Source organism: Myotis nattereri, assembly GCF_964212035.1.
Source record: "Myotis nattereri genome assembly, chromosome: 6".
NCBI classification, from domain to species: Eukaryota; Metazoa; Chordata; class Mammalia; order Chiroptera; family Vespertilionidae; genus Myotis; species Myotis nattereri.
This window is the reverse complement of record NC_138081.1, coordinates 95,475,390-95,618,230: the sequence shown is the minus strand read 5'-3', so window position 1 is coordinate 95,618,230 and position 142,841 is coordinate 95,475,390. Positions and strand designations below refer to the sequence as shown.

Here is a 142,841-nt window from a genome sequence, read left to right as displayed (position 1 = left end):
AATCGACCCAGATGTTTACCAATAGGATCGATGGATACAAATATCAAGTCATACCTATATACTTAAGCATTAAGCGAAAAAAAAATGACTTATTAGATACTCAGTAATGTTTGTTGAGGAAGGTAGAGGGAGAGACTCTCTGAAAGATTTAAGTATTTAAGTACAATTTAAGAATCAGACTATAGATGAAATAAGTCCCAGCAACGATTTGCGTACATTGAAGTAGACTTACTCAAAATAATGTGCGTTTGGGATATTGTAGCAGAGATGGGTAACTTTGACCTTAGGAGAAAAATGATTAAGTCTACAGTTTACTATTATATCCCCATCTCTAGTGCCCAGAACAGGGGCACATAGTGATTAAATGTGTGATGACTAATTGAATGAATGAATAAATAACAAATCTGGATGGATGATGGATGGATGAATCATTTAACCATGAATGAATAAATCAAGCATTCATGTGAAAGCTATAATGGTTTGGAAAAAAATAACACTAAACATTTGTGGAAAAGGTTCACTTGTTAACTAGTATTTGTTTTTGGATATTTAAAGTAAAAGGATAACTGGAGGTATTCAAGAATAAACAGATTGGGCAGCTACTTGGCAGGTGTGTGAGATGGGATAAAGAAGGTTGAGCTTGGAAAGGTGATTGGACCAGTTTTGTCTTGATAGTCTCTGATCTTTTTTTTTCTTTTTTTAAATATATTTTATTGATTTTTTACAGAGAGGAAGGGAGAGGGATAGAGAGTCAGAAACATCGATGAGAGAGAAACATCGATCAGCTGCCTCCCGCACATCTCCCACTGGGGATGTGCCTGCAACCCAGGTACGTGCCCTTGACCGGAATCGAACCTGGGACCCCTTAGTCCGCAGGCTGATGCTCTATCCACTGAGCCAAACCGGTTTCAGCTCTCTGATCTTTTAAATAAAGTGATTAATAAAGTTAAGGATCCTATAGTTGGCTATTTTAACAATTATCTTTAGGTTTTTCAAGTTACAATTTTAAGAAGTAAAAAACACATGAGATGAAAAATCTGTATCTTTAAATAGTGTTCATATTACACACCAAAGTAATCATAAATTAAGTACATATAATTATAGGCAAGGTACCTTGCAGGAACTAATCAGCTTCTAGATTCTGCGCTTGCAAACCTAAACACATACAAAGATAATAATGCCATTTGTTATGACATTGTGAAAAATATTTGGTTTTGATATTATATTTAAGAAAGACTTAGATCTTATATGAAAAATTTCAGAGAATGAGGAAGAAAATATACATTGATATCCATTCATTTCACTAAGGAAAAATTCTAAATATTAATTTTGTTCATCTTCAAAAGATTGAAAGATGGAATGGGAAGTTGGCTTAGAGAAATAAGATAACACAAAGTCCACAGATTGAATAGTTTTCCAAGAAGTGATTCTATTAAATATATACATACATATATATATGGCATATATATATGTATGTATATGTCTTAAACAGTACATACTTTTTGCCGCATCTCTGAACAATATAAGAGATGCTATGGAGAGGTAGACTAGTTGCCTAGCAACCTGAAATTAGTGAGACATGTCCCCTTTGGTTTACTTGATTTAAATCAAGATTTTCAAGAGACTATGAGATAAATGACAAAAATGTAAAAACTCACAATGCTAGCACCACACAATGTATATCAAATCATCAAATTGTATACCTTAAATATATGCAACTCTTCATGGTCAAATATTCTATATAATAAAAGCTTAATATGCAAATTGTTTGACTGGGAGTTCAAGCACTCGCTATGATGTGTGCAGATCACCATGTGGTGGCATGGAACATGGCGGGTATTGGCAGGCAGCGGGTGGCAGTGGAGGCACTGCTGGCCCCGATGGGCCCTGATGAGAGCAGGAACACGGTGGGATGGTGGAGCAAGTGAGCAGGCGGCGCTAGGCCAAGGTGGGTGCGAGCGGGGCCACCGCCTGGCCCCCAGGCACTGAGGGAGCTGGGGGCGGGGGAGAGAGCCCTGGCCTGATCAATCATCGGGCAGGATAGTGGAGCAGATGAGGCGGCAGCGCCAGGCCACAGCAGGGTGCCAGGTGGGGCTGCTGGGCTGTGAGGCTGGAGGCACGAGCTGGGGCCCAATCCTCGCAGGCCACCCTGAGGGAACCCACCTATGCACGAATTTGTGCACTGGGCCTCTAGTACAGCTGTGGGCAAACTACGGCCACAGGCCGGATCCGCCCGTTTGAAATGAATAAAACTAATAAAAAAAAAAGACTGTACCCTTTTATGTAATGATGTTTACTTTGAATTTATATTAGTTCACACAAACACTCCATCCATGCTTTTGTTCTGGCCCTCTGGTCCAGTTTAAGAACCCATTGTGGCCCTCAAGTCAAAAAGTTTGCCCACCCCTGCTCTAGTACCTCAATAAGAACAAAAATAGCACTTCTGAAGACTAAATGAGTTAAGAACAAGTAAAAAGAAAATAGGAAAATATTTTAAATTTAATAAATATGAAGGTAGAACAATAAAATGGCTCTTGCTGATGAAAACGGCTCTTTTTGTTTAATAGTAGAGGACATTTGGAAGCCTAAGGGTAAATTTGAGGTCTGAGGCCGAGAAAGCTTTTGTAAAGCTTTCTATACAGTGGTCTCAAAGAAGAAGAAAAAGTAAATATACTGTTTTTAATCCCCAAATGTGGATGTTTATAAAGTAAAAAGTTACCCTTTTTAATTTTTTGCCAATACAAGGAAAATGCATTATTTCTGTTAGAAATTAAATCTGAAATCTAAATCAAATTCATTTATTCCAATATACTGCTTCTCAGAAAAATTATATATAGTTTGTAGCAGCATTTTATTTCTCTAAACACTGCACAGAGCGCAAAGAAAGGACAAATTCTAGGTCATGGATGGTCTGGATCCCCAAAGCAAATAATGTCATTTCAAACTCTAGGTTAGAGCTCCTCCTACTGGAATAACTTACTCAGTACAAGATATCAGACTTGGTCAAGACTCAAAAAAAATTTTTTTAAATATTTTTATTGATTTCAGAGAGGAAGGGAGAGGGAGAGAGAAATATAAACATCAGTGATGAGAATCACTGATTGGTTGACACTGGGGATTGAGCCCGCAACCTAGGCATGTGCCCCTGACCGGAATCGAACCTGGGACCCTTCAGTCCACAGGCCAACGCTCTATCCACTGACCCAAACCAGATAGGGCAAGACTCAAATTTTTAACAGATGTTAATAGCACTGTCACATATTCAATAGGTCACAATTCCTTCTTTGTGGTAGGGGGAAAATTTCACATCAAGTGCTAATTTTTAAACATCTATATTATATCTTCCTTTCACCTTGTCACTGGCATGTACTTTGAGATTTGGGTTAACATTTACATAGGACTTAGGACCTACCTAGCAATATTCTGTGTTTAAAAATATTCATACAACCCTAACAACAACTATATGAGGAAGGAACTGCTCTGACCTTATTTTATGGGTGAGGAAACTGAGGCACATGATAGATCTTATTTCCTATGTATTTGTGGTTTTAATGTTATTGTAAATGGTATTTCTAAAATGTTATTTTTCAGCCTTTCATTGCTGATATAGAAAAATTGACTTTTGTTTATTGATGTAGTATCCTATGACTTTGTTAAATTCAATTGTCTTTTTAGATTTTATAAGGTTTTCAACATATACATACAATCTTGTTGTCTGTGAATACAACAGTTTTTCTTTTACAATTGCATGCCTATTATTTCTTTTTCTTGACTTATTGTACTAGCTAGGAAATTAGAGTATAATAATGATTAGAAATGGTAAAATGGATATTCTTGCCTTATTCCCAGTTCTAGAGGGGAAGCAATCTTTTTTTCCCTTTTTTGCTATTCTATATTAATTGTAGTTATTTCAATAGGTACACTTAATAGATTTAGGAAGGTCCCATATTTTTCTAGTTTATGGAGTTTTGTTTAAATCATGAATGAGTGTTAAATTTTGTCTCATACTTTTTTCTGCATATATTTCATGATCATATGGTTTTTCTCCTGTATTCATTCTATTAATGTGAGTCATAGCAATTGATTTTTGAATGTTGAAATAGTCTTGCTCAAATGGTTATGATGCATTAGTCTTGTTATATATTGCTGATTTAAAAAATATATATCTCCTTGTTGTATATTGCTAGATTCCATTTCGTATGTTTTGTAAGGATTGTTGTGTCTATTCTCATGAGAGAATTTAGTTGATAATTTTTCTTGCAGTATTTGTCCAGGTTTGGTGTCAGGGTTATGTAGGCCTCATAAAATGAGTTGGGAAGTGTTCTTTACTATTTTCTCAAAGAGTTTGTGTAAAAAGGTATTTCTTCCTTAATGTTTGATAGAATTTCAGCTGGGCTTATAGTTTTGTGTGATTTTTAAATTAAACATTCAATTTTTTAACTTTTCAACTTTACCTTTTATCTTGTGTTGGTTTTGATATATTTTATTTTTTCAAGGAATTTATGTATTTCATCTAAATTGTCAAATTGGCATAAAGTCCTGTGTAATTTTTTTATTATGGTTTTAATCTGTAGGATCTATAATGATATCCTCTCTTTCATCCCTGGCATTTCTCATTTATATTTTCTTTTTTTCCCATCCTTTGAAATTCACTGAGACTTGTTTTATGAGCCAGCGTACGCTCTGAGAGTGGTGACTGTTGCATGTGCACTTGAAAAGAATGAGGATTCTACTTTTGTCAGGGGAAGTATTCTGCAAATATCAAATGGATCGACAGTTATCAAATCTTCTGTATCCTTACTCACCTTATACTTTCTCTGGCTCCAGCTCTGGAATCAGCCATTCCTCCAATGACTCTTTTTAGTGTAGAATAGCATTTAGAAACCAAGATCTGGGACTTTTGCTATGAGGGCATCATTGCTTCTAGGTCCTTTCAGGAGACAGAAGACATTTTTGCGCACACACACATTTATAATAATTTCTAGATCTGTATAAAAATTACATATTTATCATGAGTTATATTTCCAATTCCAACAACATTCCTGTATCCTTTCCAGCCTTCCCCCTTTCCATGTAAATGTCTTCTCAATGAGAAACTTGGTTTCTAATATCCTCAATATATTTAATTACTAGTGGCCTGGTGCACGGATTTGTGCACATTGAAAGGGAAATATTTAGAAGAGATATTTTAATATTGCTATTTGCCCTTTCTCCCTCAGCACCTGGGAGCTGGGTGGCAGCCCCACGCCCTGCCCCCACTGCTGGTGGCCATCTGCGGGGTGATCGGGCCCCTGCTCGCACCTGCCTTGGCCTGGCCCTGCCTGCTCACCTGCTCCACCATCCTGCAGCTACGGTCCCACTCTCATTGGGGCCCACTGGGACCGGCAGCACCTCCACTGCCACCTGCTGCCAGCACTGCATCAATGATGCCTGCCGTGTTCCACGCTGCCCCCTGGTGGTTAGCGCACATCATAGCAAGCGGTCGAACTCCCAGTCTACCAGTAGAACCAGCACCCGAGGGGACAATTTACATATTAGGCTTTTATTATATAGGATTTACTCAACCAGTTAACTTATTTGCTCAATGTAGCCAATTTCCCACCCACTCTCTCCAACACCTCCCTTTACTACCTCTGCACCCTCCTCCCACTGCTCTGTTTTCTCTGTCACCAAAGCCTCTGCATGACATCCTTCCCCCTTTCTCCCACATCCTCAGCCACCAGGGCATCCCACAATTGTCTCTGGAGTGTCCCTATCCCTCTGCCATGGCCCTTCTGGAACCCTGGGACATCCTGCTACTGTATTCTGTGTAGCATGCTCCCGCACAGCCCCTCCTCCTCCAATGCCAGAATTTCTGTGCCAGGAGGGAAAGAAAAAAGAGGATAGGAAGGGAAAAAATAAAGAAAACATTTTTAAGGTCTTTTATATTTTTCCATCTACTTACTCTGTCTCTCTGGGGCTCCTCATTCTTCCCAGCAGACCTGGCCTTTCTTCTGGTATCATTTCCCATCAGCCTGAAGAACATCTTTTAGGATTTCTTGTAAAACAGATCTGCTGATGACAAGTCTCCAAGCTTTTTCTATCTGAAATGTTTTATTTTGACTTCAGACTTGAAGGATATTTTTAGAATTCTATTTTGACTTTTCTTTCACTTTCAACAATTTAAAGGTGTGTTTCCATTGTCTTCTGGCCTTCATTGTTTTTCATGATATATGTGGTAAGTGTATTTTTTCCTCTGGCTGCTTTTAGAAATTTTCCTGTATCTTTGGTTTTAGCATTTTGACTATATTGTGCATAAGTATGGCTTTTCTTTGCATCTGTCCTGCAGTCCTATTAACTTCTTAAATCTGTGGGCTAATGTCTCTTTAGGTGTTCTGAGACTCCATTTCAGTGTGTGTAGAGAGTTCCCATCAATAAGCAATTCTCAAATACCAGCAGAGTGCCTGAGAATTTAATTCAATTCTGACACTGTCCACCCAGCGATAGCTCCAGATTCCACAGGTTCTGGGCTCAGACCTACAAGACTGCACACCCATCCACCACACACAGGCTGTCACCTTACTTCTGACCAACTGGCTATAAATCAGAGGTTCCCACAAACCCCTCTCCTTGGGTTCTATTAACTTGCTAGAGTGAGTCACAGAAGGAAGAAAAACATTTTACTTATGAGATCACCAGTCTATTATAAAAGGATATCACTAAGGAACAGCCAGATGGAAGAGATGAGCAAGGCAAGGTAGTGGGAAAGGGCATGGAGTTTCTATGCCTTCTCCAGGTGCGCCGCTCTCCCCAAACCTCCATGTGTTCACCAACCTGGAAGCTCCCTAAACCTATCCTCTCGGGTATTTATGGAGGCTTCATCATATAGGCATGATTGATTAAATTACCGACTATTGGCAATTCATTCACCCTCCAGCCCCTCTCCCCTCCCGAGGTCGGGATGAAAGTAGGAATGAAAGTTCCAACCCTCTGCCCTAACCGGTTTGGCTCCGTGGACAGAGCGTCGGCCTGCGGACTGAAAGGTCCCGGGTTCGATTCCGGTCAAGGGCATGTACCTTGGTTGCGGGCACATCCCCAGTAGGGGATATGCAGGAGGCAGCTGGTCGATGTTTCTAACTCTCTATCCCTCTCCCTTCCTCTCTGTAAAAAATCAATAAAATATATTTAAAAAAAAAAAAAAAAGAAAGTTCCAACCCTCTAATCACATGAGTGGCTCTATTGACAACCAGCCCCCATCCTTACGTGCTTCCAAAAGACACCTTTATAATTCTCAACACTTAGGAAATTCCAAGGGCTTGGGGAGTTGTGAGTCAGGAACTGTGGACTAACACTACACGAACCAGTATATGATAAATATATTTTGGTTATCTGAATGGCCAAATATAATTTCTTATAAATCATGGCATTGCAATGTCGTTCAATAATTTTTGAAAATTATCAGCCATTTTCTTATTATATCAAAATTTAGAATAGTAACTTGCCCCAAATCACTATTCAATGATAAAACAGATTCAAACACAGAATTCTTGATGCCAAATTTCATGGTATTAACCATTATGCTATACTTTTTTATTGAAACAAATGTAGGTATATTAGTACTAGAATATTCACATTTAGAAACTTTTAATGGAAATCTTCAAAACTATACAAAAGCAGACAGAATATTAATATTAACTAAAATGCAGGCTTCATGCAAATTTTCTTAGATTTCACCTAGTGTCCCTTTCCTGTTTCCAGATCCCATTTGGGATACGCTTCACATTTAGTCATCAGGTCTCGTTAGTCTCTTCTGGTCCTGTTTTTCAGTCTTGCCCTGTTTTTTATGGCCTTTGTGGTTTTGAGGAGCACTCGCCAGATATTTGGTAGAATTCCCTTAAATTTGTGTTGGTCATAGTAAGACTGGGATGATTGTCTTTTAGGAAGAAAACCACAGAGGTGAAGTACCCTTCTCATGGCATCATACTAGGGGTACATGTTCTTAGCATGACTTATTTCTGATGTTAATCCTGATCGCCTGGCTAAGGTAGTCTTTTCCAGGTTTCTCCACTGTACAGTTACTTTTCACCTGGTCTAAACCTGCTCTTTGGAAGCAAGTCACAGTGCAGCAAATACTCACTGTAGGGGACTAAGTTCCACCTGGACTGAACAGCATCCACATAAGAAATCTGGAGAATAAAAAAAAAGAAAAAGAAAAAAAAAAGAAATCTGGAGAGACTCCCGATAATTTTAAAGGTTGAGAAGCACTGATCTAAGTCAACTTTCACTTTATCCCTCTTGGTCTAGGGATAGACAAGTGAAAGATTCTGGAAAGATTTTCCACCTCAATAAAAAGAGAGCTACACCAGGGGGAAGTTTTTCCTTATTTTCTCTGCTGGCAAGTGGAGTCTTCCTTCCCTTGTGTGGGCTGCTGGTGTGAATATAATACCTTGGAGTGGCAGCCAATGACTTGTGATCATGAGACAGTAAGCCAGGAACCAAAAGCCAACATGATTAGGATGGCAGAACAGAAGCAAGGTGAAAACCTGGAGCTATGTCTCCAGACTTCTTGTTACATTAGACAATTAAACTTCTTCATTGCTTAAATAACTTCGCTGGTGTTCTTCAAGTTAAAAGCATTACTGATACAGATGTCTCATCCATCTTTTTAAAACCTGTATCCTTTACATCTAGGACGTGGAAATACTTAATAATTAGTTTTTGAATGAATGAGTGATGGACTGAAGGAACTGAGTAACAGAGTATCAATGTAACTAATGCCAGCATATTTGAATTAGATTCTGTACTTCCATTTCTTTTCTCAAATACAATAAAGTTGTGTACATCCTGCCACTAGAGAAAAATTAGTATGAACACTTGAATAATGATGACCTTTTCTGATGTATGCATATCAAATTCAAACTGAGGTTTAATGAATGTATAGTTGATTAAATTTTTAGGACTTATTTATTAACCAAAATATCTCGAGTGTTTGAGGCAAACAATGGACTACCTACTGTATAGCTATGAGAATGAAAAAACTACAGGTGGCCCTTGAATACAAGGAGTGAGCAGAGTGGTTAGGATCACCAACCCCTGTGCAGTTGAAAATCCATGTATAACTTTTGACTCTTCCAAAACGATTAATAGCTTCCTTTGGCTGGAAGCCTTACCAATAACATAAAGAGTTGATTAAAACATGTTTTGCAAGTTATATGTATTATGTACTGTCTTCTTACAATAAAGAAAAAAGATGTTACTAAGAAAATCATATGGAAAATACATTTACTTTATTTATTGAAAAAATCCATGTGTAAGTGGACTTGCACAGTTCAAACCCATTGTTCAAGGTCAGCTGTATAACGTCACGCAACAGTGCAGCTCACTCTCACAAATATAATGCTGAGTAACAGATGCCAGACAGGAATACATGCTGCATGATTCCATCGATAAAAAGTTAATAAATAAGCAAAACTATGTTCAAAGTCAGCACAGTGTTGGCCCTTGGGTGCTTCTATGAAAGGGCTTTTGGGATAGTGGTAAATGTTTCTTTCTTGATCTGGGTGTTGGTTGTATAAGTGTGTTCAGTTTGTGGAAATTCTGAGGTTTGTACATTTATGATTTGCGCATTTTCTGTATGTATGTCATACTTTGATTAAAAACTTCTCTGAGGTTTCTAGGTGAAACAAAACTAACCACACTCACACTACAAAAACTCACAATTGTTAACAGGAACAAGAAAAATAAGCGTCTAGGCTAGACTGGTAATTAAAAGTCACATTCCATTATATTCCTAATGTATTAAATTGTGATGAAAAAGGTAGGAAAACAATTTATCTACACTAATAAAAGAGAAACATGGTAATTGGCGTACGACCGCTACCCTTTTCATTGGCTAATCAGCGAGATATGCAAATTAGCTGTCAGCCAAGATGGCGGCCGGCAGCCAGGCAGCTTGAAACTAACATGAGGCTTGCTTGCCTCAGTGATGGAGGATCGTTGGAAGAAACCAACCAACGTTCCCCGCCTGCGGCAGCAGGCCTCTGAGTGCGCAGTTTAAGAAACATTGTAACAAATACCACAGGGCTTCAGCCAGCAGATTCGCAACATTGTAAGCAAAGGCCAGAAACCTACTTTCAGCCACGGAGGCCTAAGAGCTGGAGCCAAGCCTCAAGGTAAAGCTGGCCCAGAATAAAAAAAGAAAAAAGAAAAAAAGGAGCGGTTGGGAACTTCAGTCACTCCCAGCCTGAAAACAGCCCTCAGCCCCTCACCCAGACTGGCCAGGCACCCCAGTAGGGACCCCCACCCTGATCCAGGACACCCTTCAGGGCAAACCAGCCGGCCCCACCCATGCACCAGGCCTCTACTCTATATAGTAAAAGGGTAATATGCCTCCCGGCACCAGGATCAGCGTGACGGGGCAGCGCCCAAACCCCCTGATCAGCCCTGCTCTGTGCCTGATAGTGGGGAGCTCCCCAACCCCCTTCCCCCAACGGGCCCTGCTCTGTGTGTGACGGGGTAGAACCATAACTTCCCCATCGGCCCTGCCCTGAGTGTGAGAGTGGTGGCGCCCCAACCCCCTGATTGGCCCTGCTCTGTGGGTGATAGAGGGCTGTGCCCCAACCCCGATTGGCCCTGCTCTGTGCGTGACGGGGTGGCACCGCAACCTCCCCATCTACCCTGCCTTGAGTGTGACAGGGGACGGTGCCCCAACCCCCCAATTGGCCTTACCCTGAGCGTGACTGAGGGTGGCATCACAACCTCCCAATCTGCCCTGCTCTGTGCATGACGGGGCGGCGCCCCAACTCCCCAATCGGCCCTGCTCTGAGCCCAACCAGGGGCTGCACCTAGGGATTGGGCCTGCCCTCTGCCACCCGGGAGCAGGCCTAAGCCAGCAGGTCGTTATCTCCCGAGGGGTCCCAGACTGCAAGAGGGCACAGGCTGGGCTGAGGGACGCCCCCTCCCCCCGAGCGCACAAATTTTTGTGCACCGGGCCTCTAGTATTTTAATAAAGGACAATAAAAAGTCAAATTATAGCCAACTGTTAAAGTTTTGTGTTTTTTTTAATTCTAGGGTACATGTAGTAAAAAAAAGAAAACCACAGACACACACAAAACAGAACAAGAGTATCCACTCAGGGGCTTTTTTCTGAACAAATGATGCCCGAGTCTTTCTCGCAGCATGCTTCTTAGCAAGTCTCTAAGTCTAGCCTGCCACATAAAATACTAAGTGATGAGTCTCTTGCATGTTACTTTTAATATCTAGTATTTTCACTTCTGGGTAAGAGAAAAAGCATTTTGGTCCATTAATTCACCTACTCGCTCCTGGAGGACATTAACCAACTCTGCTATTACGAAGACATGCGTGTCATCAATGTCTTGAATGATGAACTTCTTCCCTAGGGCATTTGACTCATCCAAGTACAGCAGAAACTGCTTCATGGCAGGGTCACTGTAGAGGTAAACACATATTGATGAGAAACCTTATTGTCAATTTACACCAGAACCTGAGTGATTAGAATTTTGAGCACGTCGAATTTTTAGGTTAAGTTAAAAATCCTAAACTCTCACTCCCACTCTGCCTTAAGTGTTAATGATTTATAGATGTAGCTTCATTTTAGAGCTGTTAGTGTAAGTTTAAGAGAAAGAGGCCAATAATATTTTGAAAAGAATAATTTGTCACTGACAAGTGAAGAAGTAATGTTCAAAGCTTTGTAGTTAATAGGGCCTAGAATCACAGCCTCCTTAACTGACTTTAAAAATTAATTTCCTTACTTGTCCACAACCATTACATTTAAAAAGGCAATAGCTTTTCACTACCTTGCCAGTGACACGTTAATTTACAAAACCAGTTAAATTGTCACTTTATAAAGCAGGGTACACAGCTAGAGTCAGATCTGGATTCAACCCTGGCTTTAGCACTTACTTGTGTGACCTTAAAATGTATTGAATCGCCCAAAACCTCAAAGTAAACCTACATAACAGAATTGTTATGGAAATTAAAGGTGAAATATGCCAAGGATAGTATTTGATCTGCAGTTGGTACTCAAGTATCTTCCCCTTCCTTAAAATTCTGAAGCTTATAAGTCTGAACTATCATTCAGAATCTTTAAAGAAAATTCTAACAAAATCTCTTTGTGAATGCTGAGCTCAAAGAAGAAATCCAAATTCAATTCCATTTATTTGTGGCTTTATTTTGGAATGAATAGAATAATCAGACGGGGAAAAGGGATATAATTTTTTGGATTTACCAAAATGTGTCTTTCATCAAAGCCATGACAAGGGATGAGTATAGCTACAGAAAAGAGTCCAAGGACCACACCCTGGACAACCCAACATCAAAAGGTTAAAAAGGACAGATCAGCCCTGATTGTTTTGGCTCAGTGGATAGAGCGTCGGCCTGCGGACTGAGGGGTCCCGGGTTCGATTCTGGTCAGGGGCATGTGCCTTGGTTGCGGGCACATCCCCAGTGGGAGGTGTGCAGGAGGCAGCTGATTGATGTTCCTCTCTCATCGATGTTTTGGGCTCTCTGTCCCTCTCCCTTCCTCTCTGTAAAAAATCAATAAAATATATTTAAAAAAAAGGACAGATCAGCAAAGCAGATTATGAAGAAGTGAACACTGAAGTAGGAAGAAAGCATGAAGAGTCCTGGAAGCCAAGTGAACAAAGGACATTCAAGAAGAGTAAGTGATCAACTGTGCCCAATGCCGTTAATAGGTATAATAAGATAAGGACTGAGAATTGACTATTGGATTCAGAGTTGCTGGACTTGGCAAGGGCAGTTTTGGTGGAATCACAGAGGAGAAAGCCTGACTGAAGTGGGTTTCGGAAAAGAAAGAAATTAAAGAAAGTGAACACAGAAGGCCTTCTGGGAAACTGTGGTACAAAGAGCAGGAAAATAGAGTGGGAGCTGGATGGGGATGTGGGAATCAAGTGTTTTCATCTGGGAGGGGAGAATAACAGTATGTTTGTGATGCTGACGGAAATGACCTAATGGAGAAAGAAAAGCTGATAAAGCAGGAGAAAAGAGGAGAACTTCTGAAAAGGTGTTCTTAAATAGGCAAGAGGGGATGGGATCTAGTTCCCAAGCAGAGAAGAGTATATGGGCACAGACAGATCCATGTGGTAAAGACTAGTGGACATTCTCTTCTGATTTTTTTTTCTTCTCAGTTAATCAGGAAGCAAGGGCTCAGCTGGAAGTGAGGACAGGGAAGTTGTTTGAGATATGAGAAACTGAAGGAATGAAATACTATACGTCATTCATTCTAAGAACCATTTTTCCTCACATTTTAACATCTTTAAAATTGGGACGAGCCTTACAATAAAGAGCATGTTATAGTATAATTGGCAGTGGTTTTTCTGAGAGGTACTTAAAATATTGGTAAGTTATAAAATCGATGAAATCTTAGATTTAATTGACTGTAAAAGCGTTACTAGGAGTGGGAGAAGTGGACTAGGAAATGTAGGTTTGCTGGCTAGCATTCAGGCTCCATGTGAGTTTATCAGACATAAATCTGAAGTGAGACTAATCAGTATGTTTGTATGTTTTTCTCCAGCCAGAGAATTATGGAGGTAAAGGCTCAGAGAGGGTGAAGAGCTGAATTTTACCAGATTTGGTGAGTGTGACAGAAGGGAAAGGGAGTTGAATGTGTCTTTGAGAGAACAAGTATTTGATGGGCTGCGGAACATAAGCTGGGAAAGGAGGAGAGTGAGATGTTGGGGTGGCGAAGGATAATGAAAAGGTGGGAGAATCAACAGACTGTATATCTGTAGAGTGGAGGAAATTATGGAGATATGGGGCATTAGAGGGAGTGAACAGGAAAGGAGGGGGTTTTCAGATGTCTACAGTGGAGACTTTGGAGATGGTACTATGGGTAGGGACAGGTGTAGGTCTGACTATGTGAATGAGTGACTGCAACCAGGTGGAGGGTAAGCTTACTGGAAGAGGTCAGGGAACTGAAAGGACATGGTATTGAAAGGACTCACCCCATGGACATCAAAATCAATAACAACATGACAGGACAGCTCCTGGAGAGTGACCGGTAGTCTTTAGAGAAAAACCCTCAAGAAAAGATCTGGGTGTTTGTGGATTATTCCAAAGTGGGTGGTCTGGTCTGATGGTATGAGATTCAGAACTGGGAGTTACTATGGAAGAGGGGAGAATTCCTAGAAGTGACAACGAGGAGTAAGGTAGATACCTATCCCGTTCCTGGCCCAATGGTACAAGAGGTATTAGAGAAACAATTCAACACTTGATAGGGTTGTGGGAGCAGTGCACTCAGGAGAAAGCCAGGTTTTGTTATAGCCTAAAGGAAAGGGGGCCTGGGGAAAGGAAGAGGAAAAGTTCAGAGAAGAGGCTGAGAGGGTTCTGTTGCTCTCTCAGGTTCTAGAGGGCAAAGTGCAAAGGATGGTGAGGAGATGGAATTAATAAAGCGGATGATACAGCCATAGACAATGCGTGTAAAAGGAGTGAGGGGTGGCAATGGAAGTATGTGGCCTTTTGGGGGACTGAAAACAAGAAAGAATATAAGGTATAAGACTGAGGGTCTCCTGACAGATAGTGACACTGAGACTGAAAGGCAACGATAGCCAGTGATGGATGGGAGAGAGAATGGAGGTCTCTGACAAAGATAGCTAATGTAATGAAGGAATGAGGTAGGGTGCCTGAGGCTTCAGAAGGGAGATGTTCACTAATTAGATGTTTGTCCTGCCCTACAGATAGGTCAGAAAAGGTTATTTCTGGTGATAATTCTTATTATGGGCAAGGTCCCTAATTTAAATTCCTCTATGTAAGTAAGCGGGGGCAAAAGTTTCTCTTGAGCCTGCAGGATCTCGACTGCCTTCAATTCAAAATACTCTACATACCCCAGAGGCACAAATTGGGGTGACTCATTCTGAACCCCTACACATGCTATCCTTGCTACTTACCAGCCATCTCTTGTTACACTTGCATTACACATTACTTAATAGTTTTCTTTAAATTGCTTTCAAATCAACTTTTAAGCTTAACTTTACCTGGTACAAATCACCAGTATCTTGATGTGCTTATTTTTACCTCAAATAAATTAAACTTGTCACATAAAAACTAATTTTGTGTTCTAATTCCCCTCTGCCCCCAAATGTGTGTTTTCCTACCAACCATCTTGAACACCAGTGGTATCACTAGGAAACTGCTGACAAATGAGATGACTTAACCAGACCTGAGGCCCTGAACCTAACTGTTCCCTATACCTGGGCTCCTGAGCATTAAAGAGAAAAAACCAACATGATATAGAAAAATGTTAGTTACATGCAAGCAAGTGGTTAGAATAAGATGGAACTTGGAGACATTGTAGAAAATAGGTCCACCTTTCATCTAGCGCCAATATTCCACCTTTGTGCGCCAATCCACCCAGCAGGATGAGCCTTGGTTCACACAGAGGTACTTCTTGCAAAGTGAGCACCAGATGTTGCTCTTCACCTTCTTGCATGGATTGTCTTTGTAAGACACTCCAGGATTTTGCTTGTTGTACCTGGAGTGCTTTTCCACGCACACAACACAGATATGATTAGACGATGTCCCAGGAGGAAATCTCTGCAAAATGATTGCCTGGGGTCATCCGTTGAGGGCAGGGTTCCTTTTGTGGGTGGCGGTGGGCTGATGTCCTGTATCCACCAATAAGTGGCAGGCACAGTTTCTGAATATATCTGGTGAAATAAACTGGCTTTTTTGAAGCAGCTTGCTGCTTTGAAGCATAAAAGTGTAAGAATTATAACTGGCCCACATAAAAAATTTTATGAAAAGCCGCCGGGGCCAGCGGTAATGACGACGAGACCGGTGAAGGCGGGTCATCTGGTCATTTTTGTCACAGCCACCCATATAATTATTATAGTCCTTCACCAGCTGTGGCATCTGTATTTCTTGCACACTGCCATCTTTATTTCTTCTGTTTATTACTACATTTTGGGCTGGATTGTGGTAGTTCGAAATAAATGTGATGGGCTTTCTATCCTGCCAAACTAAACACGTTACACTTTCTTGACATAGATAGCAACTGTCACCCCTAGCAAGTTTTTTTTACACTTTTCAGTGACTTAGGAAACTGCTTCCTGTTTTGCTGCAGGGTTCCCACAATTCCTGTGTGTAATTCTGACAGTGCATATTTAGCAAGGGTTAGAGTTGTAGAACCAGTCCATGACAAGCACATGAGATTTATTTTCCATTGCACATGAGGTCAGGAGACGAACGACTGTATTTCCTACTGCGCCCAAGTCTTTTATAGGCATTGGTGCAGCACCAGTGTAGATTTCTGCATTCAAAATGTAGCGTCTCACCTTCACAGAGAAGGAAAGACTTGATGCCCCACTTTGTGGGCGTATCCTTGATATACTGCTTGATGGCCAAGCGGTTTTTTGTCAGGATCATCCCCTCATCTAGGCTCAAATGTTGCTTTGGCAGATAGAAGTGGAGAAACTTGGGGAGCAGACTTTCCAAGAAAGGCCTAACTTTATATATTCTATCTGTCTTATCGATATCTGTGTCTTCCTCATCAATTATGTGTAAAAAAACTCCAAAGGGCCAAGAATCTGTCTAGAGCAGCCGTGGGCAAACTACGGCCCGCGGGCCGGATCTGGCCTGTTTGAAATGAATAAAACTAAAAAAAAAAAAGACCGTACCATTTTATGTAATGATGTTTACTTTGAATTTATATTAGTTCACACAAACACTCCATCCATGCTTTTGTTCCGGCCCTCCGGTCCAGTTTAAGAACCCATTGTGGCCCTCGAGTCAAAAAGTTTGCCCACCCCTGGTCTAGAGTCATAACATTTCGAAATCCGGGAGTAATCCCAACAAAGTCAGAGCCCTCATTTGTCCAATAATCCCGATAGCTGGGCTTTATACATAAGTATTCCATATAGTTCCTCAGTCCAAGAAAAGCCTTCATTTCTTCCACTGTGGCATCCTTGAAATTTTTGGCATTGTAGGAGTTGGGCTTTGCTATATGCAATTAGTGGGCCCGGAGGTTCGTTTTCTCTGTCGAATTTTGCCAGAAAGTATCATCCAAATCAAGGATAAAAAGTCAATTGGTTCACTCTCCTCTGTGATAGATCCAGGAATGTTCACTGGGCCTTTTCCATCCTCAGTGAAATTCAGATCTGAATTTGGTGATACAAAATTCCTTGTCCAACCTTCATCACCACCTAGATCTGCCCCATCAGCTGTTTGAGGGACACGCCTCCCTTCTCTTACTATCGATCTAGCTCTAGATCTATAAGGTTCAAGATTCTCCTCATCACTCGAGCTCTCACTGTCTGTGTCACTTGAACTGGAAACGTATTCTTGATGAAATTCTGACTCCTCAGAGTCTGAATCAACCAAAGTATCGATCACCTGTTGGACTGTGATAAGCCTAGACCTACTTCGCTTTCCTGTTGAAGTGCTTGGTTCATCAGCCGCTTGTTTCATTGTGAATTTTCAGAATTTTTTCACGTCAAACCACACAAAGTCAATTCAAACACATGGGGGCAGACATTTGCAATGGCTAACCATGAGGTTTGACCACGACTGGCTGGTTATTTTTAGTTTGCGACGCATTTTTTTCACGTACTAGGCAAAGTACCGAAAATTAGGTACAGCGATATAGCGGCAGATTTGGAAATTACCGAAAAATCGGTACAGCGATCTGGTAGGGTTGAGTGGCTGGTTAGTTAGGCAATTTATATCAATGGCCTCCATTAAACTTTTTGAAAGAAAATGGAAAGCAGTCAATTTGAGATTGAATTCTCAAGCCTGTACCTGAAATATAATTTGTAATAATTCAAAACATAAAAGTTTAAGGGACAATTTGTTATGAAATGTACAGGGCCTGAAATATCTTGCCTGAATACAGGGCTATTCTACTTCTACATGGTCTCTGGGAGAACCTGCTGGCAAGGCAAAAAAACAAAACCAAGTGCCCATATGTACAATGGCTTCCAGTGTGTTATCTTATTCCACCTCTTACTACCACCTGACACAGCCCACTCACCTACCTGAAACATTCCTAACTTCCCTCCAACTGCACTGTTTTATTCTGAACTGCTTTTGTTGGTGTCTCCTCTACCCAAACTTTAAATCTGCACTATGCGTTGGTAGCCTGCTGGTCACATGTCAGTACTGAGCACGTGAAATTTGGATAGTCTGTGAAATGTGCTGTAAAATAAAATACACATTGGATTTTGAAGCTTTAATATGGAAAAAGACAGCACAATTTTGAAGTCTTAGTACAGACTCTGAAACCTTACTCCATGTTGAAATATTCTAGGCATACCGGGTTGAATAAAATATATTAATTTCACCTGTTTCATTTTACTTTCTCATGTAGCTACTAGAAAATGTAAGATGGCATATGTGGCACACAGTATTATTTCTATAGGGCAGTGCTACTATAAATGCAAGAAGTACTCAGGGATTTGGACTTGCTCCTCCCTCAGCCTTGCCATCACGTAAGCAGTACCATTATCCATATTATGACTCATATTAGGGGCCTAGAGATACAGGTAACAGTATTTTCAGAGAATGGGAGTGACCACAGATGAGACCGAATTACTGGTGGGGCAAGCAAACAAGTGGAGGCTGAGCAAGACCTGTCCAGCAGTTCCGGTTTTCAGCTGCACGATAACCAAGCCCCACGTTAGGTGGCTTTGCGGAACTGACCCGTGCTGGGCGTGGAGGGCCTCGGCTCATTGAGGTTTCTCCTTTCTCCCTTGAAATGTACAACCAGTTTAAACAACCTTCACCTGGCTCACTTAGCTTTTTTTCTCCCTGCATTTTTGGAAGACCATAGTTTGTGAGGTGAAGACTTAGCAGGCCCTGAAATTCTGTGGTAGGCAGTTAGACAGACAGAGCAAGGACAGAGCAAGGACAGTCACCCGGGCGGAAAGCCCCAGGTGCCTAGCAACGGGCAAGACTGGGAAAATAAGGACCTCACTCCCAGGATAAGCTTTCCTCCCCTTGTATATCGCTGGTCCTTCAGTTTAGACGCCCTGAGGGGTGGAAAAAGGGGGCAGTTAGTGACCTCATTCGACTCCCAGGCAGGCCCTTGCACAACCACTCCCTTCAGCATTAACCCCTAGGGATGAGATCTAGGCCTCAGCTGTGTTTCAGCTCCAGGCCCTGCACAACCAGACTGGGCTGACTCAGGACCAGCTCCATTGACTAATGACCCCTGACACCCTCCTGAAAGGACACACCCAGAAAGCTGAATATTTTATTGAGATCCTCCTCCGGGCCCGCCCCTAAAACCCTGCCTTCAAAGCCCTTAGGAAGGCGGACTCTCCCAAGAGCAAGCTGGGAGAGCAAGCCTTTCTGCCGCTCCCCCCCTTCCTCCCAGGCCAGTTACCTTCACCCTCTCCCTCCTCAGCTCCAAGGCCCTTTCTTTGGCCTCTATAACTTGTTTCCTGAGCCCATTTCTTCTACCGCTTTCTTCCTCTGTGACTTCCTAATAGCCCTACCAGACCGCTGTACCGATTTTTCGGTAATTTCCACACAAAGGTGGAATATTGGCGCTAGATGAAAGGTAGACCTATTTTCTACAATGTCTCCAAGTTCCATCTTATTCTAACCACTTGTTTGCATGTAACTAACATTTTTCTATATCATGTTGGTTTTTTCTCTTTAATGCTCAGGAGCCCAGGTATAGGGGACAGTTGGATTCAGGGCCTCAGGTCTGGTAGACCTAATTAAACTTTCTCTTATAGTTTGAGTCTTGGCTCTGAATCCTTTCTTAGCCAGAACTCAAGGAAGGAGGTTGTTGAACCAAGATCTGGTCTGACTCCACCAGTGTAACACCCGGTGCCCTTCTCACCGCTGCCAACAATTCTAGTCAATACCCGTGGTTTTAGAACACCAGCCCTGTTTCCCTACAGAGCGCGAATCTAACAACTATGCTGCTTCCCACCAAAAAATGGGTGGAAATAATGCCAATTACATCAGTTCAACAGAGCCACTGAGATCTGGCACCAGGAAGAAACTTAGCCACAAAATCTGTTCCATTTGTTATCTAAGCAAGAAAACTGAAGTCAAGGAAGGTGAAAAACTTGATTCATTCAGCTCTTAAAACAAAAGAAAAAACTCATGAAGTATCAAAGCTACTAACCATTCTATAAGCACTCCTTTCAAGACGTTGACCATCTTCTCCTCAGTCAGAAGATGCAGACGACCTTAAAAATGCTAACAAAAGGAAGACAGTGACATACAATCCAAAAGCATCAACATTAATACACTTTGGAGATTTACCTCTGAAATGAGGGAGAATATGAATAAACACCTAAGTCTGTGAAGACGGAGAGCTGACATTAAGAAAACAAACAGATATTCTGATCTTTCAGTAAAATTACACATCTACTGGGATATTAATGTCTAAACCTTACTTGCAAACAAGTTTACCAGTCAATCCTAATGAAAGCAAGCGGCTTACCGACACCGGTGTGTCCAACCCAGTTTTTAAAATTAAAACATTCCTTGAGCCCTAGTTGGTTTGACTCAAGGGAAGGAGCGCGGCCTGAGGACTGAAGGGTCCCGTGTTTGACAAGGGTCCCGGCTCCAGCCCCAGTAGGGGGCGTGCAGGAGCCAGCCCATCAACGATTCTCAACATTGATGTTTCTCTCTCTCCCTCCCTCTCCTTTCCTCTCTGAAATCAATAAAAAAATATATTTTAAAAAGTAATAAAACATTAGTTGAAAGATTTCTCTTCCCACCCAGGAGTATAATTAAAAAAAAAAAAAAAAGATCCTGGGAGGCAGAAATCACAGGATGGTAGCTCCGAAAGAGGCCTTAAAATTATATATTGAGTCCAATCATCTCATTTTACCGCTGAGACAGGGCCTTGGAAGAGATTAAGCAGTAGCTCCCCATTCCCTCCCCAAAGGGTACAAGCCGGGTCTTCAGACTTGTGTTCATTTATCAAATAAATGACATTCCCAAGGATCTAAACTAAAAGGGAAAAAACCCAGCCCGTGCCCGCCAACCTAACCCTTAGCCTCCTACACCTGGTCCCGGGGCAATGCCCCCCAAAGGAAATTCACGGCGCAGTCACCGCGCGCCAGCCGCCCGGCCCCGTCAGAACGGGCCCGAGGGGGTGCGGGACACCGCCCAGTACCCCAGCGGCTGGAGGATAGGCTGCCCGGTCCCTTCACCCGCTTCTCTCTTTCTTCGGGACCCCTACATCTTCCTCGCACCCCACTTTTCCCTCTCGTTCTGGGAGCAGACGCCGCGTACCTCCGCCCACGGAACCAGCAGCACTCCAGCGTCGCCTACAGAGCACGCAACGCGTGACGTCATCGCGTCGGCGACGCCCTGGAGGGTGGGAGGCGGGTGTGGGCGGGGCCGAGGGGCGGGGCGTGGAGAGCGGGGGCGGGGTCACGTGCCGCCCGCCTCCAGGTGGAGGTCGAGGGCTGGCCGCGGGGGAGGAAGGGGCTTTCCTCGTTGACCCGGCCTCGGAGAGCTGCGGCGGGCAGGCCAAGCCCAGGTGCCGGCAGGTGGGAAGGGGAGGCGGGCTTGCGGGGGCGGGCGAGGGCGTCGGTGAAGCGGGCCAAGCGGAGAGCTGGGCGGGTGGCGGCGGGCTCGGCTGTGGAGAGGCCGGGGCGCCCCCGCGTGGACTGGCGGGCCTCGGCTGACCCGCTGACCCTCTGCCGGGCGTGAGGGCCTCTCTGGAAGCCTAAAGCCCACTCTTTCCCGGTCGACGCCGTTCTCTGGCTCTTCTCCGAGACCCAAAGAGAACGTGTGTGTGTGTGGGGGGGCGGGCGGGGAGAGGGGGGTGCCATCGTCGGCGCGGTAGCCAGGGAGTGCTGATAAGGAGGACGGACCGGCTCCCTTCAAATAGGCCCTTCCAGACCCAGGTCCCAGCGCTGACCCAGGAGGGAGGTCCAATAGATGGAGTGCTGGCAGGTCTCTGAGCCCAGCAACGATCACTTTAACCCGAGAGACCCCCGAAGATCTGAAATTCATCCCGTCCCCAAATTCTGGTCTGTGTTCTAACAGCGCGCTGTCTGTCTGTTTTAACCAGCGGGGGTGCGAGGTTCATGCTTTCTGCTCCGTAGGTTAAGCTGTCCTGCAGCTGGGCTCCTGTGTGTGAATATGGTTTACAAGCCCAACCCCTCCACGTATTTCCCTTTTCCTATTCCTCAAGTCTGTTCCTTCCCCTTGGTTTCCATTGCTGTTGGGGGCACCTGCGCTCCCTCTTTCATCTGCCTCGAAGTGTAGTTCTCCCCAAGTACCTTTCTTTGCTTTTTTGGTTCTTGCCTGCCTTCTTCTCTTTGGCCATCTCAGCAGTTCCATCACGTTGACCCTCCCTCCACCCTTGCGCTCCAGGTGCCATCCCGATGCCTGCGAGTGCTTACATGGCTCCTCTCATGCTGACCTGTTGTAGGTGGTGGGACAGCACTGGGTGTTAGAAGTAGGACACATGGCCCGGGTGGAAGGGAAAAGTTTTAGTCCTTAAAAATGCCAAGTCAAAGGATGGGAGAAAAAGGAAACATTAGTTTGGAGGGGTGTGGCCAAATATTTAAGAAACGTAGATAAATTCAGGATCCAGTTCAATTTATAGGTGAAAAATAAAACTTTGAAGACAAAGTTTTATTTAAATTAGAGTCTGATATTCACAACTGTGTGTTATAGTCTATTGAAACACAACTCCCCTCCCCTCCCCAATTCACTCTCAAGTGGAAGAGAGAGGGAAAGACAGAAATATCGATGTGAGAGAAACACATTAATTGGTTGCCTCCTGCATATGCCTGGACAGGGGGGGAAGGGGGTATGGGGGGGGTGGAGTCTGCAACCAAGGTACATGCCCTTGACCAGAATCAAACTTGGGACCCTTGGGTCTGCAGGCCCACGCTCTATACACTGAGCCAAATCGGCCACACTCACACTGTAAAAACATATACGTATACTAGAGGCCCCGTGCATGAAATTCGTGCATGGGTAGAGTCCCTAGCAGCTGCCAGCTGGATCCTCCCTTCCCTGGCTGCTGGTTGCAGGCCTTCCTTCATTCTGCGCCGCCCCCTGGTGGTCAGCGCACGTCATAGCGAGTGAGCGAACTCCCAGTTGGTCCAACTCCCGAGGGGACACTTTGCATATTAGGCTTTTATATTATATACATATGATTTTTGTTGATTTCAGAGAGAAAAGGAGAGGGAGAGAGAGAGAGAAACATCAATGATGAGAGAGAATCATTGATGGGCTGTCTCCTGTATGCCCCAAACCGGGGATGGGGCCCAAAATCTGGGTATGTGCCCTGACTGGGAAATTGAATCATAACTAACCGGTTCATAGGTCTACGCTCAACCACTGAGCCATGCCAGCCAGGCACACTCAGACTTTTAAGAGACATATTTCTAATAAAGTATGACATTCACTAACAGTTTCAAGTGTATTTTCTAGCTCTTCTGTAATAAAAGGCCCAAAGTAGGTGAACCTAAGAGTTGTCTAGCAATCATTGTTTAACAGCTGAAATGAGTTAATTGGTCTTCTTAAATGGCTAAGGTTTTTTCTTTGGATAAGGATTACCTCCCAGAAACTTGCATTTTAAAAGATGGCCCAGATAAGAGTTTTTTAAGAAGAGTAGGTATTTGTATCTCAAAGGTACAGGGAAAGAAATGCCAGTTTCTCCTAGAAGGATGTTGGTTTCATAAAGCCAATTATCTATAAGCATTTTGAGCCAAATGAGAGGTTTCTGGAAAGGTAAAAGAACTTAGTGGGCTTTGATGTTCTGGAGCCATTCCTCTTTACTTATTTGTAAAACAAGGGCAGTCATTAAAGATTGGCAAATGTTGGCAAAGGACTAACAAATTTCTTCATCCATTTTTGGAATGTTTCCTTCCATCTGGGGACATTTTTCTTTTAGGCTCTATAGGAATTAGAGCGATCTAGTTTATGGGTAGCATATACAGTAGAGCAGTGGTCTCAACCTTCCTAATGCCGCAGCCCTTTAATACAGGTTCTCATGTTGTGGTGACCCCCAACCATAAAATTATTTTCGTTGCTACTTCATAACTGTAATTTTGCTACTGTTATGAATCGTCATGTAAATATCTGATATACAGGATGTATTTTCATTGTTACAAATTGAACATAATTAAAGCATAGTGATTAATCACAAAAACAATATGTAATTATATATGTGTTTTCCGATGGTCTTAGGCAACCCCTGTGAAAGGATCATTCAACCCCCAAAGGGGTTGCAACCCATAGGTTGAGAACCGCTTCAGTAGAGGGTCCTTTTTGAGAGCCATGAATGCTTGCATGTATGGAGTAGACATTGATCTAAAGAGGCCTCATCTTCCATCCATTTCCCTTGGGAAGAGCAAAACAGGTCTAACTGCAGGACAGCATTAAACTTAATGATGCCATTAACTGGCCAAACCTCTCCATTGTCCACTTATAGATGGGCCAGACTCTTGCAGAAGAAGCCAGAGGGACTCAGGTCAAATTTCTTCCAAAGGATTATCTCAAGGCACTGTGGACTGATTCCCCATGTACGGAGTGACAGAGAGATTCCAGGCTGAGAGGTGTCCCTGCTAGTTTTTGGGCTGTCCTGAGCTGTCCTGTGGTCAGAAGCGCAGTAGGGCAGGTTCCCTATCGCCTGGGAATTACCTGAGGTTGGAGTGCACACCCCGAGCTCTGGGTGCAGACATACCAACAGTCACAGTGATGGCTGAGCACTGTAGCAATAGACTCACTCCACTCAGATGGAGGGACTCAACTCTCTACAAAGCCAATCCCAAGCAAGGTGTCCCTGCTTGTCTGCCTCTGGACCTAACCTCCGTACAGGGGGTACCCAGGAAACGCATCCCACAGCTCTCCTCTTCAGTAGTTGGGCTAGTGACCTGATGCCCTGCCTTTCATGTTCCCCAAAGCCCTGGTCCCTTACGAAGCCTAGGAGCGAGAGAGCAGCTGCCCCTCGAAGGGAAGGGAGAGTCCCTGTTCAGTTATCCCTAAGGCTCTCCTAGAAGTTGGTTTCAGGGACTTCAGGGAGTATTCAGAAAAGGTGTTTTAAAAGACAGGGAGCTTCTAGCCCAGCTGGCATGGCTCAGTGGTTGAGTGTTGACCTATGAACCTGGAGATCATGGTTTGATTCCCGGTCAGGGCACATGCCCAGATTGCAGGTTCGATCCCCAGTGTGGGGCATATAGGAGGCAGCCAATCAATGATACTTTCTCATGATTGATGTTTCTATCTCTTTTTTTCTCCCTTCCTCTCTGAAATCAATAAACAAACAAAGAAGTCAGGAAACCTGAAAGGGATCAGAGAAGATCCCTGGTGACCTATGTCAGCTGGGCCAGACAGACAGACAGACAGCACCTCAGACCCCGAGGGAAAATCCTGTCTGCCTTCTCTAGGAAGATTAGGAACTGCCGGGTGTCCCTTATTTTTGAAACAGAATGAGTTTAGGCTCTGATTTGTCCAGCAAAAGGTTTTGTTTAGACCCTCAGAAAGCAATTCCAGTTGAAAAGCCAAAGCTATGAAGGAGTCATTCATTTTCTTCCCCTGGCCTTTAGGTACCTCAATTCTTATTGATAGCCTAGGACGGTCTCTGAACCCTCAACCCTTAGCTCCACTGGCTGAAAAAAAAGCCTGAATTTAACTCCAGACACAAAGGAAGGAAGAGAAAGGGAAGAACATCCTTCCAGTCAAAGGGCAAGGATCTCTCTCCCCCCATTGGAACTAGTAACCTGATGGGGAAGGGCCTTGTGTGATTTTCGTGTTCCCGGTGCAGGGGCCTTGTCCTGCAGTCGGTGGATTGCCTAGTGCAAACTTCCCCAGTCCATGACCAACAACTCCTGTACAAGAGTCTTCCACGGCTTTGAAATGCTCGTCCGTGCCCGCACAGTGCTGCAATCGGCAGGGAGGAAAGAGAACAGTCAGTCATGTCCTTCAAGCCAAGGTGGCAAGGACAAAGACTTACCAGTGATGAAACAATCCAAGTCACAGTAAGAACAGTTTGGTCTCAGCACCAAATATGTTGTAGGCTGTGGGAATGGGACCAGGTGGGGTCAGACTGGACCTGTGTTCAGCAACCTTGGTACTTGAGTTCTGGCTAGGAAAGAATTCAGAGCCAAAACTCAAACTATAAGAGAACATTTATTTATAAAATCACAGAGGTAGAAGATGTAATTCCTAGAAGAAATGGGCGTAGGAAACAAGTTATACAGGTAAAGGAAAGGCCCTTGGAGCTTGGGTGTGAGGAAGGTAATGGAAATGCATGGGGGATGGGGGGAGGGTGGAAGAAAGGTGCAGGCTTGCTCCAGAGCAGTGGTTCTCAACCTTCCTAATGCCTCGACCCTTTAATACAGCTCCTCATGTTGTGGTGACCCCCAATTTCATTGTTATAAATTGAACATAATTAAAGCATAGTGATCAATCACAAAAACAATATGTAATTATATATGTGTTTTCCGATGGTCTTAGGCGACCCCTGTGAAAGGGTTGTTCAACCCCCAAAGGGGTCGCGACCCACAGGTTGAGAACTGCTGCTCCAGAGTGTGCTGGGTCATCTGTCCTAAGGGTTTTAAGGGTGGAGATTTTAGGGGAGGTTCTAGAGCAGTGGTTCTCAACCTTGGCTGCACATTAGAATCACCTGGGAATCTTTTTAAAATCCTGATTTCTGGGCCTCATCCTCCGGAAATTCTGTTTCTTTGTTAGAGTGGCTATTGGAACTCTAATTCTCTGCCACTCAGGGTTGTGGGGTTTGAGTTTACATTGACTTCATAATGCTGGGACACACAAGTTGAAAAATTTATACATTTGTGATACCTTTTTTACTTTGGCCAAGAAAATTTAAAACTGCACTGTAGCCCAGAGCACATAGGACTCCCACAGGAATTACTTCCACTGCAGATGAGCTCTCAGTCAAAGCATAAAAGCAATCCATGAAGGATAGCCAGCCTAACTATTAGAAATAGTGGTTCAAGAGACTTTAAGTACGTTTAAAGTATAAAGGAAGATTTAGAAACCACGCATGCCAGTTGGTTTTTTGCTGCATTTATAAACTACCCCAAACCCTAGTAGCTTAAACAACCATTTTCTTATTGCTTACAAGTCTGTGGGTTGAATATGGGGTTTGTAGGGTTAGCTATAGGCTCGTTAGTCTGGGATGGCCTCACTGGCTGGCTGTCAGTTAGTACTGGTGGCTGGGCTAACGGGAATGTTGGGCAACATTGCTCATGTCATCCAGCAGCCTGAGCTGGGTATTAACATGGTGGTGGCCACAGGGTTCCCAAGAGCCGCAGACGGAGCCTCGGTGTGCAAGTGCTTCTCCCATCTCAGCTTGCACGGTGTTTCTGTTGTCTTTTGGACAAAGTCATTGTACCCGGTAAGGCCGGCCCAGAGTCAGTATGGGAGGTGGGGCACTACCAGCGAACGCGGAAACAGGAAAAGGAATAACTGGTGGCCTTTTGCTCTAACCTGCTGTACTTCTAGACAAGTACAGCAGTGTGTAATACAACTGGACAGTGTGTAATAAATAGCCAGCAAGTGTGAAGTGAGCTGATTCGAAATTTTGGAAACAAGAAAAAGTTATTGGAATACTCTGGGTAGATTGAATGTGAGGCTAAATACAGCCAATTGGAAGATAGGTGTAGGGAAACAATCCTTTGTGCATGCTAGAGAGATAGAAAAAGGAAAAAACAATATAGAAGTTGAGATTAGAATAGGAGGGTAGAGTAAGAAAGTCTAACATACATACCAGAGGGAAAAACAGAAAGGGGTTCTAAGTGATAGTTATTAAAAATATTGCAGAATTTAAGAAAGATACAAGTTCTACGATTGAAGGAGCACACCAAATCCTGAGCAGGGTATATAAAAGCAAACCCATATCCAAACGTTAAGTAGAGAAGTTTAAGAACATCAGAAGCAAAGAAAATATCTTTAAATTGCCAGATGGAATATAGTAATCATGATAATGATAAATAACATTTATTGAGTACTTACAACAGACACTCTCCTGTGTGCATTACTTGTGTTAACTCATGTAACATTGATAACAATCCTTTGAAGCATCCTATTCTTATGGCCATCTTATAGATGAGGAAAGTGAGATGCAGAGAAATTAATTAACTAGCCCATAATCATTTGTCTAGTTGTGTTTTAAAATGTATCCAGGATTTTGTATTAATCATGTATGGTAAGATGACCGACCCAGAGACAACTGCTTTGAAGAAGTTTATTATGTAGAGTTCCCAAGAGGAGGGGCATGTCAACCACACAGAGCCACACAGAGCCACACAGAGCCACAGGGGGACGGGAGGGCTGGTCAGGAGGTGGCAGGGAGTGAGGGGAAACCATGGGCCAGAGCCTTTGTATGGGTTTCTCAGGAAGAAGTGGACAGGACAGGATAGGCAAGCTGAACAAGTTTAGCATTGGGTAGTTGGAATAATTTTGGCAGGGTCTGGGCTCTAGGGGTGGTCCCTACTTATCGGATACCTGGCCCCAGGTTGATTTAGGGCAGAGGGAATATTGACTTGTTGTGTGGCAGATGAAGACCTTGCTTGGGAGTACGGCTTAAATGCTGGTTAGTTTGCATAGAAAAGTGTGCTCATAAACATGTTTGCAATCTCTAGGAATTAGCCCTCTAGGGGCAGTCACCTCCTGGGCCCTTAAGGTCCCAAGATGTTAAAGCACCATAAAGTAAGACAGTTCACATTGTCTTGAAACCAGATAGTGTGCTTTTTCAGAAAATACTCTTAACCTCATTACTATTTTTTATAATTTTTTTTTTTTAGAAAGAGAGACCAGAGCATGCGTTCTCCGACCCCCCCCCCCCCCCTTGTTGTTGTTAATCCTCACCCGAGGATATTTTCCCATTGATTTTTAGGGAAAGTGGAAGAGAGAGGGAAAGACAGAAACATTGATGTGAGAAACACATGGATTGGTTGCCTCCTGCACCAGCCCCAACCAGGCCCCGGGCCTGGGAGGAGCCTGTAACCAAGGTACATGCCCTTGACTCAGTCGAACCTGGGACCCTTTGGTCCGCAGGCTGACACGCTATCCACTGAGCCAAATCGGCTAGGGCTAATCTTATTACTATTACTTTGCTTACAAAGAAACAAATTTACCACAGATTTCCCATGAACAATGAGAAATATCTGATGAAATATCAGTGGAAGTATCATTAATGTGCTGAAGGAAACCTGTTCACCTAGAGTTCTAAATCAGCTGTTTTAAGAAAGAAGGTGAAACAACATTTTCAGATATGCCAAGATTGAAGGTGCTGACTATACACAGGCCTTCCTCAGGAATGATTTGAACCCAGAAGGAAGTAATAGATAGGAAGCAATAGTAAGGAAAGAAATTGGCAGAACTGTTGGTAAATATATTTTTTGGTGTCCCAAAAAATGTATATACACTTTAACAGCTGATAGCTCAATTTTGAAAATGAAATGTATTTTAATAAACACTGCCTTTATGATTATTCAAAGTGTGTGTATACATTTTTTTGGGACACCCTATACTTCAGAGAACATTGGACATCCAGTATTTAGGGGGAGGAGTGTGTGAAAATTGAGAAGGATAGATAATGAATCAAGGTCCCCATGGAAGTGAAGGGATTGAGATCTAGCATATAGATCTTTAAAACAGTCACCTACAAGTTTACCTGTTGCCTAAACTAGTTTGCTTAATCATCAATTGATGTACTGGAATCACAAGAAAAAATCTTAAAGCTTTTTATTTTGTGCTGTCTAACATATTTCTTACACATGTACATCAAGTAATTTCCCAGTAATCTCTATAAAACTGCTAGGAACTTTTTATATGTTGAACCAAAGGACCATTTCCACATTAATCCAAGAGAAAGAAAAAAAAATGTCTCATCCAAAGAGAATCTGATATGATTCTAGAATACTGAGTTGTTCTAGAAACCATTGCATCATATTTAGATCATCTTTACTCAGTCGGTGAAGCGGTAGAGCAACAATTCTCCTTTGACAGGGTGCCAACAGTGAACAAGTGTCCAAGATTTGAAACAGTGTGGGGACCATCTTGAAGGAACTGGAGAAAAGCTAAATACTTCCCTGGGTCCTAAGTAGACCTTTCTTCAGAGTTGCTTTTCATTTCTGTAGGGCCTTCAGCCATCAAAAGTAAATAATATCTACTTACTAGTATATGCATATATATTTTTTAAAAGACATTAAAATTTTAAATTTCTGTATTGACATTATTATTGATTTTTTATTTTTACTTTTTTAAGAGAGAGACAGAGGAAGGGAGAGAGAGAAGCATCAGTTGGTTGCCTCCTGTGCACTCTGCAACCTGGGGATCTAACCCGTGACCTAGGTATGTGCGCTGACCGGGAATCGAACCCATGGCTTTTGATGCACGGGATGACCCACTCGGCCAGGGCTAATTCCTATATTGATGTTCTGATTAATAACCTGTGTTTTCCAGTTTCTTATTAATCATTGTTCACAATTGGACGCAGTTTGAAAAATAACCAAAGTACTAGTAAAATATTCTAATAAGTCAGCTTTAAGTTTTTAAGGGAGAAATATATATATTTTTTTAATTAAAAAGTTTTTTCCTGGTCTTAAAAAATCTAACCCTATGCCTGATGCATTGTGATTGTGATATGTCTTATGATTAAAAGAAATGTTTTTAATTAGACGCTAAACTAAATTTATGATAATTGTTCTAAATACACAGAATGTCCCTGGCTGCTTATTGTGTCGTCTGTTGTAGAAGAATGGGAACCTCAACTCCTCCTCCAAAGAGCAGCACATACTGGAGAGATATCAGTGAGTACAGTTTAAACAATAACATTTTCTTATAGGAACAGCGGCCTGCTTCCAGCATGGTGAAGTTTCCAGGATAGTCCACAAAAGCTTATTGAATCCATGATAAATCTGAGATTTGTTTGTCTTTTCTAGGCTAATAGTCTCCCCTCCCCCCCCGCCCCCCCAGTTGGTAGGCCTAGAGCTATGCACGCTCCTTTTTCTTGGGACCCTTTTCCCTCCCACATGTTTCCTGTTAGATTCATACTAATCCTTCTGAATTTAACTTAAGTGTTACTGCATTCTCATTCAGCAGCTATTTATTATTTAAACTCCTGCAAAGCACAGTGCCAGGCACATGTATTAGTAGTGAGCAAGGTAGATGTGCTTGCTTTACGGGAGCTTAGGATCCAGCACTAATCTTGTTTACTTGTAAGTCTTTATTTACCTTGTATATCACTAGTCTTTATTTGTCAAATGAGAAGACTGGCCTAGATCATCTATTATGTGCCAGGTACTATCCTATCCTACCTAGTCTCTAAGGAGACAATACAGGCACACCTCAGAGAGATTGCAGGCTCGGTTCCAGACCACTGCGGTAAAGCAAATGTAGAAAATCGAGTCACATAGCCTTTAAGTGTGCAATATTGTTATGTCTAAAAAATGTTATGTACCTTAATTTAGAAATACTATTGCTAAAAGATGCTAGCCATTACCAGAGCCTTCAACAAGTTGTAATCATTTTGCTGGTGGAGTCTCTTACCTTCGATGTGTAAAAACTGCATTAAAGTGAAGTGCAGTAAAACAGGGTGTGCCTGTATTGAATCACGCAAAGTCCCTGTTCTCGCAGAGCTTCTTGGTCTTCACATAGATCCGTTTTTAGGGTAGATCCTCTTCATCTAGGAAATTTTAAATAGAAAAGGGAACTTTTTCCTCTCTCATTTCTAGCAGAACAAACTCAAGGGTAGTGAATTTTCTTTAGGCCAGTGATGGGTGGCAGCGGTGGAGAAGGAAATAAACGGCTGCCCCGGGCCCACGCTGTGGCGGCGGGAGGAAGTCCAGGAGCCATGTTGGAATGAAACTGTCCAGAGGAGCTGGACAGCCAGGAGCTCTGTGTGTCGCGCTTCTGACCTCATCCCTGCAGGCCTCCTGGCACTGTCCTCTCCCACCCTGGACCACTAGGCCCTAATGTTTGGGAGGGTTGTCCTCTGCCTTGCCTGATGCGGGAAGTCGATTGGGGAGAGGTCCTTTTCCCTCAGAAGGGAGGAGAATGTGTTCTTGGCAGCTTGTGTTGAAGCTCTGAACAGAGGGCTACCTCTACAGCTAACCATGTAGGTAACACAGACTCTTGTGGACGGGCCACAGCCCCTCACCATCATGGCTGGTATGTCAGTTGTGTTCAGTGCATGTAACAGAGACTTGACGACCATGGCTTACGTAGTAAGGTTTTCATTTTTCTCAACGTAACAGGAACTCAAGACTGAGACACTTTAGGGCAGGAATTGCAGTTTAGCAATCCTTGTCTTCCTCCCCCACTTCTTTATTGTCTTCATGGTCACAAGATGATTGCTGAATCCCTGGGCATCAAGAAGGCAGCCGGCCAAAGCCATCTTATGAGGCTTTGACTTTTTATTTGGGAGGGATCACTGTTGACTTGTCTCTATCTGACTGGCTACCACTGTGTTGCACAGCCATCCCTAGCTGCAGAGAGTTGGGACTTAGATAGGAATCAGGTTGTGTTAGGAAGGATGAAGGGGTTTATATGTGTTAAATGGGCAACTACCTGTGTTTCCACTAGGGTTTTTAAAAATATTAATAAAAATGTTTTCAACATTTCCAAATAAACTTGTAGAATGTAACGTGTATTTAAAATGGGGCTATTAGCCTAACAGGTTTGGTTCAGTGGATAGAGCGTTGTCCTGGGGACTGAAGGGTCCCGGGTTCGATTCTGGTGAAGGGCATGTACCTTGGTTGCGGGCACACCCCCAGTAGGGAGTGTGCAGGAGGCAGCTGATCGATGTTTCTCTCTCATCGATGTTTATGACTCTCTATTCCTCTCCCTTCCTCTCTGTAAAAAAAATCAATAATAAAAAAAGATACTATCTCCTATAAAAAATAAATAAATAAAAAATAAATAAAATGGGGCTATTCACCACCAATTTTAACATAATTACTATGGAAAGAGTCCTTTCGTATCCCAATAGACAATCATAATCCCTCAATAGAGTCTTAGTAGTGAAAGGGAGAACCATCCCCGTTCCTTTATTTAATGGGATGTGAACTAACAGGAGTCAGAGGGGAAGTCAGCTCCCTGGAGATGGCCTTCCATGGTAGCACTGGGCCTGGCAACACCAGCAGCGCATCGGGGACCAGGGCCTTGCTGATGGGGTGGGGATGGAGGAGGGAGACAATGAGTGTGAAATGAGGTTATATTTTTGCACCCAGTTTATATCTGGGGATAGTAAGCCTGGTGTTGATAGCAACTGATTATATTAGTGGAAAAATATCAGTCACTTCTTATCTGAATATGCCTATTTCCTGTCATTTTTAAAATGAAATTCATCACACTGACTTTTTTTTCCTTTGAAGGAAACATAATAAAGTTTACTGGATCACTTATTTTAGGGTAAGTGTCAACAGTGAAATACTAATTGGCTTCATTATACTATTATTTGAAATCTCAATGGAAGTGATTTACAGGTCGCATGGGGGAGTGAACGGGTGTAGATCTTGGAAGTAGGTGGATTCATCCCTGGCTAATCACTGGCTCTACCACGTCAGTGTCATCGCTCAGTTACTTTACCTTCTGCGAATCGGTTTCTCTTGGTCCAAGTGTACGATGGGGATCCTGCCCACAGCACTGTTACTCCGAGGAAAGCACCTGACACTTGCAGAGCAGGGACTCACTAAGTCGTGAAAATCAGCTATAGTCAAAATTAGTTTGGAAAATCCTATGAATCACCATAAAGCTATTATGAAAGGAAATTGAGGCTGACTTAGAAAAGCAATTGATTGACATCTCCCATCTCGTGCTATTTCAGAGGCACTTGCTTAATGAATGGAGTGACTCTCTTTCTGAAAATTGTATTTTTATTCTCTTTTTTTTCGGGGGTGGGGAATGACATGTTAAATGCATGTCTCATACTGCTCTAGTATTTTTTGTTAATAATAGTTTATAAATATAAAACCAGCTCTTGATGCTAAAATGATAAAGGAGATATATTTGGCACTTTATCCAAATACATACATTTCTCTATAACATTGTAAGGTCAGGCAAAACATATTTAGATGATTTTTCCCTTTGACTTATTCTAGGCAAAGGTAAATGAGTACTCTTTTGTAAAGTAGTTTCTTTGTTTATTATCACAGTTCTATTCAGGAATAGAATGGAAATTAATCACACAATTTTTAGTAGAAATTTTTGTCTTTCAGGGAAAGCATGATAAAAATGCGGAATACATTGTCTCTTTTTGGCTGCTCAGATAGATAGATCCCCAAGAGAGAAAAAGGTTCTTTTCAGCCTTGTCTCTCTTCCTCTGGTGCCAGCAGTGTCTGGCCATTTTTGTTTTCCCTGCTTTTGCTTTGGGTTTGGAAGTTCAGGAGAATGCTTAGTGTAATTAACATTATACTAAGGGCAGCCTTTGTGTCTGGATCAAGGGAGTGTGCAAGTCAATCTGATTCAGGGGGAAAAAATTTCATTTGGGGATACACAACATCAGAGGTGACATTTAAAAACTGACTTTAGGTATAACTCTTAGGAGAGGAGAAACTTTTATATGTTGGTGATCCAGTACAAATTGACTAATCTTTTGAAACCACAGTTTGGCATTATATAGTAAAGTGGAATCATAATATGCTGTCAGCAAGTCGGTAATTCTGCTTCTAGATGTGTACCCGACAGGGACAAACACGTGTGTATAGTGCACCCGGGTGTGATGTGCAACGGTGTTGGTAATAGACCCAAACTACAAAGTCCCTAAATGCCCATCTGTGGTAGAATGGGAAAATAACTTGTGGTATATTCATACAGTGATGGATCACAAACATAGGAAAGTATAAATGTATGAACTAGATACATGCAGCGACATGGATGAATCTCACAGAGGACTGAACAGAGAATACATACAGTGTGATTCCATTCTTGGGAAGTTCACAGGCAGACAAAATTGCTGTTTAAGGACCCATATGCAGATGGTAAACTATGAAGAAAAACAAGGCTATTATTATAATGAAGTCAGAATAATAATTAGCTATGGATTTGAGAGTGAGTCAGGATCAGGAAGGGACCCACTGTGGGCTTCTGGGATACTTGCTATTAATGTTCTGTTATTGTTGTTGTTTTGCCTGGATATGGTAATGTAGCTATTTATTATTAGTTGTTAAACTGAAACGTGTATACTTTACACATATACTTTGCATATATACAAATATATGGTATATGCACATTAGTGCATATATATTGTTTTCCAATAAAAAAGAAAAGTTAACTATTATCTTTTTAAGTTAACTACTTAAAGATTAATAAAAGAGTGACTCTTGGTTACATTTAAATCATATATTTATGATGAATTTTTTGTTTTCTTTTTAGAAGTTCGCTATTTCTTACATATGAACTTCTGGCCCTGAAGAAGTCTTTGACATTAGATACTCAAGTGGTAGAAAGAGAAAAAATGAAGTCATATATATGTATGCACACAGTTGTTTTAGATAAAAGAGAAAATCATGGTAAGTTTTATGGTAAAGTAATCCTATTTTTGTGACAAATGGAAGCTAGTTATTGAATTTAGAAATGAATATTTAAAACACAGTATAAATAAGGTAGGTTCAGCTAACTTTAAGAATCGCCAGACCCTGTGAGAACCAAGTCCCTAAGGAGTTAATTGGAGCCCAAGTTTTGGGCTTCCATATTTACCCAAGTTTTCAGTTCTCCTATGACGAGGTGAAATGAAAGCGAGCCAGCTGTTTCACGGTAAACTTGGAGTTCCCCACCTTAGTGGGGACATCAGTCCAGAGGCTGGCCCTCAGTTTGGCATGATTTTGTCACTTGGAGATATTTCTGATTTAAGGGATTTATTTATTCACTGTGCACACTAAACTGGAGAGATGGATTCATAAATATGAATACAAACTTATTTACACAGGGAAAAATCTGTCTTGAAGGCTAGAAAACCTGTTTTTACTAGTCAGAACATTCCTCTTTTCCATAGTTAGGTTACAGGGAAACCTAATTAGTAATCAGATGATTGCTTGGTGAATATGAAATTTGAGAGCAGAGGAGTATCGTTCCTTCAAGATGTGGGTAGTCTGGTGAGTCACCACACTTGACTTGGAGCTGTGTGTTCCTGCACTGTCAGCCAGAACAGCCAGGCCTGCTAGTACATGATGATTCCTGAGTGGGCAGGTTCTACTGCTCCCTGTCCACAAGCTGTGTGTATTATCATTTAACCTTCCTGTATTTCATCTTTTATGGTGTTACAATTTTACTTACACAGATCATTTTTATAGCTTATAATTTACCTAGATAGTGAAGCTTAATCTCAGCGAGATATCTCCAAATTTTAGTTTGAGAGGGACTATTTTTAAGGGACATTTTCCTGAATGTAGCTTCTCCTGTGCTGTATATGAGGATTTTTGTTAAGTTTAGTATTTCTGTTTCTGTTTTGTTTTTCACCTTTTCCCTGACTTGGAGAGCAATCTTATTTTGGGATTTAGAACTCTATGTTCCCATAATGGTTTTAGTTGCTTTAGTCAATAGTGACAGTAAAAACAGAAAGATGCTATTTTATACTTTCTTTTTGAAAAAACCTAGAGTTTAGTTATATTTCTCTTTGAAGTATTAGAACTTGGCATTAAGAGTACATACTTGATGTTATTTAAATTTGTGAACTCTTTAGGACTCATTTACCAGGCGCGAAAAGAGCTTCACAAAACAGTAAGAAGAATATTGGCAACCTCAGCCAAGATATTACAGGGTCCGTTTGCTGGTAGGTATCAAATCTTTAACTGGGAATCCTGATCAGTATTCTTAAAGTCATTCGATGGTCTGCCTGAGATATTTTCCCATTTCATGTACTAGCATTTATTATAGCAGTGAAATCTTGGGCTATATTAAATTTTAAGCCTTAATTCCTTGAACATTTTTTTCCTTCCATTTTTGAGATATTTGTAAATAAATATTGAGACTAAATATACCCTCTTCAATATTTAAAATTTGTTAAGAAATCTCTCTCATGCTTTCTCGTAATGAGAATACTGCATGGAAAATGTAGATTTCACAACCAACTACTCTACAGTGTAAAGCTAGCTATAAAAGAACAGAACAGATCTCTTTCAAAAGTTGACGTCATGAAAAAGAAAAGGTGGAAAGCCTTCTAGAATTAAAGGAGACTAAAGAGGCTTAAATCCTGGTTTCAAAAACAGCTCTCAAGACATTTTTGGGACAATTGAAGACATTTGAATATGGAATTAGACTGGATTTTAGATAATTTTGGAGGATTTTTTTGTGTGTTCTTGAGTGTTACAATGGCATTGTGATTATATATAGGTGAATGCAGACTTATTTTTAGATTTAGTGTGAACTATGAAAGGGTAAAAGTCATAGGTCTACAACTTCCTTTTACATAGTTTAGACAGATATATAGATGTATGCATATAGATTGAGCAAATATGACAAAATAAGTTTTTAAATCTAGTTGTGGTAGGCAGATGGGTATTAATGTATTATTCTTTTAATTCTTCCATATGTTTGATTTCTTTTTTAAATGTGTTTTTTATTGATTTTAGAGAGAGAGGAAGGGAGAGAGGAAGAGAGAAACATTGATTGGTTGCCTCCCATATGTACCCCAACTACAGATTGAACCTGCAATCTGGGTATGTGCCTTGACTGGGAATCGAACTGGTGACCTTGTGGTGCATGGGACGATGCTCAACCAACCAAGTCACATTGGCCACGGCTGCTTGATATTTTTAAAAAATTTTTTTTAAAATATATATTTTATTGATTTTTTTACAGAGAGGAAGGGAGAGGGATAGAGAATTAGAAACATCGATGAGAGAGAAACATCGATCAGCTGCCTCCTGCATACTCCCTACTGGATATGTGCCCGCAATTAAGGTACATGCCCTTGACCGGAATCGAACCTGGGACCCTTGAGTCTGCAGGCCGACGCTCTATCCATTGAGCCAAACCGGTTAGGGCTGATGTTTTTTTTATAATGAAAAGTTTTTTAGGGAAAAAGAAGAAGAAAAAAGATCACATCAGTTATCAATACCCAGAAATAGATTTAACTCTCCTATTATAGATTTCAAATATTTACAAATTACCACTTTACATAAATGGGAGGATAGCCCTAGCTGATTTGGCTCATTATATAGAGCTTAGGCCTGCAGACTGAAGAGTCCTGGGTTCGATTCTGGTCAAGGGCACATACCTCGGTTGCAGGTTCGATCCCAGGCCCCAGTAGAGGTGCATGCAAATAGATGTCTCTCTCACACTGATGTTTCTCTCTGTCCCTTCCACTCTCTCTGAAAGTCAATGGAAAAATATCCTCGGGTGAGGATTAACATAAATAAACAAACAAACAAACAAACAATAGGATAAAAATGTTTGTATCTGTTCACATTGCTCACATTGTCTTTTTCTTTCTTTTTGCAAAGACACTTTTAGCACCGTTGACATGGAAGATCATGAATGTGCCGCGTGGCTGCTCCTGAAGAGTAGCAGGTCGGGTGACAGGACGGCCCGATTGCAGGCTGTGCAGGCCATGTCGGAGGCCCACCACTGGAATGGTAATGACCCTCAGCACATGGCACCCCACTAGCCAGTTTTCCATTTCTGATATAAAAGAGAAGGGAATGAGATTTTAAGGAAGGAAATAATTCAGGCAATCTAAAAATATATTACAAATATTTCCAGAAATTAAAAAAAGAAACTCCAGTGCAAACCCACTCGCCTGGTAAGCAGATGTGTTTGGTAAGAACAGCCTCAAAACTGAGGTAGATCTCTTTGTGTAACTTTGTAGCAGAACAAAGTGTTATTTGACTAGAAAAACTCTTGATTCTCATAGTTATGGCCTCATGTATTACATTTTCTGTGGTTCCTATTTAATGAAATACATTTTAATTGCTTGCTGCACTGTAGCATTATATTTGCTTTCACTTGACCATTGGCCTAATATTAATAATTATTTAAATGTATCTGATTCATGTATATATATCATTGTAAGGGGTATTTAAAATACTTACTTATATTTTGCAATAAAAATACTCAGCAAGAACTCAGATTCTAGTAGAGATGAATATACACATCTCATAAAAATGGGTAAACAAATAGAAAAAATAATGTTCTCAAAGAAAAGTCTCAGAATAAGGTCTCTGCCTCCATACTGGTTAATCAGTTGATTGATTGGTGGCTGTAATTATAATAATTTATAATGTAAATATAAACTTATTTCATAATGTTAATGGACACTTAGAATAAAAATATTTTTCAAAATCTGCCTTCTGGAACTCCAGCTCAGACTTACTGTATCAGAAAAATCAGGGTTGGAGTCCTGGCATGTGTATTGTGAAATGTTCCCCACACGATCTTGAAGAACTCACCAGATTAGGAACTGCCATCATTAAACAGAGTGTCTGCTTCAGTGGTTGGATTTTGCTTTGATACATTTCTTAGTCTGTTTGGGCCGCTATAACAAAGTACCACAGACTGGGTGGCTTATGAACAACAGAAACGTATTTCTCACAGTCTGGAGGCTGGAAGTACAAGATCAGGTGCCGGCTGAGTTGGGTGTCTGGGCAGCCCTGCTTCCTGGTTCATAGCTGGCCACCTTTTCTTTGGGTCCAACCTGGCAGAAGGGACCCAGCAGCTCTCAGGGGTCTCTTTTATAAGGGCACTGATTTCATCATGACCTACTCACCCCAAAGGCCCTTCCTCCAAATGCCATGACACTGGGGATTAGGTTTCAACATATGGATCTGGGGGGACACAAATGTTCAGTCTGTAGCAATCGATGAAGAATGGAGTGGTGAATCATGAAGGCTAAGATAAAGTACCTCATACACTACACCAGGGGTGGGCAATGTCCAACCTGTGGGCCATGTAAGACCCACGGAATCATTTGGTCTGGCCCTGCCAAGGCATTAGGGGTGAGTTAATTAAATGTTTGACCAAACATAGCAGGCTAATTTTTAAGTTGATAATTTTGTGTGGCCCACAAATGATGTTATAAATATCCACATGGCCCTTGGCACAGAAAAGGTTTCCCACCCCTGCTCCACATGGACAGCATAGAATGAAGGTATCATGCTGCTACCAGAACAACAGACCTAACGGCATTGAAGGTTTTGGAGTAGCAATCAAAACAGCTTTTGAAGGCTAGAATTATTTTTAAAGAGAAGGTAAATTGGTTCTCACCTATTAACTTTCACATTTGAAGTTCTCCTTTTCAAAAATGTTAGTTAGACCCTGATATACGCAGATACATGTTGAGGAGAATTGTGAGATCAGATATGGAAATGATGGGCATTTAGCTTATTGATGTTGTAGTTGTGAAAAAATACTTGGGACATATAAACTTGTAATTTAAAAATTAGAGTGCTTTCAAGTAGTTTGTCCATTTAATCCTTGAAACGCTAAGCCAATCTGGGAGCTAACGGCACACTTTTCCAATAGATTACCAGTATAGGACAATCGCTCAAGCCTGCGATCTGAGGACTCGTATTGGTTTGGCACGAAGCCAAGAGAGTGATCTTCGCTTTTTTCTCCCTCCACCTCCTTTACCAGCTTTAAATGAAGTAAGTAAATAAAATAATACAGTGAGTGAAAAATTGTTTTAATATATAGTCTTCATTTTGGTTATATAATAAACATTCAAAAAGTAGTTTGTTGGCTACTTTTTACAAGCAAGTAAACAATGTCAACCTGAAACTGTAGTTTTCCTACAAAGATTTCTTAATTCCTCAGGAGATGCTGTTTCTCTGTTATTTTCTCCTTTGGGGTATCGGGGGTCTCTTGCACCAGAGGATAACTTCATAGCATATCAGCATCCAAGAATTGGTCCCTTGATCTAAGGTTGCTTTTAGATTAGTTTATCTCAGCTTCAACACTATTGACATATTTGGCCAAATACTTCTTTTTATTGGAGGGTGTCCTATGCATTGTAGGGTGTTTAATAGCATCCTGGCCTCTTCTCCTGAGACTCCAGCAGCAACTCCAAGTTGTGACAACCAAAAACGTTTGCAGATATTGCTGAATGTTTTCCGAAGTGCCAAACACAGCTGGAGAACCACTGAATAGAGTTACTGATGATGATACATGGAGATTCCAGTTGTTAGCCAGCAGTACAGATATTTGAGCATGTTTCTGGAGTACCTTTCCTAGACTAGAAAGGGAAAAATCTGAAAAGTTGCTATCAGGTTTTGAAGGAATGAAAAACGATTATACTAGGTATAAGTTATTAGGGAAAATCAGATAGTAATGAGTTCTGGATTTTAAAAGCCAGCTTAAGTTAGAAAGTGTAATAATCATTTTGAGTCAAGAAGTGAACTAGCCCTGGAGGGGAAATGTAGAGCTGTACTTGGCGAGAGGTCCTCAGATTGGGTAGCAGATTCAAAAGCAAAGCATTCAAAACTAAATGATCTGTTTACCTGGGTGGGTGACTGTTTTTGAGACTAAGAGCACTAATTTATCTCTGCTTTTTTTGTTTTTGTTTTTGTTTTTTGCTTGTTTGGCTTTCTTTGTGTACTTTTTGTTGTGTTCAGTTGTTGAGCTTAATTATGAAGAATTTATTTTCCTTTTATTTCAGGATTCTTCCATTGAAGAAGAGCTCAGACGCTTGCTGGCTTCTTTACCTCAAACGGAGCTGGATGAGTGTATCCAGTATTTTACATCTTTGGCTCTGAGTGAAAGTAGTCAGAGTCTAGCGGCTCAGAAGGTTAGTTCATCTATTCATTCTGTAAATATTTCTGAGTTTCCACTCTTTCCAAGGTCTTGTGCCAGTGGCTCAGTTGTTGTCAACCTATGAACCAGGAGGTTATGGTTGGATTCCTTGTCAGGGCACATGCCCAGGTTGTGGGTCGACCCCAGTGTGAGGCATGCAGGAGACAGCTGATCATTGATTCTCTCTCATCATTGATGTTTCTCTCTCTCTCTCCCTCTCCCTTCCTCTCTGAATTCAATAAAAAAAATATTAAAAAAAAAAAAGATTGCTCTCTTCTAGGAATACTTCCATGTTTTCTAATCTAGTAAGCAACAGTTTGCATAGCTAAAGTTCCCATAATATTTAGAGACCTACGTATTAGTCCTTTCTAGTACTGTATGTAATACAGAGATTCTTTTTTGGTTCAACAAAAAATATTAGTCATGTTTTTAGTAAAAGTTTTAATTATCTTACTTTCAGGGTGGCTTATGGTGTTTCGGAGGAAATGGACTTCCTTATGCTGAGAGCTTCGGAGAAGTTCCTTCAGTGACCGTGGAAATGTTCTGTTTAGAAGCTTTAGTAAAGCATTCAGAGGTAACTTACATTTTCAGATGTGGTTTATCTTCATGATCACATTGAAAAAATTACACATGTTCATTTAAGGGAAATTATCCTTATTTATTAGAAAAGGAAAAAAAGCTTTTTGTTTGTTTTAAAATTTCTGCTTTCCCCCCATTCATTTGTTCAAATTGATAATCATGTTTTAGCAGCAGTACATGAATTTCATTCCAGTTAAATATTTCTAAAAACTGATGTAATCTTACTTGCACTTGAAGAATCAATGCGTTGTCTAAATACAGCATGTCTTTGAGTTATGCTGCCTTTTTCTACCCTTCTCAGATCATTTTTACAAGTAATATTATCACATCATTAATTTCCATTAAAACATCTGTCCAAGGTGTGTCAAGATAGAAAAAAGAAAGTACTTGAACGACCAGATTTTAACCATATCATATGTCAGTGATTGTCAAACTTCTTGGCATTATGACAACCTTCCTATCATGATTATAGTTTAATTTTAAAAAGAAAAAAAATAGCAAACCTCATGGTGCTCAAACATTAGTGCGTAAAAATTCACGTGTTAAAAACACCCATTTCCTGCTCACTTGTGGCAAGTTTCATTGACCGATGGGGGGTGGCGCCTGGACTTTACATTTGTGCCAGGCACCCCGGCGAGGCTGCGGCTAGTGGTTCTGGCCATCCCACGTGGTGCGGAACATCATCCTGCACATCCTAAACTTGCCCGTTTAATGTTGGGAACATCGGACATGGCTCAGGACACGGGCTTTCTGGGCACCTAGCTCCCACCTGTGGAATTAGGGTCAAGGACAAAGCAGAGTAAAATGTCGGACTACCGAAGGGAATGGGGGACAACGAGCTTGAGTTTTTGTGATTTAGTCTCGTATCTGAAGCAGAAGATGCATCCGCAGTAGAAGATGTGGTGCATGGAATATAGTAACCTTTCCAGAAGGTTATATTCCTCTCAGGCTATTACACATCACAACCGTTAGATGTCAAAAGGCATATTTTAAATGCATGTAAAACGTGATAAAATTTAATAACAATTTAGAGAATGAAAATTGTTGCATATACGTGAGTGACATGGTGTCGTGTCAGTGAGTACAACTAGAGATGGAAAGAGGCAGGCCATGCCAGTGACCTTGCTGTCATTCTGTCACCTTACCTTAGTATACATATGTCCTTTAGCCTTCTTTCATCTCTTTTCTCTATTAAAAATTCACATTCCCTTTTCTTTCTATTTGTACTAGATCATTCTCTTTAAACAATTTTCTGACTCCTGAGCTCAGACAATCCTAATAGCTGTGATTCTAAGGTGGTTTTAAGACAATCAAAGTATCACCAGAAATTGAAACAGTTCTGTAATAATGATGCTGTTAGGTTATTTCTGACTAAGAGCTAGACAGCATAACTTTAAGAATAAAAATTTCAGAATCCTGGTGAGATAACTTATTTTTTTCAGTGGTTTTGAAGCACTTCTCATGTTGACAGGGGTTTGTGTATTAAGTAAGCTGAGGTGAGAGGTCGGTGGTCCCTCAGGGGCTCTGTCCTTGAGCAGGGGCCACCTGGCTGCCCAGCTGCATGCTGTGTTACCTGCTTAGTGAATGGGTACGACATAAAGTGGGCTTTCATGAATTTATTGTGCTAGATTCCCACACATTGTGATAAAATCGAAGCAAGTGGAGGCTTGCAACTACTTCAGAAGATGTACCAACTTCACAAGGACTGCCCCAAAGTACAGAGAAATATAATACGTATCATTGGAAATATGGCTTTGAACGAACATCTTCATTCAACTATCGTTCAATCAGGTAACAACTTTATATGCTGAGGATTTGGGATCCAGTTCTTTGTTTTCCTACCTCCACCTCTCCTGATATATTCATTTTTCAACAGACTGAAGACTGCTTAGGGCAAGTTATAGGTCCTATAGCATGTTGTTTTAGTGGAGGGGCAAGGAATTGCTTAGTTATTTGGATAATCAACACCGAAGATAATCAGTGTGTGGCAGTCACAGGAGAGCAGTTTTTGCTGATGACCATCTAAATGTTTATATCTTTGATAATGAATGACTGTTAGTGACCAAGATCTGGGTGCTTTGTGTGCTTACTGCTCCTGGGGTGTCTTTATTCTTGACTTTTTCAGTGGAAAAAGCTGTGATAAAAACACACACACATACATACATATCTACATACATACCTGCACATGTACAGTTGACCCTTGAACAACACGGGTTTGAAGTGTGCGGGTCCATTTATGGGTGGGTCCACTTATATGTGGGTTTTTTCAATAAATACCTGTACTATTTTAGATCCACCATTTGGAGTCCGCGGATGCGAGAGCTGACTGGCTGCGTTGATCTACGCCAGGTTTATAGGGACTTTGAGCATCCATGGATTTTGGTATCCGAGGGGCCCTAGAACCAATTCCTGGCAGATACTCAGGGGCAACTTAACTTTCTGAAGACTCTAAAATTATATGAAGATCTTCAATAGCGTGGTTGGTGGGACCAGTGCCCCTTACCTCTTCATTGGTCAAGGGTCAACTGTTTATGCGTATGTTCTTACATTTACATATATTAGAAATTAAGAATTTACATTTCTTCCTATAAAGGACCATTTACAAATAAATTTTATTCCTCTTTTTATAGGTTCTTAAGATAGAAACTTAGATCACTGAGTTTAACCTTTTCCTTGTTTCAATTATATATTACTGTACTATGCATCAAGCCATTTCAGAATGCACTTGTTAAAACAACAGTTATGTATTTTGCTCATAAATCTGAAATTAGGGCAAGGCGGTGTAGGGAAAGGTTACACCTGCCCTATGCAGCATCAATTGGGGCAGCTCAGCTGTGGGGCAGTGGATGCACTTTCAAGATCACTTGCTCACAGGGCTTGCAAATTGGTACTGGCTGTCAGCTGGGAGCTCAGTGGGGCTGGGGCCATTGGCTCCTTTCACATGCTCCTTTCCGCCAATGCCCGAGAGAAAGCCAGGTAGGCCTAGGGCAGTGGTCGGCAAACTCATTAGTCAACAGATCCAAATATCAACAGTACTTCTTCAAAATAGACTCGCCCAGGCCGAAAACTGACTTCTGCGCATGGGCCACGAAGTTTCAGTCGCACTGTACGCGCGCCCACACGTGGTATTTTGTGGAAGAGCCACACTCAAGGGGCCAAAGAGCCGCATGTGGCTCGCGAGCCGCAGTTTGCTGACCACGGGCCTAGGGTCATCATTTTCTGTCTGAAACCTCTGCACCACCTGAGATGGATGATGGGGACCTAGAAGGTGTGTTCTCTTCACCAGGCTGGGTTTCCTTACTGGCAGAAGCACTGAAGTCTCACCACATTGTGGAGGCCTCACACGCCGCCAGAACCCTGGCTAACCTAGACAGAGAGACGGTGCAAGAAAAGTACCAGGATGGCGTGTACGTGCTTCACCCCCAGTGTCGCACAAGGTAAGAGAGCAACTGTCCCCTTTGTCCCTGCGGGGATGGAAAGCCTACAGGGCTTACCATTTAAATTTATTTCTGCATAATTTAGAGAAGTTAAATACCTTCCAGGTAAGAAAGTCACATACCTGACATACGGAAAGTTTCTCCTCATCACCTCAGAAGAATTGCAGGCTGCCACAGGGCATGGAAGGAGCCAAGTTCTCAGGGTTATTTCACATCAAAGGCTTGCGTTCAGGAAGGCAGCCTTCACCTTGCATTACAGGTCACACTTAAACTGTGCGCGTATTTCTTTGTCTCAGAGCACTTTCCCCATAGATTTAATAACTGATCCAGATTGTACAGGTCGTTCTGGATGGGAAGGAGATAGGACATTATTATTTATATGCAGGCAACCAAATTAGCCTGGGCCTAGACCTGCAGGGACTGGAAGAAGTTTATGGCAGGTTTAAAGCATGCGCTGGAAGCAGTAAGTTGTAATAAATCTGACTCTCACTCCTCCTCAAGGTGATTTCTGGCCAACTTTTCCAGTTGTGTCATTGACAGAAAGGACCACAGTGAAAAAGATATTTCTTGGGTTTTTTCAGGCACTTTAAAATATTAACTCAGAAAAGAGCAAAATCTTTTTTTTTTTTTTAATTTGAAAAATGGATTGCCTACTTAATCCCAATTTGTAAGTAAAATACTATGGTGTTTGTGTGTTGCATAGTTGTGTCTGCCCTATAAAAAGATGTAAGTAATATACTGTCTACATATTTTAAATGTTATATCCAAAGAAAAAATATTACTTTAAAATGTCATTTGCAGCCAGCTGGAGTGACTCGGTTGGTTGAGTGTCATCCCATGAACTGAAAGTTCACTGGTTCGATTCCCAGTCACGGCACGATGTGCCCAGGTTGCAGGCTCGCTCCCCAGCAGGGGTTGTGCAGGAGGCAGCCAACTGATGGTTCCCTCTGACGTCAATGTCTCTCTCCCCCCTTTCCCTTCTTCTCTCTCTAAAATCAATAAAAACATATTTTTTTAAAAAGTCATTCGCTCTATTTCTGATAAACATCCTTGATAAATTTTTGAAAATCTCTTTTATGCACGCTGACTTTGAAACTACTCTAGCATATTCTTATTTAGTTTTTTAAATACTTATTGATTTGTGGGACAGTCTCATGGAATTCTCTTTAGGGCAATATGACATGTGTCACTTCTCTCATCACTTGACTCACTGCAATTGATTTTAGTTGGTCCGTCTGGCTAGATGTCTCCATCCATTTCTATAGAGCAGTGAGCACACTCCGTGCATGGCTTTGCCAAAACTCCTTGTAGGGTTCTTCAGCAAACCTGCGTTCTAAAGCTTGCCTTCATTTTTATTTTATGTCCTGTAACCCTGCTAAGCACCATCCACAGAGTGTGCTCTGTAGATTCTCACCAAAACAATAATGTGTTCATTCTGCTTCTTTTTAAAACTCTCTCCCCTGTTAGTCAGCCCATTAAAGCAGATGTCCTTTTTATTCACGGCCTTATGGGAGCAGCATTCAAGACGTGGCGTCAACAGGACCAGGCGCTAACTGAAAAGGTTTCAGGGGATGAAACCAGGTATACAACATGTTGGCCCAAGGTAAGGATACAGCCGACTCTGGTAGCCCACCTTTGTCACGACACACTGCGTGTCACTGCCTGTTGGAGCCCTCATTGTGACTTGCTTTTCTGTTTTTACTGGGATTTTTTTTCTATGCAGTGTTTCTTTCCCCTAGTGACATCTGTGGTATGTTACAAGAACAGCTGGGCTTGTCACCTTGTGTAATTTAGGGTACAGTCTACGACTCTAAAAGACTATTCCAATAAATAAAAAACAGGGACCAGGGCCAGTTATCATTCACTTCAATTAAAAATATAATATAGCCCTACCTGCTTTGGCTCAGTGGATAGAGCGTTGGCCTGCAGACTGAAAGGTCCCAGGTTCGATTCTGGTCAAGGGCACATGCCAGGTTTGCAGGCTCGATCCCCAGGAGGGGGCATGCAGGAGGCAACCAATCAACAGTTCTGTCTCATCATTGATGTTTCTATCTCTCCCTCTCCCTTCCTTTGAAGTCAATAAAAATATATTTTTAAAATATATATATATAACAAATAAGATATTACATGCATGATAGTTGGCTAGTTCTATGACTTTAATAATGATAAAAATAGAAGGACTTTGATGAAGTAATTCTACTTTGGATTTCTTTCACATTGTTTCTTCCAAAGAGCCTTAACCCTGAGATGCAGTCCCTGAGTGGAAGCTATTGAAGCTCAGTGACACTGGTGCTGGGAGCATGTGGAGAGAGTTCCCAGGGCTTGTCCCACTCTGCTCACTCCCCTTCACAAAGGCTTGTCATGCAGAAGAATGGCTTTTACTTGGTGGTGACATTGAGGTGTGGGGATAACGACAGCCTGGTCCATAGAGACAGAACTGGGACTATACTGAGTGTCTCTGAGTGCTTGGGTCGAGTCTCTTAACCATCAGACCATACTGTCGGTCCTGAGGTCGTAGCTTTCTGTGAAATGCTTTCAAAAGCCAATTTGATCCAGACTCAAAAACATGCCTTGCTTCTGGCCATAGCAGATTGAAACACCTACACTGGTGCCACCTGTGACTGGAGACATGAAAAGATAAAATGCTGGCCTTTTTTCTGGTCAGTGCGATTTTTAGTCAATATCACAGGAGTCCTTTAGTTATGCATTTTGGTTACTAGGAAATAATAGGGGCGGTGGGAATTCATAATGTTCTTTTGTGCCTTTTATTTTACGTAGACATGGTTAGCAAGAGACTGTCCCGCTCTCCGAATTATCTCTGTGGAGTACGACACCAGCCTTAGCGACTGGAGAGCGAGGTGCCCGACAGAAAGGTAACGGTGGCTTTGGAAGGCGAGGGCCCAGGCCACAGGTGGGCCCTCAGGGATGGAGACAGGATCTTCTTATGGGAACTAACCTTTCTTCTCTCTCTTCTAGAGGAGTTAGCCAGACATACATTAACGAAATAGACTTAGATAGAGTGTCAGTGCTGGGCTCCTCACGTGGTTCACTTACAGCTAGCTATTCTAGTGGAAGGACACGGACCCCATAGCAGATCATCCTTTACTCCTGAAGTGAACGTGGTGCTTTTGCTTTTGTGTTCACAGTCACACTGGCTAAAGGAAGCAAAGAAAACGATGCTGAGCAGTACAGGCTCCTTAGGGCACTCGCATGTCACCTGTGCGATTGTATAACAGGAAGGGCACAGGCCTTCGGCTTAGAAGACTGTAGCCGGTTCAACCTCTGACTCACTGTGTGATCTCAGACAAGTCGTTACTTGTCCGGAGAGCTTGGTCTACAACTTGGGAGACTTGGCCTGAGTCTGGGGGTTCTGAATGGCCCCCACAGAGGTGCCCGAGGAACGGTGCCGAGGGCAGGAGGCAGGACCAGGGCTCCTTCCCACTTCACCCGAGGACTCTGACCAGCTTTATTCTGAAGAAAGGATTCTACAGGTTGGAAACCACCAGACCAGACAGTTTTGACACTCCCGCTTTGAAAATTACTTATTTTGAATGCTCTCATTCTAATAGCTTTCTGGTATTTCTAAGTAATAAACTATAATAATGTTTTCAGCCTCAATACAACAACGACTCAGTACAATGACAGCTGCCTTCATGTAGCGAATCACAAAAGAGGGGCCACGAATGAGAAAGGACCCATGTCCTGGTGCGGGGGCAGCTGGTGTGAGACTGACCTTTGACCTGTGAAAATTGCCAAACTCATATTAGATGCTCAAACAATGCTTGTTTAGTACATGAATGGCTTGTTCTGGGCTTACTCTCAACTATGCCAGTGACGAAGTTAGAAATGGGCAATGAGCAATTGCAGAAGGTGAGCAGAGAGAATAGGGGTATTCCTGACTCCAGATGTAGCACGTAGCACTGGTCCAATAAACAAAAGTTCTTGCCTTAGAACTAGATAGCAAGCTTTGGGGTGATCAATAGCCTCCTGTCATGCCTGCTGTTTTCATTTTGTTCAGGAAGTCCATTGCATTCAGGAGCAACGAACTTCTTCAAAAACTCCGAGCTGCTGGTGTTGGGGACAGGCCGATGGTTTGGGTGTCACACAGCATGGGGGGTAAGTGCGTGTTATTCCTGTGAAGCGAGCATTGGGAGGGTAGTCAGCCATGCGGGCTGCCTGGGTTCCTGCAGCTCTGTTTACTCGAGAGTGACCCTTTCCCCCTAAACAAATGTTTCTGGTACAGCGAGGAGTTTTTAAATCACTGTTCTTCCGTGCCAGTCCTTTGTCAAGAAGGGACAAGCAGTGACAAACCATATAAAAGGGATATGAGTTTGACAACTTAATGCTGTCATGTAATGATAATGAACAACCTTCAGAACAGTCCCTGGCTTCTACAAGCCTGACTCGTAACTGTTCCTGGCTGGTCCCAGGGCTCCCCTTTCTTCCCTGCACCCCAACCACTGCAGAGGCCATGACTGTTCTAGTGCCACAGCCCCAGCCCCTTGGTGCCTGCTTACCCGGCCCTGCAGGTGTCCGCGCTGCAGCTCCTCGTGTCGCTTGCTGAGGGCCACCTCCTCCCAACCCTCTCCCCAGTCCAGTTCCAAATCTCACCACCCGCTCACAGAGGGCCTTTCTGCAGCTGCTGCCAAGTTCACCTGCTGAAATGCTCAGGGCGCTGAGTGCAGGCGTTCAGCTGCGAGAAAGGTACTGCCGCCATCTCTGTGACCTTGGGTTTCATTACTGGCTCCACGCCCGTGGGGGAGACAGAAGGCGCCCACAGGAGCTTGTTTTGCACGGAGAGTCAGCTTTGTGGGACTGTGTGTTTTTGGAAGGGGCATCGGTGGGCTGCTGTGGCAGGAGGAGGAGACTGGCAGCTGCATTTTCGCTTCATTGATGGACACATAACAGACCTGAAACGCCTTCTGTGGGACAGTGCAGCCTGGGATACAAATGAGTTTCTAGAATCTTGTTTGTAGGTGAGATTCTGATGCAGAGGATAGCGAGTATCATCCACTGCCGATATTTTAAGGCCCTGTTTATTAGACTACAGAGAATTATTCTGAAACTTTTTAAAGAAAGCATCTCTTTCTCCGTATTTCTTGTTTTGCATATTTTGGGTTTTAAGAGTAATGGAGGGAAGGAAATAGCTTCTGTCTTTTTTGTCTTCTCTACGGCCAGGTCTTCTTGTCAAGAAGATGCTGTTGGAAGCGTCTCAGAATCCAGAGATGAGCACTGTTATAGACAACACCCGAGGGATAATATTCTACAGCGTCCCTCACCACGGGTCCCACCTGGCCGACTACTCCGTCAACGTCCGCTACCTTCTCTTTCCCTCATTGGAAGTCAAGGAACTCAGCAAGGGTAACACTGATTTTCTGTCCTGAGGGAAACTGGGATTGCATTAATGTCAATTACCTGGGAAGGGAGAAAAAAGACAGTTTCTAACCTGACGATATCATCTTGTTTTACTATTTGTATATGAATTGTGTTTCGACTATCATGGAAAATGTTTAGTTTACATTTGATTTTTCTTTGATACTTTCCCTTTTAGCCTTAAGCCATTATTTGTTCAAATATAATAATTTTAATACTATGTGAAATGTTTAAAAATTTAAAAGTTATATAATGTTTTGCTTTAAGTATAATTTCAAATTACTAATTGCTTTTTTTCATGAATTTGGAAAATCATCAACTGTTAAAATATGCTCAAGCGTTGAAGATTTTCACCTTATCAACTGTAAAGCATTATATACAGGGCGGGGCAAAAACAGGTTTACAGTTGTTCACATGGAAATTAATAAATAATAATACAAGAGTAAACTCTGTTTTGCATAGTCACAGCTGTCAACCTCCTTTGGCCCACCCTGCATTTGCTTTCGTTAGTAAGCGTTTTCTTTTTCTCTGGAGGACCTGTGGATCAGAATATGGAGCCCTCGGCTTGAGCTTAATGCGCCAGATGTCTTTTTATTCCTATTTTCTCTCACCTTTATGCAGAGTTACTTTATCTTCTGAACCTTTCGTTGAATTTTATTTTTTGCAGTCAAATTTTATTTTCATAGGCTCTTTCTTGTTCTTTGATCCATTATCTTTTGAAATCATTCTAAAGAGACAAATTAGCGGGGGGGTTAAGTTTCCCTGTTTCTTCCCCAGTCCGGTTCTCCGTTTGCTCCTCGGGTCTGACTTGAGGCTGTCAGCTTTCCTCTGATATCCGGTGCTTCTTGGTTGTCCTTTCGTACTTGAGGCTGAGGGACTCTGAAGTAGACAGGCTTTGGTATGGGAGGCTGTGCTGTAGGGTGGGTGTGGGGTGCCAGCCAGCTCACAGGGGGCCCCGAGTCCCACACACTGGGGGCTGCTTCCTGTCAGCAGTAATGTGGGAGCTCTCCCCCCCGACACTGGCCACTCAGTTCTGCGTTTAGCCCTCTACTCTCAGCTTAAGGAAGGAGAGACAGTAAAGGAGCCACCATCTGAATTAGAACCTGATTTTCCCTCTGAGTTTGGAAGGTTGTACTTTATTGTGAATTGGGTAAACAGAACCTGTCATGGTCTTAGCCTCTGTAATTTTACAGATTCTCCTGCGCTTAAGGCACTACAGGATGACTTTCTGGAGTTTGCTAAAGACAGAAACTTCCAGGTGCTGAGTTTCGTCGAGACCCTGCCAACCTCCATTGGGAGCATGATTAAACTCCATGTGGTGCCCGTGGACTCAGCAGGTACTCCCTCTGCAGAAACTTGTTGGCCATTAGACACCTAGTTGGTGATACTTAGCATTTAATGATAAGCGCCAGCTTTTATATTTAGTTTCTCAGTTGTAGGGAGATCTAGATTCTAGTCCTGTTATTCTTTTCAGCCACAGACTGACATTTCTCTGCAAACATATAACCTTGGTATTACCACTCCCCACCCTTCATTTAGTTGATTAGGTGGCAAAGGCTAATTGGCTAACTCTAAATTAGCCATCCACAGGGAACTCTGTTAAGGTAAGAATACAAAACCCTTTTATTAGCTAAACTGAAAGGGGCATTTCATTTAAAAGACTGATAACTGCATGCAGAAACCTTAAAAAAGATCAACTAAAGGTACGGAGGCTTTAGTAAATAAATGGAAGATATATGGAATATTCAACAAAGATTTTGATGGAAAAAACTGATGTTAAAAATAGAATTTCTTCACAATCCTGAAGGTGAGGGAATGACCAGTCCCTGTGCTGTAGTGAATTGCACTGTGCTACAGGCTCTTTGAGAGTAGGGCCGAATCTTCATTCTCCTTGTGGCTCCTTGGTCACTCCATGCCCGTCGCTCCCGGACTCCTCAGCTTGCTGTGAAACCCTTTTCTGATCACCCGGGAAGCGGCCTTAGGTGCTGTCCTGGGAGCCCGCAGCGCTCCCTGCAGCCAGGGACGGTGTGTAGCTGGAGCACTTGCTGGGTGGCTCTTTGGTGTGCATAACATGTTTTGTCCGAACCTCCTTACATGCTATCTAAATAAAATGAAAGGCCTCAATACTCTAGTGAAACCTAAAGATGGTTTTTCTCCAAGAATGTGCCATAGGGTGAGCAGTTACTATTTAGTAGTTGGTGAGCTCAAGGAACAGCTGCTGGTATTTACCAAAAAGGACTTTGGAAGCTTAAACCAAAAGCAAAGTTAATATTATAGATTAACTGCTTGTGGTGACATAGCCTCCTCATAATTCTGTGTGCGCCTTCTTCTGTGATTCCATATGGTGTCACCAGGAGGCTCTCTCCCTCCCACACCACCACCAACAGCCGGGTATGGATAGCATGGACCCTGTGTGAGAGACTCCCATTCTTTATGCCAGGACAAGGGAGCTCATTCAGGATTACGTTTTATAATATAAACTCTGGAAAAAAGTGTTTCTATTATATTATAGTGATCAGACACTATTCACTACTAAATTAGGAAGTAGGCCAGAACACAAATGAATTTATGAAACACATAAATTATACCTGCTGAGAATCCATTCGGGCATGATTACTCAAATATAGTTTAGCTACAGTGAAACTTAGCTAAAGATCCCGTATCTTTTAAGAGTCCCTGTCACAACCAAGTGAACATTTAGAACTGAAAATCTGGCCTCTTTCAGTATTGATAGGGGAGAAGCTTACATTTTTACTTAGATGTTATTCACATTTTTTGTTTTCTCAGATTTAGGCATTGGAGATCTAATTCCTGTGGATGTGAACCACCTGAACATTTGTAAGCCAAAGAGAAAGGATGCCTTTTTGTACCAGCGTACCTTACAATTCATCCGTGAAGCTTTAGCCAAAGACCTTGAAAACTGACCATTACCTTCCATTTTTCATGTGAACACAGTGCAAGAAGCTTGGTGGTCTCTTTCGAAGCAATCATGCAAACACAGCCTCTGTGGCATCAGCGTGGTCTGGAGCATGTTGCAGGCAACAGAACACTGCAAAGCACAAGCGCAGAAGTGGCAATCAAAGAAGGAAGGGCTGGACGGATTCTTTCGATTTCAAGGAGCTCCATGTGTGCAGTTTATGCTGTGCAGTGTTGTCCCTGGTGAACAAGCTGCTGTGGGTAGAGAACACCTTTTGTCACCTGTGACCGTCTATAGCTTCCCCTTGTGGAGCATTGATGGCTTCTGAAGGGATAGCGAATTGTCAGCTTACCATAACAGTGCTACTGGGAGAGTACCTCGAATGGGCAGGAGAACGATCTAGAACATAAAAGACTGTTCTTGTTCTGGGATTCCATGTGCTGTAAATTTTTACTAACATGTAAGTATAAACCTTTGTCTAACATGTTAACTGTTAGACCTGTTGCCAGTCATGGCTCAGTTCCTTGTATGTTTTTATTTTCATATGGCTGAGAACAGATATTTCTCTTCAAAAAATCTAGCTTACAGAAATTCTTTCCATACTTTAGCTACCTATACTTGTATTTTTCCCAGATAAAGTAGCTAATCCATTATTGATCACAGTGTGAATAAAACTATTCTAAGCCATTATATTGATTAGTAATACTTAGTATCAAGATTCTCAGGTTCTCTTGAGGCCAAATAAAATATCCCTTTCTTTCCTGCTCCTTTGACCTCCAGCAAGTGAGAAATAGGAAATCATGTTGACTTTTTCTAAATAATGGCATTATTGAGATATAATTCACATTTCATAATATTACCCTCTTAACTCAAGGTCATTTATTTTTAGTATATTTACAGAGTTGTGCAATCATCGCCACTGATCTCAGAACATTTTTTCATCCCCCCAAGTAACCCCATAACCCGTAGCGATCACTCCTCACCTTTTCTCCCCCCAGCCCTGGCAAACACTAATCCACTTCATCTCTATGGATTTGCCTATTTTGGACTTTCATATAAATGGAATTATACACTATGTGCCCTTCTATGTCTGGCTTCTTTCTCTTAGTATAATGTTTTCAGGGTTCATCCATGAGGAAGCATGTATCGGGGCTTCGTTCCTTTTTATGGCCAAGTAATATTCCATTGTATGGATATACCACACTTATTCATCAGTTGATGGACATTTAGATTCTTTCAAATTTGGGGGTATTATGCTGCTTGAACATTCATGTACATTTTTTTGTGTGTGGATGTATGTTTTTCATTCTCTTGGATGTATACTAGGAGTGGAATTGCTGGGTCTTATTAAGCTCACTAGAGACCTGGTGCACGAATTTGTGCATGGGTGGGGTCTGTTCTGGCCAGCCCGCCCCAATCGAGGCAATTGGGTGGGGCTGGTTGGGGGGAGAGGCTGCAGGCAGTTGGCTGGCCAGTCCCACCCCCTGGTTGAACTCCCAGTAGAGGGGACATTTTGCATATTAGCCTTTTATTATATAGCAGCGGTTCTCAACCTGTGGGTCGCAACCCCTTTGGCGGTCGAACAACCCTTTCACAGGGGTCGCCTAAGACCATCCTGCATATCAGATATTTACATTACTATTCATAACAGTAGCAACATTACAGTTATGAAGTAGCACCGAAAATAATTTTATGGTTGGGTCACAACATGAGGAACTGTATTTAAAGGGCCAGAAGGTTGAGAACAACTGTTATATAGGACATAACCATTTTGAAGATGATGGACATTGTAGAATGGGATAGTCAAAGCTAAAACTGGAGTACAGAATCTAGAGGTAAACAGGTCATCAGCATCTAATTGTTTAATTATGCAACAACCTAACAAGTGACTTAACCACTGAGTTATTGTGTAGATACAGTGAATGCAATGGTTATTAGCTAACAATAGTAAGTAACAACAATAAATGCTAGCTAATGGGATGATATGGGGAGAAAGGGTAGATATATTTGGTTCATTTGCTTTTCCTGTTTTCCATGAACCATGGCAGGTAAAAAACATGGTTGAAATAATTGTTCATTAACTTAGAGTAATGCAATGAAACCCCACTCCTTAAAATCCCTATATAGCTGTTATAGCTGTGCTTTTAAAATAAGGTCTGAGCCAAACTGATTTGGCTTAGTGGATAAAGCGTCGGCCTGCGGACTCAAAGGTCCCAGGTTCGATTCTGGTCAAGGGCATATACCTTGGTTGCAGGCACATCCCCAGTGGGGGGTGTGCAGGAGGCAGCTGGTCGATGTTTCTCTCTCATCGATGTTTCTAACTCTCTATCCCTCTCCCTTCCTCTCTGTAAAAAATCAATAAAATATATTAAAAAAATAAAAATAAAATAAGGTCTGGGAGAGAGATCCAATGTAGTACTAGATTACATAGTTTTTCAGGCAAGTCACTTAACATTTCTTTTTATTCTGCCTATGAAATGGATATAAATGTACACAGGCTGACTTCATCAGTTTTGTGATAGTTAAGTCAATGTTTTTAAAATAATCATTGCATGAAAAATACTTTAAGAACACAAAGTATGAAAACATGTATTTGAAATAGTTTCAAACTTAGACCATCAGTAAAACGCCCTGGGAGTTTGATCAGTTTTGTTTAAATACCCTTTCTGGAAAAAAAATTCAAATGAGGCTTCATAGCGCCTTCTCCCTCATGTGAAAAGCCACTTTTTATGATCTTGTTTAAGAAGGAAGTAAACAGAATATAGGTGTTACAGAACAAATTACTGAAAGGAAGCTGTAACTATAGCTAGAATGAAAATGAAAAGTCAGTTATTCTTACTTATAACCTATTTCTTTCTTTCTGGTTACATTTCCCCCAAAGCTACCAGATTACATTGTCAGCCCTGAATTTCAAGGGCACCGAGTCCCCTTTACCCCAGGGTTTGAATTAAATGTCGCCACAGAAAGAGACTATAAAAAGGAGGATCATGATACCTTTCTCGACAGCATCTCGACCAGTCACCCAGGTTACGCCGACACGCAGAATATGGTGGCGGACGCAGGCCTCTGCCCTGTGGACGCCTGAGGGTGGGGGCACCAGCATTTACTTCCTAGTGAGAAAAATAGTGCAGGAATACAGTGACGTGTCACAATTCACAGTGCCCTCAAACTCAAATTCCTAAAATTTGAGATTTAGGCATACCTTCTTGAATTTTCACTCCTTTGTAATATCAAATATATTGAATGAGTTTGTTTTTATTGACATTTGGTATAAAAATGTCCATGAAAAAATTGAAACATGTTCAATAAATGTCACTTTAAAGTACCTACTACAACTGATTGTGCCCTTGTATTGGATGTTGAACACTCCCAATAGCTAATCACTTAAAATCTATTAGAAATTTGTTTATGAAAAGGGACATTTTATTATGAACTAGAGGCCCTCTGCTGGCCTGTGCCCTCTCACAATCTGGGACCCCTCGGGCGATGTCGGGTAGCCAGTTTCAGCCTGATCCCCTCAGGCCCGATCCAGACAGGAGGGAGCCCGATCCTGTGTTGAGCATCTGTCCCATAGTGGTTGTGCGTCATAGCGACTGGTCGACCAGTCATTCGGTTGCTTAGGCTTTTATATAGATTACCTTAATAGAGCAGAAGACATAAATCAGTTTAATATCTAAGAAATTTTCAAATTTAGAACAAGCCATTTCTTGTAAAATTTCCACTTCTGTGTTCAATTTGGTCTTGGAGTTTAGAAACATGGCCATGGAGTTCAGTACCTGATCCCAGAGTTGGGAAACACTAAACTTACTAGAATCTGATTTTAGTTTAATCCAAACTTCACTGCATAATCCATGGACGCAGACAGTGGGGTGGTGAGGGCCTGGGGCCAGGGGCCAGGGTAGACGGGAGGGGGTCCATGGGGGGAAAAAAAGGAGACATGTGTAATACTTTCAACAATAAAGATTTTTTTAAAAAGAAATGAGAAGCCATTTCAACTGATAACACACAAATACTAAAGATCACAAGAGACCAATATGAACAATTATACATGCAACTATCTCTTAGGAAGATAATGTAAGACCACCCCCCCCCCCCCCACACACACACACATACCATTTATAAACTATATTCCAGGTGCTTTGAAGAGTTTGTTGGCCCAGGCAAAGCCTGTAATTTTTTTTTTTTTTAAATAACACATGCTAAATTTTTAAATGTTTTTTTTTAAATTGATTTTTAAAGAGACAGGAAGGGAAAGGGATAGATAGAGAAACAGAGACATCATTGATTGGCTGCCTCCTGCACGCCCCTTACTGGGGATCAAGCCCGCAACCCAGGTATGTGCCCTGATGGGGAATCGAACCAGTGATCTCTTGGTTCATGGGTGGGATGCTCAACCATTGATCCACACCGGCCTACAAAGCCTATAATCATAACCACTCTAACACAGATTGGTTTAGGTTTCTGTTACCCACTGTTATCTACACAATAAAATCCTCAACTGTCACGTAAGGCCCTCTGAAGTTCTTTCCCATCGCTAACAGCCCACCCACGTACATAAACCCACTTCGCTGCCTGCCAAATCCTTAATCCTCGCCGCTCAAATGTCCCCGGGCCGTGTGCTCACAGTCACTCATTTGTACTCTCCTACGTCACTGAGTTAGAGGTGATTCCATAGACACAAATAGTTGGCCTCCTAAGGGAGTGTCAAACCTCTCTCCCCCACGACCTTGGAAAAGGAAGTTTGGTAACCAGCAGATTCCTCCTCCCCAACCGAGCCCAAGGCTGTGCAATCAGGTCAAAGGACTTCAAAATGGTACTTACTGGGCAGGAAGGACTAGCCATCTTTATTATTTCAAGATTGTCAGTATATTCTCATTCCTGAAAGTCATCAGAGAACATTTTTAAGATGTTTTTTGTATTAATTAGCTGAAAACCAACCTAGACAGAACATGAACATAGTTTACTCTCTCCTGCCTCGACATAGTAATGCACTAAAACCAATCTAGCAGTCTAAGATGGCAAGTTTGCTATAAGACTACAGAAAATGAATTCTCGCATCTCACATCTTATAAATATTACATCTTAAAGTTATTATGTATGGTGTCATAGTGGTCCCTCCTGGCATTATTCAAGTCACAAATTCTTAACCAAATTATTCTTATGCTTTTTCAACTCAGTCTGATGGTTGGAAAAAAACCAAAAACAAACCCAAAACTCAACAAAGGAATAACTAGCAGTCACACTTCATCCAGAACAGAAGGCTGGCCCCAAAAAGCTAGCTCAAGATTCTTTTCATATCTAAAAAGAAATAGGCAAATTACAAAACAAAGACAAACCATTTAATAGATTTTTTTTTTACAATTTCAGTACAAATGAGCACTTCAAATAAACATTACAGGGTTTTTATTAATTGCCAGTTAGTCAATAAATAATTTTTGTGGCTTTCCTTTCTGATGAAATAAATCACTTTGTTATAAAGAGAATGTTTTAATACATTACTTTGCTTATACACATCAGGAGAATTCTATTAAGTGTCTTGAACGTCAACAACTTTAAAACTTTTACAGGAATTGCTTAGACAGATGTCCTAATTCCAGTAATTTACTGGAATAAATTTTAAAATAGCCAAGAAGTCAGAGATGACATTGTACAAGGGAAGACAGCGTGCTGAGTTGTAAAGTGCCTTGCCTAAAACTCGGGACCACAGCGAACTGCAACATCTTACAGAAAAATAATGAAATAAACGACAAGGTCACAGTAAAAAGCCCCGCGTGGGAGCATCAAAAAAACCCCAAAAATACAAACCCCACAGAATGACATTCCCGGTGCAGCTGCTCACTGGAGGTTATTCAACTGCCTTCCCCTAACCTAGGAAACCTACAGCTATGAAGCATCAGTTTAAAAAAATAAATAAGGCAATGCTAATTGTCTTCTTAAGAGGAAGTTGGTGTGAGAGCCTCATGCATCAACTCAAAACCCACTCTATGTACTGTTCACTGAACGTGAACACCTGTGATCAAATAATATTTGTTCAATTCTTCATGTTAAACTACTGGTCCTTTTTCTCGTGGCCTGCGTCCCGAGGCCCACACGGTTGTGTGTCACTACTTCCTGTTGGGTTCCTAAGTGCTACTTGTGTGACGAGCACCTGTCTCCACTGAGATTCAGTTCCTGTGCCACTCACTGGCTGCTGGTTTTCTAGAACAAAGAAGTACCTTGAGAATTAGGCCTGTTCCCACATTGCAAGCAACTGTTGTGGTACTGACTTTCCCCTGCTTTTCTAACTGATGGTTACATGTATCTGCTTTCAAATTCACCTCCTTTGGGTGGGAAAAAGCGGTTATAGAAAAAAAGAGTGATTGCATCAAGAAATCTTTGCTTCCATTTCTAATTGTTCTCCAGTAGCAACTGAATGCTGCAAATCATTGAACTTCTCCAAGCCTGCTGCTACCCATCCTGCTTGCTTGCTTCCGCTAACACGTTCAAGGATTATGTTATTTATCTGCACTTGTTAGAGAGGTAAAAATAATATGAAGCACTTACTACAGAAGGTGTCCTACCACCTTGGCCAGAAGCACCATCTTTTTTTGACGTGTCAACTCATGTACCCTGTTTATCTCGATGGGGCAGTAATGCCTTTTTCTTTGCTCATTTTTTAGGTGAAGTGAAATAATGTCATAGTTTTGTTTTTGTCTCGAGTGCCAGATGTAAATGATCTGCAGTGTACCTTGATAGTGGCCATGAGAAATAATTCTGGACACCCAGAGGTCTGATCAGCAAAGAGAGAGTGGTATTCCCTGGGCAAGACCATCCCTGCCACCCCAACCGTTAGCATTGAGTGTAGGAAGTCCCTGGTCACCTTAGGGCTAGCCCAGACTCATTGCTGTGTGACCCGATGACATGAGAGGCTCCTCCGTACGGCATGTGACACACGAAGATTTCTGCCAGTGAATTAGCAAAAACATACTATCTGCCCCAAATGAAACTCTAGGCCTTCTAACATTGTTTTTTTCAATGTGGAGCAGTATGGCGGTTTCTTTTTCAATGATTTCATAGGCAAGCAGTGGTGTTGGAGGCGTATAGGGAAAACGCAGGTAAAAAGCAGACCTAACAGACATATAGATAAGCCAATCCAGAGACACTGCCTGGGTTTCTTATGTAAAAGGGGCACCTGGTGCGTTCCTTCCTGACGCTGCAGCCACAGACCCGGCTAAAGCAGACAGTCATCATGCGTTCTCACATGTGTGCGTTTACCAGGTACAGACTAGAAGGGAAGAGAAGAATTCCCAAGGTTTCCTTTAAAAGGGGCTCGATAGCGTGTAAACACTGGCTTACGCAGCCCACCAGGGCTCAGGGCTGGAGCAGTCCACGGGGTGTGCATGTCGGAGGCAGGACACAGGTTCTTTAGCCGGGTTAAGCTCAGGTGAAGCTGATGGCATACGCTTCAGGGCCCCAAAAGGACAGACACTGTCTCCCGCACGGTCAAGGTTAACACAGACAGGCACATAAACAAACACCAGGGAGTGGGCAGCCCAGGCGTTGGGCGGCCCTCTTTGCTGCTCTGTCTCTGACTTTCTAACCTGGTGCGATGCGGGCAGGTGCGGCCCTTCATGGTCCCAACTACCTTTCAGTCTGATCCTTCCCTTATGCACCCACCCCCCGGGTGCTGCACCAAAAAATTACTCTGAATCTGTAAAATACAAACGAAATTAAAAAACACCACAGACACACGGAAATGGAACAACCATTTAAAATTCGGCGGGAGGGAACTTAGGCGTTATCCACTAATTCCCTTTTCTAAAACCCACACGCGCACTCTCGCAGGACGGTCTCCTTCCCAGGCCCCTGAGAGGAAACTCGAAATGCACACGTCTGGAATAAAACATACCTCGGTGGCTGAGCAATGACCTTATTGAATAAGAGACACGATTTTTGTAAACTACACAAGAGGGGGCAGAAGCACAAATGTTGCTTCAGTGCCTTTACATAGATGTCTCTTCTGACGGGGGGTTGAGGCCAACGGGCTTTTCTCTATAAAGCGATGCCTAAGGAGGAAGGCAGGCATTCTGCGAGAGCGCGCTGTCCACGGCTCCCACTCAGGTTTCCGCTAGTGGGTCGAACACCTGCAGCACCGTCCTCTTGTCCGTGTCGCTGATGGCGGCCCAGGGACCCAGGTCTTGGTGCCTGTGCTCCGGGGGCGGCTCCTCCACGGCCGAGCCACTGACCTGCAGTGGGGCTGTGTGTGCCCTCCTGAGGTTCCTGGTCCCCACGTCCAGGGGGTCAGAGCTCTTGGACAGCCAGGCGCTGTTCACCAGGTTAGGGTGCTGGAGAAGGCTCCAGAAGGGGTCCTGGCCATCACCCAGGAGGGAGGCCGCCTCTGGTCTGGGCTCCTTGTGGCCATCAGTCTGGGCGCCCCCGTCGGGCTGGTGGGCAGGGGGGCCGTCGCTGCGGAGGCCGCTGAGGGCCAGATCCTGGAGGAGCTGGCTGTGGGTCTGCAGCACCTGCAGGTGGAAGGCGGCGGGGGCCGACTTCTTCCTCCTCGGGGGCACCTGGGGCACAAGAGGCGGGACCCCCACGAGGGGCGGCGTGGCCCCAGCAGGGGCATCGGCTGGCACGGGCTTCCTCTCGGCGCCTCTCCTGGGCGGAAGGGTTCTTGGTTTGGGAACAGGAGGGACTGTCACAAGAGGAGGGGTTTCGAGGCTCGTCTCCGGGGACCCGATTGTGAAATGGACAGTCTGTTGCCCGAACTGTTCTTCCGGCGACGTGGGCTGGGGAAAGGCAGGATACAGAGAGTGAGAAGCCAGCATGGGGGTCGGGCGTCCGCGCTCAGCGTCAGCCAGGAGCCGCGGGGGACATTCTAGCAGATGCGAGATCTGAGAATGTCTGGGATGCGGCCATGTGACGGGGGTGGAAGAACACGGCAGAAACACACACACTGACCAGGAGGACCGCGGGGCCAATGGAAGACGAGTGCGAACTTGAAAACCAGGGCCACAGGAGTCACCGAGACGGACCCCCTTTGCTCCCTGAGGAGAAGGGGTGTCCCCTCTCCTTACTGACAGCAAACCCCTCTGCAGCTCTCGATCGAGGCCGCGGCGTTGCTAATTCACACCAGATAAGCGAACGCGGAGTCACCTCCGTCCCGGCGTCGGGCTAACTGAAGGACGCACGGTCCGCTTGCTCCTGGAATCTTGGTGTTTATGGAAGAACGGAAACCTTTACCGGACACTTCGCTGCCTTGGTTCTAATTCAAAACCACCCCAAAGACAACAGCCGCGCGGGGCGAAAGGAAGCTCTGCACCAGCGTGGCCGCCGGCAGCTGGGGCATCGGCCTTCAGCGTTTCCTTCGCTTCTTTAGGAAACACACGCAGGCACAGCCCCCCTCCCGCAGCCCCGCCACTGCTCCTGCGCAGCGGGCGGGAAAATGAACTCGTTTCTGCTCCTGGCTTTTAAGACAAAAGACGTAGCGAGGATGGAGGGGAAAGAGGAGGAAAATGACAGATGCCACAAGCCAAAGCGGGCAGAGGAGACAGCGAGCTGGGTACGCACGAGGCGCCCAGGCCCCGGCTCACACGTCCACGGGGGAAAGCAGAGGTCATCTGTCAAGACCGGCGAGGGGTTACCGAGTGTCCGGCACTAGAACACAGGTCAAACGGAAGGTCCAGATGCCTCTAGAGGTGCCAGTCTTTGGGCTGCTACTGTCCTGACAAACTCATGTCTCTGAAGCAGCAAGCAAGGCGGGGAGGCTTGGGAGCCAGAGCAGAACACAATCTGCAAGAAAAGTGGCGAGAGGAGCGGTGGGGCGGCCCGCGGCCCAGGCCGGCGCGGCCAGGACCCGGCATTGTTCTTCTAATGCAAACAAGACCTGTCCACGCGAACCCGGCACGCACGACACAGACCACACACAGACGGGAGTTCCGGGAACACGTGGGATCGGGCCTCCCCCCGTGGTTCGCTGTGGGGCCCAGCCTCCAAGCTGTTCCATGCGTGGCAAGAAGTCCCTGGCTTTTCCGCGCAGCCAGGGCCAGGGATACGGAGGAGAAAGCAATTGCCAAGCATCTTCCTCCAGGATGGGGCCGTCCAGGGACTCAGGGGTGTTTATGGAGAGACAGACTCAGCAGAGATGGGACCTTATCTCACCAGACGTTCGAGCAACTGAGGGGTGAGAGGCGGCTGCTGCCAGCTCTTACCTTCCCGGTCCTCCTGAAGGTCGGCTTCTTCATGGCAGGGACTCTGGGCGCGGGCCGGCGGGGCAGGAGCGGGGCTGCCCCCACCGCGGGCTCTGGCTTGGAGGACTCCTGGTCCCTCGGGGCCGTGGCGTTTAGGGCTTCCCCTGGGGGGCCTGGAACACACAAGTGCATGGCTGAAGCGCCCGGGACCAGGCAGTTCGCTGCACCATGAAATCTTTAGATAATCTACGTTCTGAGGGTAATTTATTGATGCAGTATATTTCCTTTTTTTTTTCTTTCTAAAAAAGATGCTTGAGGGTTGTCAGGACCAGCGAGCTAGCTTTGGCCCCCAGCTTCTCGTGCTCACCTCCCAAGCAGGGATGGTGAGCTGGGTCTGCAGTGGTCTCGATGGGGGATCAGTGACACCCTGACATCACATGCAGAGATGCGTGTGCGCTTCTCACGGGAGACGACCTAACGCTCCTTAAAACCTCGGCAGGGCCCGTGATCAAGAAAATGTTAAGTTCAAACTCCAGGTAGGTTTCAAAGTTCAAACCTCTCCTGCCTCCACATCCATAGCCTTCACACACACACACACACACACACACACACACACACACACACACAAGGCAATATGGCCTGGCCGGAGTGGCTCAGTTGGTCGGGCGTCATCTTGTGCACCAAAAGGTTGCTGGTTCGATTCCCAGTCAGGGCACATACCTGGGTTGTGGGTTCGATCCCTCGTCAGGGCATGTACAAAAGGCAACCGATCAATGTTTCTCACATCAATATTTCTCTCTCTCCCCCTTCCTCTTTCTAAACATGTCCTCAGGTGAGGATTAAAATATATATATATCTATACACTGAGTGGCCAGGTTATTATGACCGGCAAGATTATTATGACCACCCCATCAGTACAATGAAGTGAATTAGTTATGCAAATAATAATAATAAAACCTTGAGAGTATTTGCTTAGGAAGTTTTCAATATTCAATATTTTTGGAAGTGTCAATGATGTACTGACGGGGTGGTCATAATAAACTGGCCGGTCATAATAATCTGGCCACTCAGTGTATATATATAAAAGCCTAAGTGACCGTCCGACCGGTAGCTATTACACGCACTGACCATCAGGGGGAAGGCGCTCAAAGCAGGAGCTGCTGAGCTCGACTGCCAGTTTTGGCCTGATCCCTGCAGGCCAGGCCAAGAGACCCCACCTGCTGGAGGGACCCTGCTTACTCTGCAGATGCCCTTTGAGCCCCGGCACCACCCAGGTGCAGCCGGCCAGGTAGGGATCATGGGAGGTTGGCTCCAGGGTGTGTCTGGCCTGTTTCACCCAGTCCTGCCCCGCCAGACACCTTCTAATTAATTTATTTTCAATGTGCACGAATCCGTGCACTGGGCCTCTAGTAGTAATATAATTCACACACCATAAAATATACCCTTTTAAAGAACAGTCCTGCAACCATCACTGTCTAATTCCAGAACATCTTCGTCACCACCAAAACCCCACACATACCCATAGCACTCTTTCCTCATTCCCTCCTCTCTCTGCCCTGGAAACACTAGAACGTTCTGTCTCTAGATTTGCCTGTTCTGCATGCAGTGTGTGTGTGTGTGTATACATAGCATATATTTTCAAGATTCACCCATGATGTAGCATGTATTAGTACTCCATCCTTTCTTATGGACAATATTCCATGGTATGTTTATACCACGTTTTATCCATTGGTGGACACTTGAGTTGTTACATACAATTATAATTATATTTAAAAATAATAACAGCCTTGACCGGGTAGCTCAGTTGGTTAGGTGTCATCCCGATATAGGGTTCAATCCCAGGTCAGGGCACATGTAAGAATCAACCAATGAACACGTAAGTAAGTGGAAAAATAAACTGATGTTTCTCTCTCCGCCCCCCTTCCTCTCTCTCCTTAAAATCAATTAAAAAATCAAAAAATATAAATTGATATTGAATATTTATTTGAAAATACATTTAAATTAAAAAGAATCCACTTGAGGTGAAGTTATGCTACAACAGTGCTTCTCATCCTCGTACTTTCTGCCCTCTTTCAATGTTATCTGAAAATTCCAAATAAGTTGGATATCCAGGCTGAAAACAGATCAGTCAGTTGTACTGCATGCTCTCGCCCCTCCCAAAGCCCAACATGTTAGTGACCAGTGATGTGAACGCAGGGGGGGAGGTTCTAAGGCAAAACATGACTAACGCGGGTTGAGTGAAGTGACAGCAGTTACGTGAACAGGCAGTTCGTTGACATCAAAGAACCTACAGTTGCTGGTGATTTAAAAAGTGGGTTTTGTGTCCGGGACAGGGATGTGCACCTCACCCCCCTTCTTCAAGCAGGATGGGTTAGCGCCTGGAGCACTAACCTTTTCCAACATTCATTTTTGTTTATGCCAAGCTCTCCCTTAAGTACTTCTCAACAACCCTGGGATTCTTTTTATATACTTACTGAATTTTAAATATATAACTTTAAATGGACAATACATCTTAGTAGTGGAATTCTACAAAATGTTGCTAATGGGAGCTTTCGTGTAATACTGCCTTTAGGAAAGAATTATTTTCTCCCCTCGGCCCCGTTTAGCAGGAAGATGAAAAGCAGAACAGGAGCTCCCCGGCGGGAGGAGGCCCCGGGAGCACCTACCGCCTCTGGCCTCCAGCAGACACCGGATGGCGGCCTCCGCCTCCTGGGCGTTGGTGGTTTTGATCTGCTTGACGTTGTAAGGTTTGCTGATCCCTGTCCTGGCCTTGGGCTTGAGGGCAGATGAGGAAGAGAAGCGTTACTAACACAGGCAGGAAGCAGCCGCACCGGCCAGCTCCCCGCCCACGGATCTGCACCTGGGCCGCCAGCCGTGAGGAGCACACAGTCCTGTCTGACCGCGTCCTCAAGCCCCTGCCCCGAAGCCGTGCTGCCAAGAGGAGGAATGCGACACTGTTCGAGCGGGGACCCTCACCGGTTTCTGCAATGTGGACAAGCCAACCTCTAACCTTTCGGTAACCAGGAAAGAGCCAGAAGCCTATCAGAAGGCATTTTACGGCCCAGCTGAGTTATTAAAACACCTTCCAGATCTGTTTACTATAAAGTGCCTCTTCCACCTCTTCACCCGTTTAAACCGCAAGGTCCCCTTTGCTGACCTGCCTTCATGCCTCTGAACGCCCTGCTGGGACCGCATGGACGTTGGGCCTCCCCTCTGTCCCTGTCCTGGGACACAGTAGCTTCCACCCAGCACCCAGGCCTCCTCCCTCCTTCCTCGCCTCCACCTACCGTCTCTAGCAGCCCTGAGCCTCCTCTGGAACGCCACCTCTCCACCCTCCAGAACTGTTCCTATTCCTAGAGCCCCTCCCGCGTTATTTAGGCCATTGGATCTGCTTTAGCCTCTTCTCTCCGCTACCTTCACCCCAGAGCCATCATAATTTTGTCCAGCAATGGATCGGAATGTCTCCTACTTTCCCTTCCACCACGAACTGCTCCGCACACCACGGTCAGAGCCAGGCGTCGGGAGACAGAGAAGCAGGTGAGTCTGGAGGCCAACAATCCCACCACACGGGACACTTGGCTTTTTCATCAACGTGATTCCTCCCCCGTGCCCTGCACGGCCATTTAAAAGCCCATAAAAACATGCCACTAAGTTATGGGCTGTTGGGGTGAGTCGTGGGCAGTTAGAGGGTTAGAGGCAGAAATCGGTGTATGTGCTGCATGGGAGTGAGCCCGTTTGAGAGGAGGGGCCGAGGACGAACCACAGGCCAACCCCTGGGATCTGACCCGTCCCCGCTTCCCTGCGAGCCGCACGCACAGCGACTCACCACCTGCTGAGGCGCGCCCGGCAGCAGCTTCGCCGTCGGCAAGACCGAGTACTGCCCGTGGGTGCCGGAGATGGAAACGTCCGAGGCCGACTTCTTCACCATGAGGCCTGCTGTGAGAACCAACAAGGCAGTCAGCCTCAGTGCCGGCCGATGCGTCCCGGCCCAGCCGCGGTGGCAGAGAGGAGAGCGAGGCAGTGGCGCAGGGCAGGGAGGGGCTGCGTGCTCGGCTGGGGGCATCAGAGGCCATGAGCGCCCCGATTCCCCCTCTAACAGCTCCTCTGTGGACACAGGTTCTCTGGGAATGCATTATTCCATGTCACTGTTAATGTAAATGTGAACCTGAAGTCCTGGGGGACTCGCATGTGGTGGAGTCAGGTCGCTTTGGGCGGATTAGAATACACTATTGTGACGAGGACCCAATTTTTAAAATGTGTTGTGGGCAAAAATAAAAAAAAATCCCAAAGCAGCGGATACTCTATGCTGAATTACACGTGCAGCCATTAACAGGCCACGTTCCAGAACAACACGCAATGACACAGACATTAGGTGAAGGGCAAATGACCAAACAAAAAGTTACCAACTTTGTAAAAAACATGGAAATAAGAAGTTGCCTGCGGATGTCGATATGCATAATTGGAGAAAGGCTAGAAGTCATGTGATTCACAGCTATTATCTCTAGGTAGTCAAGTGAAATTAAGAATTTACTTCTTTTTTATATTGACCTATTTTTTATACGTTTCCCACAGAAATATATAGCATTTAACATTTTTATTTATATTTTATTTTCTGAGTATCAACTAGCTTGCCATTGATTATTATTGCGACATAAGCTAAGTTGAACCCGATTCTGAAAGTAAAGTCTTAGCAAAATCCAGGTCTAATTGCCACAATTTGGGGGGGGGGGTGCAGGGGGGCAGTAAACAGCAAAGGGAACTAGCAACTGATGAGCAGCACGTCCCAACTGTATCAGGTACTGATGACAGGCTGGTGGGAAAAGCACTGTGTTCTGAGGGGCCAGGAGGACCCTCTCCTGGGGGCCTAGGCTGGGAGGAGCGTGTCTGCAGGTCCGAGGCAGTGCCTGGAGCCAGCACTCAAGGGGAGAAGATTCTGGAAGACGCTGCGGGGCTGGGGGTAGAAGCTAAAAAGCGCCCTCTCTTGGCCGAGCCCCGGTTTCCCATTCTCCGCGGAAGCAGCTAGAAGCAGAGCGCAGCCACAGGAGGACCGGGACGGCCTCACAGAGGATCGCCGACTGCACCTCCCATTTCAAATGTCACGGATTTAAGACAACAAGAGGCCCAAGGCGGGCGGAGGGCAGAGGGCGGAGGGCAGAGGGCAGAGGGCAGGGCGCACGTGGGCCCGGAGGCCGGGAGGTGACGCAGAGCCGCTGGTGCAGGAGCAGGAGCAGGAGCAGGAGCAGGAGGTGCGCAGCCACTCCCAGAGGCAGAGCCCACGCAGTGGGTCTTACTTGGAGGGGGCGGCCTCTGCGGCGGGTGAGGCGGCCGCGGCCTGTTGGGGACCGACAGAGACCTACTTGGCGAGCGGAGGTGGTCCCCCACGGCTTCCAGCTCCTGCTTTAACTCCACCAGGGCGGCATCATCTGGAGGACACGGCGGAACGGAACGGGAGGGAGGTGAGTCGGGTGGGGCTCGGGTGTGCGGAGCCACCTGGGGCAGGAGGGCTCCCCGAGGAGCCGAAGTGTCCCCCTGGCTGCCGGGCCCGGGAGGGCAGGACCCAGTGCCTGCTGGGAGCACTCAGGGAACCTCGACAAGACTTGCCCAGACGGGAGAGACACCGAAAATGTGAGAGTACAGAGAGGTGTTTCCTCCTGAAACCACCCCCAGACGTCCGCACCGAGTAGAGGCGGCAGCTGGAAGCCAGAGCCCTCCTTCTAAAGCCCTGGCTCTACACACAAGACAGCTGTTTGGGACACTGAGAACCATCGCACGTCTCGGCCCGCAGGGCAGCCCCCAGCCCCAGCCCCTCGTGTGGAGTGTCCCGGGCACTCAGGTCCCAAACACTTAGCCCTCCTGACGCACCCAGCCAAAGCCTTCCGGGCTCAGAGCAGCATGAGGAAGTGCTGCTTGTGTTCCATTACACATGCATGTATCACATGTAAACGCACAACAAGTTCAGGTCCTATCTCACACGACAACGCAGCCTGGTCCATTCATTTTGGCTCCAACACCCCATCCCTCAAATCCATCTGGACGCCCACCAGGTGGCTGGGCAGCCCACACAGCCCCTGTTACTCCAGTCTTTATTCAAAGAGGCACCTGGCCCTGGCCTGTTCGGCTCAATGGAGAGAGTGTCAGCCTGCGGACTGAAAGGTCCCAGGTTCGATTCCAGGTCAGGGCCCATGCCCCAGTTGCGGGCTCGATCCCCAGTAGGAGGTGAGCAGAAGGCAGACAATCAATGATTCTCTCTCATCATTGATGTTTCTATCTCTCTCTCCCTCTCCCTTCCTCGCTGAAATCAATAAAAATGTATTTCAAGAAAACTATTCAAGAGTCAACTATACTATATAATCTAGGGACGTGTAGTTCAATCCTCATGCCTTTCAGTCAATGGTGATATAATGATGCTAATGTAGATATCATTAATTACATATATGTACATGTATAAGTACATAATGTATAAAATTGCTACTATATAACAATATAATGTTATAGGAAAATAAGACCAGCAACTTAGCACACAGATATTGAGCATGCCTCTTCCAGGACTGAATCAGAAAAGTTTGGGAGAGAAAAATCAAATCAAATGTAAAATCAGTTCAGAGCTGTGGCCATTTGAATACACAGGAGAAATGGGAATTATCACGAATCTGGGATATTAAAGGGGCACCGAAAATTGTAAAACACAAATCACCGGAGAAAACCACCTTCCCAGGGCCCCGTGCCTGCCGCTTGCGGTGACCGCGTGGTTTCGCGCTCGTGGGGCGGCGCACTGCCTGTGGCATCATGCAGCGATGCTGAGAAAAGAGCGAGCTCGGGCCCAAGGCTGTTAGAAAGGGAAGGCCCAGCTACCTCTGTAGGTCGGATGCTGCTTCTTTTTGGGGAGCGCAGGTGACTTGCTGGGCGGTGCCGCCATGGAGCTGGGGGTATCGGCAAGGTCGTCCCCGCCCAGCTCACTGTCTGAGACCACAGGCTGACTCAGTTCATCCAAATAGTCTTCGTCCTCTTCGAGAATATCCCCTTGGGAACAAGGGAGCCACAGACGATTAGGGTGGAAGGCCATCACTTTCATGGGGCCTACCTTGACCCCGTGGTGTCAGAACCCCTCGGCCCACCTGCTAGCAGACCACGGGAGCCCACGTGACCCCAAGGACGGGCCCCGCATTCCATTCATGCCTGGGACGGGGACCAAACTGAAGCCCCGACATCCTCAAAACCACTGCTTTCAAGTAGGGTTCGACGTCTCCGGTCCTAGTTGCCGTTTCACACATCATCCTGCACACGCACGCTGCCCACCTCATCGCCGGGGCAAACCGCACCGCAGCCCCCGTGTCCGTCCCCAGGCCGTGCTCGGAAGGGCTCCTGACAGCCCCGCCCATGGCTGGGAGCACGGCCTCCTGCCCGCCTCGCCACCGGCCAGAAGGCCGGCCGGGGCCACTCACCCTCCGACTCGTAGTCCGAGCTGGTGAGGTCGAAGCCCTCCTCCAGCAGGCAGGAGTTGGCGGTGGGCGACACGGGCGCCAGGCTCTCCCGCTTCCGCAGGATCTCGGCCTGCAGCCCTGTCAGCCAGTCTTTGGTCTTCGGCCGGATCTGCACGGCCCTGCCTTTCACCTGCGAGGGACAGTGCGGCCCAGTGAGCGCGGCGGCCCAGGGCTTCCCGCTCCAACGCAGGTGTCGGAGGCCGGGCCGGCTTCACGCCGCCAGCACAGCGGAGGGTCCTGGCCCCGGGCAGGCTCGCGCTGGGTCTAAGTAGAAGTCAAACCCTCGTCTTCAGCTTTTCGTTCCGCGTGAGTTTAAAATCGACCGGGGCATCGTCAACACGGAAAACCCTGGGCAGCCTGCTCCAAAATGCACCCTCTGAAAGGCGGGAACCTTCTGCCAAGGGCCACTGGATATTGATAACACCATTTGCAGACGACGCAAAACGACCAGCTTAAAAATTAGCCTGCCGTACTGGTCAAACATTTAATTCAGTCACCCCTAACGCCTGGGCCGGGGCCAGACCAAATGGTTTCTTTTTATACGGCCCTCGGGCCAGACGTTCCCCACCCCGCTCTAAAGAGAAAGACAGCAACACTCCCACACGCAGGCGTGAGCACGGACAGACCCAGGAGCCCAGCGGGAGCGAGACTCCAAAACTTGTTCTTTCTCCGAAACTCTGCAAGCAGCCTGGGCTGGGCATTAGGCAGCTCAACAAAGGCACCAGGATGAGGTGCCCGGTGAAGGGTCCTGGCCTCTGCCCTCACGCAGCGCCTACCCCTAAAGACACGGCGAGGAGAGGGGCCGCATGGCCTGAGGACGCACAGGACCCAGCGGCCTCACCTTCATGCCGTCCACATCGAGGACGCTGAGAGCCGAGTGACTGTCCGCAAACGTCACCAGCATCTGCCCCTGGTTGATCCTGGAATAAAGGAAACAGTCCCGTCAACCCCGAGAGAGACTCGGCCGCTCCCACGGCCCGGATGCCACCCCCGCGGACGCCCGCCGGGCGGGGCAGTGGTCACCTGACAAGAACGATCGTCCCGTAATTCTCCAGGGTCTGCATGAGCTCGGTGCGCACGTCCTCAGGAAACTCGTCTTTCTCCTCGGAGGTGGGCGACTGGAGGTTGATGACGACGGTGGCGTCCAGGGGGCCCTGGAAAGAGGACACTTCCTGGAACACCCTCTCCCGGGCACCCACGTCAACTTCTTGAACTTCCACCTCCACGATGGCCAGCACGGGTCTGTGTTAGACACGGAGGGAAGACGGGCAGCCATTAGCCCGGGCGCGACAGCCACACCGCACCCCTCAGTCCCCGGAGCTCCTGTGAACAGACACCGCCAACAGCCCCCGAGGCGGCCCTAGAGGGCCCTGCGGCCTCGCGGGGCGGTCCCGGGGTCTCCGTCTTCCTGGGGGGCTCAGCAGAGGAGCGTGTGCCCAAGGCAGCGAGGACCGTACCTGTGGTCCGACGCCTGCAGCTCCGCTCGGCCGTAATACTTGAGGGATCCGGGAGACCAGGTGTGTCTGACCTTGGTGTCCGCATCGAGGTCGCTGTCTAGGAGGTTGAGCTCTCCAGCTACCCACAGACAACACAACATGGTATCAACACAGACGAATGCCGAACACAGAACGGGTACCACAGGGACGGGCCACGCGTGTCTCAGACTCGTTCGCTCTAACCCCGTGGACCTGGGGTAAGGAGCTTCTCCCATGTAGATTGTCCAAGACAGTAAGCCAGCCCCGCCCGCATCCTCCCCCGTGGGCACAGTGGGGGGGTGGGGGGCACAGAAATCACGCTGTGGGGCTTCCGTCCGGAGCACAGGGACACAGGTCTGCAGCCCTCTGCACAGCAGGAGATGCCAGGCCAAGGCTGGGGGCACAGGCTGCTCGGTGCCCCAAACTGATCTGAACTAAACGTATCTTTCAATCTGCAGATGTGTCTTCCTGGCTTTGACATCTCAGCAAGTGTCTCACCAGAGAAGTTCAGCGGTTTATGTCCCAGATTACAGGGGGTTTAATTGTATTTTATCTTCTTCTTATTTTTTAAACATTTAACTTATTTGAAAATAATTTCAAAATTATAGAAAAGTTCAAGGAACACCCATACATCCTTTTCCCAGGTTCCATTTTGCTCCATTTGCTTTCTTTAAAATTACCTTTACTGTTGAAAGTATTATAGACGTTCCCCCCGGCCCCCCCTTTTTTTCCCATTGACCCCTTCGACCCGCACCCGCTCCTCCAGGCCTTCACTACACTACTGTCCGTGCCCACGGGCTACGCATCTATGCATACAAGGTCCCCGGTTAATCACGCCCCCCCAACCCCCCACCTTCCTTCTAATTTTAAATCAACTGCACTTCATAGCTGGGATCATCGGTCCAGACAGACTGAAGCTAAATGACAGCAAACCCTTCTCTCTCCCCCGTTCGGTTCGGAACCGGGGCTGTGGCAGATGAGGGTGTGGCGGGAAGGAGCGGCCTGGGTGGCGGGCAGCTGTGTGGGGCAGGCAGCGGGAAGGCGTGGCTTCTCTCCTGTTCCCCACTGGAACAGAGTGGGCGGGGTGGGGTGGGGGACAGCTGTGGTGCAGGGATGGGGAGTCAGGAGCAGGTCCTTGCAGACCGGTCTCTAGAGAGAGGACGGGGGGAGCTCCCCAAAGCGTAACCTCCGAAGCGCAGGGGCCGGCGCTGGGATGACCTTGGGCAGCTTCGGGTTGTCAAGGACACGTTCCTTACATAAGAGTGTCCGGCTGGATCAGCGTGGCTTTCCCTTGTGGTGCTGACCGCCCCCCGCCCCCACCAGCCCTGAGAGCGCACGGCTCCCCCGCACCTGTCCGGTCGAAGGGATGCCTCTTCCTCCACCACAGCACCCTGTCCGTCCAGGCCGGGGTGCGGCATTTGTCGCTCGTGTCGTAGGCAGCGGAGCCGACGTCGTACTTGTAGGTGGGCCCAAAATCAATGCTGCCTTCGTGGAAGTCTTTAAAAATCTAGCGGGAGGAAAAGAGGCCGCACACTCAGCTGGTTCTCTGATTCCTAAGTCACAGAGCCCACGTCACATTTACAAACACGTCTGAAACGGGACACGTGTGTGCCTCTTCATTAGCAAAACAGTGAGGACCGTCTGTCTGTCTGTTCACCTGTCTGACGCACTGCCACTGGGCGCACCGCCTCCCCCAACACCCGACCTATGACACTGTCTGCTCGTTGGCCCCACGGACAGTGACAGCACGAGGCAGGGATGCCCAGCCACACCCAGCAAGGCCTTAACCGCTGTTTGTTAACTAGGCGAATGGTGTGAACAGAAGCCCAGAACTGAAGTCGAGCTCTCCTCCGTCTTCCTTCCGCTCTGGGTCCAGCCTTGGTTCCGGGGGAGGCCCGGGAGCAGCCGCCTGCTCGGTGCATGAGTGGGAGGGTGCGGAGGACACTGGTGGGAGGAAGCAAGAGCAACCTGTCCCAGGAAGGAACGGCGTGCTGACATTCCCACCTGGCCACCCTCAGCGCCCGTGCCTGGCAGGGCTGAGGGGATGGGCAGGGAGCACCTGGAGGAACTCCGGAACCTCGCTGAAGGAGAGATCTGACTTCCCAGTTCTCATGCATTTTAACCCGCTGCCTTCTCAAAAGGGAAAGGGAAGTAGCTGTGATTCCCTCACCACAGCCCGGCTGCGGGAAGGCTAACAGGCACCAGTATTAGCTGGAGGAGGGGAGAAGTTTGGGGGCGCCTGGAGGCTAGCCAGGGTGACCTTGCAGAGCTGAGGCCGTCATGGCCCACGGAGTCACTAAAATCGGCACATGGGTCACGTAAGGGGAAAGCATGAGCTGTGTAGTTCCAGTCTTGGACAGCATCAGAGCTCTGTTACGGACCCCCGCGACCTTGGATGAATTATTTGACCTTAACCTCAGTTTGCTTGTCTATAAAATGGGTATAATAACTAATTTGTAGGATGGCCTTGAGAATTAACCATATAAATATATATATATATATATATATATATATATATATATATATATATATATATATGTCTAATTAGTTAGTGTCTTCACCAATGAGAAATAGAGATATCACCCAAATCCAGTACTTTGAGCAGAGTCTGAAGTGTCCCTTGCTGGTTTAGAACAGCTGAAGGACAGCAGTCCCTGCAAGGTGAGCACATGAGCATGAGCGGGTCGCTCAGACGCTGCGACGGGGCCATTCCAAGCTCAGATGCTGTGACTCCCACTGAGTGCAGCTCTCTTCTGGTTTGACAAAGGACAGCAACCCCCCTCCCCCCACAGAGCACAGGCCTCCTGCTGCCTCCAGCTCCTGCAGCTGCCTGCGCTGTGCTTTCACACGATGGCCCCTGCACCGTGAGAGGACACAGACCCGAACACAGCCCGTGAGGGGGGAGCAGGACGTGTGTGTGTGAACGGACAATCACACACATTTCCTACAACGTCATGATCCTCTTCACTCCTGGAACTTACCTTGCCAGACACGCGCGTGCACATTTCGTAGATCTTATCCCCTACTGGGGCAGCTGCCAAAACTGCTTTAAAAGCACAACTTACTTTTCCACTGGATTTCTGCAGCTGTAGCTGATCAAATTCCAGAAGTTTCTTCCAGTCTTGGCGCTTAACAAAATAGAAGACTTCTTCGTACGTGAGATCGATGCGGTAGTTGAAGTCGCCACACCAAAACACGTAGTCATGAGAAAAGATGTTTCTTCCCTAAAATGTAAAGAAAATTGTAGTCGTTCAGGCCCATCGTCCAGGGAAGGTGGGAGGGGCAGGAAAGCTCACCGCCAGGCGACAAGCAGACGCATTTTCTTAAATGTTACTTTGAAAAGGTCTTCTGCTAAAGTGTCTTATGTTTCACTCATCCCTGAAGCCTGCGGGGAGCTCCTATGAGGCTTACTGTTTATTCTAAATAATCATGTTTTTGAGTGGTTTGGAGAAATTTCCCACTCTTCCCGGTGGCATGGCTGCCAACACCTGCTCTGCTGATCCCCCCGATGGGCAGGCTGAGCTCCTGCCTTTACATCCAGACCCTCAGAGCCGCCCAAACAGTCCGGGCTGTGAGGATGAGGTTTAAGGAAATCAGTAAAATCGCACAGGACACACAACTTCATAAACCTTCATGGATTTCATACATTTTCTGGTTTTGTTTTTTTGTTTTTCCTTTTTCCTCTTTCTTTTGTTAATCCTCACCCAAGGATATTTTCCCATTGATTTTTAGGGAGAGTGGAAGAGAGAGGGAAAGACAGAGAAACACTGATGTGAGAGAAACACATCAACTGGTTGCCTCCTATACACACCCCGACCAGGGCCCGGGCCAGGGAGGAGCCTGCAACCAAGGTATGCGCCCTTGGCCGGAATCAAAGCCGGACCCTTTGGTCCACAGGCGACGCTCTATCCACTGAGCCACACTGGCCAGGGAAGGATTTCATACATTTTCATCCGTGACCCTCCCTCCCCACCTCGCCCTCCCTCCCGCAGGAATCACGGTGAGAGTGGCTGCTTCCTATCACCTGTCCCCAGGGCTGGGCTCTGTTCCGGCACAGTGCCCTCACGGCCGCCCCTGAAGCACACGCTGCTGGCTCTTCTTCCAGGTTAAAAAAAAAGTTCAGGAAAACTGGCTGAAGGCTACACAACTAGCGTGTGATAAGGACAAGAGCTGAACGCGGCTCCCAAATCTGTTTCTGTTCTGCCACACTCTGTGGCATCCCCACTCCCCCAACCCACAGCAATCATCTGGGCAGAAGATCAGAGTGACCAGGACCACATACAGCGAGTGCTGGAGCAGGCCGTCCAGACCTTCTGTGGTGATGGAGGCGGTCCCGCCCGCGCTGTCCGAGATGGGACCGCCAGCTGCCGCAGCCTCCGAGCACTTGCAATGCGGCCAGTACGGCCGAGGGAGTTTCGCTTATTTTTAGTTAATTTCCATGTAAACAGCCATCATGTGGCCAGTAGCTACTGGACAGTGCAGGTGTGGAGTACTGACTTCTAGGTACCTTCGTTATTTCCACTGTTGAAAAAGGAGCTATATATCTTTTAATTACTTTGAGTGTGTCCTTCCAGTAGGTCATATTTTGAATGCACTGTGAAGGGACAAGGTTGGGCTTTTAAAATTACACAGACACACAAGGAGAATATGCATAATGCCCTACATCAGTGATGGCAAACCTTTTGAGCTCGGCGTGTCAGCATTTTGAAAAACCCTAACTCAACTCTGGTGCCGTGTCACATATAGAAATTTTTTGATAGTTGCAACCATAGTAAAACAAAGATTTATATTTTTGATATTTATTTTATATATTTAAATGCCATTTAACAAAGAAAAATCAACCAAAAAAATGAGTTCGCGTGTCACCTCTGACACGCGTGTCATAGGTTCGCCATCACTGCCCTACATGGTCTGGAAAATGACCAAGTGCCAATTTCCCAAACTCATTTGTTTCTTCTTCAATCCAAGACCCAAACACGACGACGAGGACTGCAGCCCTCATTACTGAAAACGAGGGGCTTTTCGCTTTCAGCGCTTGTGCCGCCTCGTAAAGGAGAAGCCAGGTTTCAGGGATCTGGCTCCCGACAAAGAGCTCTGGGACCTAATGGGCCGTGTTGCTGGCACTGTGGCAGGCACGGCTGAGGTCTCTCCTCCCTCCGGGAGACAGGTGGCTTGCAGCGGGCTGAAGGCGTGCGGGCCAGGTTGGCACAGAACACAGAACTTTCAAACCTGAGTGTGGAGGAAAATCTGCCGGCTGCAGAATGGAAAGCTCTGGATCACCACTAGAGGGCAGCGCACCGCACGTCACTGGTGACCCTGCGACCACAGGGGCCATCCAGGGCTCCTGAGCCGAAAGCTGCCTGGTTCTGAAAAGGGGCCTTATCTGAGCCACCACAGAACGGATGTGCCAAGACTGTGAATCTCAAGAGAACTGAGGCTTGTGCTGTTCTTCACCAGCTCGGACGAAGAGCGGACACATTGGTTCTCCTGCCCCATTCCACACGCTCGAATCAGAAACCGGAAAATGCACATAAGAAAACGCAGGGTATTAAAGACATTGAAGAGACGTATGAAGATGAGGCTTGGTCCTCCAGGCCGGACGCCTGGGCTGGCCTCCACTGTGCCAGCCGAGGTCACTCCCTCCCCCAGCACACGTGCCCCAGGCGGGGACCCTGCTCTGGGGGCGTCCCCAGGGCCTGCCCGTATTCTCAGCTCAGAAGCCGGCGTGTGGGGAACTGAGCGCGGAGGCCAGAGCGTGCCCCATGTCCTGCCGCGCCCTCCCCCCCCCCCCCCCCCCCCCCGCCGGCCGCTGCCCGCGGCCCGCCGCCCGCCAGCAGCCCTCACCATGGGGAAGCTGAGCTTCTGGGTGATCTCCCTGTAGTCCTCGTTCCGCTCCTTCACCTGCGACTGCCCGGCCGTCAGATGGCTGCACACGAAGCAGAAGCTGGTGCTGTGGAACTGGAAGCGGATGCCCACGGCGCCCTTGTTGCCCGCCTTCCCGCCCATGCCCGTCTTCACCGTGTCGATGGCCACCTCCCTGGAACAGAATGAGCACAGGCGGTGGCTTTAGTGACTTCGGGGAAGCGCGTCGACCTGTTCGGCTCCAGAGAAGAGCCAGGCCGCAGCCCGAGGCTGCAGCTGAGGACTCCAGACCACCTGCTCGGAGCGTTTAATCCCGTCTTCAGGCGCCAGGCCCCACAGTGACTGGCACGACCACTGCCAGCTCTGCTGTCCCTGACCTCCTCCCGCACTGGCACTGCCGGCAGCCGCCCGTGGGTCTGGGGTGCCTCTCCCACAGCCCCCACTCTCAAGGGCTCGGCACCCACAAAAGCACCCCACAAAGTAGCCGGAAGCCGGCCCACCTCCATCCCTGCTTCCTGATCCCAGTGCTCGCTGGCAGCACGGACAGCACCACCCGCCACCCCGCCCGGCTTCCCTGCAAAGCTCAGGAGGTGCCACCAGGGCATCAACATGTTTAAGGAGCAGGGAGCATCCAGGGACTTGGCCGGGCTGGACAGGTGGTTCAATGCAGACTCCTGATCGCCTTAAAGTGCCAACGTACAATGCACACGAGTGGGTGCGCAGGTGACAGACCGAGGCCCACACTTGCTGCAGAGGCTTTCTGTCCATGTGTCTTAGATTTTTTTTTAAAAAAAGAGGCAAAGCATTGGCATTTCCTGCTGAGTTACTCAGCTCTTGGGTCAGAGGTTTCCTGACTAAAATGTCAACAAGGCATTATCCGTCCCTTCCCTTGTGCAGAGCCGAGCTGGGTGACATAAGACTCCTGAAGGGGCCCAGCTTCCTAAGCTACCTGGCCCCATTGTGGCTTGTGCACTGCTAGACAATATTCTATTCAGCCTAGTTTCTCCTGGGGGTTTGCTTCCATTTATCTAGAATAATGGCAGGACGAAGAGGAAGCCAGAACAAAGCACCATGACCAACGACCCCCCCGCCTCCCCCCCCCCCATGCTCGGAAACTCCAGGCTCCTACCTGATGAACGGCACGTGGTAGGGACGGACAAAGATGTAGAGACAGACGCCCACCAGCTGTGCCGAGGTCAGGAGAATGTACCTATGGGAGCGTGAGATGGCTTTCTGAAGCTGCTCGCCCCACATCTTTCTGTTGGTGGTGCTGGGAGAGAAAAGACAAGGACACCAGTGACCGTCGGCTGGCCGTGGGTTCTCCCCCTCCAGCCCGCCCGCCCGCCCGCCAGCCCCAGCCTGATCCTTTCACACGCGTGACGCCCCTCAGTGGCCCTCACTGTCAGGGTCGGGCTCCCTGCAGCACTGGACTGGCCGTTTGTTGCTGGCTGCGTCACACCCACCAGCAGTACTCCCCACCCCGCCACCTGGAGCCCAGCACAGGGCCCTGCTCCGAGGAGCTCCACAGAGTCAGGGCTTATGATTTGTTCAGAAAGTTCCTGAAATGAAGCTGTGCCAGTTCAGGAAAGAAAAGGTGTCGTTGACTTTATACCCCACGTGAATCAGGGGTGGGGAGAAGAGCAGTGCCTCCTCCCACACTCCTCTCCCCTCCCCCCGGGAAAGGTGACTCAGCACACTCCACGGACTTCCACCCACACCCTCCCGCTCACAGCAGGATGCAGCCTGCGTGGCCAGAGGCCGCAGCTCAGAGAGTATGCTCCCCGACCGGCAACTTCTCCCTCCCTTAGCAGAGAAAGAGGCGTGGGGAAGGGCAGACAGCGGCCCCTCCGACCGAGGGGCCCAGGCCAGCAGACACAGATGGCCCGTGGCCCTGCACCTGACCCAGGAACCCTCAGGGAGTTTCACGTCTCTCTCCTGCACCCTGGCGCCCGGCCGCCTACCTGGCATTGACGATATTCCCCGCACTCAGTTCCACCATCTCTTCAAACCCCACGGCAAATATGTCAGCTGGGCTGCTGTCATCTGGGGGCAAGGCAGGAGATGAAGAAAGTCAGACCCACCATGGCCCGCCTTAGCTCAATCGTGGGGCGCCCCATTGGCCTGTGGGTGCAGGTATCCCTCTGCCCAGGTGCACTCATCCAGTCCCCTGGGCGGAGCTCCGCACAGGCCCACAGCCCCTCCATGCCCTGCTGTGCACGTGGCCTTTCTCATCTGCATCCTGGGGCGGGTGCCTGCACCTCACGAGCGGCCATGGTGTCAATCAGAGGCCGTGTGAGCCCCACCCTGCCAGGTGTGTCCTAAGAGCCTCTTCCTCCCGGTGACGTCACAGGCCTCACACCTTCTCCCCAGGTTCCAGGGGCAGGCACTGTCTCATACTTGTCTGTGCCCCACAAGTGCTTTTCCGGGCGGCCCAGCCTTCCCCGGGGAGTGACCGACAGGAAGCGCAGCACGTGCAGGGGTGCTAGTCATGCGTCCTGTGTTCCCTTTAACAGGGAAGCTTAGGGTGCCATGCCACCCCTGCAGCCACTGGCCGCCTCTCTCCAGGCATGTCCTTCTGACACCTAGCGTCCTGAGCCAGGAAGCCAGCGGCTCTCTAGCTGCAGCAAGTGACACCCCTCCCCCTCCTCCCTGACTCCATCCAAAAGGCCAGTGTCCACGGCCTTTCTGTTGGCCACACAGGACGCCTGGACCCTCAAGCTTCACTGGCTTAGAGTTTCTTTTCTTTCTTTAAAGAAAAAAACACTGTTCCTCTGATCTGCGTGGCAACAGCCACACCCCTTCTCTCTCCTGAATGCGGTGCATTTCAGTGGGAGCCCTGGTGCACCCTCGGTCCCACGAGAATCCCCTGCGCAGTAAGAGGCAGGGTGCTGTCTGCACCCACCTGCTCCTGCAGACAAATGAAGACGAGCCATTTTAGCAAAAGGAGCTGCAGAGACAGCCCAGCCTGTGCGCTCACAGGGCCTGCCTAGGGCGAGGGGGGGGGTGGCATTCACAAACACAAGAATCCCAGTGACCCCAAATGGCAGACACGAGCTCCCCTAACCCCCGAGGCAGCAAGGGGGTGCAGACTGCCTGCATGGCTGGGATGGGGCTCTCCTGGCAGCGAGGGGCTCCTGCTCCTCCCGCTGGATCCGGAAGAGACTCCAGGGAGCCGGAGGGAGCGAGGCCCTGGGTGTGTGCTGACCGCAGGAAACTCATTTCCTCCTCCAGTCTGAGCTCTGAGGCCTTTACATGCTACCTCGCAAGACCTAAGACAGAAGGTGATGTGTCAAATTTGGGATTATTTCCTTCTTAAAAGGCACACAAAGCCATGGCTTGACGCGGCTGCATCTGCTGCGCGGTTGGTTTGGGGGAAAGCAGGAGCGGACGTTTGCGGCCAGCAGTGCCGTGGCCAGCGGTGCCGTGAACAGCGGTGCTGTGGCCAGCGGTGCTGTGGACAGTGGTGCTGTGGCCAGCAGTGCCGTGAACCGCGTGCCCGGCCCTTCATAGGAACATGATTCCAGAGGCTGCCTCTTCCTCCTCAGACAGGAGGTTCTAGTGATCAAAACCTAAAAACTGTGCATCTCTGTGTGTGAAGCGGGGAGAGAGTCGTGGCTGTGAGAACCCTAAATGCTTGGATGACAGAAGGCGGCGGGTAGTCCACGTGCCAGGGGTGCTCTGAGGGTAGACCCTGTGCTCTCTGAACCCCAAAGGGGCGGGAACCCCAAACACCACACTTCACGGAATATGGAAAACAGCTCAATGGAATGGGCGCTCACCCTGGGGCTCGGGCTCGGAAAGTCTGGGCGAGTCCAGCAGCCACTCGGCGAGCTCGGCGGTCCCAAGCAGGTTGCTCCGGAACTGCTTCCCTCCGTTCACGTTCCAGGTCCCCATGGCGACACGGACCCGCTTGTAATTTGTGAACTCCGCCTGGCGCTCCGACATCGCCCTCAGGATCCTGGGGGTCACTGCGGGGAGGCAACACAGGGCACGTCTGTCCGCATCCAAGCCCCTGCCTCCCCTGGAAACACAGACGGGGTGGGGTCTCTGTCCGCGAGAGAGGGTGCCTCTCTCCTGCCTCCTCGTGTGGCCGCACGGGACTGACCATCTCATAACAGAGCAGCGTAGGTCCCTGGCCAGGCTCCGCCACCGCCACATGCAGAGCACATACCCCCGCCATCCGCCCTCAGGCTCAGGGGAGTGTCTGCCACCCGCCACCTGGGATGACATGAGGGGTGGGGAGGGCTGGCTGGCACCCCACACGCCCTCTGCGTGGCCGGGCAGCGGGACGCCCGAGGCGAGTGGAGAGGCACCCCCATACCCAGCAGGGCCGTGTTGTCCAGTAGCATCCTTCCCTTGTCGGCCGCCTCCTCCGTGTAGATGTCCCCCACCAGCAGCAGCTTGATGGCCTCCTGCTTCACGCCGTCGAAGAAGTTGGACTGGATGGTGCGGGACACGGACCGGGCTCCGTCCTTCAGCTTCCCCACCTGCCAAGAGGGGGACACAGGCCGTGAGAGGCATCCACACGCCACCCCCCGCCACCCCAGATCCTGGCCTGCCCCCACCTTGGCCTTCCCCTCCAGGGCGCGGCTGCCCGTGAACATCTTGCTCAGGCTGTGCCCATTCAGAGACCACATGGCTTTGAAGGACTCCACGAAGCGGTCAGCGATGGGTTTTGAATTCAGCCCGAGGCTCCTGAGCTGCAGGTGAAGGACCTGGCGAGAGTGAGGACAGGGGTCATCGACTTCCCCCCGGGAGCTCCCCCAGCTGCCCGCTCACCCCACCCAGGGTTCCCTATCCTCCAGAGGACGAGGAACCCCTGAGCAAAGAAGGGGGCCTGCACCACAGCTACCCCCACGTTCCCATCCCACCCGGCCTCCTCTGACCCCCGAACAACGATGTCCCTGCCCCACCACCAGAGGGTGCACAGCGAGAAGGGCAGTTGGCCTGGACCACCACCTCCTGCAAGCGGGAAGCCAGGAGGGATCACGCAGACACACGGACAGACTGGGGTTCCCTCTGAGGCCTCTAGCCAGCCTCCCGCACAGCCTCTCCCGCCTCTGCCCGGCAGTGTGCTCACAATACCCCCACCTAGAGCCCTGCTCCCCCAGGTGCACCTGGCACCTGGGCCCCCATGTCGGACGGAGATGCATGAAAAGTGTGCCTGACGGGTCAGAGGCAAGCCAACCCCCCCGCCCCACCCCGGAGGCCTCGCCAGGTGCCTAGCACATCCCGCCCCCCCCTCCCCACAGTTAGAAAGTGAGCCCAGCGACGCCTTCATCTGCCCATGGAGGCGCAGGCCCAGCCTGCCCCGCTGAAGGCAGAGGGCCGAGGGGCCGGGCAGGACAGACCTCAAGCGCAATGAAGCTCTGCACCGTGTTGGTTCGGTCCAGGCAGTCGAGACAGTTCATCCGCAAAGTGCCTTTCTGAAAACTTAGGAAAACAGGAAATAAACGGTTACGTGTTGTGTTAGAAGGAGCAATGGCTGCAGCACAGTGGCCTGTGTGTGACGTAGGCCCCCCAAAACGTGTGACCCTCGTAGCTCACCAGGACCCCAGCACACGCTCGGCCACCCGCACACCCGGGTCATTCTAAACACAGTCGATTCCCGTGATTCACGGCAGTAACGCTCAGAGAGTGGCCGTGAACTATCGGTGATCCACTCGCCCACGAGCAAATCCTGAGCCACTGCTCGCAGGTTCCTGAGCCTCTGGTCCCGCATTTCCACCAACTACTCCGCACACAGCCTTGGTTCGCGGGCTCCTCTGGCAGAGATGCCTCGGTTAGCTCTGTGCGTTCCGCAGCATTGGACTCACAGCCAATGACGCTCTCACCGCTGCACGAAGCTTCCTGAACTCTCCGTGAGGCACCTCACATCCCTCCTGTGCTGAGGGTCACTAGACGGCACTTAGCGCCACGTTTGGGGGCTGTTTCAAACAGGGACATTGCCAACAAAGTGCACAAAAATGTGAAGCCGTGGCACTAACGAGATGGCAGCAAGAGAGCGGGACAGAGGGCAGAGCCCGCGGGAACACGCACCGGGCCAGGCGGCTCAGGCTCTCACCGGGGAGCATGTCTGTGAGCGCCGGGAGCGTGGGTTTGGGGTCACAGGTCTGCCCAGTGGGCACATTTGCAAATACAGGCTCTGGGAATGAGGATCGGCCATGTTGTGATTTGAGGACCCCGGACTTCCTTTTTCTGCTCAGCTGAGCAGCAAAATCCACACCCGTTTTCCTGGGCCATCGGGGTTATGCCAGCCCCCCCTTCTCTCTCGGGGTTTCACCTCTGTCTGGAGAAGTCATATGGTTACCATGGCTCCCATTCTAGCCTGGTCGCCTTTATTTGTAGATTTAATGTGCTTTCCTGTCTACTCACAACATTCAAAAGCAGGTTCTGATCTGGGGGAGGGGGTGTGCGATGGGGGGTGGAGAGAGGCTGGAACCCCGGGGCCCAGGATACTGCAAGCTGGCGAGTGGCGGGAAGGCACACAGCCCGGGACGCCCAGCCCTCCACCACCAGCCCAGCGGGAGGGGACACGGCAGAGACTCACCGGGGACTCACACTCGCGCCCTTGGTGAACACGTCAAAGTCATCCCAGTGGAGCTGCAGCTGGGGCCGCAGCAGGTGCTCCAGTTTCTCTAGCTTCCTGCCCCTGGCGAACTGGTGGAAGTCGAAGTTTATCATAGGCGTGTCACCGGCGTGGCACGAAGCCCAGAGCAGCTTCTGAAGGGGGAGAGGGAGGAGGTGAGAGTGGCAGGGGCCAGGGGAGGAGACCATGGCAGCAAACCTCTCCCGGCTGGAATCCGGGTGGCCAACCCGTCACTCACGGAGCAAGCGGCCTGTCAGTCCTGACCCTGCGAGGGAAGCACGCAGCCGGCCCACAGACCCACAGAGCATCTTGCAAACAGCAGGTCCGCCGCGGGCAAGCGACAGCCAGGCCGGGAGAGGCTGCCCAGGAAGCCCCAGTCCCGCTCCGACATCGCCCCTCTGAGGGGCTCTCCGAGGGCGCCGGGAGGGAAGGGCCACTCTGTTCTTCAGGCACCAAGTGCCACAGGCCCCTGAGGCGCTGGGCAGCCCGCAGGCTGGGAGCTCATAATCCAGCTCGGGGTTGCCTGGTAACCAGCCCCATCTAGACAAGCACTAGCCTCCAGGTGGGTGCGCTCTGAAGCGGCTGAGCCTCCAGGGGTTCCTCTGGGGGCTCCTGGCAGAGACCTCCTTTCCGCACCAGGAACCTCGCCACCCACTCCTCAGCCCTCTCTCCAGCCCCGAGGGAAGGAGGCCTGGCTGCCGCCCAGGGACCTGGCCTCGGCCTCCCCAACCCCACAGCTCCCGGCCAGACTTGTCGGAGGGTGTAAGGACCGTGAAGGACTTGCTGTCTGGTCCTGTGACTCAGAGCACCCGCCCACCATGGGCCAGAGTGCAAATCAGTGCCCGGTGCCACCGCCAAGGAGGTGTTGCCGTGAGATGAGGTCAGATGAACTGAGCAGGGTGCTGCTCGGTGGCTCTGTCTGGAGCAGACACCTATCCCCTGTGGCCTGATAAGCATGGGCCGCAGGCCGGCTGCAGGGCAGGGGCCCCAGCATTGCAGAGCTGATGGGCCCAGGGAGCCGGGGCTCCGTGCGACACCGGCCAGGTCTCCTGCAGGCGGAATGTCAGCTTCTCACCTCCCACCTGCCCAGGAGCCTGCCCTCCCGGGCCGGGGCCACGGGACCGCTGCCATCTCCTGCCCCTCTTGCGCCAAAAGAGCCCATCAGCCCCAGAGGCACTTTCACCGCTGACAGGTCGCTGGGGATGTCCTTCCCCAGAACTCGAGGCATAAAAGGGAAAGAGATTCTTGGGCTCTTTTTCGTTCTTGCTCCCCTCCTTCCTTCTTCCTGAAAATGAGCTGCCAAGGTGGGTGGAGGGGAGATATTTCTCAATCTCGTTGCTAGTAGCAACCAACCAAACAGGAAAAGCAGGTCTGGCCAAATGACACTGGCACCTGGAAATGGGCACCCAGCTGGTGCCCAAATGGGCACCAGCCAGGGGCAGGCCTGCCTTCACTCTCTCTCCATCGGCGGCTTCCTTGATCTTGAAACAACCAGGGCTTTCCCCATGAAGTGGGGGCTGCGGGTGATCGGAAAGGGACTGTGGAGGTGCCCACAGCCCATTCTGGAGCTTTTCACGTGGTAGATTGAATACATACGGGAACTCTGGGGACAGGGAGAGGCGGGGGGAGGGGGAGAGTCGCTCCAGCTGCTTCCTGCCCTGCCCAGGGTTTCTCCCCACACCTCCCTGGTCCTGCACAGGGAGGCCCCAGGGGGCCATGGGCAGCTGGACACAGGCAGCAGCTTTCAGGGGCAGCCCAAGCAAGAGTGGAAGGTTGGAAGGCTCCAACTGAGCAGGAGGAAATCACATAAGGTTTCTTGCCTGAAGCCGATCAGGAGCTCTGAAGAGCCCACTCCAGGCACAAGGGCCTGCAGGTGTTTGCATGAGCTTGCCAGCAGCGGAGCCAGACCAAGGAAGGAGGGGGTGCACGGGCAAAGCCCAATCATTTGTGCGCACACGTGTTTGCATGTGTGGCTGGGTGCATGTGTGTGTGCGTGCGTGTATGGGTGAGTGTGGGGGTGGGCGTGCATGTATGGGTGGGTGGGTGAGGGGGTGAGTGGGTGTGTGCACGTGCATGTGTGTGTGAGTGTGTGCGTGTGCATGTGTGTGAGTGTGTGCGTGTATGGATGAGTGTGTGGGTGGGCATGCATGTATGGGTGGGTGGATGAGGGGGTGGGTGAGTGTGTGCATGTGCATGTGTGGGTGAGAGTGTGTGTGTGCATGTGTGTGTGTGTGTGTGTGTGTGTATGGGTGAGTGCGTGGGTGGGCGTGCATGTATGGGTGGGTGGATGAGGGGGTGGGTGAGTGTGTGCACGTGCATGTGTGGGTGAGAGTGTGTGTGTGCATGTGTGTGTGAGTGTGTGCGTGTCCATCCAAGAGGATGAAAAAGGCCCGGCTGTCCTGAGTCTCCAGGCCCCAGTGGAAGCTCTAGGCCAGCGGTTCTCAACCTGTGGGTCGCGACCCCTCTGGCGGCCGAACGACCCTTTCACAGGGGTCGCCTAAGACCATCCTGCATATCAGATATTTACATTACGATTCATAACAGTCGCAACATTACAGTTATGAAGTAGCAACGAAAATAATTTTATGGTTGGGTCACAACATGAGGACCTGTATGTAAAGGGCCAGAAGGTGGAGAACCACTGCTCTAGAGCAAGCATGTCAAACATGCTCAAAAAGCATTTATTTGAGGCACGCAGCCCGCCGGCCGCGAGTTTGACATGCTTGCTCTGAGGAAATGCAGCTGGAGACAGGAGATGCTCTGTTTCAACTCAGCAAATTCTCCCAGCTTCCCAGTTCACAAAAATTAAACTCCGCACATCAGGAGCCCAAGTCACAATTGCTGGAACCCTGGTGAGGTCTGCACTGTGTTTCCACCCCCCGCGGGAGCCTGCCTCAGAGCAGGGGCCCTCAGGCTCCCCCCTCCCTCCCCCCTCCCTGTGTGGAGAAGCGGGCAAGGGGCTGCGTTTACCTTGAAGGCTCTGTTGAGCACCTCCTCTCCGCCTCTGTTCCCCAGCAGGTTTACGACCACTTGCTTCCCATACTGCTCCTTCAGGAGGACCATATGCCTGCAACAGAGCAGGAGGCACCGTGACCCCGTCACCAGGATGCAGACTGAGCCCCGCCTCCAGGGGAGAGGATGTGGAAGGGACCTGCTGGGCACGAAGGCCCAGGATGCATCTGCCCATGAAAGGGCAGGAATAAACCTGGCACACGAGAGGAAGGACTTTCCAGAAAGCTCCCCATTAAGCCCAGAACAGCTTGACCTGGCCCGCACGAACAGAGCCTTACAAATGCCATGTGTGCTATCTCTGAAATTAATCTGTTTCACTTGGTACCGTCTGTCCTCCGAACTGGAAAACCTGGTAGGAGAACAGTCAACCGCAGGGTCCGATTTTTATCTAAGAGCTGCTGTATTATTTTTCCATTTCTTTTTATGTAAAAATACATTTGTTTGTTTTAAGAGAGAGAGGCAGAGAGAGGGATAGAGAGATAGAAACATCCATGAGATGATTAGCTGCCTCCTGCCCTCCTGCACGGCCCCCACCGGGGGCTGAGCCTGCAACCCGGCACGTGCCCTGACCAGGAATCAAACCAGCAACCTGTTGGTTCCTGGGTCGACACTCAACCGCTGAGCCACGCTGGCCGGGCTAAGAGCTGCTTTATGATGCTCCAAACAAGGAGACACAACCAAATCTCAGTCTTTAGGGAAATTATTTGTGTATCAGAGACAATTTAAAAATACATATGTTGAGCCCTAGCCAGTTTTGCTCAGTGGATAGAGCGTCGGCCTGCGAACTGAAAGGCCCCAGGTTCGATTTCTGTCAAGGGCACATGCCCGGGTTGTGAGCTCAATCCCCAGTGGGGACTCTCAGGAGGCAGCCGATCCATGATTCTCTCTCATCATTGATATTTCTCTCTGTCTCTCTCCCTCTTCCTTCCTCTCTGAAATCAATAAAAATATATTTTAAAAATACGTATGTTGAAATATTAGGGAGAGACAAATGTTTACCTTTTATCACCAGCTTTTGAAAAGTAACTTTACAACTTCAACAATGGTTAGAAATGCTGAAATGCAGTGTTTAAAAAAAAACATAGGAAAAAGACACAAGCAAAAAGCGGATGGAAAACTGTAATCTAATAGGGCCATCTTTAAACCTAAATATAGAAGAAAGACCAGAAGATAAAACATCATGATGTCAGAAGTGGGGGAATTTTGTGTCATTTAAAATTATTTTCTTCTTTAAACATTTCACTATTTTCCAAATGTCTATAATGACATGTTTTTTTTATAAACAAAATTTTTAAAAAGTTAATTATCACAAAAGAACCAAACCCCATAAGAGAAAAAAACACACTCTTTTACTAATCTTGAGGGGTGGCAGTGGGTAGAAGAATATGATTCTGAAGGGGGGCAGTGCAGGTTTCTTGCTGCGGAGTTAAGCTTGAGTCTGCTGGCAGCTCCTGTCTCTGTGAATGGCCTTTCCTAGAGCAACACTCCTGGAGGCCCCGCCCTCCCCTCAGCCCCACCCTCCCCGCAGCCCTTCCTGGGGGAAGACACAGGGAGATGAGCCAGTGAAATCCGGCCTCTTACAGGCTGTGCTCTGTCCCTGGAGCTGTGGGCGTGCAGCCCTGGCTGAAGCTGCCAGGAGAAATGCAACGTTCCTGGCCTGGCCTTCTGGGCTCTTTGGGGTCTCTGCCCAGAGAAGGGGTGTCCTGGCCTGAGGTGTGCCATGTGACAGAACAGCAGGCTCTGCTCTGGTGGGAAGTCCGAGCTGCCCAGCACTGAGGGAGCTCCCTTAATTCGGGGTGAAATGTGGGGAAGCCCATTGTGGCCACACATCTGAGCTGTGACCAAGCCACAATGCAGCTTGTCAGAAATAAGGCTGTCTGATGCCCACATACATCTCCACGGCTCCAAATTCCAAGGCTGGGAGAGGAACACCGTTACCCATCACTCATTCACCGGCCCCACACACCCTCGATCGAATCATTCACTGCCCTGAGCTGGCTCCTTGGTCTGTCACATAGGCCAGTCCTCCTGTGAGGGGTGGGCATGAGAACAGGCGGGTGACAGTGACGAGTCGAGTGTTTGGCACGGGGGAGCTGGTTTTCCTTTCCTTCCTTTTGATTTAAAATTAAGATAGCACACTTTGTATTGAGAAACTGAGACTCCCTTCAGTGGACAGAGTCTTGGAGTCCACACTGAGGCAGGAGAGCGAGGCTCCTCCTGGCATTGGTGGCTCCGTGCGTTAGGGGCTTTATTCAACCTTTCAGCTCATCTGCTCCTCTCAGATGGCGCTCCTTGGAAAACGGGGAGTTTTCCAGCACCCCAGGGAGTCAGATTTCCACTTGGCAGCATCCTTCTCAAACCCAGGGCATAACTGAGGGGCCAGCAGTTAACTCTCCCCTGATGTCCAGACACAAGCAGGTCTGTGCAAAGCGAGAGAGGGCAGAGGGAGTGGGTCACCATCCTGCAGAGTGAGACCGGGCACCGCCCAGTGACAGGCTAACGCCGTCATCAAAACTGTACGGCACCCCGAGCAGCCGCAGCCCAAGGCCTGGTGGAGACACCCCCTTCCGCAGGCATGGCAGATGGCAGAACGACAACAAGCAACCAGGGAAGCAAGACAGCAGGGTCCCCTGGAAAGGATCCCATGGAAAAGATTTTGCAAGTGGGGGAGGGTGGAGGGATTTACTCTGGACCAAACACATCAAAGAACTGAGAAACTCAGAGATCTGGGGGCACCTCTCCAGGGGGTGACACAGCCCCGCTCCTCTGGGGGGCCCACTGTGCCCCATCTCGGTCTGTGAGAGAAACCTGTGAACTCGCTCCCAGACACTCACTTCCAAACTGCGGCCCAATGAGAGCGACGAGCCAGCAGCTGTCAGGTCAGACAGACAGGAGGGGGGCACAGTCTGGTCAAACTTCGGGGTTAGAGGCATTAAAAAAGAAACTCCTTGCAAGCCAGAATTTTAAGTGGAGGCTGCCTGTCAAAGGACTTACAGCCTCAGAAAGGTGTTTGGGGATTCGCAGAAGAGATTGAGTTTATCCTTAGATTGAGGGGAGAAGCGAGTGCAAGAAACGAAAGGGCTCCCAAGTACACACACACACACACACACACACACACACACACACACTTTGGCCAGCTCAGGAGGAATTGCATTTTCGCTAACATTTCCTATGAACATTTAATGCAGATCAATGTCAGCGAAAAGAAGTCCATATGCGCCACAGGTAGACACATGAATAGTGCTCAGAAAAAAAGGCAATAGCATATTCCCTACTAGGTTACCTATCTCCTTCCAGGAGAAGCTATTACCAGGGGTCGCAGCTGGGCTGGTGTTACCAGGTTATGGTAAACGAGATGGCTGCAAACAAGTTTAAAGTCCCAACGAAGCTTCAGGCACAGTGATTAAAACACAAAATCACTTTTGAAGTTTTATGACATTCACTAAGATAATTTTTAAACTTAGTATTTAGATTAAAACAGCAGATACTTTAGGAAGCTATTAATGCTTCAAGTTCAAGGTAATAGCTCAGTTTAAAGTACTAATAGTTCAGGTTAAAGGTGCAAAATATTTAGTGTGTTATGATCCAATTTGTGTTTTAAAACGTGAACTATGTATACGCCAACTTTTTCCTAGAACGATACATAAAAAGCCAATAGTGGACCCTCTGGGAGTGAGAACTGGGAGTTAGGGCACTGCGACTTCTCACTTTATACCGTTCAATGTGGTGGCATCAGACCTGGGAATATATTACTTTTAAAACAAACACAAACGGCTACAAACACCCCATGATCCAGAGGAGCCCTTGTTAACCAGGACGCATGGATAAAGCTTCACCACGGGAGGGACTGGTGAAATGAAACAATCCCACGCGCTACCTGCGCATTTATTGCTGAGCCTCAGGGAAACCTGAGCGCAGGCAACAGGCTCACTTTGGAAACTCCCTTTGCATAAAAGACCAAAGTAAAGGGCAAGGTCAGACGCAGGGCTGGGGGCCTCCCTTCCCGCTGTCCCCTGCGCCGCTGTCTGGTGGGAGGGAGACCCCTGAGGATGACAGACGGACGGTGTCAGACGGCCTTACCTGTCGAAAGCAGGGGCGTTGGCTTCCAGGCCTCTGTTGAGTCTCAGATGATGCGAGCCAACCTAAAGCAAAGAGAACAACCCCGTGACTCCTGCTGCTCTGCGAACCCAGAAGTGGTCCCCACTCCCCCTCTCTGCCAGCCCGGCCTCCAGCGGCCCATCCCAGCCCCGATGTGGCCCCTCCCAGCGCAGGATGGCCAGGCCCCGAACTCAGTCCCGCAGCCTGAGTGGGGCTCTGCTGCGGCCCCGTCTGAGCTGCAGTGCGGACCATGCCACTCACATTCTTCCACAGACAGAAGAGAAACTCCAGGGTAAGACCACGAGGCCTGCATCACACCCACAAACCCCTCCGTGGCGAGAGGTACAGCTAAGCCAGTGGTCGGCAAACTGCGGCTTGCGAGCCACCTGCGGCTCTTTGGCCCTTTGAGTGTGGCCACGAAGTTTCAATCGCACTGTACGTGCGCGCCCGCATGTGGTATTTTGTGGAAGAGCCACACTCAAGGGGCCGCAGTTTGCTGACCACTGAACTAAGCCAACGGGAGAGAGACCACTGTCCCAGCATCCTCTGCAGCTACAGGGCCCACGAAGGCCCTGAAGCTTGAGTTACAGCTGCCTAGAAACTAATGCGTCTTGTTGCTTAGAGCTACCTGTTAAACGCTGGAAGTTTAAAAACAACCTTGAAACTAACGTGTGGTTACTGAGCCAGCTGGAAGGACTCTCTCTGAACATTTCCTGGACAATTTGAGGACAGTAACGGATTGTGATCTGGAGAGTCAAACAGGAATCCATGAGTCCATACCAGGGGTGGGGACATCTGGCCCTTAGGTCGTAGAAGGCCCGAGAAATCATTTGACCTGGCCCTGCCCAGACATGAGCGGGGAGTCAATTAAACGTTTGACCAAATACAGGAGGCTAATTTTTAAGTTGGTAGTTTTGTATGGTCTGAGAATGATGTTATAAATATCCAAAGGGCCCTTGGCCAAAAAAAAGGTACCCCCACCCCTGAACACAGATGACAGCTGGCCGGCTGGGTGAGTGGGTAGGTGGGCAGGTAGGAGGGTTGGTGGATGGGTGGGTGGGTGGATGGATAGGCAGGCATATAGGTAGATGGCTGGGTAGGTGGGGGGTGGACAGATGGATGAAGGGTGGGTGGATGGGGCAGATGGGAGGACTCTTCCTTTCAGTGGAGTACTAACTAATGGAGGAAGTGGTGGGAAATCATCATTTTACAAGCACTATAGTAAATAATTGCTCAGCAAACATCCGGAGTTGACCCTAACTGTCAGGGGAGAGTGACGAGGAGCAGGATACCTGCCTGGTCTCAGAGCGTCACCCACGGGCTGCTTATCATTGAAAAGGAAAACACACTAAGTGAAGAAACGGAACAGCTCCTTGCCCAGGCGATCAAAATTAGCATCGCTGATGCGGGACAGAGGCTTACATGAGGACGTGGCATCAGGGATCGACACCCTGAGCCTGATAAGGTGAAGGAAAAGAAGGCCTGCATTCTCCAAGAACTCCTCGTCACAGACAGGAGGCACTGCTGGGACTAAAGGAGACGAGCGTGTGACGCTACCTGCAGGTGTGACGCTGGCCTGGAGGGAGAAAGTGCCACCAGGACTCGTGAGACAACAGATAAGTCCAGACCGAGGACTGCATGGTACATCACGGCATTGCATCCGTGTGACACTTCCGGAATGCGTGCCTGCACCGTGGAGATGGCAGCATGTCCTTGCTCTTAGGAGACACATCCTGACATAATAGTAGGTAGAGACACGAGGTAGCAACTCCTCTCTCTGACTCAGAAAAGAAGCAATAGCGTGTGCGCGTGCATGTGTGTGCGCGTGCATGCATGTGTGTGTGTGCATGTGTGTGGAGATGGTGACAGTGAATTTGGGTGAAGGACACACAGTTCTCTATTGCTCGTCTGGCTTTGCTGTAGGCCTGGAGTTATTTCAAGATAAAAGTTTCTTCAAATGCACGCTTAGCTTGGGCCGTTAGCGCACATTATGAAAGCCGTGTCCTTAGACCTACCAGGATGATCGGATGCAGTTATTACAAACATGTACCAAGTGTCACTCCACAGCGCCTGCCCACAGGTAACACCTGTGTCCCTCTCTGAGCTTGAGGAGAGCAGCCGTCCAGAAAGCCAGCTTCCGGCCGGATGCAGAGGAGACTGGGGCTGGGCTGGCCCATCTGACTGAGTCTATGAATAAGCCCCATCCCTCGGTCTGACGAAACCCTGGGGTTCTGCAGAAAGGCTCCAGTCAAGCCCTTGTCTGGTGGCCAAGCTCATGCTGCCCCCTTTCCCCACGGCCGCCACCACCTGGCTGAGGAAGTGAGATGCTGAATTCCCAACACTTTCACAGCTGGTTCTGAGAAGACGCTCTGCCCTGCCCCCTGAGGCAAGTGGGCTCCTGCCTTCTTTCTGGATTTACAAGGAAGGCACCTGGGAAATGGGATCCTTTCCGCCACCCTCTGATCCCCAAGAGCAGGGGCTGTGTCAGTCTGTCTGTCAGTCTGCCAGTCATGGCAAGAAGTCTCCCGGCCTCAGGGATACTGCAGCTGTTTTTAGACTCGTTCCCATGGGAACGCAGCAAGGGGAGGATGGAAAACTGGGCTCAGGGCTGAGGCCTAGATTTTAGTTGTGACAGTTCTATTACTGGACACATCTGCCCCCCCTTCCCCCCAGTCTCAGCCCACGGTTGTTTCTTCTATAAAGGTAGAATTCAGTCACGGATGACTGCACCAGGAGTGTCCCACCTCTGGGCTTGAATTCCTCCCACTATAAAAGTCACCCGAATCCCATGACAAATTGCGTAACCAGTCCAGGATGGAGCTAGCGAGCGCACCCTGACACCCACGCCTACACAGCACGGGGTGCCAGAGAAAGACTGGAGCGAGGTGGACAGGGCCAGGCAGGACCGCCGAAGGCATGTTTTGTCCCCGACAGCACTTAGTCCAAAGTCACTGCTGACCACAAACCCACCTGGGGACACTAAGAAGTCAAGAGCACTGCCCAGCGAATGACCAGGGCAGTCAGGATCCCTGAGCCCAGCAGTCCTCAAAGTGTGGTCCCTGGACCCGCAGCACCATGTTTAATGAGCTGCCCAGGTGACTCCTGCATGTGTGTGCATGCATGTGCACGTGTCTGCACGTGTCTCCGCGTGTGCCCAAGCACTGGAGTCTGAACAGCACTGGTTCTGACTCATCTTCCTCCTCCATTCCCTTTTAGCTCAGGTTGCAAATGCCTGTGAGCAGAGAAGATGGGAGGAAGTGAGCAGCTGGGGGCGGGTGGGGGGAGGGGCTGTGCTCACACCTGCGCAGCCACAGGGGCACTGGGACCAGGCCCAGCCTGCCCCCTGGCTGCCTCCCCAGACATCGTGGCCTCAGGCTGCGCTCACCCTGCACTCACCCGTCCTCCTTGGACATTCTCGCAGGAGGTCATCCTTCCTCCAACATTCCTTTCATTTCACTGCCTCAGGCCTCACATCCTGCCTCCTCCTCTGACACCGACCCTAGTCTGTCCTCTCTGGTGGCACCTAGTCCTGAGGCCACCAGATGTCGGAAGCCTTCAGTCAGGGCTGGAGTGAAGCCACGGTTGGCACCGGCAACCGGAACGCACTGTGATGCCTTATTGGGCCTCCCTTCCTTCTCTGTCACCCATCCCCCTCCCCCTGGCCGGGTGGACGCTTGGACAATCACTCCTGTCTGAAGTGGTCACTTCAGTCCTACAGACCACACACCCAGGGGCATTGGCCATGAGAATAACCGAGATCTCGAGGACGCCTGGCTGTGCGTCAGCCCTGAGCCCACACCGGCCCTTGAGAGGGCCCACAGTCACCAAGGGCATCCGCCAATCCCTCTGGCACCCACTGCCCCTCCCCTAGTTAAGGCTGCCAGCGTCTTACCTGGATCGCTGTGACTTCCCACCTGGTGTCTTTACCTTCAGTCTTCTTTCCCCAGACTAAACCCTATCACACTTACAGCTAATCATGACACCCACCCCTGGGAACCCTTCCGTGCAGTGGTCCAGTGTGTGCTGGAGCCAACTGCTACCAGCTCACACACCAGCTCCAAGTTCCGGGACATCAAGTTGGTGGCTCGACATCAGCCATGATGGGAGCATTTACACTACAGTAATGGGCAAATGCTGCAAATGGGATTTCTCCCTCCTGGCCCTCAGAAAACTGTTTATCAGCACACCCGAGGAGCTCCCAAGCCTTCCTGAACATTGCAGTCATCTAGGGGTTTTCAGAAAGGACTGATGCCTGGATCCCACCTCCACACTGTGATTTTTTAAAAATATATATTTTTATTGATTTCAGAGAGGAAGGGAGAGGGAGAGATAGAAACATCAATGATGAGAGAGAATCATTGATCGGCTGCCTCCTACATGCCCCACACTGGGGATCAAGCCCACAACCCGGCCATACGCCCCCAACCGGAATCGAACCCGGGACCCTTCAGTCCGTAGGCGGACGCTCTATCCGCTGAGCCAAACCAGCCAGGGCCAACACTGTGATTGAATTGGGATGGCATGCAATCTGGGGACCAGGAGCTTTGAAGTTGCCCAGGTGATTCTGATGTGCAGCGACGTTTGGGCACCACTCCTCTGGCAGCTCCTGGGGGAAACTGTCACCTCCTCAGCAGAAGGTAGAAGCCCGTCTGACCTGGCCCTGCCTGCCTTCCAGTCTCACCTCCCGCAGGGCCCTCCTAGGACTGCAGGCAGCCAGACCAGAACGCGTCTCTCCTATGCCCTGCACTCAGGGGTTACGTCTGCACCACGCCTTCCCTGGGCCAGGCCTGACTTCCGTGCCTGGTGGTTCTGCCCTGTCCCAAGTGAGCTCAGACCCCTCCCCTAAGCTGGGCTCTATGCACACAACACGGTCAGGCCGGCCCCTCCTCCCCAAATGCAGTATCTGGCGCCAGGGGCTCTGCCTCGCGCATCCACAGATGCTCACTGAGTGTCTGTGGGACAAACAGACGGCCTGTGCTGGGGTGTCTGGAGGCTGGGAGACGGAACAGCCCGGAAGACGGGTCCTGTGCTGCGTCCTGAGAGGCGTGAGGACGCTGCAACTGCACCTGGCGGTGTCCGCCCGGAGGCGCAGGGGGAACTCATTCCCTTGCCAGAGGCAAACAGCGATGCAACCTGAGCTTTCGCCTCCTAGAAGTTATAGTTCATGTCTGTGATGGTTACAGCTACCATTCCCGGTGCTTCCTAGGTCCTAGATACTGCGCTCAATTCCGGTGTTTAATCCTCTCCACTCCCCGGAGGTCGGTACTGTTTACTCCATTTTACAGAAGAGGAAGCTGAGGCTTAGCGAAGATAGAACTTCTCTACTGTTTCTGAGATAAGAACTTCTTGTTTGAAATGAGAACATTTTTTGAGATAATATTTTTGAGATAAGCACATTCTTCTGAGATAAGAGCTTTTTTTTGAGATTAGAACTTTTCACAAATGTGTGGTTCCCATGGACACAGACAACAGTGTGCTGATTCCCAGAGGAAGGGGGGGGGGTGTAGAAGAAGGTAGAGGGGTATTCAGGGGGATGGAAGGACACCTGACTTGGGAGAGTCAACACAATGCAGACGTCTTGTAGAACCGTGTACCTAAAACCTGTATAATTTTATTCACTAATGTCACCCCAATAAATTCAATTTTAAAAAGTACATGGATCCTAAGAGAATCAGAACTTGACTAGAACTTGGGTCTGCATAACTTCAAGGCTCTAGGCCAGGGGTGGGCAAACTTTTTGACTCGAGGGCCACAATGGGTTCTTAAACTGGACCGGAGGGCCGGAACAAAAGCATGGATGGAGTGTTTGTGTGAACTAATATACATTCAAAGTAAACATCATTACATAAAAGGGTACGGCCTTTTTTTTCAATAGTTTTATTCATTTCAAACGGGCCGGATCCGGCCTGCGGGCCGTAGTTTGCCCGCTGCTGCTCTAGGCTCTTAATCACAGGATAAGTGATCTTGTTTCTGTGACATCTGCCTTACACTCAGGCAAGCACGCAAGACCCATGGACAACAAGCGTCCGCGACTTTATCGCGGCTCCAGTTCATGCTCGTTGTAAGTATTTTTCCCCCCACCCCAACCTCTTCGTCATTTTTGAAACTGTTGTTCTACAAGCCATCTCACATTTTGGAACAAAGAAAAGTACAACCACACCAATGAGCACAGCACGACGCATCCGTGAGCTCAGCAGTCTGACAGGGGAGGCGGGGGATGCAGGCCGGGTGGGAACAGCAGAGGCGCTCATCGTGGGGCGGCACAGGGAGCTTCAGAACTCAGACTAACTCACCTGTGCAAGACGTGGTCCCTGTGTGCACGTGACTGGGGGGGGGGAGGTTCTTAAGTGACAAGGGGGGCAAAGTCTTCAACAGACGCACAGTATGTAAAAGATGTACTCCATAACTAACACTCCAGGAGAGCAATTAGCCTTAGGGATAAAATTTCCAATGTGGCTATTTATAAATTGTGCAACCCACTGCCATGGTGGGGATGGAACTGTGAAAGGTACACAGCTGCTGGAAATGGCCTCAGGATCCAGGACTTCCTAACAAGGGTACCATTCCTATGAAAAGTCGCACAGGAATCAGTATGCCACCGTCCTCTCTGCCCATGCCCACCCCCCTCTCCATCCCCTATCCCACCCTGGGCCCACAGGCTCATAGGTTCCCTGGGGCAGCCCCAAGAGGGGGCAACAGTGAAACTTAAAATGCAAGCTATTCACCCAAACATATCTGTGCTTATAATATAACCCAAACGAAGAAGGAAGGGGAAAGGTCCACATGGAGAAAGACAACCAGCATCCATCCCCAGGCTTGCTCCTCACATATCCGGGGAGGGAGGGAGGCCCACCATGAGCACGGCCTGCTGGTCCCAGGAGCAGCCCAGTTCCCCTTGGAGGATGCACATGCCCATCAGACTCAAGGTCAGCGCGTCCTTCATAAGATTCACGGACACAAAGCCTTTTGAAATGTGTTTTGAAGGAACCACGCACGGAGACTCTGGAGAAGCACTGGTGTTAGGATCTGAAACAGCATTGGGCAAACTACGGCCCGCGGGCCAGATACAGCCCGTTTAAAATGAATAAAACTAAAAAAAAAAAAAAAAAAAAAGACCGTACCCTTTTATGTAATGATGTTGACTTTGAACTTATATTAGTTCACACAAACACTCCATCCTCCGGTCCAGTTTAAGAACCCATTGTGGCCCTCCAGTCAAAAAGTTTGCCCACCCCTGATCTGAAAGGTGCTCCAGCTGCCGGAGAACAGGCATCACGTCCCGCTAACACTGACAGGCTGAGGGGCACCAGGTCTCGCTGACACTGTGAGGCTCAGGGGCACCAGGTCCCGCTGACACTGTCAGGCTCTGGGGTACCAGGTCCCGCTGACACTGTGAGGCTCAGGGGCACCAGGTCCCGCTGACACTGTGAGACCCAGGGGTACCAGGTCCCGCGACACTGTGAGACCCAGGGGCACCTGGTCCCGCTGACACTGTGAGACCCAGGGGTATCAGGTCCCGCTGACACTGTCAGGCTCAGGGGCACCAGGTCCCGCTGACACTGTGAGGCCGAGGGGCACCAGATCCGCTGACACTGTCAGGCTCAGGGGCACCAGGTCCCGCTGACACTGTGAGACCCAGGGGCACCAGGTCCCGCTGACACTGTGAGACCCAGGGGCACCAGGTCCCGCTGACACTGTGAGGCCGAGGGGCACCCGGTCCCGTTGACACTGTGAGACCCAGGGGTATCAGGTCCCGCTGACACTGTGAGACCCAGGGGTACCCGGTCCCGCTGACACTGTGAGACCCAGGGGTGCCAGGTCCCGCTGACACTGTGAGGCCGAGGGGCACCCGGTCCCGCTGACACTGTGAGACCCAGGGGTACCTGGTCCCACTGACACTGTGAGACCCAGGGGCACCCGGTCCCGCTGACACTGTGAGACCAGGGGCACCCGGTCCCGCTGACACTGTGAAACCCAGGGGTACCAGGTCCCGCTGACACTGTGAGGCTGAGGGGCACCAGGTCCCGCTGACACTGTGAGGCTGAGGGGCACCAGGTCCCGCTGACACTGTGAGACCCAGGGGTACCAGGTCCCGCTGACACTGTGAGGCTCTGGGGCACCAGGTCCCGCTGACACTGTGAGGCTCAGGGGCACCAGGTCCCGCTGACACTGTCAGGCTGAGGGGCACCCGGTCCCGCTGACACTGTCAGGCTCAGGGGCACCAGGTCCCGCTGACACTGTGAGACCCAGGGGTATCAGGTCCCGCTGACACTGTCAGGCTGAGGGGCACCAGGTCCCGCTGACACTGTCAGGCTCAGGGGCACCAGGTCCCGCTGACACTGTGAGACCCAGGGGTACCAGGTCCCGCTGACACTGTCAGGCTCTGGGGCACCAGGTCCCGCTGACACTGTCAGGCTCGGGGGCACCAGGTCCCGCTGACACTGTCAGGCTCAGGGGCACCAGGTCCCGCTGACACTGTCAGGCTCAGGGGCACCCAGTCCCGCTAACACTGTGAGGCTGAGGGGCACCCGGTCCCACTGACACTGTCAGGCTCAGGGGCACCCAGTCCCGCTAACACTGTGAGACCCAGGGGTACCAGGTCCCGCTGACACTGTCAGGCTCTGGGGCACCAGGTCCCGCTGACACTGTCAGGCTCAGGGGCACCAGGTCCCGCTGACACTGTCAGGCTCAGGGGTACCTGGTCCCGCTGACACTGTCAGGCTGAGGGGCACCAGGTCCCGCTGACACTGTCAGGCTGAGGGGTACCTGGTCCCGCTGACACTGTCAGGCTGAGGGGTACCTGGTCCTGCTGACACTGTGAGGCTCAGGGGCACCCGGTCCTGCTGACACTGTCAGGCTGAGGGGCACCAGGTCCCGCTGACACTGTCAGGCTCTGGGGCAGCTGCTCCGCAGCAGGTCAGGCTACACCAAGAGAGGCCTGACTGGAGACCAGAACTAAAGAGGGAACGACCGACAAATGGGTTTTGCTCTGTTTTTAGAAGAGGGAGACCAGACATGGAGGGTCCCAGACACATGGTTGTAGACGGCCGGTCTGCAAAGCCAGACGCGCTCTGCGGCCGTAGAAACTGGACAGACAGAGGGCACCACCAGGAAGACGCCCCACACTGTGGCCTCCAGCTCAGCGCCTGGAGGCAGCCTCAGACATCCTGGGAGAGGGACCGGCCCTGGGGGAGGTGGGTGAATTCCACTGCGCCTTCCCGAACACTAGGATTCTGTCATGACAGAATTCTTAAACATGGTCTCCCTCTTTCCTTTTGCAGAGCTCCAGAAGTTTCAGGGGGAAATCTCCAAATCTGAAGAAAATCAAGTGTCACTCTGTGGACTGGCCAGAAGGGGGCCCTCTATGGAGACCCGGTTGCTTCGGCCTTGGGGATCGATGGGAGGGAGGGGAGCCACGGCTCACAGGGCGCAGGGTTTTAGCTGTGATGAAATGTTCTAAAATTAGACTCCATGGTGGCTACACGGCTCTGTAAACGCACGAGAACCACTGGCTCGCATGCTCTGCACGGGCGAGGTTCATGGTATGTCATCTGTATCTCATCCAGCTCTTGCACACGCCCGCTGGGGGATGCTTGCCAGGGGATTCTCCACATTATAATCATGCTCAGGAGGCTGCTCTGCCGCCACTTCCTGCCACCAGCTGTTCCCAGCCGGCTCAGCCATTCCTTCCTAATGGGCACGCTGGATGCTAGAGAGGCTTTTCCTCCCAGAACTCAGAGCCCAGATGACGCTCATCTGTCCATCTCACTCTCAGAGCTGACGTGTCTGCCCACAGCAGCGTGACAACAGACTGGAGGACAAAGTGCCTATGGTGACACGGGGTCAAGTCAAGGGCCAGTAAGACCCAGCCCTGTCAAACACCCCACGAACCTGGGAGATGGCCCTGAGCTTCTTCAGTCACCCGAACCGCGGTCACCCAGAGCCAGAGGCCTGCTGAGCGCACAACGTCCCCTCAGGCCAGAAGGACAGTCTGGATGGTGGACGGTCCGGATGGTGGACGGTCCGAATGGTGGACAGTCCGGATGGTGCTGAGGAATCTCAGGATCCCGTGCAGTGGCACTGCCCCCCGCCCCTCGGGTAGGAACTCAGTGAACGAGGCAGCGCCAGTCCGTGGACAGCAAATGTGCTCTTGGAACATGGCACCCCCGAACTCTCCCCAGGAGGCAGATGCCAAATACCTCGGCGCTGGCCCGAGCGCTGTTGTGGGCGGCAGGGGTATTTTTAGAAACCACGAGAAGACTCTGTGCAATTCTCACGTGGCCGCACCACGGGCCCCTGCAATGCCAACCACGCCCGCTGCCCGGCCTGGGGCCCTCACAAAGCCCTCTAGGACAGTCACGACTCCCAAACACCACTAACACGTTCTCACGTACGGAATCTGGGAGCTAACAAGGTGATTCTATTCAATTACATTACACGGTTCCCTGTCAGCAAAGACTTCCCACTGCAGGTGCATCAACAGTGAGCTCACAATCAGAAAATTACACACAATGCATATGTTTACACACACACACACACACACACACACACACACACACACGCCAGGCTCAACCCAGTTGCGCTTCGGGAAAGGCCAGAAACTGCCATGAAAGAACATGGTGGGAAGAAACAAGCCACAGCCGTGTGGGGAGAAGGCAGGACGGACAGTAACACGCGTGCACGGACTTCTTATGACCTACCTGGAGCCCTGGCTGCTCCCAAAACAGCGGAACCGAGCCTCTGATCTGGACGAAAGACGACACACCATCATCCATGTAGATCGTCTGCACCACAAGGAGACATAAAGGGAAGTGTTCTTCAGCGAGACCAAATGTCCGGGCCGGTAAGGGGATCCGGCCACCTGAGACCCGACACCGGAGAGAAGGGCAGACAGCGGACGTCAGGCCTGCGCTCCGCGGCCCTGCAGGCGTGGCGCCCTGACCCGGCCCGGCCCAGCGTACTCCCCGGGATGCTGGCTGCCCACCAGCCTCCGGAGTCTGCAGCAGGCAGGGCCGCCCGGGGCTGTGCAGCTGCCCGAGCTCCCTGCAAATCCCAGCAATGCCCCCGCCCTTTTCGGTATTAACTGACACCCTCCTTAGAGCCCTCGACTTTCACTTCGTCAATCAGCAAAGCAGAGAAGGCAACTGGGAAAGGGCTGAATGAACGAAACGAACAAGCTGCAGCCAAAGGCGCCGTTGAGGGCACTCGTCAGTCCTGTACTTGACCATTCGGGTCAAGACTTGCACTTGTCGTCGGCCCTGGCCCCACGCTACCGAGTCCTTAAACATGCCGCTCACTAAGTCATCGCACACAACACAGCTGCCACACGCTCCGGGGGGACGGCCCCTGCACGGAAGCCGATACTTACTCGTTAAAGACGGCATCTCCCCTGCCCCCCAGTTACTCCAGCGCGAACCAACTCCCCAGCTGCCTGCGAGAAAGTTTTAAAGGACAAAAAGGACAGGCCCGCGCCTCACGAGGGGGAGGCCGTGGCGGTTCTCAGATGCTCTGCCCTTTATCTGAGTAACTCTAGCCTGGCCTGGCAGGGCGGCCCGGGCGATGCCGCCGGCCTTTCCACTTCTCACCAGCCTGCTCCCTTACCGGGTCGCTTTCCATGGGCTAGATCTCGCTCAGATCAACATGCATTAGTCATTCTGCAGGAGACCTGAGCGTCCGGCCCGCGGGCTCCCTGGACTACAGGAATCACACCAGCTGGGGTGCCACGCTGGGGCGGGCATTCTATCCCCTGATCGCCAACGGGAAAAGGCACTGGGTTAAGGACTTGCCATCTGTGTCCAGACCAGCTGTGGGCAAACTATGGCTCGCGGGCCGGATCCGGCCCGTTTGAAATGAATAAAACTAAAAAAAAAAAAGACCGTACCCTTTTATGTAATGTTTACTTTGGATTTATATTAGTTCACACAAACACTCCATCCATGCTTTTGTTCCGGCCCTCCGGTCCAGTTTAAGAACCCATTGTGGCCCTCGAGTCAAAAAGTTTGCCCACCCCTGGTCCAGACACTGACCACCATTACTCTACGGACAACAAAGGAGTCCAGGTACAGGTGGTTTAACGACTGCAGGCAGAGCTGGCCACCCTGAGGGAGAGCAAACCAGAGCGGCCATGGGAGCTGCTCGGCCGGGCTGCTGAGAAAGAAACCGCTCGGCCGGCATTTCTCCATGAGGACACTGCTCAGTGCTGGGGATGCAATCCGAGCTACAGAGCAATACCCTTCACGTTCATGGACACATGCTCACAGAGCCACGGCACACGGCAGACCTCGCTCCCCTTGAGTGGGCACGTGTGGGCAACCAGCCGGAGCGAGGGACCTGGACATCCCGGAGACAAACCCAAGTCCCCAGGCATCTGCGGGGGAGCTGACCAGAGCAGAGGCCGCACCCCTGGTCTGCAGGCAAATGTGAAACGCAGAGACAGTGGAGAGATTTTCCCTGAAGCCACATGTGCTGCACTGAAGGCAGAGTCCGCTAACATCGATGGCGTCCCTGCTAAAGGTCAAATTCTGTCCCCCCAAAAGACATGCTGCAGTCTTCACCCCCAGCACCTCAGAATGTGCCCTTATTTGGAAACAGTCATTGCAGTCGGGATTAGTGGAGGTGGGGCCACACTGGAGTGGGGAGGGGCCTCCTTCCAATGCAGACGGTGTTTTTACAAAGAGGGGAGGCGAGAGGGGAGAGGGCACCACGTGGAGACGCGGGCAGAGACTGGAGTGGCACTGCCACAGCCGGGCCACCAGGAGCGGGAAGAGGCAGGAAGGACCCTCCCTGGGGCCGCAGGGGGAGGCGGCCTCTGAATAATTTCCAGTTGTTTAAGCCACACTGGGGAGCCACGCTCGTTCTCCTCCATTTTCAGTCGAAACGGCCTCTTTTAGGAAATCAGTGACATGGAGGGCAGTTGATTTCCCAATGACGTACTTCATCAGTCAGCAGACGAGACCCCAGTGTTTAAAAACTGGTTGAAATCCAAAAATCCAGGGCACACCACGCAAGAGGAGCCAGTGAGGGGCCGCGGCCCGAACGGAGACCAAGGCAGCGGCTGGCGTGGGCCTGGCTCCAGGGCCGCGGAGGAAGCCTCTGGAATCTGGTTCTGTCACCAGGCCCCCGGGACTTGGTTTGCACGGTCAGTCTCTGCACTTCTGGCCTCCACTTCCCACCGCAGCACCCGGCCCACGGCAGGTGATCAATAATAACAATGTGTTGAATGGATTGGATGAGTCCAAGGCTAATGACACGGGTGGACAGTGGTGATGACGGAGGCACGAGAACAAAAGGAAGTCAAGTTCATCTTGAAGACATGAGAAAAAAAGCCAGCGGCCTCCATTGGGGGCACCGTTTTCTCTCCATCACTTTCAACCAGGTATTTATTTACCTGCCGTGTCTACCTCCAGGAGCAAAGATATCGCAAGCAGGAGTCACAGGCAAGAAGCTGGCCCTGCTGCTCATCTTAAGGCTCCTGTTGGGGGTGCTCCCCACTCAGCGTCTAACACAGGCGGACGTCCTCTCCTCGGTGCGTCTGGAAGCCCGGGCAGGCGGCCGCCGCACACACGCCAGGCGCTCCGATCTGGGCGGAATTACCCGGGCTGCAGTCCCCCGGGAAGCCCCTCTCTCAGCTGCTGCCACTAAGTACGCACAGGTTTTTGCGGCTTGACACCCACGCACCCTGCACCTGTGCGTCCCCATTCCTATAAGTTATTCCACCTGCTGGTCTACAGGTGGCACGGCCTCCTCATGGCACGTCAGAGAGGAACACAACCGCTGAGAGGCAGCATCCCGGGAAGGAGGACGGATTTCGGAAACTGATCAATGAGAAATTCAGCAGAAGTTTCTAGCCCGCGGGCGCCGAGAGCCACAGCTGCCGAACATGCAGATTCCACCCCCATATCCTGCCCCCCTCCCCCGGTGCTGAGACGGCTTCTAGGGCGAAGCTTCGGTTGATTCAGAGTGAACAGGGCCACAGGGTCGTTTCCGCCCTCACCCTTCCACGATCGATGTACTGACTTTGGCCTTAAGATTTCTAACTTCCACTGGTTCATCGGTCGTCAGCTGCTCTCTGTTTAGCTGCCACCCTCCACCATCCTGGGGAAACCCTGCTTCCTCTCGCTCAGGCGTGTCAAACTCGCGGCCGGGGCCGCATGCCTCGTTATCTGGCGTGCTTGCTCTAGCTGAAAGGACCCCGGTACGCAGCGTTTTCCCAGCATGAGACGTGAATCAGAGATGCCACGTCTGCAGGCAGAGCCCATAACCAGCTCCCTTCCCCTTAGAGCACTGGTTCTCAACCTTCCTAATGCCGCAGCCCTTTAATACAGTTCCTCATGTTGTGGTGACCCCCAACCATAAAATTATTTTCGTTGCTACTTCATAACTGTAATTTTGCTACTGTTATGAATCGTAAATATCTGATATGCAGGATATATTTTCATGGTTACAAATTGAACATAATTAAAGCACAGTGATTAATCACAAAAACAATATGTAATTCTATATGTGTTTTCCGATGGTCTTAGGCGACCCCTGTGAAAGGGTCATTCGACCCCCAAAGGGATCACGACCCACAGGTTAAGAACCGCTGCATTAGAGTCAGACACCGCCTCAAATACCCCCTCACGGAGACGCCTGTGCCTGAGCCCCAGCCCCTCAGCCACAGGCGGGCGGCCTGGGCACTGACCTGCTCCGTCTCCACGAAGTTGGACACGTGGCCGTCGTCGTTCACGCCGCGGGTGAGGAAGCGGGCGCCGGCGCGCTCGCAGCTGATGCGGGAGATGAGGCAGGCCTTGGCCTGCTTGTGCGAGGCGTACACCGTGCGGATGGCCACCACCCCGCAGATGACCTTCAGCAGCCAGTCCCGGCAGCTCACCTGGTGCTGCCGCAGGGGCAGGTGCAGCAGCTGGTTCCTGCAGACAGAGCCACAGCCACTCAGGTCACCTCGACTCTGGCGGGAAACGGCCCCAAAGCAAGCAGGGCGGGCCCAGCGGCTGGCGTCCCCCTACCCCTCCCCCTCCCGTGAGCTCCGCACTCCGGGTACCGGCCCAGGGCGGCTGGAGCTGCCGAGGGACACATGCGCAGCAGGAGGGCAAGGGGTCCTTTCCCAAAGCCACTGCCGGTGGCCACGGCCAGGGGCAGCCAAGCCTGGCTTGGGAGCCATCACGCGCCTTTCAGCGGATGTCAGAGGAGCCTCTTTACACCTGTGGCCTCCACGTTTTAACGGGCAATCCCGTCAGTAAAAACGTAATCACGTGTTTTGTGATTAGATAATGACAAGTGATTAAATTAATCCTACTAAACGCATGCATGCTTATTTAAATCATATCCATATCCCATGAGGTAAATTACAAAAGAGGATAAGATGGAAATAAAACTTAGGGAAGTCCCAGCGCTTCCGTACCTGGTGGGCCGTTCTGGCTTCTGGAGGGCCCCGGCGTAACGATGGGACAACAGCCAATGCGCCAAGCGCACTGAGCACATTCTAAGTGCTTGGCATGGATTAACTCACTGCATCCTCGAAATGACGCCATGTGGGAGGTATTATCACTCACCCCATTTCACAGATAAATAAACTGAGGCGCCCACTCGCCCAAGGTCAGGGGGCCAGGAAGCGGCAGCGTGGAGCTGGGAGCAGGTGTAATTCTCCCAGGCAGCCAGCCCTGGCCTCCGCTGACGAAGGCCCTACCTTTCCTGTGCGCACCACATCCTCCTGTCCTCTCTCTCGCCGGGTAATTAAGCGAATCTAGATCACAATGCTCTGCTTGTTCAAAAAAGGCAGCACCGGCCCTGCCCTTGGCCTTCCTCAAAGACGGCAGCTTTCTCTCAGTCCTGGAGAAGCGCGCTGTGAGCCCTGGCGTCTCAGGTGGCTGCTCCAGGCAGCAGCGCCCCTCACTGAGGCCAGCCTTCCTGCCCATGACTCAGCCACTTCCATCTGGGCGCCAGGAGCCCCCCGGGGAGCAGCCACATGGGACACCCCCACCCCCATCCCGAGCACTCAGAACCACAGTGCCCGTCTGCTTTACAAACACCCGTCTCCCTCCCCTGCACCCCTCCCTAAAGTTCACACAGTAAACCAGCCTGGGGAACCAGTGCATGCAACCCACACACGGCATCAAGGCAAAGCCTCAAGCTGTGGCCACCGTGAGCCCCAGGGGTCAGGAGAGGAGACTTGCCAATGGACAGCCCTGAACAAAGCCGGCCTGTAGCCCCTCCCTGATGCTGTGGGAGGAGCCCTCACACCCCGGGAGAAGGCCCGAGAAAGGAAAAGAGCTTTGTGTTTCCTCCCGGGCCTGGCTTGTACCGGGAAGCCATTCTGGGCGGGGCCGATAACCAGCCTGGAAAAAAGACTTTACCCACCGCACACTCTCCCTACTCACCAGCCACGTTCAGCACTGACCCCGTCTGACTCCAGACACAGGCCAGACCCGGCACCCCAAACGGCGGTGAGGACATCAAGCCCGTGACCACTCAGCCAGAGCCGACTCGGTCGTGGTCAGTCCCATGGGTGCACCCTGAGCCCAAACACCACACCCTGGTGTCCAGCCCAGCAGCCTGGCACCCTCCCCAGTCGCCGCCTCCTCTCAACTCAAGATAAAGTCTGGTGTCCATGGGGTCTCCCCCCCCAAGCCCCACTGAGCTTCCACGTGGCGACTCTCTGCTGTGTCTCCTGTTTGTGTGCTCGAACCTCCGGCCACAGCGCGGGCAGGAGGAGCCTGAGGAGGGAGGGAAGGGGGGGGCATCCAGAATCCCCTGACATCCTCTGGCCCTACAATGTTCCCAAAGAAGGTTACAGCCTCAGAGACTTCTCGCCTCTGCTCCCCCAACAGCCCCGGGTTGAAATGGCTCCACGGCCTTGGCACAAAGACCCTCAGTCCGTAAGCTCAGCCGCCTCAAGGCCACACACACCAGCTGGTCCCTGCAAAGGGGCTCCATGAGTCACAGAGACACCCCGCCTCCCCGTCCTCCCCGGGACATGTTACTCAGAGCTGGTCCCTGAACCAGCAGCATTGGTGCCACCATCACCACCTTCTAGAAATGCAGGCTCGGGCCCCTGAGTGGGCATCGATTCCACTCTCAGAGGTCACCCGGGACCCTGGGAGGTAGGTGCCCACCAGGGCCCGCCACCCCGTGACCTGGGCAGGAGATGGGAGCCCGGGCCTCACCAAAAGAAGGAGTTCCCCCACTCGTCGCTGTCATCACCCTGCTTCTGCGCCCGGACGGTGAGGTCGAAGCGCGAGCCGTCGCTGGGCCACGCGAAGTAGAAGACGCCAGAGCTGAGGATCTTCCTGAGGGCCGTGAGCCGCTCCTCCTCCCGGGCCTCTTCCTGCAGAGGGTAAAAGTCGGTGGCGGTGATCTTGTAGATTTCAGCCTCCGGAATTCTGCCCACAGACGTGCAGCCCGTCACCAAAACCAGGAAGCTCAGGGACGCGTCACCTGGAGGGGAAATCGGACGGGAGAGCTCAGGACCGCGGTGGCAGCGCGCAGTCCCGGGGGCCCAGGCAGCCCAGCTTTCACCGCAGTCACTGCCTTCCTGCTCACGACTCCCACACCCCCCAGCGCCTCCAATTCCTCAGCTCAGCGCCTAGGAATCGCCCTGCCACGTGGGCCTGCCGTCCAGGGCCTGGTGCTGAGCGTGGCCCCTGACCAGCAGCGGCATCACCTGGGAGGGAGCCTGTTAGAAATATTTGCAAACTCCCGGCCCACGCAGACCCGTGGGCCTGGCCAGAACGGTGCTCCAACGAGCCCCAGGCAATTCCGCTGCCCACCAGAGCTGAGGGGTGCTGGCCTGGAGCCTTCCCAGCCCCGCCCTTCTCCCCCTATCTGCCCCCCCCCCGCCCCCCGCCCCAACGCCTCTCAAAGCCACCCTCCCGTGAATCCTCAGCCACCGCCTGCTCAGTCCTCCAGCCACGGAGGTCCTCCAGCTCTGTCACTGGGGTGGCCTCCCCACCCCACCTACTGGCAGACCTCCCTCCCCCACCTGACTCCTCCACGGCTCCCACTTCCCCCCTGAAATGGGAGCTCCTCCACCCTCGTCCCCCCTGCAGGGACGCCCAGGGCCCGGCAGCTATCCAGGCCGGGCTCTGCAGCTCCTCAGATGTGCCGTGTGCCCTCCCACCGCGGGCCTTCGCCCAAGACGCTGCCTCTGCCCCGATGCCTCCCCACAACTGTCCGCCCAACAAGACCTTCCACGGCCCCTACCTACCCCACTCACCTCCCGCCTCCACCCTCCACCCTCCAGGCTCTTCCCGCTTTGGGCTCATCTCAGCAGCACCTCCTCCAAGGAGCCTTCCCAAGTCCCGGTCAGTTGCCCCTTCTCTGTGCCAACAGCTTCCCTCTTAGCCTTGTCACAGCAGAGTGAGCCCCTCCCCACCGGTGCCCCGGGACCCTGGGCTCCTTCGGGCAGCGCCGGTGTTGTGTCCCAGCACGGCACAGGAAGCGGTCGATGAGCTCTCCCGACCTGAGAGCAGCTCAAGGCTCCTGCCCCATGAAAGGTTCCCAGGCCCCTGACCCCGAGGCCAGCCCTGACCCGAGGCTGCGAGCCCACGGGTAGGCTGTGGGCGTGGGCTCAGGAGAGGCCCGGGAAGTCTGCATCTCTCCATCCGAGTCCCCGCCCCTCTGCGTGGGGGGCCGGGTCCCTGCTAGAGCCCAGGCGGCCTGGGGCGGGCGTGCTGCAGGCGGGCGGGAAAAGGCCCCTCAGACAAATGAGGACGAAGGACAGCGCCGCCACCGCTGAGCATCCGGGCCCAGTCCTGGGACACGCGGCTCAGGAGAGGGGGCGGGTGAGGGGGTCGCGGTGGGAGCCCCGGAGCGGCGCTTTGCTGCCCGCTGATTCTCGGGGCGGTGCTGTCCGGCGCCGGTCCACGCACTTCCTCCAGCAGCCTGGCGGGGGGGGGGGGGGGGGGCACTTCTGCCCCATTTTACAGAAAGGGAGGGAGGCACAGAGGGTTTGAAGGGAAGGGCCCTGGTCTGAGCCTGGTGCAGACTGTTCCCCTGACCCCTGCCGGGCGGTTTCTGTAGGGGGTCAAAGTGAGGCCGGGGTGGGGGGGGGGGGGAGGCTGCCTCCCAGGCGTGTGGGGATCCCTCCGATGCTCACCTGGAGCACAGGCTCTAGGCTTTGCTGTGGGTGAGGCAGGTCAGCTTTCTCTCAGCCAAGAAACGGGGCCTGGGGAGGGGCGCAGAGGCCCTTAGTGCAGGCCGAGTCCAGGGTTTGGAACAGTAAGGACCTCGTAGGCGAGGACAGACAAGCCCTGACTGGCCTTGGCCTCAGAAGATGGGCTCGGAGCTCTGCACACCCCCTTTCCAGGCTTCAGAGGGGAGGCACCAGATGGCCTCTGCGTCCCTCCAGCTCACACCTCCTGGTGGCAGGGCTGTGGCCCCAGCAGCACCAGGCCAGGTCAGAGGTTGCTGGCCAGTCAGGTGAGGTGGCGGGGAGGGCAAGCCATGGGTGACAGGCCAAAGGCCCACCAGATACAAACACGCACGCACTCTCTCACATACATGCACAAACGCAAACACACATGCACGTGTGCATGTGTGTGCAGATGCACACAGCCACATGCTCACAGGCATGCACACACGTGCAGGCACAGCCACATGCCCACACATGTGCATGCAGACACACATGTACGTATGCACCCGCACGCACGTGTGCAAACACATGCACACGCGCATGCACACAGACATGCACACACAGGTACACCCCTGCGGAGGACAAGAGGGTCACAGTGCAGACAACTCTGGCTGCAGCCTGGACAGGCAGGGAGGAGAAGGGACGGGTGCATCTCAAAATCTAGGAGTTAATGGCCGAGTTTCAGTTTGGGAAGATGAAAAAGTTCTGAAGACGGACCATTGCCCAACACTGAATGTTCTTAATGCCACTGAACAGTACACTTAACAATTTCATCTCATCCATATTTTGTAACAATAAAAACAACTCCCAAACCTCAGTATCAACTTAGGAACGCTTTCCTCGAAGCCCACCTCCACGCCCGAGCTGCCCGATGCCCCGAGGCTGCCGTGACAGGGCCCACGTCCACCGAGCTGCGGCCACCTGTCACCTGGCAGGGGAGGGCTGGCACTGGGATCACATGAGTCACGGCAGACACAAGGCCATTCATTCGGGACAAGGCTGGGCGTGTTCTCCAGGCCCCGCCTCCTGGGCTGGCATTGCTCTGTGTGCTCAGCTCCGAGATCTCTCCCCAGCGGGGTTCCTGCCCACCTCAGCCCTGTGGGCCGCCCGATCTATTGTCCTGCTCGTCCAGGACACTCTCAAACTTAGTGGGAAGCAAAGGCCTTAGGAACTCTGGGCTGCCCCAGGGGAAGGAAGACGCTTTGCCGCTCCCCCCCCCCCCTCCCGCCCCGACCCTCCCCACACGCACGAGCTCAGAATTCTGTCGCCTTTGTAGCCACATGGCACCGGCTCAGTGCGCCCTCACCTTCCCTTTCTAGAACCGGGAGCGGCCGCTCACCCAGCTCGGGACAGCCCGCTGTGCCCGTGGCCCCCTCCGCCTGGCAGCCGGCAATCAGCAGGTGGGGTAGTCACACCACGGACATTCCCAGAGCTGGGTGTCCAATATTTACCAGCTCACCACGGGTCACTGATGTTAAAGTAAAGGACTCCGAGACCAGGAAGGCCACTCCATTTCAGACTCGCCAGAGAGCGCTGCAGGCCCTGAGCGCAAGAGGCTGTCCCACTCCCTCTCCACGCTTCCCTCGGCAGTGAGAGCCCACAGAAGCCAGCGCCCGGCGAGCCGTGCCTGTCCACCAGCCTGCGCCCTTCCCCCACACCGGCTCTCCTGGGGACCCCCTGCCAGCCCCGCCCACTCGGCACCATGCTCCTTCTCACGGAAATCTAGGAACAATGTCAGCAGAGACAAGGCCTCCTGGTTCACAGGTGGGAAACCAGCCCTGGGGAGGTGGCATGTGCATGGGCCATGCTGTGACGCTGTGACACTGGGATGGGACCCGAGGGCCGCTGGGAAGTGTAGGGCTGTCTGTTGCTTCAGGGGCTGTGCCCGGCACAGTCCAGGAGCCTCACTCATTAGAGACCTCAGTTCACTCAACCGTGGAGGCCATGACACGCGGAGGCCATGACACGCGGAGGCCGCGAGCGCTCAGGCTAAAAGCAAGGTAAGTCCCTGTTCTCACTGGGAAAGTGCCTTCGCTGCTACTCTCACCTCCTGGGCTCCCCACGCGCAGTCCCTGGGAAGCCCGACGCCCCGCGAACGGTGGGGGCTCCACCCCCTTCCTGCTGGCTTCTCAGGGAGAAAGGGCACTCAGCTCTCTGTGACACCCAGGAACCTGAGATAAAGCTTTGATGCAATGTTCGTGCATGTTTCTTCATTTCTAACATAAAGGCTGTTTTCACTTCAGTAAAATTAAAATTGGACAACTGCCCCAAGCGGAGAGACTGAGGGGAAGCCTCCTTCTCTGTGGAGACCCTCAGCCTAAAAAGTCAAGGGGGGCGCCCACCCCACCAGGGAGGGTCGTCCTGGTGAACATGCTTCCCAACACCCTCAACAGGTGAGAAACAACAGACAGAGAAAACAGATCCAGTTTGGGGCTGCTGCCAAGCCCACCCTGGCCCCTGGCCGGGCGCCCCGCAGACACCCTACTCACCCGACAATGTTCTCCTGGGGCCATCACCCTTCCTGGCCTGTAGCCGACCTCAGACCACAGCTTTCCCCTGGGATGGGGGGGAGGGTGGTGCTGCTCTCCGCCCAGAAGCTCACTTCCCGCCCAGTTGGGACAGAGCAGCCTGGTGGTGGAGAGCAGCCCCTGGGGCCAGAAAGCACACAGGCCAGAGTCCAGCTGCAGCTGAAGAACTGCCTGGCCTTGGGCCGTTCCGGCCCTGCACTGAGCCCAGGCCCCTGCAGATCATTTGATTAAGGATCCCTTAATGAAGCACAAGAGAAACCTTTCCAGTTATCACTGTAACATGTCAACCACGGAACACCTCCTGAGTGCCTGGAGGTGACGGTGTAGAAAAAAGTGTCACAGACTAGATGACGCACAGCAGGTAAGTCCCCCTCTGCCACCCCCCCTCCCCCCCCACACACCCCAGCTTGTCTGTCTGTGAAGCAGGATGGCAACAGCGCCTCCCTCAGGCTGCCGGGAGAGCTGCGTCAGTCGGTGACAGCACATCAGCAGTGCCAGGCCCTGGGTAGGCACCATGCAAGGCCGCCTGCCTCCACACGGCGTCATGACTGAGGCTGGGCCACAGGGAGCTCGCTGGGGGTGCGGGGAGGCCCGTAGGAAACCCTGGCAGGCGGCACATTTTCATGGGAAAAGCGAGTTCTGGAGGCAGCCAGGTCGGGCTGGAGTCCCAGCAGAGCTTCTTGGGGCGTTTCCTTCGCTGTAAAACGGGGGTGAAGATGCAGATCGCACTGCTCCTCTGCAGGATTCAGTGACGTCATGGATGTATAGTCCTTGGCACGGAGCGGACGTTTAATGACAGCACTTGGTCGTGTGGGTGGCAGCCTGGTGCTTCTCCTCAGCACCGCTTAGAGATTGTCCATGTCATCATCGTAGTTCAGGCAAGACCGGCCCATGGAAGACCCGGGAAAGGAAGGCAAACACCAGTGCCCTTCTGGGGGCTTTCACCGTCCTCCGTCCACACACCCGGCGGCCGAGGGGGGTGGGACATGCATGTGCTGGGCTGGGGAGAGCCATCGCGCCTGAACTCAGTCAACTCACAGCCCTTCCCATTTTGACCCAGCTCTGGCCTCGGCCCCATAACTCACTGATGGCACTGGGTGGGCCAACACACATTAGCCGGCTGAGACGGGGAAGGACATGGTGGCTCCAGGTTCCCATAAGGTCCAGGAGTGCAGAGGTGACTCGGTGGCCCCGGGAGGGGGTGCACAACCCCCAAGGCCGCCTGGCTGACCGCTGGGCCCCTCGAGGTCATACTAAGCAAGGACGCCCACTTGTCCTGTAAGTTCTCTGCCTTTTCAAGCCAGACAAGTGGCCCATTCTGTGATGCACTTTCCTCTCCTGTAGCTCCCTGTCCCCTCCCCCCATCCTCTTCCCCCCAGACCCTGCCAGTGTCTGACGCTCAGGCCCTGGTGGTTGGCTTTCCTCGCCACCAATGCCCAGACCAGCCTGTCCAGGGGGCTTGGGACCTGTGCATCCACCTTCTGGAAGGCAGAGTACGGGGCCCTTGTAAGTGACAAACAACCCCTGGGCAGCCCCCAGCACCCCAGCAACCCCCCCCCACACACACACACACCGACGCTCAGGTCCTGATGAGCAAACACAAAGGGGACCTTTCTTTGCACCCAAGGCCAGAGCAACACAGACAGGTGGGAACCGGCTGCACTCACCTTGACCTTCCCAGCGTGGAGGAGCAGGCCCGGCAAAACAAACATTCAAAAGACCACACCGTTAAAATGCTTTCCAAACTAACAAGAGAGGCGGCAGGCTGACAGCTGCTGCTCCCGGAGGACACTCACCGGATTTTAACCTGAGCTCTCCCAGGCAGCCGTAGGCGTCGGTGAGCTTCCCGTACTGGCCTCTGATGACCTCCTTCTCGGCGGGCGCTGGGGGACAAGCACAGCACAGACACCATCAGCGGGTCTCCCGCGGGAGTTCGCTCCCCGCAGCCTTCCGCCGCTCCCACCCACTCGAAAAAGAAAACGCAGAGACAATAGCTCAGCCCCAGTAACGCGTGTGGAGGTTTGAGGTTTCAGGATCAGCGAATCACCAGGCAGCAGGGATGTAGACATCCCCGTGAAAAGCTTGCTCTCTGCGGGCGCCCACAGCTTCCGGGGGGGTGGGGGGGGGAGGGCTGGAGAGGATGAGGGGCATCCCCCGTGGGCCGGAGGTGCTGGGTTTGAGGGGGAGCCTGGGCGGACCCTGTCACTGCACCGGGACCCACGTGCTCAGACACAGAGCGAGTCATCGTCACCTTCGGAGAACCTGCCTTCCTAAATGTGTCCCCTGGGGGCTTCGTTCTGCAGTGCCCACCCCCCACCCCCAGGAAATGTTAACCCACAGGGGGGCTGCACAGGAAGCTGGGTACCCAGACACCCCAGGCCCAGTAGCGTGAACCCCAAGGTGAGCTGCATGAGCAGGACCCCCCATTCAGCAGTTGTGCCCAGAGCAGGTGGACAGCAAAGCTGGCAGAAGGAGGAACCTCGGGGCAGTAGCCCCGCCCTTTCCAATGATCCACAGCCACCGCCTGTCAGTAGACAAGTGGACAAATGCCAGAGAATAACCCTGGTGCAATAATCTGTTCCAGCTCCGGGAGCCTTACCAAGGCTCCTGCAGGACCCCGAGCCTTCGCAGGCCCGGACCTCGGCTTGTTAAACCGTAGACAAGGGGCTCTTTGGGCACCAGACAGACAGGAGGAAACCGCTGGGCAAAACAAGTGTCAAATCCAACTTTGGACGTGGCACGGACCACGGGAGAGGCTGTGGACACGGGGAGAGGAACACCGCTCAGTCCACTGGTCACACACCACAGAACACACATCACATCACCCGGCCATGGGCAAAGGAAACAGACACGAATAGAAAGAGCTCTCGTCGTCTTCAAGCCCTGACTGGGCCATCTGGCCCATTGAGTCCCGTAAGCGACGGACTCCCTGACATGAGCGCCCTCCTGCCGGCCTTGCCCCGAGACCACTCTCAGCACGTGTGCCCGGCGGTCGCGGTCATCTTGTGAGAAGACGCGTTTTTCCTCCGCAATCGGACTGGCTGGAAACAAACCCCGGCTCAGGACAGACCAGCGGGGCACAGTTTCGGGGGGCACAGCTGACCGCAAGGGTGGCGGGGCCAGCCCCCTCTGTGGGCTCCAGGAGGACCCCTCCCTGCCGCCTCCCAGCTTGGGGTGGCCGTCACCCCTGCTTGAGCTGCATCACCCCCTCCATCGCCACATGGCCACCTGCTCCCCGTGGGTCTCTATGTCTCTCCTCTTCTTCTAAGGACACCGGTCTTCTTGGGCTTGGGGCTCACCCGCCCCCCAGCACAACCTCATCTCAACTAAGGACATCCCCGCTGACCCACATTCTGGGTGTGAGAGCCGGGCTTCAATACGTGATGCTGGGGACACGCCTGAAACCATGACACTCGGTGGTCTCTGCACTCGGTGAGCCAGCCCTTTTATGGCCCAGACCCTCTGCAAACAGTCTCCCCGATGAGCTTTCCTTTCCTCTCCACGGCTCCTTGGGCCCGCCCTGACAGCCCCACACTGCCCAGGCCTGGCCGCCCAGGCAGCCTGCTCTGAACTCACCACCCCGCTGCTTGCCCCAAACAGCTATGCGTCCTCACGAGGCTTGGAGAAAGGAGGAATCCATCCTGCTCCGCAAAAGAGAGCTCTTGACCCAATGCCTGCAAGCAGCGGGCAGGTCCTGGTTGGACGAAGCTGCTGGGAGGGGCCCTGAGGACCGGAGGACATGCCCGCCTGCTCTGAGGGGCAGCGGTCAGTGCTGCCAGTGGTCCCCCAGGAGCCATGCCAGCCCAGTGCCCGCAGGTCTGGCGTTTTTCCAGAGAAGTAGGACAGGGCTGATTTTTTGCTGCTGACAACCAACCCCATTTATTTTAAGCACTGTGTGGGCAGAACACACACCTCTGCAGGCGGTATTGCCTGCCCGTTTGCAACTTCTGTCCTGCTAATGCCTCCAAAACAGAGCGTTCCCGCTGTCCACGCGTTCCTGCATTTCCTGCGGGTTTTTCCCTCCCCTGCCATTGGCCACGACCATCCAGCCTGCTGAGGGAAGTCCTCTCGTCTACTCTCCCATCCTCTTCCTCACCCATCTCGTGCTCCTGGGATGCTGCCATCCATCCTCTACTGGGGCTGGCACTGCCCTGGCACAGGGATCTGGCAGTGGGCATGACAGGCCACCGTCCCTGGACATCAGAGCCAGCCCAGGCAGGCACTGGGCGCGGGCAAAGGAGGGATGCGTGTCATGGATGATGAGTGGCAGTGGAGGCCAAGCCGTGGGTGGGACCCTAGAGCGGGGGCACTGCCGAGGCACATCCACGAAGGCCTCGTCGGTGCCAGGCACCCTGTAAGCTTCCTGCCAGGGCGGGCAGCCATGGTCAGTAAGCACAGGATAGTGGTGGCATGAGCTAAGGAGAAACAGTGAGCAAGGAAGGGGGGTATGAAGTGGTGTGTGTGTGTGTGTGTGTGTGTGTGTGAGAAAGAGAGAGAGAGAGAGAGGTGTTTTACATCGCATGGTTTGAGAAGGCCTCGCTGCAATGGCGACTTTTGAATGCATCCCTGAAGGAAATGAGAGAGAAGGCTGAGCAAGGAGCAGGGAGCATTGTAGGCCCAGAGAAGCATGTGCAAAGGTCCTGAGGCAGAGGCATTCCTGGCAATTCAGGGACCAGAAAGGTCAGTGTGTCTGCTGGAAATCGGAGTGGGGGACACATTATAAAGAGCCTCTGGGTCATAAAAAGGCTTGGGTTTCAGGCTGAGAGGGAGCCATTGCGGGCTGCTGTGTTGGGAACAGAATGCAGAGGGGGTACAGGGAGAAGCAAGACCAGTTGGGAGGCCCGGCAATGGCTCAGGCAAGTAGATGCTAGCGGGACCACGGTGATAGCAGTGGCGGTGCTGAGAAATGGTCAACTTCTGGAAACACACGCACACACTTTTATGGAAATTTCCTAAGAAAAGCAGAGTAAGTGTAATAAACCCTGTGCGCCCGCAGACCATGGACCCACCAGCTCCAACACCAGCTAGTTTCATGCATTCATTTCATTCATCGCCCCCCCACCCCAGTCTCACCCTGAGATCAGGGCCTCAGATGTGGACCTCAGACAGGAAGCATCACCAGCATTAGAAATACCAGTTACCAGGCGCCTCCCCCCTCCCCCCACCCCGCCAGCTTGGCTGAATCGGAACTCTGGGCTGGAGACTGAGAGCCTGCGTTTGAATGAGTCCTCTTAGTGAGAATCCCTGTCTCAGGTGATTCTGAGCAAACCCCAGACTCCTTATCATTTCATCTCTAAATATTTCAGTAAGAATCTCCAAAAGATAAGGTTCTTTTTTTAAAAAAAACATAACCACAATAGCATTATCACATCTAAAGGGACTTAAGCACATTCCTTAACATCATTAACTATCTCCACATTTTGAAAAGCGAGGACAAGATCTGAGAACAGATTGGACGCGGGAGGCGAGAGAAGATGGTGCAAGGATGCCGATGTCTCCTGACTGCAGACAGGGGGAGTGGCTGCCACCTGTGCAGGAGGCTGGTGGGACAGGGGAGTGGCTGCCACCTGTGCGGGAGGCTGGTGGGACAGGGGAGTGGCTGCCACCTGTGCGGGAGGCTGGTGGGACAGGGGAGTGGCTGCCACCTGTGCGGGAGGCTGGCATGACAGGTCTGTGGAGCAGCAAGAGCTCAGGCTGGAGAGAAGGCGAGGCCAGAGCCCATCAAGCCCAGCAGGGAAGTCCGGCTGACCTCACACCCGGGGTCCCCAGCAAACAGGTATTTAACGTGGTGAGGCTGGGAGGTCGCCTGGGGGTGAGGCTGGGGGGTCACCTGGGGGTGAGCCTGCGGGACGGTGTTTAAAGGCCAGGGAGATGGAAGAGACACGGCCAGAAAGATGCAAGGAGCACCAGGCACCAGGAGTGCGCGGTGCCCTGGAAGCCTGAGAGGGGTGAGGCAAGAGGCAGGGGGGCGGGGGGTCAGAGCTGCTAATGTCCTGGCGTCACCGCGGGCACTTTCAGAACAGCTGACGGGCAAAACCGTAATAAAGAGCAGAGAGAAATGGAGACAGTGAGCAGAGACAAATCTTTTTTTTTTAAATCCTCACCTAAGGAGATATATATATAATTCAATTTAGAGAGAGAGGAGGGGGAGAGAGAGAGAGAGAGAAACATCGATGTGAGAGAGAAATATCGATTGGCTGAGTCTGGTAAGTGCCCTGAACGGGAATTGAACCTGCAACCTTTTGGTGCACGGGATGATGCTCCAACCGACTGAGCCACACCGGCCAGGGTGAGACAGTTCTTTGAGGAACTCTGCGTGTGCGCATGTGCGCGCATATATGTGTGTGTGTGTGTGTGTGTGTGTGTGTGTGTGCACGTGTGTAGAGGAGAGAGAGAGGGGGAGGCTGTGGAGAGGACAGTGAGGCCAGAAGGCTTCTCTAAGATGGGGGTAGCACCCAGCTTGCACACACTACACATGGTCCGAGGGAGGTAAAAACTGATGCAGCAGGAGAGGGAGCTCACGCTGGAGCCATGCCCTGGAGTAGGTCGATGGATTCCCGGGGTGGGGGTCGCCTGAAACTCAGTCGGTCCACGGCTAACAGGAGAGAAGGGACAGATGCGGTGGGCGGGTAACTGGAAATTCTCTCCTGTTTGCTTCCACTTCCTCAGTGCAACCAGAAGCTACTCCACCAGCTAAGAGCCAGGGGAGGAGGGGACAGAAGAAGAGGGAGAGGGGAGAGTGCAAGGCAGGGTGGGTGAGTGAGCAGGTGAGAAGGCGGAGGGTGCGGGGGCAGGAGGGGGCTGTGCAGAGGTGGCAGGTTCAAGGGTCGCAGTCCCAGGAGGGCCAAAGACGGTTGGAATTGGGGAATTACTGAGGGATGAGCTGAGAAGACAGAGCTGAGTGTTTGACACTGACGGTGGAGGGACAGGTACGGCCGCGGAGGGAGGCTGAGCCAGGGCGGAGGACACACTCATTGGAGGAGGGCAGGTCAGGGAACTGGAGGCCAAGGTCTTCAGAAGGACCATCATGGCCACTGAAGGGACCAAGCGTGAGGGCAGGACTCAGCCTCAGGGAGACGGACAGAGGAGGACCCGGCAAGTTCAAGGAGAGTGGCAGGTGACGTGGTTCTGGATATGTGTGGGCAAAGGGTTAACACAGCTGCTGGAGCATTTGACCTTCAGTTCACTTTCTAGCCCTGTTTCCATGGTAACCTGATAAAAGTTGTCTATGTTATTAGACAACATGGCTTATGATAAAAATAGACCTGACTGGCCCAGCCGGCGTGGCTCAGTGGTTGAACGTCGACCTGTGAACCAGGAGGCCACGGTTTAATTCCCGGTCAGGGCACATGCCTGGGTTGCAGGCTCGATCCCCAGTGTGGGGCGTGCAGGAGGCAGCCGATCAATGACTCTCTCTCATCATTGATCAGCGGTTCTCAACCTGTGGGTCGCGGCCCCTTTGGTGGTTGAACGACCCTTTCACAGGGGTCACCTAAGGCCATCCTGCATAGCAGATATTTACATTATGATTCATAACAGTAGCAACATTACAGTGATGAAGTAGCAACGAAAGTAATTTTATGGTTGGGTCACAACACGAGGAACTGTATTTAAAGGGCCAGAAGGTTGAGAACCACTGTGATGTTTCTATCTTTCTCTCTCCCTCCCTTCCTCTCTGAAATAAAAAAATAAAAAAAAGAGACGCAACTGGTGGAGGATCTGGACGGAGAGAAACCACAAGTGAACTAACTACCATAGCACTGGGGCCCCTGGGGCCTGGCCTTTGAGACCCTGGAGCTCGGCCCTGACACAGATCCTGGGGGTGAGACTCCCCAGTAGCATGGCCTGGCCTCCACGCAGGTGAGCGCGTGCTGGGGTCTCACAGGGCTTACCAGGCGCCTCTGGAGGAGAATGTTCCAGATACCCCGCCAGCAAGCTGGGTTCCCGTCAGGATCCCAGAGGGGTGCTGGCGGTTTGGATGCTTGGAGGAGCCTGGACAGACCTCCTGGTGGGCGCTGTGCATGAGGCTCCAAGTTGAGTGCTTTTATGGGGGAGGGAGGGAGAGTGTCTGGAGGGGGAAGAGGAGACTCGGGGACACGCACCCCACCCCTGGGTGCACTTGAGAGGCCTGCAGGGAAGCAGTGGCTGGCCCCGGGCAGAGCACACGTGGCCACGGTCTGGTTCCCAGGACAAAGCTCTGTGGTCAGGCATCCCGAGGCCATGCTGGTCTCAGAGGGCAGGGCAGGCGCCAGGGAGGGGTCTGCTTCGTCCCCCAGGCGGCCGGCCGTGCTCCTGACAGCAGCATGGTCCCCATCGATACTCAAACCAACCACACGCGCTTCTTTCTCTCACAGTATTTTCTTTTTTTTCCTTTCATAATATTTTCCACAATAACGTGCCGTAAGGAAATTCCAGCAGAGCCCAGCCCACAGGTCCGAAAAACAAGCAGGTCAGTTAACAATGCGGACAGCCCAAGCCTGGGGTGCATCTGCGGCTGCATTCCTGTGCAGAATATTAAACCACCCTCTTGTGTTTCAGGGTCTCAGGAGGCTGGAATCATCCAGATCAAGGTCACTGCCTCCTTCGCGTCTCGCGCTGAGCTCGGCGCAGACTGGCTGGGGCTGCTCCTCCCCGAGTTATCAGCTTGGAGCTGCAGCAGCTCTTCCGAAGGACAATGGCTCTCCCCGGGCAGAGGCTGCGGAGCGTTGCTAAGCGCAGTGCAAATCAAAACACGGGTCTGAAACAGAAGCTGGAGAGCCAGACAAAGCCACCAGGCAGACACGCCAGCCCCAGAAACTTTCCTGCCCTCCCCACCCCTCCCCCGCCCCTCCCCTGCCCACGTGTCCAGCCCCCACAGGACAGCTAGGGGGAGGGTCCTTCAAAAAGCATGACCTAAGCAAATGTACTGCCTTCCACCAAGCTGTGCTCAGCGCCAGAGAAAATAGAGGCAAATTCATCCTCTGCGGTGGCCACAGCTGGAAAAACATCTGCAGGGCAGGGCAGGGCAGGGGCAGGCCCTCACCCCACCCTGCGCGAGGTCGGGGTGGGCATGGGCTGAGGTTACTGGGCCGAAGGAAACGGCCGGCTCCTTGGACAAGAGGGCTCGAGTGCAGAGCTGGACACGGAGACATACAGCTGAGTATTTCTTGGTTTTCTTTAAAAAGCAGGAATCCAGGGGCTAATCTGGCACTGATACGAGATGCATATGCTTCCTGCAGACCAGGGACAGGACTCAAACCCCGATCAGCAGTCCTCACACCTTAGGGCGCAGTGTCAGGAGGGCTGGGTGCCCGCGGGCCTCCCACCCAACAGGGAATAAGAAGGAAGCAAAGAGATTCCCGTCTGTCTACAAATGTGCTGTTTTACTTATTTATTTCCTTTCTTTTTTCATTGATTTCAGAGAAGGAAAGACAGGTAGGTCCTTCTGGGCCAGGGCTGGTGGCCTGGCCGGGATCTCGCTCCTGGGCCTCGGTCCCTCCCCTGCCCCCGGGGCTCCTGCTGGACCAAGGCCGGGTGTGGCACTTCCTCCTACCACCAGCCCTCCAGTTTGCTTCCTATGACTAACAAATTAGGCCCAGGCCCCGCAGTGCTGGAGGCTCCACTCCCAGCTTCTTTTCCAGTTTCTTCACCAAGGGACCAGCCAAACCAGTTCCAGGTCCTCGCCCTCTCTTCTTCCTTACACAGGTTACCCCTCCACCTGAGGGCCCCGCCCAGCTCTGCGGCAACCTCGCCTCAGTGCGTCCTTCCTCCCACAGACGCCCTATTTCCATGTGAGTGCTCTGCACGCACACACACGCACACGTATGCCTCTTCAGAAGCCGTTAGTGTGAGCTATATACTCCTCTTCTGCTACATGAGAGGCAGGGAGAGAGCCGGCAGGAAGGGGAAAGTCACCCCCTTTCACACCTCAACTCCTTCACTCCACTGTGTGCCAGGTGTAGCTCTAGGACCCGGGAAACGGCAGGAAGACAGGGGCAGGACCAGGAGAACCATCGCCTCAGGAAGGAGGTGGGGTCACCTGGGCGATGCTGCTGGGATCCAAGGCCGAGGTCTCTGGGGATGCTGATGAAGGGCTTCAGGGGCGTGGTCCTCGGCCCGGCTGGCCCTGCATCAGGGGAGAAGAGGAGGAGGGGAGTGGAGACAGCATGCGTGGACAACCCCTTCCCATCGGGAAGGAAGAAAGGAGGTGGGGTTGGGGTTGAGAGGCTGTGCAGAGGGGGAGCGACGCCATGGATCCAGGCTGAGCAAGATACGGGGGCAGAGAGGATGGCGGGAAGGCCTGGAGCCCACACTAGCTCTTGGTGGGCTGCAGACCCATCTGGGCAGGGTTCTGAGGGACAGCAGGAAGCAGCGAGGATGCCTTGGTCCTCGCCACTCGGGGCCCTGCCACAGCTGTTGTTCAGCCTCACGCCCGAGCCCTGCCCTCACGTTCCCAGCTCTGAGCAGGTGTGTCCCGTGGAGGGCAGGCAAATCCGGGCTTGTCTGGAGGCCTGCGGGCGGCCCGTCTCCTGGGAAAGGGGTCAGCCTGAGGGGACAGGACAGGTGTGAGGGCTGGCTGTGGGCCAGGAGGGAAGGTGACTAAGAGAGTGCACTGCTTGTCACCAGGGCCTCGCCGGCTGCATCACAGGAGACGGCAAGAAACACGGAGCAGAACAGTCGGCATTCACCCGCCACCACTGATGACCAGGCAGGCGCGAGGCAGAGCCGGCGGGTGGCCACTGGCACTTTTCCGTTTGAGAATGACCATATTGGCAACTAGCTTCTCCCCCGCTGAAAGCCTCGTGCCCACAGGAGCCCCATCTCCCTTACAAAACCCCAAAGGGGGAGGTCTGAGGGTTCACCAGGGTCGCCCAGTGCCAGCTGTCACACTCAGGAGGCACTGAGCTGGTGTCCTGTCCACGTTTTCATTCATTTACGGCTCCTCCTCCGCAGAAGCAATTCGCCAGGTAAGGTCATTTCTGCCATAAGCAGTGTGATCTAGAGAGTCACACAAATGCCAGATTCCCACTGGGAAGGGAAAAGAGCCCCACGTTATGTCCTGCACTAGAATACATCCCAGAGGTCTTTAGAGGTAAGTGTAAAGAAACCCAACTTTTCAAAGTATTAGAAGAAAACATCGGAGAAGCTTTCACAGTTTTATGGCATGAAAAGCCTTTCTAACCAAAGCACAAAGCTCGGAAGTCATACAGGAAGGAAGCCTGATGGGTTTGAGAAATGTTTTTTGTAACTGGAGTATAACACAGACAGAAAGAAACGAGCAAATCCTAAGTGTACGGCTCCATGAATTTTCACAAAACGCTCAGGGATCTGGGAACAGCACTGGTGGCCCCGGGACCCGGCTCCTCCGCCAGCCTGTGTCCCGTGGATGAAGGGCCCACCTGCTCCAGTGTGACCTTACCCCAAGTTACGTCTCGGTTAGGTCTGCAAAGACCCCATTTCTAAACACAGTCACATCCCGCTACCAGGGCTTAGGCCTTGAGCATGTTCTGGGGACACACGTAACCACAGCACCCTGCTCCAAGGAGCCTGCATTCTCACAGCCACAGACGACGCAAGCAAACGAAGAAGGTCATTCCGGGGATAAGTGACCAGAAAGCAGATGCTGGGACAGATGGGGCTGGGGCGTGGAGGCCATGGGCTGGTCCTGCTGGGTGGCTGGGGGAAGTCTCCCCGAAGTCGCTGAGTTAGGTCTGAAGAGGAGGTGGCGGCCAGGCAGGATCTGGGGGAAGAGCATGGGGCGGAGGACACAGCAAGAGGGGAGGTGCTGAGGCAGGACCCACCCGTGAAGGGGCATGAGCCCAGGCAGTGGGAGGCGAGGCTGGAGAAAGAGCGGGCAGCGGACGCAGGCTGTGCAGGCTGGATCAGGACACCGTGTGTGATGAGGCCACTTGGTGTGGCCACCATGAGTGACGTGGCCACTGTGCGGCCCCCGGGGGAGGCTCCAGGAGTGGCAGTTGGACACCTGCCAGGTGGTGACCAGCGAGAGAGGGCAGTGGTGGGTCAACGCGGGCAGCGCAGGGAAAGTGGCGGATTCAGATGTATTTGGAGGAGAGCAGTTGGCCGTGCAGGTGGGTTGGATGGGGCTGCGGGAGACAGGGGTCCAGGATGACTCACAGGTCCGTGTCCTGAGCGCCTGCCCCGCCCATGGGGGCTTCCATTAACCAAAATGGGGGGACTGCAATGAGAATGCATTTCAGTGGGGGCGGGAGATTCCCAGACAGACATTAAAATCGGCCCAGAAGCTTTAATGGGAATTTCATTGGATTTTACTCAGACACTTGCATTCTTAGATCAATTGGAGAACTAATACGTTCACATTGTTGATGTTCCCATCCCCAAAATGTGGTGCTTCACGGAAGTTTATATCTTTCTTCCGCGAGGCCTTAGGTTTTTAATTATGTTTATTCCCAGAAACTGCTGTCCCTGGGAGTGGAATCTGTTTCCCATCACACACTCTAGTGGGCTAATGACGACGTCTGGGAAAGCTACGGATGGTGCTGGAAGAGCAGCCAGCTTATTGCTTCCTCGAGTCTAATGGACGAGTGCCTATCAGCCCGCACCCACAGCCGTCAGCATTTCCCAGCCTCGCTTCCCCTCTTCTCCCGCTGCTGTGCCTGTGCCTGTGTGTGTGTGTGTGCGTGTGCGTGTGTGTGTGTGTGTGTGTGTCTCCTGGTGCGCCGACAGACAAATGCCAGGCGTGACGTCACTGTATGCACGGCTACTTTAGGGTGTCTCCCGGATTGTCTATGTCTACACCTTATCATCTGCACCCAAAGGCCTGAGGGTGTTCAGGAGGGGGAGAGAGAGCCACAGGGGGGACCCCTGGAGGCCCGGGAGGAAGGGGGTGAGCACACCGAAGGCCCACACTGTCCTCGACAGCCCCCCACCTCAGAGGTCGCTCCTCACCTTCTCCTCCTGGGTGTGGTCCCTCCTAAGGCAAAATCCTAATAAGCTCTCGGTAACCTCATTCTCCCAACAGCAAACTGAACCCGGGGGGTGGGGGGGGAGGCGTTGCTGTGGAAGTCAGACCCCCACACCCCGCGGTGGGAAGCCTCTGCAGGCGACAGAATCTCCCTGTAATTTCTCCCCTCTTGTATGCTGTCCTATGTCACTGGCTCCTGTGCTGCAGGGGTACAAGCACAGCTCTGTGGTTGAATCAAACATTTTATTACTTCCATGCAGTCAGATAAAAGCCGTTACCAGCCCTTCTCTGGGGCAGCCTCCAACCCGCATGGAGAATTAGGAAAAGTGTCTGGGGTGCGGTGGGGTAAGGCCGTGGAAGGGGAGTTCACGCGCACGCACGCACACACACACACACACACACACACCAGCTGGAGGAGCCCCCAGAACTGGCACTTGAGGCTAGGCCTTCCCCTCTGCCCCATCACAGGCTCCCTGGGGTCTCTGGCACTGCCAATATTTTTAACATCCTAATGAAAACGATACCTCTTCCCGTCGACAAATAGCAAATCTTAGACAGATGATAGAGTTCCGATCAAAATCAATTTATGCGACCAGATAAAATCTCTCAGTCCTCACCCACAACACTGCTTTGTAGTCTGGCTGGAGAAAGAGGCCAGTAGCCCTTGAAAGAGAGAACTAGAAGATTCTATTTGTCCACGTAAGAGACAAAACTTCAGCGTGGAATTCCATTCTTGCAGCTCCATCGCTGGCCCTCCCATGCCACCCATGAAGATGTGTCTGACCCCCTCCAGCCGCCCCCGCACCCTGGTCCAGGGGCCACCCCCTCCCGGTGGTCTCGGTGACAAGACAAGCAGACACTACTCCCATGATCTTGTTACGAGGGCCCGGCTCAGGCCTGGGCAGGTGGCACGCCATGGCCAGCCGGCTTCCAATAGTCCTTCCTTTCTCCACACCATTTAAATAACAAGCAACCCACTGTTGAAAGGGCCGGGACACTGTTCTGCTGGCCGGGCACGCGTGACAGCACTCGGCTCACCCCTCGCTGCCAGGAGCCGGCTGGGCCACGCCTGAGCGCAGTTCTGCCGAATCGGCAGCAGGGGCTGCGGAGAACCGTCTGCTCCGTGGAAGGAGGTTTCCGACGTGGAATGTTTATCAGCCACGGGTGAGGTTCACGCTGAAGCTCAGTCCGTGCAGCCAGTCAGAACAGATGAGAAAAGGCCGCGCGTGCGCGGACTCGCAAAGCCTCCACGCCACGCCGAATTATTAAGCAAAGGTCACACGGCAGGATGAAAGGCAGTTGAAGGACAGCGGTGCATATTGATAAGAACCAGCTAAAGCGACGACTGAACTAGCATGGTTTATGCTATCTTAATAAATACGTACTCTGTGTCCCTAATTCAAACTTAAATTGTTTCGGCTTTTTAACATTTTTTGTTGTTGTTGTTGCTGGTTCTAGGTAAGGAGCAGAATGAAGGACAAATATTCTCATGCATTTTAATTAATTCATAAGCATCCAATTAAAAATGCATAGCATCAGCTTCCTAAGGTAAGTTCAGACTTAGCTCTGAGCCACTGTGGATTTTACGTTGCCAGATCATTTCTCCTAAGATTCAAATTCCTGGGTAGGTGTGTGTGTGTGTGAGTGTGTGTGTGTGTGTGTGTGATTTTTCACTTTAAGAATTTTTATTTTTCAATTATAGTTGATGTACATTATATTTTTCAATTATAGTTGGTGTATATTATATTAGTTTCAGGTGTACAACACAGTGATTAGCTGTTTATGTAACTTACGAAGTGCTCACCTGATAAACCTAGTTCCCGCCTGAACCATGCACAGTTAGTACAATTTCACTCGCTGCATTCCCTAAGTTGTACTTCACAGCCCTTTACTGTTCTGTAACTGCCAATTTGTACTTCTTAATCCTTACAATTTTAACGAGGTGTGTGGAGTACGGTGTTTCTTATTTGCTTATGCTTAGTGTTTAAGCTTTTTTTTTTAAGACACAAGGAATCTCAAGAGCAGAAAGGCAATTCGGGTTTTCATTCATTTGTTTGCACGTTAGGATTCTGCGGTCTCGAGGGGTTAAGTCAATTCCCCCAGCACAGAACAGCAGGAGGCGCCAGAGCCAGGATTCAGGTCCCGTCTCCGCTGCGGAGAGGCGGGGCACACCCAGGTGAAGAGAGCTTGGTGGCATCGCTCCTTCTGGGTCAGGCCTGAGGACAGGAAGTGGTCTGCTTCGTCTTAGTAGAGATTACTAGCACCAATCAGGAATACGTCAACACAAGTGACGACAGAAAGGCGGCGGCGGCCCAGCTGGTGTGGCTCAGTGGTTGAGTATTGACCTATGAACCAGGAGGTCTCGGTTCTATCCTTGCTCATAGCACATGCCTGGGTTGCAGGCTTGATCCCCATTGTGGGGCGTGCAGGAGGCAGCCGATCAGTGATTCTATCTCATCACTGATGTTTCTGTCTCCCTCTCCTTCTCCCTTCCTCCCTGAAATCAATAAAAATATTTTTTTTAAAAGAAAGAAAGGCAGCGTCACACAGAGATGCTCACCTTAACCCTGGACCTTGACAGGCGGTGGGACCATCAGTCCTGCGTGAACACCCGCCCTCCCCACCCCACTCCCCAATCCCACATGGAGGCCTCACGCTGCTTCAAAAGACAGGACAGTCCCTTTTCGTTCTTATCAGCTGGTGTGTCCAGAGCAGGAGGCCCCGACCCCCGCAGTGCCGGCCTCACTGACCACCCGCAGGAGGAGCCGGAGTCGGAGCCGAGCCTGGGCTTGGACTCAGGCGGCCAGGCAGGCCCAGCCTCGGGAAGGAGGCGGCCAGAAGTGGCACAGAGGCCAGAATAGCACCAGGCACCAGCTCCCATGATGTTACTGAATCCTCTCTGGGAGAGTCCCACATCCTCAGGAAACTGCCTTACATTTAAGTCTCACATTTGTATTTTGGAGCTGCTGCCACAGACTGGGCCACGGGAGGAGCTGCCCCGCCCCCCCCCCTCGTCCCTCCCCCACGACTGTGCTGAGTGGCTTCTCCTCCCACCCTGAGTCATTTCTGAACCAGGAAGCTGTCTACAAGCAAATGGCAACCTGCGAGCTTCCCACGCCAGCAGCACTGCCTGCTGCCCCCGCGCCCCCCCGCCCCCCCGCCCAATCTCCAGACCTGGCCAAAGGCACCACCTTCCAGCTGGGCCTTTTGCTCAGGTGCCCGGCTCAGCACCAGGCCCACACCGGCGCCCAGGGCCCACCTCAGGTGCAGAGCGCGGTAAGTCCACCCACTTGGCAGAGCCCCCCACCCCAGCCCCCCAGGGCGCCCAGCACACACACTCAGAACCTCTCCCCCAAGTCTAGGAGGCCCGCAGATGACACCAGTCCAACACTTAGCTGCTTCACAGTCTGCACAATGGAGCCTGTACGCCACAGGTCAAACTATTTTTAAGTTTGATATTGAGCTAACAAACTATTAAACAAAGTATGTTCTATCCTCTTAGCTTGAGAAGATACCCCAGGGCCAGGCGTCCCAGCGCCCCCCAGCACCTCCACCGACCTCCCCTGTCCGGCTTCATACCACCCTGCTGGGGGCCTTGTGCACACTCCTGAGGACACCCGGGTTCCTCCCAGACCCGGGACCCTCGCCACACCCCCACCCCGGGGCCCCGGGAAGAGACCTGAGCAGCCTGAAGCAGGGGGCACCCTGTGTCAGGAGGCTCCAGGGTCCTGCGAACCTGCGGTGTGGTCCAGACGGGGGCACACAAACACGGGTGGACGCGGCCCTCAGCCCACGCCTCACGCCGGGGAGGGGGCAGGGCAGGGCCTCCTCGCGGCCTAGGAGCAGACCGCGCTCTGAGCCCATGGCGGTCCCCCCCGAGGACTGTCGCTTTCTAGGCTGTAGTTTACTCTTCTCACGTGACCACTTTGCTTCTAAAAACGTATCTTGGCCAAAATCTCGGGATCAATCCGCACCACCATTTCTGCTCTTGGTCAGGTGGAAATCTGTACTGGACATTAGAACTTGTGCCCACAAGTGCAAGTTGGGCTGGGGAAGCCAAGCCAAACTCTTGCTTGGTGTTGAACCAACTACATTTTAGAAGAGTCATTGCTCATAAAAAAGACAGGCCTGGGTGACACAGATTCGAAATACATTGATAATTATCAAGGCTGGGTGACAGGCACTCAAAATTAACTTTTCCTTCCACTCTCGTGCATATTTTTAAATTTTCACAATTAAAGGTTAAAGCATCAAAAAGCAGCCCGGCGAGATTTGGAATCACGTTTCGACCAGTGAGTTACCAAAACCGCAGGTAGAAGCCACGCTAACCCGGTTTGCATTTTTGTAAACATTGTGCTGAACAAACCTACAACCAGGAAGGACCCGACTGGAGCCCGGCTGGACGCCAGGCGGCTGGGGCTGAGCTGTCCCCGGACGGAGCCTGGAGCCTGCTGGCCCGCCTGCGCCTCTCGTTACCCGGAGCAATGAGGGAATGGCCACTCCTGGGACCCTCTCCGGTGCCCTTAAGCAGGTCGAACTTCCAGTCACTGACCAAGTAAACCCAGGCCACTGATCCCTGGAAAGGGAGAGGCAACAGCTCAGAGGAAGCCGCCTGGCCCCGGGGCCACCTCCCCAGTTCAAACAAAGCAGACACTGTGGCCTCTACAAGGCTCAGCAGCTGGGAAAACCCGGCCGTGTTTACATAGAAACTTCTCCCCCAGAAGCTCAGGTCATTTAGGGCCAACACTCACTAATTAATGAAGTCTCCCAAGCCCCCTTCCCCTCACCCCCAACCCCCTCGGCCTCTCCGCAGCAAGCCAGGGGTGGGGCCGGGCAGGCGCAAAGGCAGGTGCAGAGCAGGGGCACTGGGGGACCGCCCTCCGGGCTGTTTGGAGAACCCTGAACTTCGGAGCATTGGGGCTGGCGCTGGCGGTGGACGAAATCCATGCAGAGCAGGCACGTTTCCCTTCGTCTTGTCCACAGAGTCTGGAGACACAGACAAGCACAGCAAGGACTTTCTGTCCCAGTGGGCAAATAAGAAACTGTGCCCTAATTCTCTGGGCCACGGGGAATTGCTCCGCGCTCCGCTTCCGCTGTACCTGAGAAGTCCCTGTCCTCAATCAGGCCACCGAGAAAACTTGACAAACACCTTGGAAATGGGAGCCGATACGTTGGGCTCCTCTGCCCCTGGAATTCCTGTTCCCACTGATCCACACTGAAGACAGAGTCTCCAAGGAATTCCTGCAGCAGCAGGAACTGGGGCGCGCCCCTCCCTGCCTGCCGGCCACAGCCTGGTGTGGGGACCCCTGCAGTCACGTTGGAACAGAAGGGCTGGACCCCGCGATCCACCATCCAAGGGTCATTATTAGTTTTTCCTAAACTCACACCCCAATTCAAGGAGCAGGCTGTCTCCCAGCCCCGCCTGAAAACACTGTCCAGTCGTGAGCCCTTTCCACGGAGAGGCCTTTCCAAGTTAGGATCCTTATGGGGGTTGGTGCACTTAGAAGAGCTGTGCTTACTGGTGGCTGGCTGGCAGGCCACCCCCCCTGCCCCCAAGCCCTTCTGCTGCTCCCCATAAAAGCAGCAGCAACGTGCATCTGCCACAGAGCTGAGCTGGGCTACCCCGGGGCCAGGGAGAAGTCACTACCCACATAGGAATAAACCCTCCACTAAAGCCCCCCTGGCTCTCATTGCCCCCTGGGCAGACCCATCACAGGAACCACAGCTGGAGTGAAAAAGGAAGGTGCCTACCCCTGGACCTCATGGAAAGGATGGGTGGTCAGGGTCCCGCCGCCAGCGCGGCCAGCTGCCACAGGTGTGCTGTCCCACACAAAAGCAGACACTGCAACCTTCTAAGCTAGTGGTTCTCAACCTGTGGGTCGCGACCCCTTTGGGGGTCGAATGATCCTTTCACAGGCGTCGCCTAAGACCATGGAAAACACATATATAATGACATATTGTTTTTGTGATTAATCACTATCCTTTAATTATGTCCAATTTGTAACAACGAAATTGAGGGTCACCACAACATGAGGAACTGTATCAAAGGGTCGTGGCATTAGGAAGGTTGAGAACCACTGTTCTAAGGGAAACAAATGAAAGCATTCTTTATCTGGTCAAAGAAAGGAAAGCCAACAAGCTGGGCCTTTGGAACACAGGTAGAAGTTTCTAGTTCAGAGCCATTCTGGCTGCTTGGGGCATGGTTAGGATCCTTTAAAGTCTAAGACAACAACTTTTGAGCAGCGGAGGCTCTCCCCGTCCTCAGGACCAGCAATACCTCCAAATGCCACACTGCATTTATTTACTTTTTTAAAAAAACTTTAAGTATGTTTTTAGTGATTTTAGAGAGAGGAAGGGAGAGGGAGAGAGAGATAGAAACATCAATGATGAGAGAGAATCATTGATCTGCTGCCTCCTGCACGCCCCACACTGGGGATTGAGCCCGCAGCCCGGGCATGTGACGTGACCAGGAATTGAACCGTGACCTCCTGCTTCATAGGTTGACGCTCAACCACTGAGCCACACCAGTCGGGCACCACGCTGCTTTTTTAAAAATAGTCACATTTAATTTAAGAAAAACAGACTTTAAAAATTAAGTATTCAGCCCAAGGTCTACGGAAACATGAATGCCAGGTTAAGTGACAAATGTGGGTGGCACCTGAGTAGGGGATGTGCCATTCTCTTCATTACACTCTCGGTTCTAGAACCCACTGTATTGTAATCACCAATGTAATGCATAGGGTGGCTCCCCAAAGTGTATACACACACTTTGGATAATTATAAAGGCAGTGTTTATTAAAATGCATTTCATTTTTGAAATTGAGCTATCGGCTATTAAAGTGTGTCTATACATTTTGGGGGACACCCTGTACATGTATGTTAGCCCCAATTTAATTTCCAAATGGGAAATATGCACATTACTTCCATTAATCATTTTTAAATCTTCACTTTTGAAAAAAATATAGTCTATTTTCCCCAAGGGGCTGCAAAGGAACTCCAATGTGTACGACGCTAGCTTCGTGGTGTAATTCAACCACAGGATGTTTTCATCTCTTCGATGAAGCAACAGTTTTGTACCATGAAATTACTCTCTCGGCTCTGATAAATGCGGTATGAAGTGGACATCTAAAATGGAATGGAAATTTCTGTGGTTTTCTCACGAGACCTTCGCAAATGACCAAACTTGGACTTTTCAGGACCGAGCACAAATTGGAGTAACCTGATAATCGTTTAACCCACGATTCGCTGCACATTTGTGGTTCTGACAAACCTGGAGACATCATTTCAGAAAGCAGGTGATGGAAAACAAGCCCACGACTATATGCTGATAAAATCACTGGGGAAGTGGAACTAGAAGAGACAGTCCTTCCAAGACGTGGATCCTAACTGAAGAACCGAAGCCCGCGAATGAGAAGAAAAGATTAAAGACTGTATACAGTGTCATGGAAATGAGTGCACTGGCCACCACCACCTACAGGACAAGTGACCACCCTGTTTAGCTACGAACAAGGGAAGACGAGCAGCTGGACACCAGCTGGAAGCCCAGTCTCCAGCTTTCAAGGTCAAAGTTCTCACAGTCCCACCTGGTTTCATGCTTTGGTGCGACCTAAGAATATTAGCCACAAAGCAAGGGACCAGGGGGCCATGATTCCAGAACAGCCACGCAGGGGTCGGGTACAGGCGTGTCACTTGGGCTAGCAAGTTTCTTAGCCTCTTCGGGCCTCGGTTTACTCATCTGGAACATGGGGATGATAATAGCTCTTCTGTTGAATTGTGAAAATGAACGAGGTTGTCGCTAAAGTCCTTGGCACAGTGCCAGCCTAAAGACTTCCTGGAGCCCTCTATAAAGTACCGGCTTGGCCTCTAACTCACGACACCCAACATTAAAGGCGGCGTCCGGAAGGACATTTGCCTCCAGCTCTGTCCTTTGCAGCACTGCCGCCTCTCCCCCAAGCATGGACACGAGGCAGAGGTGCCATCAGCAGGGGAAGGGCGGCTTGGTCCCACCAGAGAAGCCGCTGGAATGCGCCTGCGGGAGCTGACAAGGTGCGGCTCACTCAGAGGGTCCCCAGGGGTCCAGCCGGCTCCACTGCGCCCAGTGACTCTCAGGCTGGCAGCGGGGCTGCTCCGCGTTCCTGCGATGGTGATGTTGCCCCATCCCCTCCGGGAGCGAAGCTGGCAGCACAAGCCAAAGGGTTTCACCAACAAGTGCAAAGAAAGCGCGCCGGGCACCTGGCCCAGCTGGCGCCTAACCCAGCCCGCGGGTCCTCTGGGGCCGGTACTGAGTCCGGCGCGGATCTCAAAGGCCGGAGGCGGCTTTGGGAGAACCGAGAACCGAACCCGCGCCCGGCCCGCGGGCATCAAAGGCCGGAGGCGGCTTTGGGAGAAACGAGAACCGAACCCGCGCCCGGCGCGCAGAGGGGAGCCGGGCTGAGGCTCAGGAGGGGCTGGGGCCGCCGCGCACCGCCCGGCCAGCAGTGCCCGGGGTCCCCGCGTCCCTTCATTCAAACCCGCCGCGCCCAGCCTCACGCCGCCGCCCCGGGGGGTCACCTGGGGGAGCAGCGCCCCGGTTCTGGGCACCCGCCCCGCCCCGCCCGGGGGTCGCGGGCACTCACCGAGCGTGGCCACCGCGCCGGCTTCGAAGAGCAGGCCGTCCCCGCGGCCGCGCGCCTCCAGCAGGACGCCGCCGCCCGCCTCCGGCCGCCCGAGCAGCCGCAGCCCCTTGCTCAGCGCCATGGGCCCCGCGCCGCCCGCCCCGCGCCGCCACTGGCGGAGTTTCCCTGCGCGGAGCTCCCGCCGGCGAGGCTCCTCCCGCCGCCCCGCCCCGCCCCGCCCCGCCGGCCGGCCGCCCGGGCAGGTGAGGGGCGCGGCCGGGCGCAGCGCTCCCCCCGCCGGGAGGCCGGCGCCGTCCCGGTCCCGGGCCGGATGGGGCGATGGCGGCCCGGGCGGGGGGCGGGGGGGGGACGTCCTCCGGGGCGGCCGGCGGGAGGGAGATTCCACACGTTCCTGCGCGCGGAGGAGGCCCCGGGAGTGGCCGGCGGAGCCGGGCCTGGTGCGCCCGGCCTTTTATGGGCAGCCCGCGGGCCGGAGCCGGCGGCCGCGCCTCCCTCCTTCGTCCGCTCGGGCGGCGACCCTGGGCGCGGCACTGGCACTCGCTCTGCCTCGGTGGCCCTGCGGGGAAGCGGGGTTTACGAGGACGCCCGGGAGCGGACAGCGCGGGGTAAGTCGCCTGCGCCTGGCTTCCGCGGAGGTCAGGGGTGCTGTCCTGGAGGGACTGAGGCCCTGTCTCTACACCTTGACCCCCACCCCCGCCTGCTTTCCTCACCTCGCAGCACCTGCCCACCCCCACCCGCGCCCTCACAGGGTGGGTGCGAGGATTGGAGGTGGGGTCAGAGGAGTTAGGGACGGAAAGCTCGGGAAGTAAGGAGCAGGCGCAACTGTGAGGTGCCACTTGCCGACCCTCCCCCCACTCTGTTGTCTAAACCACCCCCCCCTTCAGGGCAGAGGCTCCAGTAAGCCTTGGTGCTCACTGCAGACCCCAGCACCGAACCGCGCTGGTCCCCTGAGTGCCGGCCCGTCCCAGCTGACCTAGGAGCTAAGTAAAGCACCTGCGTAACCCGCACACTGGTGTCATTATTAATTACTTAGCAGTATCTAAACAATATTTAATAGTAGCAGGTATTCAGTGAGTGTTCACATTTCCAATTGTCTCCTCCATGTCCTAAGCTGCTTCCCACAGTTTGTGATTCACACACGTAAACCCCTTTGAATAAGACGGTTTCCCTCCGTTTCTGTTCCCCTCGCCATCTGCTTGTTGAAAAACTAGGTTGCGTGCCCAGCACCCCCCGCCCCCCCCCCCCCTGGATTTGCTGAGTGTGTCCCTGAGGCGTCTGTACCTCTGACGTCCCTCCTTGTCATGCAGCAGCCACTGGTCGTCAGTGCAACCGGAGTCCTCCAAACAGCTCTGTCCTATTCCATCACTCCTTCCCTGGGAACTCAAATCCCATTAACAGAGAATCCCCACCCACTGAGAGCAGCACAAACCAAGCTGCGGAACAGGGTTCTTTTCCTTTATTTACTCGTGTTCAGATAATGAGCTGTTTCGAACTCGGTGAATTGGCTCACTGGACCCTCCAACGGCGAGCAATGTTCTTAGTTGTTTAACGCGCACTCTGAGCTCCTGTTCGAGTGGAAGCACATTTGCTGTGTCCCCGTCCAGGGCGGCTTTGGCCTTGCTGCGCTCAGTGCTCCCTCTCAACGCCACCCCAGGGCCTTTGACCGGCTCCTTGCTTCTGGTGTGGCAGCGGCAGGCTCCTCTTGCCCATTTTCTGCTCCTCAGCCGGAAATGAATCATTTGTCCACGAAGTCCTGATTCTTTTAGTGGAAAAAGGACTTTCAGGACCCCAGTTGGGTGCTAAGAAGCCTGTGGATTTGAACCTCGCGCTTACCTGCCCGTGACTCTGGACAATGTAGAGTTCGGCTCGTTTTCTCTAAGACAGTTATTCCAGCCCCCGCTCCGCCGTCACGCACGCACCCGAGGCAGTGTGCCTGGCCCCATTCTTCCCTGAGGAGGTGGAGTCCTCTTCCCCCATCACCAGGTCTCCACGGCGTCTTCTTCCCTGCAGGGTTGGGCCAATGCCTGCTCCCCTCCCCGTGTGCTGGGACCCTGTCCATCCTCCCTCCCCAAGGACTTTGTCCCTCCCCTATCCCCCCTGTCCCCCGTCACCCGTCTCTCCCTCCCTCCCGGTCGTTCCCAGCAGGTACACATGTGCTCTAGTGTCTCCCCCAGAGGGGCCCCTCCCTCCACCCACATCACCTCTCACTGGGCCCTTCTCAGAGATCATGAACTTAAGGGAAGCCCCTCTGCAAGATGGTGGGGCTCCCTGGCACTGTTTGGGGGTGTTAGGAGCAAGCTGGGGTGTCCATCAATTGAGCTACCAACCTTAGACCACACACAGGTAAACCTCCCCGGCCCATCTCTCCCCTTGACCACCGTGCCCACCATCACTGCTCTGTGGTATCCGCCTCCTGCCTCTGCTCCTTGCCCTGCGGCATGCCTGCCGAGTGGTCACCGGCCACCAGCTTCTGATGGCACTTGGGCGACGCCCCCCCTCCCGCCCCCCCACCCCTCCCTCCTCCCTGAGTCCCAGGCCTGCTCTCCTCACCACGTTTCCTGTTCTTTTCCCTCTTCCAGCCCTTGGACACCTGTGCTCCGCTCGGTCCCTCCACCCAGACCGAGCCACGCAGGACGGTGATGTGAGACTGGGACCTGGATCCACCCTTTACCTCGGGTGACCTTGAGCAGCTGACTTGACTTCCTGGTGCCTCGATCCTTCATCTCTCCTACGGAGAGGTGGTGAGAATTACGTGCATCGAGGGCATGGACAGCGCTGGCCGCAGTGGCAGCACGTGGTGGCCGCCATCACACGCCCCACGGTCCCACCGGCTCCGCGCCCGGCCTTCCGCGAGGCCTTGCTGAGTGGAGGGACGATGACCCGTGGACCCCTGCTCGGAGCCTCTGAGGGAACGACACGCCCCTGCCTGTGCTTCCCTCAGCCTGGGCTCAGCCCCGGAGAAAGACCGCAGCTACCGGCGGTGGGAATGCGGGAGGCAGCCAGGTGGCATTTACCTGCTGGCGGGGCAGGAGGGGGGAGGGGGGGGGGGCAAGCACGCTCCTTTCTAGTTCTCCAGTGTCAGTCACTCAGGAACAGCTGTGCCTCTGGGTCACCCGCCGGGCGGAGGCCGCACAGGCCAGGTGCTGCCCTTGGCCGGGCTCCTGGGAAGCTGGCTGGCTCTCCTGGGCTTCACAGGGAATGGGGGTGCAGCTTTAACAGGACCGTTGTTTAGAAGTCCATTTTATTAAGTTATTACTTTTGTAAAAAAGGAATATGACGCACTGATCCATACACACACACACACACACACACACACACACAACTGGACCTAAGGCCTCATGTTGATATAACTGGGAATGGGCTCACTTTACTTCCTCACGACCCACCTGAAGCAGCAGAGCCCGCAGGACTGTGATCTCTCAGAACTGCACCCAAGCGGCCTGACCCCAGTGAAACTGCCACCATCCCCTCCACCATCCCCTCCACCATCCCCTCCAACATCCCCTCCACCATCCCCTCCACCATCCCTTCCTCCATCCCACAACCATCCCCTCCACCATCCCTTCCTCCATCCCCTCTTCATCCCCTCCACCATCCCCTCCACCAGTCCCTCCACCATCCCCTCCACCATCCCCTCCACCATCCCCTCCACCAGCCCCTCCACCAGCCCCTCCACTATCCACTCCTCCATCCCCACCACCATCCCCTCCTCCATCCCCACCACCATCCCCTCCACCATCCCCTCCACCATCCCCTCCACCAGCCCCTCCACCATCCCCTCCACCAGCCCCTCCTCCATCCCCACCACCATCCCCTCCACCAGCCCCTCCACCAGCCCCTCCACTATCCACTCCTCCATCCCCACCACCATCCCCTCCACCATCCCCATCACCATCCCCGTGGCCTGGCAGCTCTGGCTGCAGCCCCTGCAGGCTCTGTGTGCTCAGCAAGCTCTGAGCCTGGCGACCCAGAGACCCTCACATGTCAACAAGGCCTGGCATTGGAGGAGCTGATCTCCAGGGAGCATGGAGAAAGAGGCGGAGTGAGAGGAAATGCCCACAGCAGCTGCAAAACATCACCGCATTCTTGCACATCTCAAGCTGTGTGACTGTTTTAACCTCAAAACTGAACTAAATCCATGTGAGATGTCACGAAAATAACTAAAAAATCATCTGCCAGGGTTTAGCGAGCACCACACAAAGCAAAGGTGGCTGCTGCCGGGCCATTGCTCATGGGCCCTCCCTCTCCAGCTTCCCCCAGCACCTCAGGAGCCTCTGTCTGTCTTGGTGAGGACGGCTCTGGGACTATAAAAATACCCCACACTTGTGTTTTTAAGGGCATTATAAGTGAAAGGGTTTTATACATTAAAAACCCGTGACAAGCCGCCTCGAGCCAGCAGTGTCTCGTGACAGAGCGGTTTCCAAGCTGAATTCCTTCCTGCCGAGCACGCCCAGCAGACCCCGGCGTCCGCACATGTTTATTTAGACAATCATGTCGACTACGCCGCCAGATTTCTCTCTCTACCTCTGGAAGGTTGGCCCATCATTAGCGAAGTAAGCCTCCCCTGCCTCTCAGTGCCAAGACTCTTCAGGAAGTGGTGAGGATACACACAACTTTCTCTACCCTCTCTCTCCATTCTATCACTCGCCCACTCTTTCCAGAACCTCCCTCAAACACGCCAGACGCCCTCAGAGCCACAGGGCCGTCAGCTCTGAAGGGAAACACACCTTTTAGAAGAAGGACATTCTTTTCTCCTCAAGGCCCTTCTCCCCCCACCCCGCCCTTCCCTCCCTCCTTTGGCCAGAGGGTGAGCATAGCTCTCCGGTCGGTCCTTTCTGCAGCTGCTCTGAGCATAAAGAACCCCAGGTGCTTGTGGCGATGACCCCCAGGTGGGTCTTGTTCAGACAGCTGACCTGGGCCATCAGCTGGAACCTCTGAGGACTGGAAACTGACTTCCCACCCCCCTGTGGAATGACCCACCCCTCCCTCTTAAGGACACCCCTGTGGTGAGGAGCTCCAAAGAGAAGCGATTACGAGAAAAAGAACAGGATGCGCTGATGACCTGAGAGGTGACAGTCTGGGTGGGTGAGGAACCTGACATCCTTAGAATGACCCGCCACTGAGTCACCCACCCCTTTAAGCATCGGATGGCAGCTACAAAGCCTTCCCCCAGAGAAGCTGTAAAATACACACAGGAATAATTTGCCTGAAGTCACTCGTGACTCACTGACACACACACCCCAGGACTGCATGGACCCCTGGCCGAGAATTCCTGTTTTAGAGGCAAGTTAGAAGCAGCTGATGACAGGAGTCCCTCTGAGGAGGGGCGGGAATTCGATCTTAACTACAAACACATTTCCCAGGGCACGAGGACACGCACAGCCAACAGCTGCAAAAGAAGGGGGTGAAGAACGGATGCTCCCCGAGGAAAACGTTTACCTCACGGGGTGAACCCTCGCGGAGCACCCCGGTTTATGCTCTCTGGCGAGGGGAGAACGGGCCCCCTGAACTGCAGTGGCTGGTCCATCTGGAAGGGATTAAACACATCAACAGAAGAACTCAAGCTCACAAAAACGGTTCGCCTTGGTAAATATTTGTTTTGTTGCCTTGGTAAATATTTGTTTTGTTTTGCTTCCTCCTGCGGGCCGATAGTTTCCCAAAGGCCAAGTACTCCTGCTTCATGGAGGCAGCGGGCGGCGTGTGCTCAGCCCACCGGTGTGGGGCCCGGGGAACGCACACTCTGGTTCAGCCACGGGAGGGCCCACGGCTGGGACAGGCTGCTGCGGCTCCAGGCCAGGCTCCCCGTGCAGGAGTCTCTCTTCTCGGGAAGATGGCTGTGGTGCCAGCAGCTCTCCCGGCCCCTCTCCTGGGTGTTGGCTCAATGTTCTCAGCTGAGCCTCTTTTTTTTCTGGTTTATGTTAACCAATTTACACAGGTGCAGTAATGCACGAGAATTACCACTACCCAAGAGTTCACTACATTCAGTTTAACTTATTTTTTATTAATTGATTTCAGAGAGGAAGTGAGAGGGAGAGATAGAAACATCAGTGATGAGAGGGAATCATTGACTGGCTGCCTCTCGCACACCCCCTACTGGGGATGGGATCGCGCCCGAAACCCAGGCATGTGCCTGGAATTGAACTCTGACCTCCTGGTTCCTAGGTAAAATGCTCAACCACTGAGCCACAGGGGCTGGGTAGCTGAGCCTCCTTATGTCATCTCTTCGCTGTCACCGTAGAAGTGCACGCGTTGCTCCCAACTACTTTTCTTTGGCTAAAGCAGGTAGCATAATGATGCCTGGTTTTACTGGGATGGGGAAGTATGGTCCATCGGTGGGCCCAGGGGCAGTGAGATGCAAATGATGATAAAAGTTGTAATGTCTGCTCAGTGACTACAGGAAACACGCTTGAAAATTAAAATGAAGTTTGAGGAATGTGTGCTAAGATGCTCTCTCTGAATGGGAAAACCACCCCATTAGATTTAAAAAATAGACGACAGGCTTTCCACTTCCGGCCACGAGGGGAGCACAGGCCAGCCGCTCCCCTTGAAGAAGACACAACACACGAAATACAGTTTCAGACACTCGACAGCAGCAGAGCAGGACTCTGATCACTGGGGGAATGGAAACAGGCCAGCCCCACGATGGTCCCAAATTACTGCTGGATGAGGTTCCAGGCTCAGTACAGGGTGGGGAAACCAAATAGAGGTTCATGGTCTCGCCGTGTCCAGGAGACAAAGATCAGCGTTCAAGACCACAGTGGGTAGGACTTGCAGGGCAGGTTACAGGAGAGGAGAAGGAAAGAGAGATCAGATGTAAGTGAGAGAGACAGGCAGGCAGTCGGTTCAGGAGATCTGCGGGCGAGTCCCCTAGAAACCCTTTGGCTGAACATGGTTCTGCGCACTCATGAGAGGAAACCAAGCGAGCACAGTGACTCAACTCCCAGAAACGAACAGGACGGAGGCTGGGTGGCCACCAGCCGAAGAGTAGACATCCCAACGCAGGCCTGGGTCAGGG

The 142,841-nt window shown here is 50.7% G+C and overlaps 3 protein-coding genes across 6 annotated transcripts; 1 reads left to right on the top strand and 2 right to left on the bottom strand.

The window, feature by feature from the left end:
• Positions 1–11,020: 11,020 nt before the first annotated feature.
• GTF2H5 (general transcription factor IIH subunit 5) lies at positions 11,021–21,292 on the bottom strand. Of its 3 annotated transcripts, none has more exons than XM_081094177.1 (3): positions 21,214–21,292; positions 20,093–20,166; positions 11,021–11,427 (listed from the first exon to the last, which is right to left on the bottom strand). In XM_081094177.1, exons 2-3 carry the CDS (start codon positions 20,125–20,127, stop codon positions 11,247–11,249), a joined length of 216 nt encoding a protein of 71 aa, XP_080950303.1. In that variant the 5' UTR covers positions 20,128–20,166; positions 21,214–21,292; the 3' UTR covers positions 11,021–11,246. The 3 variants fall into 3 exon arrangements, with proteins under 3 accessions (XP_080950303.1, XP_080950305.1, XP_080950304.1); XM_081094179.1 differs by lacking the exon at positions 21,214–21,292 and adding an exon at positions 21,132–21,156; XM_081094178.1 differs by lacking the exon at positions 21,214–21,292 and adding an exon at positions 21,095–21,143.
• Positions 21,293–30,634: 9,342 nt separating this feature from the next.
• SERAC1 (serine active site containing 1) lies at positions 30,635–55,021 on the top strand (the record flags this gene model as incomplete). Its single annotated transcript, XM_081095113.1, has 16 exons — positions 30,635–30,725; positions 33,291–33,327; positions 35,290–35,426; positions 36,596–36,685; positions 38,358–38,489; positions 40,375–40,496; positions 41,507–41,635; positions 42,101–42,214; positions 43,848–44,010; positions 45,506–45,656; positions 47,124–47,259; positions 48,435–48,529; positions 49,675–49,772; positions 50,835–51,017; positions 52,223–52,366; positions 53,817–55,021. 16 exons carry the CDS (start codon positions 30,635–30,637, stop codon positions 53,951–53,953), a joined length of 1,959 nt encoding a protein of 652 aa, XP_080951239.1. The 3' UTR covers positions 53,954–55,021.
• A 6,661-nt stretch (positions 55,022–61,682) lies between these two features.
• Positions 61,683–135,947, bottom strand: SYNJ2 (synaptojanin 2; the record flags this gene model as incomplete). Of its 2 annotated transcripts, XM_081095111.1 has the most annotated exons (27): positions 61,683–62,714; positions 64,137–64,288; positions 66,782–66,890; positions 67,942–68,051; positions 69,407–69,538; positions 70,968–71,135; positions 71,558–71,726; positions 72,438–72,516; positions 72,620–72,838; positions 73,054–73,171; positions 74,422–74,578; positions 76,137–76,295; positions 78,916–79,108; positions 80,063–80,203; positions 80,895–80,976; positions 82,713–82,901; positions 83,255–83,420; positions 83,499–83,648; positions 84,285–84,366; positions 85,484–85,656; positions 88,493–88,589; positions 92,615–92,676; positions 103,333–103,416; positions 107,316–107,541; positions 109,795–110,065; positions 116,086–116,172; positions 135,827–135,947. In XM_081095111.1, 27 exons carry the CDS (start codon positions 135,945–135,947, stop codon positions 62,043–62,045), a joined length of 4,368 nt encoding a protein of 1,455 aa, XP_080951237.1. In that variant the 3' UTR covers positions 61,683–62,042. The 2 variants fall into 2 exon arrangements, with proteins under 2 accessions (XP_080951237.1, XP_080951238.1); XM_081095112.1 differs by lacking the exon at positions 69,407–69,538.
• Positions 135,948–142,841: the final 6,894 nt, after the last annotated feature.

What these genes read in the sequence shown, in the direction of transcription:
- GTF2H5 (XM_081094177.1), bottom strand. Translation starts at nt 20,127, where the DNA reads ATGGTCAACGTCTTGAAAGGAGTGCTTATAGAATG. An exon ending in AAAGGAGTGCTTATAGAATG is followed by an intron (nt 11,428 to 20,092) that starts GTTAGTAGCTTT and finishes TTACCTCTACAG; the next exon opens with TGACCCTGCCATGAAGCAGT.